This window comes from Malus domestica, chromosome 14, assembly GCF_042453785.1.
Source record: "Malus domestica chromosome 14, GDT2T_hap1".
NCBI classification, from domain to species: domain Eukaryota; kingdom Viridiplantae; phylum Streptophyta; class Magnoliopsida; order Rosales; family Rosaceae; genus Malus; species Malus domestica.
In genome coordinates, this window is record NC_091674.1 from 26,372,032 (window position 1) to 26,515,078 (window position 143,047).

Consider the following 143,047-nt stretch of genomic DNA (forward strand, 5'->3'; position numbering starts at 1 on the left):
ATCCTCAGTGAATTTTGCTGTCATCCTTAACGAGCAACTAGGAAAAAAGTTCGCCCCTTCGCGGGCTCTTCAGCAAGGCGATACCCTCTCTCCTTATTTATTTCTTTTTGTGGGTGAGGTTTTGTCCAAAATGTTACATGGGGCTGTGAAAATGAGGTTACTGGATGAAGTTAAAATGAACTCATGAGGGCCGATCATCTCCCATATTCTTTTTGCAGGCGATACGTTAATTTTCCTAAAAGCAAATAAGAAGAACTTTAGGAATTTGGTCAGCCTATTGGAGACTTATTGCCTGGCTTCGGGATAGGGAATCAATTTGCAAAAGTCAATTGTGTTCTTCGGGGCTAACATCCCGACTTGTGTTTCTACTAAGCTTGGCGACATCCTTAGCATGCCAGTGGTGAATAACTCAGGTACTTACTTGGGGGTTCCGGCCATTTGGGGACGCTCAAAGAAAAGGGGACTGGCTTATGTGAAGGGTAGACTTTTAGGGAAATTACGGGGATGGAAACAAAGCTCTCTCTTAAAAACGGGGAAGGAAGTTCTGATAAAAGCCATTGCCCAAGCTATCCCCGCTTATCCCATGAACATTTTCAAGTTCTCTGCCAGGGTGTATGCTGAAATGGATGCCATGATTGTTGGATTCTGGTATGGGGACTTGGGTGGGGCTAGAAAAATTCACTGGGTTTTAATGGAGACATTAGGCCTCCCAGATAGTATGGGTGGTTTGGGTTTCAAAAGTTTTCAGGAATTCAATGATGCTCTTCTTGCCAAACAGTGTTGGCGTTTGATACACGAACCAGATTCGCTTTGGGCTAGAACTCTTAAGGCCCGATATTTCCCAAACTGTTCTTTCTTAGGCTAAAAAATGAAGTCGGGCCTCTTGGGCTTGGATCGGTCTCATAGTAGGACGTTAACTGCTTCTTAATGGTGCTTATTGACAAATTATGAGTGGGATGGATGTTCGAGTTTGGGTCAATAGGTGGCTATCTTCCTTCCCGTTGGGACGCCCCACCCCTTCTTGCATGGTTGCAGTGACTGGGAACACTCGGGTTAGCTCCCTTATCTGCCTCGACTCTAGAGAATGGGATATCAACTTCCTCCTCCCATTTATCTCTTTGGGGGATATTTTAGCAATCCATGACACTTCCATTGGTGTTTCTCAAAGGAATAACCATCTTATTTGGGTTATAAGAAAAAATGGTAATTATTCAGTTAAGTCCGGATATATATGGCTGCAATCTCGGTCTCTCACTTCTAGGGACCATAGACTCTCCTCCTCTCGAGCTGTACCTATTAGGGTTTAGAATTGTATTTGGAAATTTGAGGTGCCTTCGAAGATCCGCCATTTCCTTTGGAACACCCTCCATAACGCGACGGCTACTATGGCAACTTTACACAGAAGGCGATCCGCTTCCACTCCTATTTGCCTAATCTGCAGGTGCCAAGAGGAAACAATTGAACTTTTTCTTCTTCTTTGTCCTTGGGTAGCTCCCATTTGGCTTGGTAGGGCGCTAATGTATCAAGTGATCAGAGATAGAAACTTAACTTAGGTGCAGTGGCTGTAGGTTGTCGTCTCCTCCAACATGGGGTCTAATGCGAACAGTAGCTAGGTGCAGGGATATGTGGGCTTTTCTTGCTGGCACATATGGAAATCCCGGTGTGAGTTTGTGTTCAACCAGGTGCCTATCAATTCCTCCAAGGTTATTGCAACAATTTCCATATTAATAGGGGAATTCGTTGTTGCACAGGGTAGTTTAAATGACATGGGGACTCAACTTCGGTCAGGGTGGGGCAGCACCTCATATGGTCTCCTCCAACGGCTCATTTTTATAAGGCTAATGTTGATGCAAGTTGGTCACGGCTGAACAATACTGGTTTTGTTGGGGTTATGGTGAGAATTGCGGATGAAATTTTTTTGAAGCAGCAAGATACTTCATTGCGGCTCCAAGCGTCGTAGCGACGAAGGCCTTTATGCTGCTTCAGGGGTGTGAGATGGTTTCCTCTTTAGGTCTGAGTTCGATTGTTTTCGAGTCTGATTCCCTGGAATCTATTTCGTGCCTTAATGTTTCGATATAGGATGGTTGTTGGGAGACTTTCCCGATCTTGGTGAAAGTCAAGGAGTTGGGTGAGTCTTTCCAAGACTGTCGCTGGTCTTGGGTTCTAAGATCAGCCAATGTAGAGGCGGATTCTCTTACGTCGGCAAACAATCCGGAGATGCGTGATGTCATTTGAGTCGATAGACCCCCATCTTCGTTGGTGCATGTTCTGAACAATGACGGCTTACCTTGTCTTCATTAAGTTTTCTTTGGCAGTGTAGAGGGCGACGCCTTTGCATGGTTGCAGCGTCCACTGTCTTGTACCTTTCTACACTGTTCTTTCTCTGTTAGCTTTGTTTGCCTCGTTTGTAGGCTTTCTTTGTAAGTTCTGGCATCTTTGCCCTGAAATGAAAATTCTCTGTTTCCAAAAAAAATTAAAAAAAAATGCAGTCATGATTTCAACAAAAGAAAAAACCTTATTGAACCATTTTGTCAAGCACCTGATAAAAACATGTCAATTCATGCCAACATATGTTGAATGCTTATGCCAACATACATCAACAAATAATGTGATATGTAGAAGCTTGTCAAGAGTGGTTAGAGGAAACTATAGAGTAATGTTGAAATTGTCAAGGCTTGTCAACTGCAACATTTCATCGAGCATTTGATACGTACAATAGAATTGCACACAAAAGAGAGAACATGAGAACATGGATGATAACAAAAAAATAGAAGAAGTAGGAAGAGGAGGTTAAAGTTTTCCCTAACTGTCTATGGAGTCAAATACGATATACATACAATTATATATATATATATATATATATATTTATATAAGTTGTTAGAATCATAGACAACCAATGATCATATGCTTGCTCCGCAACTGACTTTGTGCCGCTAACGAAATTATTAGAGCAGAATATCATGCTTGAATGCCTTACTTTCCACCCGTAAAGAGATCACAGACAAGCATGCACCCACTAATATACCAAGACAAGAAGGATGACACCCGCAATTATAAACAGGATGAGTTGGAGCATTTGTAGTGGAAAAATACTATAGACTCTCTCAAAGTGAGATTTTTTATGAATTTTCTGTCATTTCACAGTTTAACGTTAATTTTTATCTCAATATTATAAAACATTGTACTAAAAACATACGATAGCAGATAGTCTATAAAGAATCTCACTGTGAGAAAGTTTCCTTACCATTTCATACATACATGCATGCATGCGCACCGATTGGATACTTGCATTTTCGTGGTGAAATTTGGGTTACATATTCACAATCGTACAAAATACCATTTCAAAATTGGGTTTTTCGAGACGTAATTTTCTGTCGTTAAATATGAGATGATGCATAAAAGGTTGAGCGATACATGAATCTTTAAACGACCATAAATCCTAAGTTTATTATAGATTTAAGCATTGAAAAGATAGCCTTTGCTTTCAACGATAAAGATGTCTGTGTTTTCCTGCTTGCCAATGCGTTTTAAGTTTATGGGTGTTTGTCAGCTTATGTATGTCTTTTGTGTGATCAAATATTCGTATTTCAAGACATGTAATTTAGTCGAGGGACAGTTTTGTAAGTAGTGCTGACTTTGTATTATATTTTAACGGTTCAAACACCTATTTTTTAATTATTTTTACATAATATCATCCAAATTGAAAATTATATTACAATTTGATTAAATGGTGATCATTTTAGTGTTTTTAGAATTGTTCAAGTTGTGGAAAACAATGTCCTGAAAAGGAAAAAAAAAAAGTTTAGAATGGGAGCACAAATTATAAGTCGTATCATCTCAATTGATCATTTCGTGAACAATCTCTCTAAAAAAAATTGAAACCTACAGTCTTAGTACTGGCTGGTGAGTTAAGATAATACAAATCGACCTTGCTCTTTAGGATGACTAATTCAACAAGGTTTAAGGATTCAACTTGAAGGAGGTTCTAGATGATATGGTTCTCAAGAATTATAGACTTGGAAGTGAAATCTATCAAATTTGTTGTTGGAGTTTTCTCATTTTTTTTAATGGCTATTTGCTCTGATGTATATTATACACGAAGAAAAATAAATGGTCTCACTGTGAAAGTGACATTTTCTTGGGCAAAACATTTTTCATGGTTTAAGTACAAATTATGAACGTTGATTCTTTATGCTTAACCAATATAATTGGAAGCTCTCCACCAAAGTTTAAAAAAAAAAAAATGTAAAAGAAAATAGAACATCGATGCTTCATTTTCAACATATTAGGTAATGCCCTAATATTGGCCCCCCATGACATAAGTAGGGATTCTAAATGTATGATAATATTAAGGTGAGAGTGATAGATCAGTATGGGTTGGGTTGGTTTTCTCAACCCAGAAATAGTAGCAAATGGATATCGATCTTAAGGGGAAACGATAATTTAAAATATAACTTTTAGATTAACTATATGTCATAGAGTGCAGTCTTTTCTGTTCGACTTTAACATGGATGAACTATGATATATATGATATCGTGTTGAGTTGGGACTAGTTTATCCAAACATAGGACGTGTATATGACCACTCCACTATTCCGAAGTTTTTTTTTGGATTAGGAACACACAATTTTGGACAATTTCCCTACGAATTAAAACTGATTTTGTTGACAGAAATGTAAACAATATGTTTTATTTTTTTTATGAACATTCTGTTTATTTATGTGATGCAGAGTATTACCAATACAGGTGTCACATCCTGGTCCAAGCTTCACCACATCCTGGGCTCAACTCCGTTGTAGCACGATATTGTTCACTTTGAGTCCCAACCACGCCCTCACGGTTTTGTTTTTAGGAACTCACACGAGAACTTCCCAGTGGGTCACCCATCCTAAGATTGCTCTCGCGCGAACTCGCTTAACTTCGAAGTTCCTATGGAACCCAAAGCCAGTGAGCTCCTAAAAGGTCTCGTGCTAGGAAGAGATGGGCATGTACATATAAGGCTTAGATGATCTACTCCCCTGGACGATGTGGGATGTTACAATCCATCTCCCTTAGGGGCCCGACATCCTCATCGGCACACTTCCGGGTAGGGATTGACTCTGATACCATTTTGTCACATACCGACCCGGGGTCCACCACATCCCAGGCTCGACTCGAGTTCCCAGAAACAAAATCGTGAGGGCGTGGTCGGGGCCCAAAGAGGACAATATCGTGTTATGACGGAGTCGAGCCCGAGATGTGGTGGACCCCGAGTTGGGATGTGACATAATGGTATCAGAGCCAATCCCTAGTCGGAAGTGTGCCGACGAGGACGTCGGGCCCCTAAAGGGGGTGAATTGTAACATCCCACATCGCCCAGGGGAGTGGATCCTCACATGATAAGTTCTCAGTGGGTCACCCATCATAGGATTGCTTTCGCTCGAACTCACTTAACTTCGGAGTTCCTATGAAACCCGAAGCCAATGAGCTCCCAAAAGGCCTCGTGCTAGGAAGAGATTGGCATGTACATATAAGGCTTAGAGGATCCACTCCCTTAGGTAATGTGGGATGTTACACAAGGCTCGTTGGAAATTACTTTTAAAAAGGTTGAAAATAGTGAAAGTGTTTTTACGACCAATTCTTAGTAAAAATGCAATTGAATCCTTGTAGAAAGAACTAGTGCTTCTTGCATGAAGCACTTCAAATGCTTTTAGAACCCAAAAATATTTTCTCTAATAGTGCTTTCCGTCATTTTAAAAATATTTCTAAACGAGCTCTAAGTTGTTATTCAACGATATACTGTAAAGTAAAGCTAAAATAACCAAAATTAACCAGAATCCTAGCTTAACAGTTTACGGGCTTAACCTTCTAGATGTTCATGCATTATTTTGTCTTTTTAATGGACTAAATTAAAGGAAAATTAAAAGACACAAAATAAGTGCGTAAAGGAGAAAAAGTTGGGTTTACCCAAATCATTTCTCAAAGGGGTGTGTTATCCACACATCTCATTTTACTTCTCACACACCTCTTGATAATTTATGTTCGTTGATCTTCTTCAATTCTTCCGATCCGACGGCCGAAAATTAAAAAGATGTGTGAAAAGTAAAATAGGGGTGTGGATATCACATCCATTTCTCAAATAATATATTATTTACAAAACCCACTTTTAATATAAGTCAATAGTTTACAGATACGAATGAATAAACTAGAACGAACCAAGCCAAGTCTAATACAATGGGTAAGAAGAAGTGAGATAAAAGTTGAGCCAATAATATTCAATGTTAATGGTCTACATAAAGATAGATGTCACTATATAATAATGTAGTAATACTTCTCTTTACTTTCAAATGACATGTTTTTATAAGTTTCGAAGGTGGTAAATAACGAGTTTACACTTATTTATATTTCCCATCTTTTAATTATAAATATATCGTTGTATAAAAAAAAGATCTACATCAAAATAAACAATTTAATTAAAAGCTTTCACAATTTTTTTTTCCTTTCTAGAAAGCTAATGAAGAACCTTAATTTTTTGGATTCTTTAGATATAAGTCCATGCAACACTTATTTTCTTGACAAAAACCCATCTCATTTTAAGCATCCAAGTAAAACCCAAATTTAAAGTAGACTGCCATGTAAACAAATAAATACCTATTATTTTCAAACTATATATAATTGTGCCACAACATTCTAATTATGTTAATGAATTTAATTATCCACCATAATTGTGGAAAATAAGTGTCTTATTATTGTAAAATTATCTACTTTATACTTCTCTTACCATCATATGTTTCATTTCTTTTATTTGTTTGACAATCATTGTAGGTAAATTATTTTGCATGTATATTAGACATATTTTGTTAAAATTATAAATATGCGTGCAAATAATTTATCTATATTTGTATGTAAAATAATATGTAATTGATTAATTTTGAATCAATTGGCTAAAAACATTTATTTATTTTGTAGGTAAATTATTTTTCATGTGATATTACATATATACTAGCTACATTTTGTTATTATTATATAGAGTGTGCAATCAATCGACATCTTTTATTTTGTAGGTAAATTATTTTGCATGTAGGTAAATTGTTTTACATTTTTTTTTTTTTTTGCAAATATTATTGGTATTTAATTAATTTTGAATAAAAAAATTTATTTATTTTGTAGGTAAATTATTTTGCATGTATCATTACGTAAATTACTAGGAACTTATATTGTTATTATATATATGTTGTGCAAAATAATTCTGATAATTTTGAATAAAATAACTTTTTTATATTTGTAGGATATATTAATTTACCTGTTAGCATCATGTGAAAATAACTATATAAGGAACATTGGTATCATGTAAATTTTGTTATTAAATGCATAGGAATCATAACATTTAAATTTTTTTCCAAATCCCCATAAGGTATTTGAAGACATTTAATTGAATGAAATAATGTAAAATAAATGTAGATAATAAGTGAGAGACCCAAAGTAAGTGTCCCTTCGGGGATATCCAATAAAAAAGAGACCCAAAGTATGTGTTATTAGGGGTAAATTAGACATCCAAAAATACAAATTTTGCAAGTCAAACTTAATTATGAATATTGCTTAGTAGTCATTGGGTATTTGTTAAAGAAATTTACAATGATGGGTTTTAGTTAAAGAAAATTGAGTGGATGATGTAAAAGAAAAAAAATAAAATAAATATTGAATGATGATGTAGATCAAGATTGAATTGGTATATATTAAAAAGTTAATGAAACATTAATCAATCTAGGATCGGAATTAATTCCTATGGGTTGAATTGGTATATTTCTCTGGAAAAAAGTAGCTACAAATTTTCATGTGAAGATCGGTGGCCATGCATGCATATATATCCTACGTTTATAATAAGTAATTGGTTGAATTTGGATATATACTTCCACTATTTGATTAATTTTAGTTTTTGTAATCAATGATCCTAAAGAATAAAGGAAGATTTTAAGATCGAATGAAAGGAACCCCGAGAATAATATGTTTGAATTATATGGACATGATAAGTTTCTTAACCCATTTGCCGGGATTTTGGTATGAATATATATTGGAATAATATATAGGTGTATAGATATATATATGAGCTCATTTGTAAGTGTTTTAAAAATTGATTTTGGGTTTCAGAAGCATTTAAAGTGCTTTTTAGAAGAAGCACCATATATTTGCTTTTTGCAGAAGCACTTCAAGTTCTTTTTAAGATTCACTTAATTTTTTATTAAGAATTGGTTAAAAAAAAAGAAAACTAATGAAAAGGGCTTGAAAACTTTAAGTTTTAATGATAAGGACAAAATAAAGGGTAAAGTGAATACCAGGATTGACTTTTTAGTGTAAAAATTTGGTTTTTCGTTAAAATGAACAGTACCGGGTGCTTTTCGTTAAAGTTCCCTAAAAAAAAACATTTTAACTAAAAGTGTTTTCAGTCATTTTAAAAGCACCTCCTAAAGAGCCCTATATTGTTTAAATGACTTTGGTGATCAATGATCATGAATGGAGTTGGATTTGGATTTGGTAAATATTTACCTAAAATTATTCACATTCGATGGGATACAATACCTTATGCATCTAGAAGTAGGAAGACATGAAGCTAAGATGTTGAATTTAAAACTTGGAGGAGCAGAATATATGATAAAATTGACTACCCAAATCATCAAGATATCTCGATTTAGAGTCTGAGTTTTTGGAAGTTCACCCTTTTTGCAAAGTAGTCCACTCTCCATCCCTGTGATACAACAAAGAGACTGATAAAATGGTATTTTCTTACCTCTTTGACAAAAGTTTGTTTTTTGCCGAATAAAATTGACCTACTGCACCTCAATAGTTTTCCTCTTAAAAAAAAGAGTGATGCTAGAAAGACTATCTTTTCAGATTATGTTTTGTAAATCATAAATGTGACGGTTGATAGTTAATTTCTTTAGTTAAATTATTAAAAAATAAATTCAACTGTCAACAGTTACAATCATGTAGTTTAAAACATATGATTTATAGAAAGTTTCTATAACATATTCATTTAGAAAATACTTTGTGAAGTGGCGAAGCCAAAATTTTCATGTAATGTGGTCATGATTTCGACCAAAAAAGAAAGGTTGAGCGATTGTTTCAATTTGTTACATATAAGATGATGCATAGAAGGTTTAGCGAGTGTTTCAATTTGTTACATGAATCTTTAAACTACCATAAATCCTAAGTTTATTATAGATTTAAGCATTGAAAAGATAACCTTTGCTTTCAACGATAAAGATGTCTGTGTTTTCCTGCTTGCCAATGCGTTTTAAGTTTATGGGTGTTTGTCAGCTTATGTATGTCTTTTGTGTGATCAAATATTCATATTTCAAGACATATAATTTAGTCGAGGGACAGTTTTGTAAGTAGAGCTCACTTTATATTGTATTTTAATAACTACATTGCAAAAGATGAAATTGGTAGAGAGGAAGAGAAAGAATTGGTAGAGAAAAACAAGAGATATTGTATTGATTGATTAGAGAAAATGTATATAACTGAACTTAAGAAAATGATAGCTATACAATCCCTTATATAGCCATATATCTCAATTACAATCATACCCTTCGAACTATATTTATGTTATATTAGTTATTACTCCCCCTTAAACTAAACTTGGAGTATCCAAGTGAAGTTTGAAATAGCCAAGTATTTGAGACTGATCTGGACAAATTCTAAAGCAACAAGAGAATAACACTCTTGACAAATTCTAAGGCAACAAGAGAATGACACTCTTGACAAATGACACTCTTGACAAATTCTAAGCAACAAGAGAATGACACTCTTGACAAATTCTAAGGCAACAAGAGAATGACACTCTTGGCAACAAGAGAATGACACTCTTGACAAACTCTATGGAATCAAAGAAAGAATGATACTTTCTTAACCATCAAGAAAGATTGATACATAAGTACCATACTTGACCAATCCCAAAACTACTGAGCACCGGTCAACGTTATATCGTCAAGGACCCATAAGAGTTTCCCTCCAACCAGGAGGCCAATCACAGCGCGACACGTGTCGACATCAGAAGCCAATCATAGCGTGACACGTGTCAACATCATAAGCCAATCACAACACAACACGTGTCAATGTCAGAATGAAACTAGAAACTCTCTTTTATAAATAGAGATCATTCTCTCACAATATTTCCTAATGTCATTTGTACTAAATCATTCACTAGTACTCACTAAAGGAAAACTTGAACCTATATACATGTGTAAACCCTTCACAATTAATGAGAACTCCTCTACTCCGTGGACGTAGCCAATCTGGGTAAACCACGTACATCTTGTGTTTGCTTCCCTGTCTCTATCCATTTACATACTTATCCACACTAGTGACTGGAGCAATCTAGCGAAGGTCACAAACTTGACACTTTTTGTTGTACCAAAGTCCTCACTGATTTTGTGCATCAACATTTGGCGCCGTCTGTGGGAACGACACTTATTCCCACTCTCTTAAGCTTTGTTAAGGTGGTTTCCACCATTTGTACACTCTCTTTTGACCAGGCATCCCTCTCCAACATGGGGAGCGAAGGAAGCCACAACATGTAGAATGACACCCCTCTTGCACTTGGTGCGAGGCAACGAAAGAAGGAAGGAAAGAGGGTTGCTCTTCAAGCTAAAGTCGATGAGTTAGAAGCTCAGAACAACAAGATAGCAATGAAGAATGAGGTCCTCCAGGAGCAGTATGAGAAGCTCTTTGAGACGCTCCACGAAACTAGGCATACTCAAACATGCGAGCTCGTTACCCATGTGGACATCAACCATCATCTAGGTATTGAAGAAAAGATTACTCTGCGACAGAGTCCCGAGTGAAGGAACACTTAGTCCAAACTGGGATGGACCGTTTGAAGTTGTTGGCATCAGTCGCCCTGGTTCTTACAAGCTTAGAAGCTCCGATGGCAAGACCATTGGCCATCTATGGAACGCTAATCACTTAAAGTACTATTACAAGTAAACTCACATTGGTTAAGTGTTAAGCTTCAGCCGCTCGGCATCCTATGTAACGAAGACTATTTGGCATGAATTCAATAAAGAGGTGATTTAGACAACTCGGTCATAATCCTCTTACATTCCTAGCAATGAAACACTCGGGTTCAAAGCTTCAACATGAATGCTTCCAACATGAAACAAAGTCTAAGTATATGTCAACAATACTATACAAATAAACGAACAGATTCACAGTATATTTGTTCAATCGTACATTCCAACACATTCATACATAAGCCAACTGTGATTTGAAAGGGTTCAACATACTTCGTGTCATTCGACACTTTCTACAATGTGCCTAGACACCTTGCCCTTATTCTCACCAAGCAGGTGATGAAATGTGAAGAAGGAACTCATCTTCATACTACCAACCAAGTGATGAAATGTACAACCCGTACTCTCCTTCATGCCACCAACCAGGTGATGAAATGTACAACCAGTACTCTAATATCATTTGGCAACTTGCCACTCATGCCACCAACCAGGTGAAGAAGGAACTCATCTTCATGCCACCAACCAGGTGATGAAATGTACAACCCGTACTCTCCTTCATGCCACCAACCAAGTGATGAAATGTACAACCCGTACTCTAATATCATTTGGCAACTTGCCATTCATGCCACCAACCAGGTGAAAAAGGAACTCATCCTCGTGCCACCAACCAGGTGATGAAATGTGATGAAAAGTGATGAAGGAACTCACCTTCATACCACAAATCAAGTAATGAAAGCAACTCACCATTCATTCCACATACCAGAAGACGAGTGGTACAACTTGTACATGTGAACTCCTAGCATTCACAAATAATAAAAAACCCCTCAAGCTTGACAACTCAACTAGGGGAGCACTTATGCGCAACAAGAGTTATAGTCACCAACAAAGTCTTATTGCAAGCCAACAACAACTTCAGTGCATGGCATACGAAGATCAAGCTATTCAGCCCTCTTGCATCTGCTTTAGACATTTCCCCTCTGTAATAATGCAAACACTACAACTCGTAGAAAGCTTCACGCTCTTGATCAAGACAGTGTGAAGCAAAACCAATATACGGTGCCAACAAGAGCTTCATCAAGAGAGTTCAACCACAATTCTCAAAAGCTTCACACACTCTTGATCAAGACAGTGTAAAGCAAAACCAATTTATAGTGCCAATAAGAGCTTCATCAATGGAGGGCAACCACAATTCTCAAAAGCTTCACACACTCTTGATCATGACAGTGTGAATCAAAACCAATTTATGGTGCCAATAAGAGCTTCATCAATGGAGGGCAACCACAATTCTCAAAAGCTTCACACACTCTTGATCAAGACAGTGTGAAGCAAAACCAATTTATGGTGCCAACAAGAGCTTCATCAATGGAGGGCAACCACAATTCTCAAAAACTTCACACACTTTTGATCATGACAGTGTGAATCAAAACCAATTCATGGTGCCAATAAGAGCTTCATCAATGGAGGACAACCACAATTCTCAAAAGTTTCACATACTCTTGATCAAGACAGTGTGAAGTAAAACCAATTTATGGTGCCAACAAGAGCTTCATCAATGGAGGGCAACCACAATTCTCAAAAGCTTCACACACTCTTGATCAAGACAGTGTGAAGCAAAACCAATTTATGGTGCCAACAAGAGCTTCATCAAAGGAGTTCAACCACAATTCTTAAAAGCTTCACACACTCTTGATCAAGACAGTGTGAAGCAAAACCAATTTATGATACCAACAAGAGCTTCATCAATGGAGGGCAACCACAATTCTCAAAAGCTTCACACCCTCTTGATCAAGACAGTGTGAAGCAACACCAATTTATGGTGCCAACAAGAGCTTCATTAATGGAGGGCAACCACAATTCTCAAAAGCTTCACACACTTTTGATCAAGACAATGTGAAGCAAAACCAATTTATGGTGCCAACAAAAGCTTCATCAAAGGAGTTCAACCACAATTCTCAAAAGCTTCACACACTCTTGATCAAGACAGTGTGAAGCAAAACCAATTTATGGTGCCAACAAAAGCTTCATCAATGGAGGGCAATCACAATTCTCAAAAGCTTCACACACTTTTGATCAAGACAGTGTGAAGCAAAACCAATTTATGGTGCCAACAAAAGCTTCATCAATGGAGGGCAACTACAATTCTCAAACCTTCGAAGCAAATTCAAGACTGTTTGAAGCAAATTCAAGACTGTTTGAAGCAAATTCAATTTATATAGTTCATCCAAACCTTTGACTACTACAAGGTGTGGCTTGCATCACAATCTCTTGCTCAATAGTGTGGAAGCAAAATTTGTGTATGTTGTCTATCCCACATTTTCAAATTTCTAGTTTCCCAAAAAAAAAAAAAGGGAAATTCAACAAAGCTTCATCAATAGAGGACAACTACAAATTCTCAAAAGCTTCACACTATCTTAATCAAGATAGTGTGAAGCAAAATCAATTCGTGGTACTCAACAAAGATTCACCACAAAAGTTTCATCAATGGAGGACAACTACAAATTCTCAAAAGCTTCACACTATCTTGATCAAGATAGTGTGAAGCAAAATCAATTCATGGTACCCAACAAAAGCTTCAACTCCAAAGCTTCACCTCCAAAGCTTCAACTCCAAAGCTTCACCTACAAAAGCTTCACCCACAATAGCTTCACCTACAAAAGCTTCACCCATAAAAGCTTCACCAACAAAAGCTTCACCCACAAAAGCTTCCCCTACCATAAAAGCTTCACCCACAAAAGCTTCCCCCACCACAAAAGCTTCACCTATAAAAGCTTCACCAACAAAAGCTTCACCCACCACAAAAGCTTCACCCACAAAAGTTTCCTCCACCACAAAAGCTTCCCCCACAAAAGTTTCCCCAACAAAAGCTTCACCACCACAAAAACTTCACCCACAAAAGCTTCACACTATCTTGATCAAGATAGTGTGAAGCAAAATCAATTCATGGTACCCACCAAAGCTTCAACCTCAAAGCTTCACCTACAAAGCTTCACCTATAAAGCTTATTTTTTTTTCGGAAATTCTAAAATTCTAAAATTCGAAAATTCAAAAATTCAAAAAACAAAATTGCCTAGGCCTCTTCTTCTTTGGGCCTAACAATTTTCATAACAAATATATATGAAGGAGAAGTTTTGGGCTACTACTTAGAAAGGAAAATGGTGAAGTTTTGTTACTTTGGAAACTTGGCTACTAGCAAGACACTTCCTTCGCCAACGCCCTCGACCGGAGACTTGGGGGACTCCTACCATATGCTACTGCACCTTGATACTCGGAAGTCTTACAACCATTCAGTGACTTGGATTTTTTCAAGTCTCCAACCGAGAAGTTTTCCTCACTCGGGAAATTAAGGGAGCACTACCTCAACCTACATGCTTCACTCTCAAAGCTTCAACATACAAGCTTCAACAAAAGGAAAAATTCAAAGAACTTAGTGAAAAAAGTCTTGGTGTATTTAACACAATACGTTGAAATGAAGCAAAACTTGTTTATTGATATCTCCGATAAGTTACAAATATGTACATATACATGAATTAAATAAACAAACAAGAGGGAGCCTTCACAAAGGTTGTTCAGGAGAAGTCTCAGCAGTCAGCAGAGCCCCAGAAAGAGGAGGCACCAGAGGGTGATTATTCGGAGCCTCAGTACTAGGCAGAATCCTAAAAGGATGAGGCATCGATGGTTGATCATTTGGAGCTTCATTACGCGGTACAGCCCCAAAAGACGAAGGCAATAAATGCCTTTAGAACAAACCCATAAACCTCTGATGATCAAGTAAAATCTGACCATCAGATTACTGCAGCTGGTCGAGCTTCCTCTTCATGTTTGTAGCATAGTCATGTGTGAGCCTGTGCAACTATTTATTCTCATGCTTGAGCCCTCTGATCTCCTATTTGAGACTTATCACTTCAGCTGCCAATGATTCAACTTAGAGGGTTTAAGCAAATAGGCGTTGGGCCATATTAAACACAGAACCTGCACATTGAACACTGAGAGCCAGAGAATCCTTAACAGCCAACTCATTAAAGTTCAAGTCAAAATGACGGTCGGATGGGCCAGACATTCTTAGAAATGATGAAGGAGAAATGAGGTGCAATAAATCTCTAAAGTAAGGGGAAAATTCCTACAAGCAACAACTCTCTGAATGTACTTCTTGCACACAATGGGTGCCCTTATAAAAGAAAGGGTAACAGGACCGTTGGTTCAAAAATTGAAGAGGCACCACTCTTCGGATTCCAAAGAGGCACCACTTTCCACACATAACATCAGTTCATCGGGTACCACATACAACTTTGCCAAAGATCTCTGACAAAGTTTAAACACATAAATTTTGAAGGTCCAGCTACCCTACTATTACCCACAAGGGTAAAGGAACAACACCACTGCTTGATAACTAGAAAGTCCCAATGTGTGTGAACCTCCGTGCTCCGTGGCAAGGCAGACTGGCAAAAATGCCCAACCTTTACTCACATTCGAGAAAACACTCCTAACAAGATTGCTTGCTCAAAAATCGAAAAGCACCGCTCTCCGAATCTCAAGAGCCAAACTCCCAACAAGATTACTTTCTCAAAAATCGAAGAGACACTGCTATCTGAATCTCAAGAGTCAGACTCCCAACATGTAACATCCCATATCGCCCAGGGGAATGATCCTTAAATGTATATTCCCATCCCTACCTAGCACGAGGCCTTTTGGGAGCTCACTGGCTTTGGGTTCCGTAGGAACTCCGAAGTTAAGTGAGAATAAGGTTAGAGCACTCCCAGGATTGTGATCCACTGGGAAGTTGCTCGTGAGTTCCCAAAAACAAAATCATGAGGGAATGGTAAGCCCAAAGCAGACAATATCGTGTTACTGTGGTGGAGCTGGCCTGGGAAGTGATCCGCCCCGGGTCGGGATGTGACACAACAGGATTGCTTTCTCAAAAATCGAAGAGGCACCGCTCTCCGAATCTTGAGAGCGAGACTCCCAACAGGATTACGTGCTCAAAAATCGAAGAGGCACCGCCCTCGGAATCTAAAGAGCCAGACTCCCAATAGGATTACTTTCTCAAAAATAGAAGAAACACTGCTCTCCGAATCTCAAGAGTTAGACTCCCAACAAGATTGCTTTCTCAAAAATTGAAGAGGCACCGTTCTCTGAATCTCGAGAACCAGATCCCCGAAAGGATTGCTTGTTCGAAAATCAAAGAGGCACCGCTCTCCGAACTTTGAGAGCTAGATTTCCTTGGATAAAGCTTGTCTGCAATCTTCACACACAACATTAACTTTTTAGATACCACAGACCATTTTTTCAAAGTGCTCTGACAAAGTTAAAATGCGTGAAGCTTGCAGCTCCCACTACATTGCTATGATCAAGAAGGGTAAAGGAATAGCACTACTACTTGTTGTTAGAGAGACTCCTATATATGTTGACCTTCATCCTCCACAGCCAGGCAGACCTGCAAATAAAAAAAATGCTCAACTTTTCTTCACATCCGAGATGGCACTCTTAGCAGAATCTTTCAAAATACTTAGCTTATTTTCCTCCCGATAATACCTCTGCAAACAAGCCACACCAGAGCAAGAGTATCTCATATCATCAGGGTTAAAAGCAAAAGTATCCCATATCATGTTTTTTCCCTGTATTTTCCTTTGGCCTTGTTCTTACCTGCAAGACAAGGAGAAAAAGAGCAATCAATCAGCACTTGGAATCAAGCCTCCAGTCAAGAACTGACTGCCTGGAATCCCTTACCTGATTACTTACATGGCATTGCTCTCGAGTACTCATCTTCAACATCTTATGCTTTCAGAGAAGATACCACATCTACCTGATGAACAGATAGGGCAAGTGAGAAGGATACAATGAAGCATGTCGAGACAAGCGTAACAAAACACGTGCCGATACATCCACTACTTTGTCAACAGCAAAAGTATCTCATATCATCAAGGTCGAACGTACTCTAGATTTGATGGACTTGTTTTGACCCTCAAATTCTTGAGTCGGCCTTATATTCTGGAGGAAACCAGAAAACCCTCAAGCCCAATTCAAGAATAAGCCTGTGGAAAGTTACTTATTCAACAGCAAAAGTATCTCATATCATCTCTTCTCCATTTACTTCTCCTTATCCTTGTTGTTGTTTACGACACAAGGAGAAGGAGAACAATGAACCGGAAGCCGAAGTCGAACCTCTGATCCAGGTTACTTGCTTAGAAGTCTGATTGCTTACCTTGTCTGTTACCTCATTCGGCAAATCTCCTAGCTCGGCAACTTGGGGGACTCCTACTATAAGGTTTGTATTGCACTTGACCAAGCCCGAAACTACAAGTAAGCTTCAAGTGAAATTGATACATTACCTTGTGCATTTTCATCGATTAAAGATACCACCCCTGGATGGAGGAAAAGTACTTCCAGAGAAGATGTCACATCTACATATGAGACAGATAAGGCAAGTGAAAATGATATCACACTTCGGTACTTAGAAGTTTCTTGATTACTCAATGGCTTGGATCTTGCAAGTTCCCAACCGAGGAGCTTCCCTTACTCGGGAACTTAGGGGAGCACTGTTTATACCATACTTGACCAATCCCAAAACTACTGAGCACCGATCAACGTTATACCATCAAGGACCCATAAGAGTTTCCCTCCAACCAGGAGGCCAATCACAGCGCGACACATGTCGACATCAGAAGCCAATCATAACGCAACACATGTCAACATCAAAAGCCAATCACAACACAACACATGTCAATGTCAGAATGAAACTAGAAACTATCTTCTATAAATAGAGATCATTCTCTCACAATATTTCCTAATGTCATTTGTACTAAATCATTCATTAGTACTCACTAAAGGAGAGCTTGAACCTATGTACTTGTGTAAACCCTTCACAATTAATGAGAACTCATTTACTCCATGGACGTAGCCAATCTGGGTGAACCACGTACATCTTGTGTTTGCTTCCCTGTCCATATCCATTTACATACTTATCCACACTAGTGACCGGAGCAATCTAGCGAAGGTCACAAACTTGACACTTTCTGTTGTACCAAAGTCCTCACTGATTTTGTGCATCAACACCCTTTTAACTAAATTTATGTTATATCAGTTATTACTCCCCTCTCAAACTAAACTTGGAATATCCAAGTGAAGTTTGAAATAGCCAAGTATTTGAGACTAATCTAGACAAATTCTAAAGCAACAAGAGAATGATACTCTTGACAAATTCTAAGGCAACAAGACTCTTGACAAATTCTAAAGCAACAAGAGAATGACACTCTTGAAAAATTCTATGGAATCAAAGAAAGAATGATACTTTCTTAACCATCAGAAAGATTGACATTTTCTTGAAATCTTGTAATCCAACAAAAACACTAAATGAAACAGTAGTTTATCCCAGCAGCCACACCAACTTCTGCTCCTGATTTAGCTACTCCAAAAAATACTTCCTTATCATCCATTTCATTCAAGCCTTCGATTCCCATGACCACAAGTATCTCCCAGTGCATTCTCAACTGCTCGCTCTCCAATTGTTACATGCAGTGGCATAACTACTACTTCACCAGGTGGCAGCCCCCTCTTGAATTCGATAAAGCACATCATTGTATAGATCTGAAGGGAAAGTTACCACTGTTAAATAGAGCTGTCAAAAGTTAGTTAGGGTTTTACCTTTGTAATTGACCCTTGTAATTAAGTTGTTACTTTTAGCTTCCCTATAAATACTCTTGTAACTTAATCATTAAATAATGAAATCAGTTTTTCAACATGGTATCACCGAGCCTTCCGTCTAACGACTTCTGATTCCTTGGGCGATTTTCTTGAATTTTCTTATCTACCAAACAACTCATTCTTGCATTTTCTCACCTACCAAACAGCTTTGTGCGAGTCAATGGAGGCAAATTCTTCTCATTCTTCTTCTCCAGTGATTGAACCACTTAATCTTTATCTGATGCATACTGTTTGTCTTCCAACTGCCAATCCTGTCTCTCATCCGATGAACACAAGCCCTAATTCTTCTATCCAAGCTTCAATCAACTCGATCACAATTAACAATATCGGCAGCATGATTCAAACAAAGCTGAAGCGCCACAATTATCTTGTATGGCGATCTCTCTTTGAACCGATTCTTTCGCCCTTACAAACTCACCGGCATCATTGATGGATCTGAGCCTTCACCGTTGCGATTTCCTGTTGATAGCTCTGGAAATCTCTCTTTGATTCCGAATCTGGAGTTCGATATCTGGTACGAGAAGGATCAAAACATCATTATCTGGATCAATTCTACTATTTCTGAATATTTGATTCCATTCACAGTCGGTGTTCAATATGCGCGTGATCTTTGGATGAATCTTGAAAAACGCTTTGGCGGTGTCTCTCGTTCTCACATTCATCAACTGCGCACGAACTTACAATCTATAATCAAAGGCTCATCGTCCATCTCTGAGTACTTGTAGCGCATCAAGGAGATTACTGATGCTCTTGCTGCAGCTGGCGCTCTAGTTGATGATCATGATCTACTTCTCATCATACTTAATGGTATTCCTGATGAATATGATTCCTTTGTGGACTTGGTTCAATTTGATTGGCTGATACTTTTGTTGATGACCTTCATGGATTCTTACTTAGCAAGGAAATGACATTTGCTCGCAAGAAACAACTACATGGATCTTCTACAATAGAGTCTTATCAGGCTCTAAATTTCATTTTAGCACCATCGACTCTCCCTCATTTGCTTCCTACACCTCAAGCATACACTGCTCAGAACACCAATCCAGGATGAAATTGTAGAGGCAACTTTCAGCGTCATAACAACTCCTACAATAATCGTAGAGGCAATCGCTATCGCTCCAACCGCTACAATAATCAGTCTTACAATCGGGGAGGAAATCGTGGTGGTTTTTGCTACTCTAACAATCATTTCAAAGCCAATCCGTGCCAAATCTGTGAAGATCCCGGTCATCTTGCTATTGATTGCTTAAACAGGAAGAATCCTAACTTTCAAGGCCGAGTTCCACCAGCTAAACTTGCATTGGATGCCACGACACACACTTCTTCTCATCCTCCATGGTTGCTTGACTCAGGTGCAAGTACTCACACGACCAACAATTTCAGCAACATTCAGAATCCACAACCATACACTGGTCTTGACAAAGTATACATTAGAGATGGCCAAGGTTTGCCAATTCTCCATTCTAGACCTTTAGAGTTAATTCAGGCAGATGTTTGGGGACCAGCTCCATTGTTTTCTGTAAGTGGCTATCAGTTCTATGTCATCTTTGTCGATGACTTCACTAAATATACCTGGTTGTATCCACTCAAGTCTAAATCAGATGTATTTCAAACTTTCATTGCATTTCAAGCACTTGTTGAAAATCTGTGTGGTTATAAAATTGGAACTTTGAGATTTGATTCAGGGGGTGAGTTTCTCAGTTCTGATTTCAAGAACCATCTTTTGGTTCATGGCATTCAACATCAATTGAGCTGTCCACATACACCCCAGCAAAATGGTTGTGCAGAAAGAAAACACCGACATGTTGTTGAAACTGCAATGACTCTTCTCATTGCTTCTCAGGTACCACATTGATAGGATTAAAAGCACACAACAAAGTAGCACACAAATGTCCTATTGATTTTCCTTATTAACACTAAAATTTGTCAATTGTAGCATATGAAAATAAGGGTCTTTTCCGCAGAAGATTGTTTTATCCAACTACTTAAAATGTCACAAAAACTGGTTGTTGTCCCTACTGACTAGCCACCGAAAAATAATTATTAGACTGACTTACACTTATCTAAAGTCTACGAAACTTTATATAAACACACTAGACACACAAAGCTACACTCACACAAATATTTAGGATTTTTGGAGTTGATTTGCTATTTAAATTAAATTGAACAAAAACAGGACAACAACATATTTTAAGTAGTTCATAAATTAAGAAAAAACGAGTTAAGGGAATTGCTATCCACCACCAAATAATCATGCAAACATGTTATGTTTCATTCAAATTCCTTTTATTTCCGAATGAAGATGCTCAAGTTGGCTCAATGTTAGAACTCAACCTATTACTCTTTCTTATTTAGTATGTTAAGAGAATGGCGATTTCAACTTAACTTAGTTCCTAGCATGCAATCTAGAATGGCGTGTTCATAGATTTAACAAGTAGAAATCATTAAGAACAAAAAGAGTTTGAGTCGTCACAAGGCATCGTAAGTACTAGTGTTGTCTTACTTATCCTAGAAATTGGTTCACATGTTAATCGCAATTAACAAGCACTACTCTAGAACATATGTAGGTCCTCATTCGACAAGGGCAGGCACACACATATTCATAGCGTTAGAATCCTAGATATGCTTACTACGTATGCATCCATAGAAAACAAATAAAGAATTCATCAATGAGACAAGTAGTGAACCAATTTTCATCCATTCATAAAAGTAATTCAAACGAAATGTCATAACAAACTTGCAATCATATTCGGGGCTTCAAAACAGCCCCTAACTACTAAAAATTTAGTTACAAACAATCCTTAAGTTAAAACAAAAGATAGACATGAGTTTGAGAAGATAGAACCGAAAGAAATCGACTGAGGCCTCCTCCTCACTTCTTTCCTTCCCCAACGCTGCTTTTAAACCAATTCTTGCTGCATCATTTTCTTCTCCTTAACTCACCCACTAATAGCAATTTAATGATGACAATAAGTGAGAGGAAATGGTAAAACAATTGTAACTCTTTGGGTAGCCCTTATGCCAATTACTCCCTCTTAATCCTCATCTTTAATTCCATTCCCTTTTATATTTGAATAAGTGTCAGCTGACTTGTTCTTGGCTGCATCAGTTTTGGCTGCTAAATTTATTGGGTTTATTGCTTCCATTGCAGTTACAAACTACTCAGCCTCTTGGTAACCTTTCAGTGTTAAAATTGCCATAACTTTTTCTATACAAATGATATTAACAATCCGCGAAATTCTCCAGAAAATAGACATCCGTAGCTTTCCAAGCATATAAGGCTCATTCTCTATTTCATTCTGAGTTGTTCGTAACTTGCTTCCAAATTTAGCTGATCTGCACATGCAGTTTTGACGAATTTGTCACTTAAAATCCCACTTGTACTATTTTTCCTTTCTTTGCTTGACAAATCCCACAAAACACAAAAACAAAGTAAATAGCTCAAGAATATAAGGAACTAGCTAAGACAAAACAGGTGAATTTGATGTAAAATATATATAAATATGAGCTTATCACACATTAATTATGGGTAGAAGCCTTTCTCACAGCAATATACTTAATCAATATGCTACCTCCGGTGTCCAAACCTTCACCATGGGAACAATTATTCAAAAAGTGTCTAGATTATTCCCAGCTTCGAATTTTTTGTTGCATCTGTTTTCCTTGGCTTAAACCTTTTACAAAGTCCAAACTCGACCCCAAAAGCAAACCATGTGTCTTCATTGGCTACAGTCTCTCCCATAAGGGTTACAGATGCTTGGATCCTTCTACAAATTGAGTTTATGTATCTCAACATGTCCATTTTGATGAAACAACATTTCCTTTTCACAATCCCACACTACTTTCCCAAAAATAACCTTTTTGTTCCTCCTTCCCTCATTCATTCCCATTTTCTCTCACTTTTCCAAATCTTTACTCTCCATCTCAGCTTATTCATAATTCCCATTCTACCCCAATCTCTCAAACTCATGTAGCTTCACCACGCTCACCATCACCTCTAAATTCCATTCCTGCACCTACAATTCCACCAGATGCACCAGTTACACATCCTACACCATGTTCTTCTATCCCATCTGAACTTGCCACTACAAATCCACCAGCTTCATCATCAAACCTCTCCATTCACCCTATGCAAACTAGATCCAAATCAGGAATTTTTAAACCCAAAGCCTTTATAGCAACCAAACATCCACTCCCTTCTCACATTGACACTGAGTTTGTTCCTTCTACATATCTCCAAGCATCCAAGTATTCACACTAGCGAGCTGCAATGCAAGATGAATTTAATGCATTACAAAACAGTGGAACTTGGAAACTTGTGCCTTCTGATTCTACATACAATATAGTTGGTTGTAAGTGGGTTTTCAGAATCAAACGAAAGCCTGATGGTTTTGTGGACAGATACAAAGCCCACCTTGTTACAAAATGATACAATCAGTAAGAGGGAATTGATTATAGTGATACTTGTAGCCCAGTGGCTAAACCAATGACCATTCGAATACTTTTCACTCTTGCAGTTCAATCCAATTGGTTTATGCATCAATTGGATGTCATCAATGCCTTTTTACATGGCTTCTTAAAGGAAAATGTTTATATGTCCCAACCTCCTGGCTTTATTGATCAATACCACCCTACTCATGTCTGTCACGTACAAAAATCTCTCTATAGTCTAAAGCAAGCTCCTCGAGCATGGTTTGAGAAACTTCAATCTGCCTTATTTTCCATAGGATTTAAGGCTTCTCAATCTGATCACAGTTTGTTTGTTCTTAAGCAACCTATATTGGTTCTGGTCTTAGTCTATGTTGACGATATAATAGTCACAGGACCCTCTTCAAATGCATGTGTTAATGTGATCACTCAGCTCAGTGCTCAGTTTCCAGTCAAGGACTTAGGGGCTTTGCATTACTTCCTTGGCTTGGAAGTTACTCGATCTGCATCAGGAATCTTTCTTCATCAGTCCAAATATATATTGGATCTTCTCAAAAGAACCAAAATGGATAGTGCAAAACCTTGTTTAACATCACTTGGTTCTGCAAAATTGGATCTCACAGGTTCTCCATTAACCAATCCTGAAGAATATCGCTCAATAGTCGAGGCACTCCAGTATCTCACATGGACTCATCCTGATATTTCCTTTGCAATCAACTTAGTGTGCCAGTTTATGCACTCCCCTAAAGACTAACATTTTAAAGATGTTAAACGTATTCTTCGATATCTCAAAGGCACTCTCAGGCATGGCTTATGGTTTCCCAAAACTGCTTCCCCTTTAACACTTAAAGATGCTCTACTGGTGGTTTCTGCATATTCCTTGGTTCCTCCATCATTAGTTGGAGTGCCAAGAAGCAACACACTGTTGCTCGTTCATCAACCGAAACTGAGTATAGGTCATTTGCGCACACTGCTGCAGAATTGACTTGGATATGCAATCTCTTTACAGATATTGGTTTTCAGTTACCTTTTCTACCGCAGATTTGGTGCGACAACATTTCAGCGATTGCATTGGCTTCCAATCCAGTGTTTCATGCTCGCACTAAACACGTCGAAATCGACTATTATTACATACGAGAATTGGTTCTTGCCAAACTCCTCACAGTTCAGTTTGTGTGCAGCCAGGACCAAATTGCTGACATTCATACGAAATCTCTTCCTCGACAATACATCTTCGAGACAAGCTTTCACTTTGCCCTTCTCCACTTAGCTTGAGGGGGTGTGAAGAGAAAGTTACCACTGTTAAATAGAGCTGTCAAAAGTTAGTTAGGGTTTTACTTTTGTAATTTACCCTTGTAGTTAAGTTGTTACTTTTAGCTTCTCTTGTAACTTAATTATTAAATAATGAAATCATTTTTTCAACAACATCAACTCCTCAACTCCAGGAAATAGAGTTGCTGATTGAAAAGATTGAGCAACTATCTCTTTCCCAGGTTCCGAGACCTTAACCCCATCTGCAAGATCATGAACTATATACTCCAAAACCCGAGTTGCTGGGTTTACTGCACGACACACAATGTGATTCCCAACTATCACATTATTCATTGATTTCAGCTCATAATCCAAAAGGTCAGTATCTCCAATATGTTAAGCGAGCTGCATCTCGCACATCTTGCCAGGTCATCCCTCCATGACCACTCTCTTTCTTTTCTTGCACTCTCTTTCTTTTCTTGCAATGCATTCACAATCACATCCGCTGGAAACTCGAGTCTTCTTGTAGGCCATCTGTTATCCATGTCACCTTGTTGAATACCCAAAGAAATCTCCAACTGGTAGCGCCATTTTATATAATCCAACAATATTCTTGAAATTGGGAGCACAACAGAAACACAAATACCCAAATCTTGAACAAGTATACTTCCAAAAGACAACACAAGCCACAACCAAGTAGTATAGCTGTAATTATTAACTAGCAACAAAAAACTTGAAAAACCCATAAAATATCCATTCTAATTGTTCAAGAATTCAAAGAAAAGGGACTGAAAACATAACCTTCACATGAAACTTTTGAGTTGGGTATTTTGACAAACACCTGGAGTGCACCCATGTCTGATCTTTCTTCCATACCAGAGAACAAAGAATTCACTGACCCATTTCTTCAAACAGTTGGAGTGCACAGAATTAGAACATGAAGAGCTCCCAAGACCAGAATCCACCTTCAGCCTCCAGAAAATCGCCAACTAGAGGAAATGGAATTAGTGCAATTGGACCTTTCTTGTCCCTCCAACCTTCCACCGTTGACCACACAAGATCTGAAGAAGAAAACTCCAGTGCAGGTCAATCTGGGTTTTTCTGCAAATGGCAAAGGCAAACTCGGCCGAAGTACTTAACTACATTGAGATAACATATTCATTGGTGGTGGTCTGCAAAACTCCAAAAGCATCAAATTTTGAATACCAGAGAAACCCACTTAGCAATTTCCCATGAAATCTTGGGCAACTCCATCAGATGCAGGAAAACCAAAAATTAAATCCAAAGACACGAGCTTTTCATTCTAGAATTGGGAATTTCTTATCGCGGAAGCATCGAAAATCTAAAGAAAATTTGAGGAGAAACTAAACTAGAGAAGGAAAGAAAAGAAAAAAAAATAAAAAATGCAAACTACTAAGAAGTGGAACCACCAGAATCCATGGCGTGAGCCTGGTGGCTCTGATACCATATTAACTACATTGCAAAAGATGAAATTGGTACAGAGGAAAAGAAAGAATTGGTAGAGAGAAACAAGAGAGATTGTATTGACTGATTAGAGAAAATGTATACAACTGAACTTAAGGAAATGAATGATAGATATACAATCCCTTATATAGCCATATACCTCAATTACAATAATACCCTTCTAACTATATTCCTATTATATCAGTTATTACAAACACCTATCTTTTAATTATTTTTACATAATATCATCCAAATCGAAAATTATATTACAGTTTGATTAAATGATGGTCATTTTAGTGTTCTTAGAATTGTTTAAGTTGTAGAAAACAATGTCCTGAAAAGGAAAAAAAAAAGTTTAGAATGAGAGCACGAATTATAAGTCGTATCATCTCAATTGATCATTTCGTGAACAATCTCTCTAAAAAAAGTGGAACCTACAATCTTAGTACTGGCTGGTGAGTTGAGATAATACAAATCGACCTTGCTCTTTAGGACGACTAATTCAACAAGGTTTAAAGATTCAACTTGAAGGAGGTTCTAGATGATATAGTTCTCAAGAATTACGGACTTGGAAGTGAAATCTATCAAATTTGTTGTTGGAGTTTTCTCTTTTTTTTTTTCAATGGCCATTTGCTTTTATGTATATTATACACGAAGAAAAATAAATGGTCTCACTGTGAAAGTGACATTTTCTTGGGCAAAAGACTTTTCATGGTGTACGTACAAATTATGAAAGTTGATTGTTTATGCACCAATATAATTGGAAGCTCTCCACCAAAGTTTTTTAAAAAATAGAAAAAATGTAAAAGAAAACAGAACATCGATGCTTCATTTTCAACATATTAGGTAATGCCCTAATATTGGCCCCCCATGACATAAGTAGGGATTCTAAATGTATGATAATATTATGGTGAGAGTGATAGAGAAAGATCAGTATGGGTTGGGTTGGTTTTCTCAACCCAGAAAATATTAGTAGCAAATGGATATTGATCTTAAGGGGAAACGATAATTTAAAATATAACTTTTAGATTAACTATATGTCATAAAGTGCAGTATTTTCTATTCGACTTTAACATGGATGAACTATGATATATATGATATCGTGTCGAGTTGGGAACAGTTTATCCAAACATAAGACGTGTATATGACCACTCCACTATTCCGAAGTTTTTTTTTTCTGGATTAGGAACACACAATTTTGGACATTTTCCCTACGAATTAAAACTGACTTTGTTGACAGAAATGTAAACAATATGTTTTTTTATGAACATTTTGTTTATTTACGTGATGCAGAGTATTAGCAACACGGGGCTCGTTGGAAATTACTTTTAAAATGGTTGAAAATAATGAAAGTGCTTTTACGATCAGTCCTTAGTAAAAATGCAATTGAATTATTATAGAAAGAACTAATGTTTCTTGCATGAAGCACTTCAAATTCTTTTAGAACCCAAAAATATTTTTTTTTAAAAGTGCTTTTAGTCATTTTAAAAATATTTCTAAACGAGCTCTAAGTTGTTATTCAACGATACCGTAAAGTAAAGCTAAAATAACTAAAATTCCAAAATTAACTAGAACCCTAGCTTAACTAGTTTACGCGCTTAACCTTCTAGATGTTCATGCATTATTCTGTCTTTTTAATGGACTAAATTAAAGAAAAATTACAAGACACAAAATAAGTGCGCAAAGGAGAAAAAGTTGGGTTTACGCAAATTATTTCTCAAATAATATATTATTTTTAAAACTCACTTTAAATATAAGTCAATAGTTTACATATACGAATGAATAACTCATCAACTAGAACAAACCAAGCCAAGTATAATACGATGTGCAAATTTCTTGGGTGCGCAAAAGCAAGATTTATTGATCAACTCATTTTGCTCATCAAAAGCATCATGGGTTAGATAATAAACAAGCCAATCGCGCACACACACACATATATGTATGTATGGAGGTCCCCGAGCTTACACCACACAAACACACACACATATGTATGTAGCTGCAACCCTTTTTTTGGAGTGAGTTCAGTGTGTGAAACCAGCACTATGAACATTAAGAACAAGATGGAGGGGAAGTTAGGTTCGTTGAGGAACCCATCTGTCCAGCTAGCTAGATCCTTCTCAGTTCTCACTCGTATATGATAATACCAATAACATAGGTTCATAAAAATAAAATTTCGGATTTAAAAAAAAAATACAATTATTGGTTATTGAAACCAAAGCTTGAGGTTGATAACGTGAGATGGCCGACTCGTCTTATGTATTAAACGAACTGGTCCAAGCTATGGTGGACCGACTTTAATGCGTGGGCTAGTGGTGTTAAAAATTCTCTTGGATATAGATAACTGCAGAGATTCACACATTTTAAATTCAATGGGATGAATGTGATAATATAACTCTCAGCCTTAATTATCATGTATACATGTATAACACTTTAAAATATTCACTCTTTTTATAATCTAGAATTTCTCTTTCTTCGTCTTTCAAATTTAGGAGTATTCTTTTTGTATGTAATGTAATAATAAATATAAATTCTTTTGGTTTAGTATTTTTCTTATTCTGAAACATTTAATTAGGTTCTTGGGTCATTTTACTAAGGGGTATATCTGTCATTCAATTTTCTTCAAAACTTTGGGTGCCCAAATATCACTTTTGGGTGTACACAGACCCAATCATTTTACAATGGTAATATAAAAAGCCCAGGCTCGTTGATAATTGGATCAAGGTCCAAACAGGCCCAAATGGGCTTATGACAACCCGAGCGAAACCTCTACCGTCCACTTGCCAGGAGGATTTTAGTTGGATTCTCTTTGAGAGGATTATAGAGATCCTTTAATTATATTCGTTCATTGTATATTATGCGGTCAGAAATTATTGTAAATTTTTTTATTTAAAATTGAATATAAATAATACTTGATAAAAACTGACCACACGATATATGATGAACGAATGTAATTAAAGGATTTAACGAGGATTTTCTCTTCACTAGTTCATCCAGAAATCTGGAAAACTTGCTTTCTTAAACATCTGTCATATCACATTTTAAAACAATCTCCGCCGTCCACGTGTCCACAACCAAACCGCCATCCAAAAATGGGAATCTACAAATATCGTAGTCGTTTTTTGTTATCCAATTTCTCTCCGCCTTCGTTCACAAAAACCGAATATTTCACCCTGAAAATTTTGCAACCGCGAAGCAAAAATGTTGAGACTTGCGGCGAAGAGGATTCTCCAAGGCGGCCGTCTGGGCTCGCCGGAGGCTCAGTCACCGGCGGTCCTGAGCCTGCCACGTATGTACCACGAGAGGGTGGTGGACCACTACGACAACCCCCGCAACGTCGGAACGTTCGACAAGAATGACCCGACGATCGGCACGGGGCTCGTTGGCGCTCCAGCCTGTGGCGACGTGATGAAGCTCCAGATTAAGGTCGATGACAGCACGGGAAAGATTGTTGATGCTTGCTTCAAGACCTTTGGGTGTGGATCGGCCATTGCTTCTTCTTCTGTCGGTTAGTCACGTATATATGTGTATATATTCAGATATTTGTTTATGTTATTGACTGTTTGGTTGCCTAGAAGACAGAAGAATGAATCTTTTTAATAGCAATCTGAATTCGAAGCATCCTATGGACTGTAGTGTTTATTGACTGAATTATTTGGTGCTTTGTTGGTTTAGTTTGAGGTACGCATAAGCATGTGTAATTTTTGAGCTTATAACTTGTTCTGTTGGGTTGCCAATTAAAATGTCCAGGTGTTTAGATTGAATTCATGCATTTTCCCGAGTTTTCGTATTTCATTGCAATTCGTACAAGACATTTTGTTGATGTATGATTAATTTGTTTATCTGTGTAATATGTATGATTAATTTGATTATCTCCTGCATGGTTGCATTTCATCCTGGTACCTGTATCAGTAATCAATCAATTGCATGCACAATTTGGGGTAATGGGAGATTTTCGCCCATTGAAACAAATCCGGTGTGTTTTCGCTTTCTTTGAAGCCAATAAATTTGGAATTGTAACATTTCTATAGGTTTAAGATGCATAATTGTTACTGTATCATGGCATATGATGCTTACCTTGCATAGTTTTTTGTCGTAATTTGGCGAATATGATTCTTTCTGGACAGATAGCTTCGATTTAATTTTTCTAATGCTGGGTTTGTATCTTCTTTCAGCTACGGAATGGGTGAAGGGGAAACAAATGGAGGAAGTCTTGACGATTAAGAACACGTGAGTTCTGCTCTTCCTCCTATATTCTTATCGAATTTCTTTTGTTCATATTTCGCTGATATTTTCGTCAACATTATGGACTTGGATATCTAATTGAGTGCGTATTTTTGGTTTGCATCATGCTAGTTTTACTCTTTCAGTATTTATATTTGTTTGTATAATACTTGCCAATGGCAATTGCATGCTAATTTGGTTCGTAAGTGTTTATTGTGAACTTTGATTCGATACTATGCCCAAAAGGTAGGATTTTTACCGTGTTTTCGTTGTCCTGCTTAGTCAAATAGCCTTGTTTGGTGCCCCTTTTGCCAACTAACCGTCCTCTTACTGGCCTTTGCCATAGTGATTTATGTTATCCGTTTGAGGTCTGGTTTGCTGTTGCTCAGAATTTGTTCTGCTGGAAGCTTTGATAGTATGTGTCATTCTCTTCACACATTTTTGCTCATTGTTTCAATTGGTTCTTTTGAAATGTCGTTGCAGAGAGATTGCAAAACATCTTTCACTTCCTCCAGTGAAGCTTCACTGCAGCATGCTCGCCGAGGATGCCATTAAGGCAGCTGTTAAAGACTATCAAACCAAGCAAACCAAAAAAACTGGCGGTACAGAGGCATCTCCTGCGGAGAAGGCTGTCAATGCTTGATTCTTCTCTCATGTGAAATGATGATGAAATTTACAGGGTATAGTTCTCCACCTCTTGGTTGTTTACTAGATGTTATAATAATGGTGGTACAGATTAGCGTTCCTCGAATCCTTTGTTTTCTTTTCGTGTGGAATTGCGGCTGTATGAACAAACAAGTTTATTTTTTATGTGTAATGTAAATTAGATATATGAAGGCGGCATTTAACGTGTTCATATGAATCGTTAACATGTTCAAACTCCTCCAGCTTATTCGAACTCCAAAACGCGGTCGAGTCTCTATTTTCTGGGTCCTGAGACAACGGTGGATTGGTGAAGCGTTTGGTGGTGAAAATGTTAGTAGGTTTTCCTCTCTTCTTTGTTGGAGTGGATCTGTACCTTAAGTTTTTAGGGTGTTTTTAAAGTAGGTCACGAGATTTTAATTTTTAACATTTCAGTGTCATACTTTGAAGTTTTAAAAACACAGTACCTTGAGTTTAAATGAATCACTAAAATGATTGCTTTTGCTAAAGCCCACATAACGACAAAGATCGCAAACAACTGCTGCTGGTGATAACATTTTTGAAAGAGAGCTGAATATAGTACGTATTTAAAAGCTTACAAAATCATATATGAATATAATCTTATCTAATTATGTTCACCCTAATATTTTTTTTTTAAGTTAGAACTTTTTAGTTTCCTCCAATATTGTATGGCCAATGATCCCTGTTGGAACCAGACAATTTCTTTATGTTGATTTTTTTTGGGTTGAAAAATGGGCTATATGCTGTTAACTCAAACAAAAATATACTAAATTTTTAAGAACAAAGCTAACCGAACAAGATAATAAGAACTCACACATGAGAAAATTAATCGATATTGTCTATTATCTAATTGTTAGAATCTTTGACTTTCGAAACAAAAAAAAGCAGGATGTCATGGTTATGTTATTTAAATTAAGAAGTAGAAGACTTGGTAAATGGTGTCCAAAAAGAACAAGGTACACTAATATAGCCGGAATCACAGTAAGTGACCCAATGGTAATGGCGGATCGAGGCTTCCCAATAAACAAAAAGAAAATGTGGGAGGTCTTGGTTTCAATGCTCCGAGGTTGGTGAGTCTTCTTGACTGTAGTTATGGACAGGGTGAAATTCCTGATAGCCTTTTCGGACCAAAAAAAAAAAAAAACTGAGACTTACCATTACTTATCTTTTGTTTTTTAGACTATGAACTTATACAGCTGGTAGTCATAACGTTGGTTTATGGCAGGGTATTAATGGGTTAATTACACTCACACCCCCTCAAGTTTATTGTGTTTTCACAAAACCCCTTCACTTTTGAAACATAACACTAACACTCCTTAAGGTTTTAGTTCACTATCACATAACCCCTTTAGGACAAAGTTGCCCTCATTATAAATTATACTTTTAAAAAAAATGAAAAATCCTTTGAATAAATAGAATAAAAATTCAAATTAATTAAACAATAAAATAATTAAAGAAATATCGTTATCTTCAACCAAGGACTTGAATTTTTTGCAGAATTCATCATAAAAAAGTTCGAGGTTTCCAACAACAACTTTCATTTCGTGAGGAAGATTTTTGGAAGTTCAGCAGTTTTCATATTTTTTTTATGGCGAAGAGTGAGGCCAGGCTTATGGAGAGGCTGATTGATCCAAAAACCGAGATGAAGGAGTAGCTTCTTGTGAGGATGGCTAGGGAGGAGGTGAAACATGTTAAGAATTTTTATTATGTTGTGAATGCGGAGGGGATGCCCTAATTAAAAATAAGGGTAAATTTGTCTTTAAAAAAATACTTTAAGGTGATTTCAGCCCTCTAGGGATTATGTGAAAGTAAATTAAAATCACAAGAGGTGTTAGTTTTATGTTTCAAACGTAAATAGGTTTTGTGAAAACATGATAAACATGAGAAGGCGTTAGTATAATTAACCCGTTTATGACATATGAACCAATAATTAAACTCTCACATAAATTTTAAGGAAAACTAATGAAAATGGCTTGAAAACTTTGAGTTTTAAAGATAATGACAAAATAAAGGGTAAAGTAAATAGTATCAGATTTAACTTTTTAGTATAAAAATATGATCTTTCGTTAAAATAAACAGTAACGGGCTTTTCGTTAAAACTCTCTAAAGTTTATGCTGCAAGGCTCGAAATCATAGGCTGTTTGGCGCGAAATCAGCACAACTCTCACGCGCTTCCTATGCGAGTACGTTTACACCACCCAGCCCTTCAATCACAGGAGGAACCAAACAAAACCGATCAGAAACCGGAGACAGACACAAAAACTGTTGACTGCCCCAAGTCTCCTACAAGGAAAAGAACCAATCTTTCATAATCTCCCCTCCTAAATCCTCGTATTACTGTGTTGCTGTCTACCGTCCTCTCGGATTCAAAGTTTCACACTTTTAAGGTCCGCATTTGATTTGGTTTTTCGTTAACATTTCCAGTTCAACCAGTTCCCTCCCACTTCCTCACCTAATCAAAATTTTTAAACTTTTTATTGTTTTTTTTTATAATCTTCTGGGTCCATTTATTTCTCCTTTTTTTTTTCTGTTTAATTACATAATTTACATGTTTCTTCTTACCATTTGATGTAAATTTTGTCTGAGGTGGTCCAGATACATTTAAAAGCTTGATAATTTCATCCTATTTTTCACTTGGGTCCCCAAGTTCAGAAATTTTAATTCAAATATTGAATCTTGTCACAAGGGTTTTCTTCTGAATCAGTAAATAGTTTCAAAGTTTGTAAATTTAAAGCAATGTTCTTAATTGTTTCAGTCAAATTTTAATTAATTAATTGTTTATTAAGTACAGAGGAGGACAAAGTGGGCACACATAAGCCAAAGGGAAGCAGTTGAGAGGTTGGGAGGGGGTGAATTTTTGGATTAATGGCTGGTTTTGGAACTAACGATATAAAAGGGAGAGAGAAGGAAGAAGGTGACAAAAACAGTAATACTTTAGAGTCCCATGTGGTGATTAGAACAGAAGGAGGAGAGGTTGGTCAAAGTAGTAGTGAGAGAGATACGATTCACCGGTCAGGTTCCCGGCCTCAGTTGGACCTCAGCAAAGCTGCCATTCAAGGGAATTTTGAAGAGAGGGACCCCGCAATTCTTCTGCCTAATCAGTCTGATGACTTGTCTCACTTGGCTTTGGACATTGGAGGTATAATTTGTGTTCCTCACTTGAATCACTTGCTTTTGAAAAGTCTTTGCGGTTTTTGGTTTCTAAATTTTCTGTTTTATTGGTTAACTATTGGTAATTCTGGTGTTAGTTTTCAGTGCATGGGTTGTGTTTTCTTTTGTTCTCTGCTTAGCTTTTTAGATTAAAGTGAACATCTTTTTTAAGGAAAGTAGAAGTTTGATCTGTTGGAGGAAGGGGCCTGTAGCTCAGTTGGTTAAGTGCGTTCGCCAATGCACGGAGGTCTCGTGTTTGATCTCCCCCTCCCCCAATATGGCATGTATAAAGATATGTTTGATTTGGTGAAGAGAAAGTGAAATTATGCATGCCATGCTATATGATTCCAGTGTGAACTTCTTAATTGTGATTGTTGGTGCTATAATTTCTGGTGTTTTAAGTTTAACTGTGAATTTGTGATCAGTACCTGGCTGTGTGGGATCGCATGTAAATTTTGAGTTCGAAGAAACTGTTTTAGTGTGTTTATAAAGATCGGCGTTTTAAGCTGTTTAATGGTTAATGGCAGGATCTCTCATCAAGTTGGTGTATTTCTCAAGACATGAAGGCCAATCAATTGATGATAAAAGGAAGAAAACTTTGAAGGAAAGGTTGGGAATATCAAATGGTAGTAGGAGAAGCTACCCTATTCTAGGTGGGCGGCTTCATTTTGTGAAGTTTGAGACAAACAAGATTAACGAGTGCTTAGACTTCATCTATTCCAAGCAGCTTCACCGTGGTGGTATATTTTTTCTTGATGTACTTTTCTCTTGTTCAGTTGTTTTATTTGATAGCTAAGCATAGTAGATTTCTCGAACTTGTATGATATTTATGCTTGAATCCTTATGTAACTATGTCAATTTTTAGCAAAATAATATACCTATGTTCTAAGAAAGACAAATTGTGGATAGGAACGGATGCTCGTATCTGGAATCCTGATGCCCCAACCAATGAAAGTTCTGTAATCAAGGTAATATAAGTGTTTATCGATCTTGTTATGTATTTTGGAATTCCATTATTTCTGTGTATTTTTGGGGATCATACTAATATCAATGAATGAATTCTTGCCTGAAGGCTACAGGTGGTGGGGCATACAAGTTTGCGGACCTCTTCAAAGAACGGCTTGGGGTTAGTCTTGACAAAGAAGACGAAATGAATTGTCTAGTATCTGGAGCAAATTTTCTCCTCAAGGTGGATGTTGATACAAGATAACATTTTCTTATGGATTAGGTTTTTTAGCTCCTTTTGATGTGTATTTTTGTATGAAAATGATATGAACTTGTATGTCCATTAGTTTCCAGTAAGAACATTAAAAACTTCTAATTCTCTGCTCCTGGGTGTTGACTTTGCCTCTATCAGTAAAATTGAGTTGAGTTCATACGTTACCAAGAAAAACAAACTTTAACTTTTGGCTTTTTGTTTCAATTCATTTGTGATATTAGAGATTTTTCCTTATTCGAGAAATCTGGCATTTAGTGTTTATTTGGTATTCTCAGTTGCTTATATCTCTTCTTTCCTATGGGAGTTCTGTCATTTATGTGTTGAATATATTACAGTCTGAAAAGAAAGACGGTGATTTGGAATTATCATGAGATTGTTCATTCATGGCTTGCTGATAAATTGTCTGGGTACCATATAGGGATGTCATCAAGTACTCTTATCATATTAACTTTTAGTACATTTTTGCCTTCTTTCCTCCATGATAACCGTACTTCTTTGAGAGGTAATTAGATGTTCCACCATGATTCTAGTAGGCAATACGTCATGAAGCTTTCACACACATGGAGGGTCAGAAAGAGTTTGTGCAGATTGACCAGAATGAATTATTCCCATATCTTCTAGTTAACATTGGGTCTGGTGTTAGTATAATTAAGGTAACTCTTTCTTATGTTTTCTTTTTGTTAATTGAATTCTGGAGGCTTGTTGAGTTTATTAATTATCAATTAATCTACGTTGCTATAGGTTGATGGAGATGGCAAATTTCAGCGGGTAAGTGGAACAAATGTTGGTGGCGGTACTTATTGGGGCTTGGGAAAACTGTTAACAAAGTGCAAAAGGTTTTTTTTTTTTTTTTTCGGATTAACTTTTTGTTGCTTTCTATTTTTCATCTCATCTCTTTCTAGAAAGTTTGTCCAGGTCTTTGACTAATTCATTCCCTTATCAGTTTCGATGAGTTGTTAGAGCTGAGTCAACGGGGAGACAATGGTGCTATAGACATGCTTGTCGGGGACATTTATGGTGGTATGGACTACTCAAAGGTATGCAGATTGTCTATTCTGTTGAGAACACTACTTTGAAGTTTGGAGCTGTAAATTAGTCAGAAATCTTGATATTGATTTTCATGAATTATGCAAATTTTCTTAATCTAGTGGTGAGACTAAGAATCCCTAATCATAAAACATGTTATAGATCGGTCTATCTGCATCAACCATCGCCTCTAGTTTTGGGAAGGCTATTTCAGAAAACAAGGAACTTGAAGACTACAGCCCTGAAGATATATCACTGTCTCTCTTACGAATGATTTCTTATAATATTGGCCAGGTGTGCTCTGCAGTTACAAGATTATGTCATGAAAATGCAATTTATGTTGTACCTCTGTCGAGTACAGAGATCTAAAGATGATAACAATAATTTTTGTTGTAAAGAACTAATAGATGTGCTAATTTTGGTAGATCTGATTGGACTGTTCTGCTGTGCAGATAGCTTATCTAAATGCACTACGGTTTGGTCTGAAGCGAATATATTTTGGAGGTTTTTTCATAAGGGGCCATGCTTATACCATGGACACTATATCCTTTGCGGTTCAGTTCTGGTACACATACAATTTTCTTATCAAGATTTAGTCGTTTATTCCTCTTCTTCCTTGTCTTTGATATTGAGTATAACTGTTTACTGTTTTATCTTAAAGTTTGAAAATATCGTATGTGTTTTTTAGGTCAAATGGAGATGCACAAGCAATGTTTTTGAGACATGAAGGTTTTCTGGGAGCTTTAGGTGCATTTATGAGCTATGAAAAGCATGGTCTTGATGACTTGAAGGTCCATCATTTAGTTGAAAGATTTCCTATGGGCGCACCATATACTGGAGGAAAGATTCATGGTCCACCACTTGGGGATTTGAACGAGAAGGTAAAATGTTATCAGAGTTGAAAAGACCTGACCCCGGGCTGCTGATTCTCTGATAATAATGGATCTGGGTTGTATGTTTTTCTCTTGTTTAGTTTCGGGAAGGCATGAATTCAGCTTTAATTTATCGGTCTGAAAAAAATTTAACAAGTTTAATGTCAAAATGTCCCGCAATGCATCACAGCTTTTTTCGGGGAGAGAATCAAATTAGAGTTGGAAAATTGACTCCACTACAATGATTCTCTAGAATCACATCTTTTTATACTTTTCCAAATAAATAAATAAATAACTGAGGCATCTTTGAAGATTAGATTATTGGAGCAACTATACAGTTGCATATATTCTTTCTAAAGGCCAACTTGGCTAAAAGGCAGAAGGGTTGGAATCTATGGATGAAAGAAATACCATAAGAGCTGCTAGAGTTTGGACTATAGGAATAGGAAAGGTTGAGCAATCAGCTGCGGTTTCCATCGTTATCAAGGACAGAGCTAGGAAAGTCTGTAGGGGTGGGCTACTTTTCTTTTTCTGTTCGAGGTAGGCTAATTTTATAAAAGAAGGTTGTGCTAGTTTCAAACTAGACAACTTTGGCTTATAAAGCTACATGCTATTTTTTGAAATTCCAAAATTTACCCTAGGCTATAGCCCACCCCAGCTTATTCTACCTCCGCCCTTGATTGTTATCTACTCTTCAGTATGTACAAGGCTACAAGCCATTGTTTTTTACTGGTCTCACCATGAATGCTCCTATATATCTTTCCCTAATGAGAGGAGCTTTAATCTTATGGTACTTTAGGTCTTTGTTGTCCGGGATTTGATGTTCTTCTTTTTCATGTTACTTGTATCAATTTCTTTACTAGTAAAATTTGGGTCTCTTGTAAAAAAAGGGAAATGATTATACTATGCTCTGTAATGGAATTCTAGTCTTTGGACAATTTTGTCTTTTCAAGTATGTCCAAGAAATCTTAGAACTTATGTGAGTCGGAAACCTTGATTGCAGATTTCATGGATGGAGAAGTTTGTTCGGAAAGGGACTGAGATTACTGCTCCAGTACCAATGGCTCCTCCTGGAACTACCGGACTTGGAGGCTTTGAAGTTCCTTCGTCCAAAGGAGGTACTCTGCGTTCTGATGCAAGTGCTTTAAACATTGGGGTCCTACATCTGGTACCCACGTTGGAAGTCTTTCCATTATTGGCGGACCCAAAAACGTAAGTCAACTTCTAGATTTTTATTGATCACTACCCTGCGAATATAGTTGCTGGGACCTAGATTAGATGGTAACTATACCTCTCTGATAGAGTGGAGTTCCAAGATCACCCTTCCCGTATGTCCTATCCTCACAAAGCTTGTACTTTTCGGAACTTCGACAGTTTCACTCAGTGTGTTGGTATCCTTTACAATGATACAAGTGAGACACTAATATGTTTGGTACAGCCGTGGGGCACGTCTTTTACCAGGATCTGATGATTGGTGCTGAGTTCTTACACTATTTTGGTTTTTGATGTTACAGGTATGAGCCTAACACTATTGATCTCTCAGATCCCGGCGAGTTAGAGTGAGTACATGCTGTTAGTTTTCTTTTTGTTTGGAAATCCTTAAGAATCCATCTGCACAACGCTAGTAACTATAATGTGTTATTTGAAATTGTTGATGTCCAAATTTATGAATGATTAGTTTGTTATGGGTAATTTGAGTGTCTTTTGTGCTATAGGTACTGGTTCACTGTGCTGTCAGAGCATCTACCAGACCTCGTTGATAAGGTAAACATAGCATCAGCTAGAGCATCTGTTTCATAGAACTGTATTTTTTTCAGAGTCTAAAGTTTTATAGGCAACCGGATGTCCGTCAGTTATAGTTAAATGTGGAAAATATTGAAAAGTTCACTTTCTCTTTGGTTTTTGTTTTTGCGGTTTTGCCTTTCCATTTTGTTAGTGCTCATTGTGTATTTAGAATCTTCCTTGATAATATTAATGCAAACAGAAATTCAGATTGGATACAATTTCATTATTGATTTATGACTTTGAGAGGTTGATGTGAATATGTTAGGCAGTGGCAAGTGAAGGTGGAACGGATGATGCTAAAAGAAGGGGCGATGCTTTTGCTCGTGCTTTTTCTGCTCACTTGGCACGGTATCTATGCTATGAGAAATTGTATCTAATATTTGTATTATATAACATTCTGGTCTGTTATAAAGCTTGAAACTCCTGGTTCTGTGTGTCATACATGTGCGTACAAGTTTGTAATGCTATCATGTATCCCGTCTGAAACTTTTTTTTTCCTAAAATAATATGTTCTTGGAGATCAAAGAGATTTTTATTTGTACTTATTCCATTTAACATCTTCCAACTGGCTGTATAGGTTGATGGAGGAGCCTGCTGCATATGGAAAGTTAGGGTTGGTGAATCTATTGGAACTAAGAGAAGAATGCTTGAGGGAGTTCCAATTTGTTGACGCGTATAGAAGTATAAAACAAAGGTAAAAGAAAATCTTTAAATAGTGTAAAAGAAGGTCTTGCCTAATGAAAGTCGTTGTTTCATATACTTAACTCATAGTGATTCTAACCCTCTCCTGGTTTACGAATGCAACAGGGAAAATGAGGCATCACTTGCTGTTTTAGCCGATCTGCTGATGGAGCTTGATAGTATGAGTGAGGTACAATTCCCGTTCTTCATTCAATATGGTGGTTACCAAATGCCATTATGGTATCAGTTGATATTTATCCGATTCATCTTTCATTCGGTCTTTGCAAAAGTTTAAAGAGTATGGAAGCCTACTCTATTATGGTTGAACTGTGGTAAATATAAATTATTGTGGGCACCTCGCTACATTTTCGGACAGTTTAGTTTGTTCCTTCCAGCACAGTTGAGCCATTCCAACTGGCACTTTTTGAACCGTTGTTCTGATCATTTGAAATCTTCTTAATTTACAGGAAGCAAGACTACTTACCCTTATTGAAGGTGTCCTTGCTGCAAACATTTTCGACTGGGGATCCCGTGCCTGCGTGGATCTCTATCACAAAGGAACGATTATTGAAATTTATAGAATGAGCCGCAATAAGATGCAAAGACCTTGGCGCGTAAGTGGATTCAAAACAAAGTTCCCATGTCCTTTCAGTTGTTTTAAATTAATTGCCAATTGGGTATTCGAATGTAAAAGAGCTGTTAATCTTTATGCAGGTGGATGACTTTGATGTTTTCAAAGAGAGAATGTTAGGATCTGGAGATACAAAACCTCGTCCGCATAAAAGAGCTTTGCTATTTGTGGATAACTCGGGTGCTGACGTTATTCTAGGAATGCTGCCCCTAGCACGGGAACTTCTCCGACGTGGAACGGAAGTAAGTTTATTGCTTCCCAAGGCTCATTCCGTAATCCGTATCTAATTAAGTTATGCAATGAAAATGCCGTAGTAAGATTGATTTTGCAGGTTGTTTTGGTTGCCAACTCCCTTCCGGCTCTAAATGATGCAACTGCAATGGAGCTTCCTGAAATTGTTGCTGAAGCTGCCAAGGTCAGTCCACAAGCATGATTAAGTCTTTTAACCTTTCTTTCGTACATATAAAATGACGAGGGAAAAAGAAACTGATTCTTCTAGTCAACAGCACTGTGACATTCTTCGCAGAGCTGCTGAAGCGGGAGGTTTACTTGTCGATGCAATGGTTAGCTCTCTAGATGGTTCCAAGGGAAATTCATCTTCAGTTCCGTTAATGGTTGTTGAGAATGGTTGCGGCAGTCCTTGTATAGACTTACGGCAGGTTAGCTCTGAGCTAGCCGCTGCTGCAAAAGAGGCCGATTTGGTATGATCCTTGTTCAAACTACTAAAACCATTGTCAAGCATTACTCATAACATGATAAACACCCGAAGAAAAAAACAGAATGAGTTAGAAAAACTCTTCGAATCATTCTATTGACTGAATACTATTCATGCAGGTTATCTTGGAAGGGATGGGCAGGGCTCTTCATACCAACCTTAATGCGAAGTTTAAATGTGATGCGTTAAAGGTGAGGATTTCAATGGTTGTCGGTATTAACCTTGGTGTGATGTTTCCGTTGGAGATAGCGAACCAAGTGAACTTTGATCCAACCTGCAATAGCATTCTACGGTTTTCTTTTACACTCCAATAACAAGAACGACTTCTTTTGCAGCTTGCAATGGTGAAGAATCAAAGGCTGGCCCAAAAACTGATCCAAGGCAACATATACGACTGTGTTTGCAGATACGAACCAGTAAGTTAAAAGCTCCGGTTCACATCATCTTGTAGCGTCTGGTTGTAAGCCACGGGAGGTCTCGATCTTAGGATACAACCGCTCGATACAACAACGATTAAAGACTATGATTGTATGCAGATTTACAAGGACCCCGATTCAGTGGCGGGGTTAATGGTTCTCTTCTTTGTATGTTATGTATTTGTTCATTGGCATCCGAAAGGATGCGGCTTTTCGCTTGTGCAATCAAAATTGAAACAAAATAATGTCGTCGACAAAGCTAAATTACGAAGAAAAAGAATCGAAATCGTCACCAATGGTTATATACTGCGACCAACTAGTTTATATCTTGGAACTTTTTTTCTGATTACGTAAAATCATTTGTGAAGGTTATACTCCGACTATACTCCTATCATTTTTTTTATCAAATTTACGAGATGCTTAACCATAGTTCGTTTTTACGACTTGTGATTGGAAATTCTCCTTTGATTTCTCTTAGAACATTTTCTTTTATCAATGTGAATTTGCGTTAAGTTACAGGATGGACTAATCATAATAATTAGCTATTGAATTCTTATCCTTGTGAATTTAAATGGTTCTAGTTGAGTAATCTCATTGATGTTTGAAGATATTCGAGAAGAAAATTACTTTGGAGGCTAATTTGTTGATGTTAAGCTACTTTACGAAATAAATGGGTCAAACAGTAATGTTGTCGTCTTTATTTAAACGTGTGTTATGTGAGTTAACTATGATAATGTGTTCTTTCTACTACCCATTAGTGATAATTAGTCTTCCTTTCATGCAACCGTACGAGGCAATAACATACTTTTAATCTTTGAATCCAACGATACGTCAAAACAGAGTCAATCTCTAAAAAATTACGGAATAAATATACATCATGCTAAAGGAGACTCAAATCTAGCAAAAGTTTAGTTAGTCAGTACTATAGTCTGATGATATTACTCTTCGTTTAGAAGTGAGAGCTCTTAAGTTCGAATCTCGTGGATAATGAATTCGATATTAAATTAAGTTGACTATTACGTAACTTAACCGAATTCCTCCTTTATATACTAAAAAAATCTAACAAAAGTCTAGAGTGCTTAGGTTCTCTCGTGTACTAGGAGGACGTGCAAGCCACAAAAACCACCTTTAAATACCGACATTTTGCTACAACACAGCCGAGAGCGACTCTCTCCCTCACTCACTCACTCACTCACTCACTCACACACACACACACACACACACTCTCTCTCTCTCTCTCTCTCTCTCTCTCCCCCTCTCACACACACACACATTCAGTTCGAAACGCATCTTTCGCCTCTTCGGCCTTTTCCCTACAAATTCCTCAAAACTTGTAACTCTCAAGGATCTCACTAGCCGACCCACCATTCCAGCTTAGGGTTCTTCTCGGATCACACAGGCTCAGCACTTATGGAACAATCATACATTTTTCTTGAGGTAATTTCATTGTTTACTCTTCTGTAATTTCATTCTGGTAATTATGGTTCTTAAATTTTAATTTTTTAGAGAAGAAATTTATTTAATATTTAGGTCTTTGCTATCATTCTGCCCTAAATTTTTTTTTTTTTTTTTTTTTGGGTGCTGAATTTTTTTAGTGATGATAACAAAGCTTTGTTCTTTTTTGTTTATTTTCGTTTTTTTCTTCATTAGGTTTGATGTTGGGAAAAATCGTTGGACTTGTTAGGAATTTGTAGACAATGGAGAGGCCAAAGACCCCAGAAACCCTAGAAGATCAAAACCCTAGTGGTAAAACCCTAGAAGGGGCATCTGAGTTGTTAGGGTGGAGTGAGAACTGTATTGGGTTGGAGTCATTTCCTGGAATTTTGGGAGGTAGTGGAGAAGGAGTTGGTGTTACTGGTAATGATGCGGGACTTGGTTATGTGGAAGGGGTGACTCAAGCGGTGGAAGCCGAGAAAGGAGTCCTGGATGGTAATAAAGGAGAGGATTTGGGATTGTTGGGTATGGAGGCAGTTTCTGGTGTGTTTAATAGTTGCATGAATGGTGTTGGGGCTGAGGAGGTTTGTTGGCTTAATGGTGAGGTTGGTGGGGAAAATAAGGCTCAAATGGGCTCCCAAAGGTTGCCATCCGAAATGGGAAATGACGTTCAGATGGATTTTGCGGAGCCAGAGTCAGATGGGAACGGGAACTTAGAGGATTTGGGTGGTAATGAGGATGAAGAGGGTGGAGTTGATGTGGAAAGCGATGCTCAAATGGGTTCCCAACAGTCCCTATCAGATAATGGAAATGACATGCAGACGGATTTTGCGGAGCCACAGTCAGATGGGAACGGGAACTTTGAGGATTTGGGTGGTAATGATAATGAAGAGGGTGGAGTTGATGTGGAAAGCGATGCTCAAATGGGTTCCCAACGGTTGCCATCAGATAAGGGAAATGACGTTCAGATGGATTTTGCGGGGCCACAGTCAGATGGGAACAGGAACCTTGAGGATTTGGGTGGTAATGAGCATGAAGAGGGTGGAGTTGATGTGGAAAATGATGCTCAAATGGGTTCCCAATGGTCGCCATCAGATAAGGGAAATGATGTTCAGATGGATGTTTTGAAGCCAGAGTCAGATGGGAACGGGAACTTAGAGGACTTGGGTGGTACTGATAATGAGGAGGATGGAGTTGAGAAGATTGCTGATGATGATGATGATGGTATGAATGAAGGAAAAACATTGGGATTGAATGGGATTGACTCAGTTGGGGTTGACTCATCTAGCAAGAAGATAGAAGTTTCGGATGATGGTATATCACTGTTCGTGGATTTTAGTGGTCATCCACCAGATGATCTTCAGGTGGCAAGTTGTCCTGGATTTGCAGGTACAGAAACTGTAGAAGAATTTGGACATGATGAACAGGAGAAGGATTTTGATTATCAAGGCTATGGTTTTTCTGCGGGTGACATTGTATGGATTAAAACCAAAACCCAGACATGGTGGCCTGGTAAAATATATGATCCAGTATATGCGTCGAAGTTTGGTGCCAGTGGGGATCCAGGGGGCTGTCTACTAGTTGGATATTTTGGGATGAGTCATGTAGCATGGTGCCATCCATACCAACTAAAACCTTTTCGTGAGTACTTTGAGCAGATGTCGGGGCAAAGCAAGGCTAGAATATTCCTTGGAGCTGTTGAGAAAGCACTCGAAGAGTTTGGTCGGCTTGTAAAATTGAATATGACTTGTTTGTGTGTTTTGAAAGAAAACCACCTGTCAGCCAGTGATGCAGAATCTATCAAAGGAATTCCCATGCCTGACCGCAAATCTGGCAAACTCGGTGAATTTTCAGTTGATCATTTTAATTCTGCAGAGTTTCTTGCGCATCTCAAAAATCTTGCACTGGTTGTTTCCATGGGTGGCACACTTGATTTTGTTGTCAAACGAAATCAATTATCAGCCTTCTACCGTTCCATAGGGCACAGCCAGCTGCCTATGCATCTACTCTGGGAAACAAATGATGCTGAAGATGGTGCTGATTGCAAGTCAATGGCTAAACGTAATGTCGACATTTGGGTTGGATATGGAGATACTGAGCTAGATGAAATGTTTTTGAAAAGCACACCATTAAATAACTCTCAGAAGGATGAAAGAAATGAAGTGTTAGACAAGGTTTTTGATGGAGACAATATTGCTGATGAAGGTTTCATCTCAGGTTCAAAATTGAGGAGGAGAAAGGTGAAGAGGGATTCTGACTTTGAATATGGTGATGTTGGAAATGAGGGAATGACTGAAAAAGGCATCGAATCAAGAGAACGGAAGAAGAGCAGGTACTTGTCTTACCCGTACATAAACTTGAGACAGAAGGGATTGCCTGCTGAAATGGATGATGAGGGAGTGGCTGCAAATATTGATGCCAGCCGGTCTAGTGGGTCGCCATCTAATTTTAAATTTACTGGTGAGAAGTTCTGGAGAAAGTGGTATAAAAGGCTTACAGGTGAAAGTAACATATCCGGTGACCCAAACTTAATAAATGCATCTTCTGCTGAGTTGCTTTCTGAAATCTACTCTACAGCTGTCAACTGCCTCTATCCGAACGAAAATAAGACATTTGATTCAGTTGCCTGGTTTGTTTCTAGATTCAGGATTTCGGTATTTCATGATGAATCTATTTGTAAAGCCTATCGTAACAATATGGTTGGTCAGGAAGATGCTAACCCCAACCTGTTGGGATATAGCGGTCAGAACGAGGCAAAATCTGAACCAAAGAAAAGGAGGAGAAAGTCTAAGTTGAAGCATCCAGGGGGCGAAGACACTGCCAGCATGCCAAATCTAGTTCAAAGCACTTCAACTGCTACAAAGAAAAGGGGACGACCAAATCTGGGAAGATTGAAGACTAAATCCCTTTCTGGACTGTCAGATGTGAATATTGGCATCACCCCTGATAGCTTTTTGGTGCAAGAGTCGTTGGACGTACACCCTCTCATGCCCTGTGGTAAGCAAAAGAATAGAAAGATCGATGATGTAGCAAGTCCCGTGTGTCTGCAGAATAAACAAACTACAGGAATTCCAGATTTAAATGGGAACAATCTTCTACCTGGCCTTCTTGGTGATGATCAACAGGCTATTGGCACTGCTGCTTCTGAAGGTAAAGTTTTGTTAGAAAATAGGTTAGGGAGTGAAACGGCTTCAGAGCATTTGAAGTCTAATATCCCTGCTGCCTTTGTAGATGTGAATGTAAAAAATATGAAACCTGGTTCTTTGGTTGTAGATCTGCGGGTTTCTCCTCAAGCTTTGTCATGCCTGGACCCCAAACGGAATACTGGCTTACTCTCAGCTGAAACTAGGCCTGCACAGAGAAAGAGAAAGAGAAAGGAGAAAGCAGAACAAAAGCTTCCGGCTGATGGTATTCCAGATTTGAATGGAAGTAGTGCTGAATGCAACTTATTGGGAAAGGCATGTCAAGAGTTTAGTGGCCTGACGCCTCCAATTAAACCAGAGCGGAAGAGGAGGAGGAGAAAAGGAGAAGCTACTGCTATGCAGCGGAAACTGGATGTGAATAATGGTAAAGCTCAGATTAATGATAAGGCTCTGGCAACTGCTCTTATGTTGAACTTTTCCCCAGGAGTAGCAATGCCTTCAAAAGATGATTTGATTTCAACATTTTGTCGGTTCGGACCTTTGAAGGAGTCGGAGACACAGATGTTGAAAGATCCTGGTAGTGCCCAGGTTGTATTCATGGAAAATGCTGATGCTGGGGAAGCACTTCGGAGTCTAGAGAAGGACAACCCTTTCGGAGGAAACCTCGTTAGTTACAAGCTCTTCCATCTTCCATCTGTGTCCAGGGTTTTAGAACCAGGTTGGTCTCTCCCCACAGGTCTAGCCTCTCCAAGTTTGCCTGAAAAGGCATCTCGCCTCGACTTCATAAGGCAGAATCTTCAGATGATGACATCAATGCTGGAGAACTCAGGAGACAATCTTTCTCCGGAGATGCGAGCAAAGCTGGAGTGTGAAATTAAGGCCCTCCTGCAGAAGGTGAGCTCCATGACTGGTTCTTCTTCCTCTTCTTAATTGGAATTGAAGGTTTTGGAAGTCTTATATGCGTTGTCTGTAAATGTAGGGAGTGACTCCTTCGGGCAGGCTCTGTAGGTGAATTAATGTTAGAATTGGAACCTTTGTAATTTATTGCATGCAAGGGCATAGGCAGATGACCTATTGCATTCAAACCTCTATGTATCTCTAGTAATTCGGCTTTTCATTATTTCATCTCTCCCTCTCTCTCTCCCTCCCTCCCTCCCTTTCGTATTATTGTTATTTCATCACTCGGTTCCTTCTAGTAATTCGGTTTTTCGTTGTATAGATTTTCTTATGGTTGTGTTTGGGGGGGTTCTTGTTTGTGTTTGGGCTGCAAAGTGAATGAAGCTGAATTTAAAACAATGATGAGTTACTTCACACGGGTCGGACGATTTGGTTTTCCTGTTTTGGACCGGTTTGTTTTTGGTTTTGAACGAAACAGGTCGGACCATTAGGTTTTTCTGTTTAGACCGTTATCTTTCAGTTTCAGCCTGGCCGGAGTTCTGGTTTTCAGTGGCGGCGGCAGAGGACTGGCTCCCACGCCGGACGTTCAAAATAGTCGGGCAGTGTTTCAATCTCCAAAACAGAGCTGGAAAACTTATTTCAAACCAAGCTTTTGCAGAAGAGTCACAAAATTATTGCTTCATATCAAATTTGCATTCACAACAGAAAATTCATATTCGAAAATCGCGAACAACTTTCTGGAGATCATGAAACCCGATTGAACAGAAACAACAATGCAAATCGTTTCAGGAACACAATAAAACAACTTCGAATGCTACTCCATGACGGCAACTCCTCCAGCCGTCTTTATTTTCTCAATTATGTCACTTGCTTCCTCTTTGGTAACCCCTTGTTTAAGCACACAAGGTACCTTCTCGACGAGATCTTTAGCCTCCTTCAATCCCAGACTGGTAAATGTCCTCACTTCCTTGATCACCTTGATTTTTGCAGCGGCATCGAACTTCTCCAATTTCACATCAAAAGCCGTTTTCTCCACCTTCTTTTCCTCGGCCTTTGAACCACCAGCCGCCCCTCCCTGTGAACCCAAGTCCAAGCCTTCTGTCGATATTGGTTGCAGCTTCGGATGCCTTAGCCTCTCAGCTAGAGTAGGACCAAGCTGGCGCCGTTCTTCAGTGGCCAGTGCTGCAATTCGCTCGGCAAGCTGAACGATTTTATCTGAAGGTGGAGGTCTAGGGCCGTACGGGTCATAGAATACCGGATATTTGTACTTTTTTGGCTTGGCATTGGGGTCCCGGGGCACAAAATCAGGTTGGAAGCAACGAAACTGCAAAGGACCAGTTGTTTCAGGGAGAGTGGGACGGGCACGAAAAGATCTGGCAACTGCAATGAGCCTCATGGTTCTTTTTGGATCAGTGGAAAAATTGCCTCATAGAATGAAAGAGAACTGAAAAGGCTGTTATCTGCATTAACCAAGTTGCACCATCGGGTTTATATAGCACAATCTGAACCAAATGGAAAATGTCGAGAAGTCGCTTGTCTGGAGGAAAATAAAAACAGAAGAAACTTCAATTAGCAAAAGGAGGAACATTCCTTATCATTGTAAGTGTTACGAATGCATCACCGGTCCTTCTGCAGACTGATGAAGTCTACAGCTTCAGGATCATGTTAAATGTCAATGTACATATGTAACAAAAAAACAAAAAAAACAACAACAACGAGAGAATTAAAATTAATGGAGAATTCAAAGGGGCATTTCCACAAACGTGTGGCGTGCAATGACAATGGCTCGTAGAAAACAAACAATTTACCAGAAAATAATACTCAAAAGCTATCAAATTTAAAAAACTAACACAATATTTAGCAATCCCATTAGCTCAAAAATCCCGCCCAAATCGTTTCACACAAAATTTACCCTTTTTTACTACAAACTCGTAATATGGTTCTGGGTTTCTCATAAAACTCAAAAACCTCCATGGAAGAAAACAAAAGCATCTGAATTCAACAAAACCAAAGGATATTCCAAAGCATAGGAATGATTTAAGAGAAACCCACAAGGAAGAAACTCACCGTAGCTTTATAAGTGCGAGCGAAAACAGCCGCCAACTCCAGGAGAGCGAAATGGGGCAGAGAAAGAGTGGAACAGTGTATATGGTTCGGTTCGGGTTACTCTTGGCCCAACTAAATCTGAAGATGGATTTGCCTAATTGTGCCCAAGGTTTCTGGGCTGGTGGACACAATAGTTTATTCCTAGACCCAATTCTGGGGCCCCAAGACTCCCAACCCAATTAAGAAAACCTACCCATTTAAGACTTGAGGCTAATCTCGAGATTCGAATCCACGACCTGAGGTGTGTGGCTAAACACTTTTAATCGACTGAGCTACAAGTCCTCTTATGCCCGATGGCCAAGTATAGAAGAACATCAAAAGTAAAGGAATGGGTAATATTTTTGGAAACGTGAGACTTGTCGTGGTCAACGGTGGCAGATATAATCTTAAGAAGGAATCTAGTTAGAACGCTGTTATTTGGAGCATATTTATTGATTTCGTCGTTGACTGCATCTCTAATACAAGTAATGTGAGCCAAATAACATTATTCTTGTCTTATATATTTATAAATTTACGAATGTATTAGTGTCGAGCGCATTGCATGCCGCACCTAACTTTTTGCCTACATAACTATATTATATATACCACGACAAGGCTTTTACAAAATAAACCTTCTTCAATTATTCAATTCAAGTCTGATCCATAGGGCAAAAAATATAAATAAAAAACATTAATTATCAAGTAAACTTAGGAGTTTTTTCTCTTTTATAATGTCAATTAGTAGCTTTGTTTGTTCTACTATGTTTTCTTACAAGTTGTGCAAAAAATTTCTTCTCCTTCCATGTCTATTTTCTTACACCAACAATGGGGTCCTCATGGCATGGAAGAACTCAAACTCAAAGATTAAATAGTAAGTTTTGCTTTCACTGAAAACTCTGGTTTGCTCTCCTTTTATGTCTCAACCATTCCCAACCAGAAAGGCAGTTTACAACACTTTATAACTTAAACACACTCCAATCTCCATCGACTTGAGATATTTTTCAGTGTGCTGAACACACGGCTCGATACATCATGTGTAATAATACGATTGGTTAAAAATTCAACTATTTTAATATGACACTTGGTGTGCCAAATTGAAAATTTTCTAACATCGACCATGGAGACAAATTGCACATGAAAAAGAGATAATTAAGACTACTGATTAAGTACTAAATAACACATAATCTATATTTAATTAAACTTTTAGACCATAAAGAAACACCACTATATCTTCCTCGGTATTACAACAAATCCTGGACCTTTGAATCGTCTTGCACTTGCAGCCAATGAGTACAACAAATTGGAAGAAAGACTAAAGACAAAAAAGAAAGAAACAAAATAATAATAATAATACAACAAAAACCAATCATATCTTGCAGCCAAATGCAGTACTCAGTTCTGGACTCTCCATGCTCCCATTCACACACTCTTTGTTAAGTCAATAAAGATGAAAGCAATGCCACCTCCATACATAACCACTCCCCAACCCAACCACCCCACAGAAAGGAAAAACACGAGGAAATTAAACCGTTTTTCTAAAAGACGTACATTATCTTGAGAATCGGCAATGTGATATTTTGGCACCTATATGCATATATGCATGTATTTGATGTCGACTCATCACATACATGCATAGAGAACTGGCAGTGCATGTAGTCATAGTAGTAGTAAATAACCTACGGATCTAAATGCAGATGATTTATAATTAATTGAAGTCACTAATCACACCTAATTACGTAATTAGACTAATGGATTTGTTGTGGAGGGGGCATAACTGTTCATCACATTGCTCCATGATCCTAGGCCATTGAGGTACCCAAATGAGTCCTTTCCAAGGTCAGAGCAACCAGCTTGGTCTTGCCACTCAAGTGATAAGAGCTTCGTGTTTGGTTTCACATCCATTGCATTAATTTGATGATGATCCTCATGATTTGCTTGATCATACGGCAACATTAACCTCTGGCAACTGTCCATGAAATTACCATTCTGCCCATCAATTGATGACATCCCAAATGGAGATGAGCAAATGCCATGAAAGCTTGACTGATGTTCTAATCCATGACTAACTCCACCCATATTATTTCCATATCCACCCATCATACCCAAATCAGCACCACCCCCCATGAAATCATAGTTCCTGGCATTCCCCACTATAGCCTCCAACTTGCTCTCCATGAAATCAATAGGTCTAGGGTTACTATTGTCCATGAAGCTACTAGGGTTCATATTACTTCCAAGCATCAAGTTATTGAGGTGTGAGAACTGCATCTGATCGGGAAAAGAAAGGTGGAGATCAGTTGGGATGTGAGATATCGACGACGAAGATGATCCAGGGTGGTGGTGTTGGTTCATCAACGATGAAGGGCTCTGATCATTGGGTTTCTTGGAAGAAACTTTCTTGTTCTTTCTACACCCGCCGCCGACGGGGATGTTTCTGAGCGTCCCGCCTTTGGTCCAGTACCTTCTGCAGGTCTTGCAAAAGTACCTAGGTTGGGAGAGGCTGTAGTTGTTGTAGTAGCAAAACTTGGTGTGGGTGGAATCGCACCTAGGGCACTTGAGGGCTTGTTCATGCTGGGGCCTCAGCCTCCGCTCGACCAACGGCCTCGAGCACGTTAACATGTCACCGGATAACGGCGAGGACGAGTCCATCGGAGAGTCCTCGCGAATCGTTCCCTGCAGACATGGAAAGGAATTTAGGAGATTGCGTCAGAAAATATTATTTTTGTACTCCATCACTTAATAATTTTAGGGCGATACACACTCTTTGTCCTTCCGCTGCATATCAAATCAAGCCAATATAAAGCTAGCTAGAAAGTACTACTAACATTTAGTGAAAATAGCTTCAAGAAAATTGGAAACTTGAGGGGAAAAAAAAAATAAACGGCATAGTCGAAACTACTCTACTTTCATCAAATTATTGTTCACATTATGCTCATATTTATGAATTCAATAAAAATTCTGATGGGAATTTTTTTTCCCTGTATGACGTTACTTTGTTTTTAGGTTATCAATGAGAGTTTCGATATTACCCTATCCACATTTCCCAACTAGCTAAAAATTACATACTTATTTGGTTATGAATGTGGTTATCTCATCTCATCACTAGCTAAAATAATAGCATTTTCCATGGCATTACAGCGCTGTCTATAAGATACTTTGGTCCTTAAATCCTAGGAAAATGTATATTAGTTATTCTGCTAGCTAATATATATTAGGCGCTTTCAATATATTGCATTTTCAGGTGCGAATTCATGATGAACTGAGGATGGAGCTAATGGTCACATAATATAAATTAAACTAAATTAAAACAAAAATAAAAACAGAACAGAAATAAACAAATTGGTGATGATGAAGTACAACGTACCTGTAGCCAGTCAGATGAATCCATGCAAACTTGCAGAGAATTATGACCCATCAAACAAAACTAACCGAACCCAGATGAGAGAGAGAGAGAGAGTGAGAGTGAGAGTCAAAACAGAAGCAACAATTTTAACCAAAGCTTTTCCTTCGTACACACTTCATTTCCTTAGCTCCCTCCAGTTCCACTAAGCGAGAGAGAGAGAGAGAGAGAGAGAGAGAGAGAGAGAGAGAGAGAGAGAGAACAAGTATGTTAATGAAGGAAAGAGCTACTGAGGGAATGAAAGTAGCTAAGTGATGGGAAGAGGAAGGTTCTTATTGTGTGGGAGGGGTTGGTGTTGGAACTATATAACAAGAAGAAGAAGCCACAAGAAAAGGCGAGTGTGTGTTTGAGTAGAGCCGCTGAGCTTTCTAACCCTACACACACTCTCTCACTCGGCAAGGATATGTAAACACCGTCGGTGGCAGCCCCAGTGGCCCCTACTCTGTCTGCACTCGGACCAACACTGGCCCCACGCCTTACCTCACCTTGACTGAAAGCTTTCCTTCACAACGAACGGCCCTGATGCCATCATGGATTTTAGGATTTGACAGCTTAGGCCGTTGATGTCATAGTCTCATACGTCAGAGATAACGGCGTGGCCGTAACACTTGAACGATCGTCAGTTTATGTGACATGACAGAAGCTGAGAGACTGAGAATATTTGGGTCCTAGATAAAGAAGGATACCGAAAGAGCACTCCACTTGCGGGCCCAAACGTGTGGGTCCCATTCGCCCTCTTTGTACAAGCAAAGGATATATTCTCCCGGATTTGGATCCTCTCCGGATCCCCTCCTTGGTATCCGGGGATTAAGACACAAGGACTGTTCATCAAAGATCGTGCGGTTAAAATTAAATACTTTTTACATAAAATGAGACTGTTTTATTTTTAAAAATATATAAATATTTAATTTTGACCGCACGATCTTTGATGAACGGCCCTTGTGCCTTGATCTCTGTGATCCCTGGGAGGGGATCCGAAGAGGATCCAAATCCTTTTCTCCCCACCCTCCCCCTAATCATGTGCGACGTTCTAGTATATGTATATGTCCACTGTTTTCGTAGACTTCGATCGAGTTATCAACTCCAGAAGTCTAAAACAGTTTCATTTCTTGATTAGTCATTCTAATATGTTATCTGATTTGTAAATGTTTGATTTTGAAAATTATTCCTACACTGTTAAGTGAAAGTTTAAACTTTAAAACACCTGCATCTTTTTTTTTTTATGAGTAGATTTATCTTAATTGTGGAAAGACAAACAGATAAGTGTATAGTCTCACTAGTACTACATACCCTAGAAACTAAAAAAGAAGAAATCATTGCCTCTTGTAAAGAAGACGCTGATACGATGTTAGTAAAATAAGTTTAGATTATGTCATAAAACTACTGGACAATATATAGGGCAGTAACTTATTATAAAGATATACAATGTCCCCTCAATGTAAAATCACGTTCTCAATACGGGGGTCAATGAAGCGTCATTTAATTTCACAATATATGAGTCATACTTTCAACACGCTCCGTTACATATGATATCATTTAAGCCTAATATAGATAACTTCATAAAAGAAGTTGTGGTTTCATTACAAAATTAATTGACTGCAAAAGGAAGTAATGATCCATATAAACACAAAGTCCCTTAGCTCCTTTACGTGGGATAAACTCAATAGTTAGACAACCACTAACCATATGCCAACAATACATATATCGATCAATTGCTACATAATGTACGTGTGTGTATTACATTAACTAATATTGTTATAACCCAAATCAAATAACGCTTGGTGCGCTGGTTATGAATCCGGACGAGGGACATTCGAATTGAGCTAGCTCTAATCAATCTAACACACACACACACACATATGTATATGTGACATGCATGCATGCCATGGATGCTGCTCGATCTTGATAACCTTGAGGTTTTGATGGCGTGAGGAAGACACTCAAAATCAATGGGGCCCAAAAGTTCATCTGTCATATGAATGATTAAAGTGGGTTGTGTGCCCACGTTAAATTCCAACGTACACTAACTGTTCTATTCCTATATACAATAGACGGTCAGTGAATCCATCTGATATCTATTTTCTTAATCATTTCATTGTTCTTCTCTCAGCAGCTGCTGTATATCTTTTTTATCATTTCAAACGACTACAACTGTACAAATATCCTGGAATCTGATCACACCATCTCATCCCGATCAACTTCATTTTATCATTTTTGCATTGTTTCCTTTTAATTATTTGTTAATAACTTGGTGTATGTTGAACCAGTTAAAGAAACTTTCATAATAACTTTGTGATGAGCTTGCATGCGGGTTTTGAAAGTGAGCAATCATTTTGCTAAAATGTTGAGGGAAGAAGGACCACGTGTCAACTATATACACTATATTAGGGCTTGGATCCAAAACCTATGATATTAATCAAAATTGTTATGTTTGATCCCTTTTGATTTAACTTATTTTGTTGATTCAACAATATGCATTTGATCTAATGAAGCTATTTAGTGAGTTTTACAAACCTTGTAGCTATAAATTATCACTGCTAATTGTCAAAAGAGGATCAAATCTCATGCAAGGGGAGTTGGGGACCAGATCTGGAGATGCATACTAGTTTGAATTAATACGTTGTCTAATCCTTTTTATAAGGTCATGACAGCCTTATACACCCTTAATTAGGCCATCTCCCGCCAAGGGCTATAGGCCACATTTAGTTCTAAAAATGACAAGCTCAGTCCCTAACCAAAGGGTAAAAATGAATCAGGCTAAAAGAATTAGGTTAAGTTTGGCCGCAAGGCAGGCTAAGTTTGGCTCCAAAAAGTAATAAAATATAAAAGGGAATAAAATATAATCCTACAGAGTTGGAGATGAAAAAATTTAAAATAATCTTTAAAATATTAATTTTAGAAGACTAAAACATAGCCAAGAGCTATCTTTAGCCCTTAATGACTGAAGATGGTCTTAGCCTTCATCTCGCAACTATCCATTACGTGCCACTCATATGTCGGTAATTGTGAGAGAGAGATGATGATGATCATTTGTGTCTCACACTACATGAATGACATGCCTAATATATACACGTTTTTAGGGTACGTATATAAATAGTTACGTACATCTAGAATGAGAAAGGGAGAGAGTAAGTTAAAAGGACAAGGATTGTCTGCCCTCCTTATTCCCGTGCCTTCCCATATCCTCCTGTTTGTGTGATCACGGTTAAATCACGTCAACATTTTATATTACTATTCATTTTTGTCTTATTATCTCTATAAAAAAACAATATAAAATGTTGACGTGTCTTAACCGTGACCACACAAAACAGGAGAGCACGAGAACAAGGAGGGCAGACAATCCTTGTCCAAGTTAAAACCGTAGCTAGGGTCACTCTTTTTCAAGGCAGGATTGAACTATACTAAAGTGCACGTAAATTAATAACATATATATATATATATACACACATATATCTTATAGCTAGCTCCTATACTTATATATCAACTTTATCTACATTATCAGGTTGCAGATTCGGCATGCTGTCATTCATGAAACACGTTTTAGGGCAATTTAAGCATCGACCATATTACTACAAAATTCACCGAGTATTAACTAGGATACTGCTTTTTTTTCTTCAGCATGGCACATGCTGTGCACTACTGGGGCATGCATGCTTTGCATATTCGATAGCAAAGAATCCCCTATATATATAGAGACGGATCACTTTCAAAGCATGTCCCTTTAATTCATTAACTTAATATTAACAACAGGTCGATGCGGAAATCTTGAGCTTCAAGCTTCTGAAAACCTGTCCCGTAATCTTATCTCTTTATGCATATTTTGCTTTGTGTTGGATCCTTTTTTCTATATCTTCTCTTCTCTCACTCAAATAAAAGTTTTGCAAAGGACAGTTTGATTCTTAAATTCTTCACATCTTTGTCGATCACTTTTTTTTTTCTAAATCCAATGGGAGAGAAAGTCAATGTTACGTGTTTCTTATTGACACGGTTCAAATTTAAGTTGCTAAAAAATTGCATGGATGTTACAGAATATTTGTCCAAATTTCAAATTCCAGAGTGCATGCCCGTAGAAACATGATATGATACATGTATGAGATGGTGTGTGACTAAAGCATTTGTAGCTAGGGTTAATTTGAGTGGTCCTATCCATCATGATGGTCAAACACACTAAACCTCGTTATGGGTGCAGTCAATCCGGTTCTTTGGGGCCAGAGAATGGAACCTACAGTGAGATATCTGTCAATCCCTATGCCTTATGCTAGCTATGGCACATGTTTGTAATGATGCGCAGGTATTCGAGCAAAAACTAACCCCAACTTGATCTTGGGACCATATAATTGGCCAGAAAAGTTTCATGATGTCACTCTAGGTTATTTGGGTTTTGGTAGTGGTGCTAAATTTAGGGGCTTGGTGTAAAAATCTAAAGTAAGGGTAAGTTCAGTAATGTGATTAAAAAAAAAGAGATATTAGATTATCATTCTTTTATTTTATTGATTAAAATCATATTTCTTTTCAATTTTTGATCAAGGTCATTTGGCATTAATAATATTATTAATTATTGTAATAATAAAATATTTTTTTATTTCTAAATATATTCATTTAATGTTTAAAATGTTACAATTAGTATATTTATATTTATGACTAAATTTTTTTATCATATATTTTTAGTTTTAGTTTGTACCCATTTTTAATTTGTAATTTTTTTAATTGTATCAATTTTCTTTTCAATTTTAATTTATACCCATATATTAATTTCTTTTTGTGCCCATATTTTTTAAAGTTTATTTGTATTTGTACCCATATTTTTTTTTATTTGTACTTTTTATTTTGCTAAATGTACCCATGCTAATTATATGTACCCATTCATGTAAAACTTTTTAATCTTAAAATGTACTCAATCTTAAATATACCAATTTGTTATATGTAAAATGTACCATTTTTTTTATATAAAATCTATTCAATTTTTTTCTAATCCATTTTTAAACTTATATGGGTACATTCATTTTTCTTTGATTTTAAAATGTATCCATGTCAAGTTTAATCGAAGAAATTTACTAATGTTATTAAGCCTAATATCTTTTTATTTTTTGGTGATTTTGAAGAATATACCCATGTTTTGATACAATAATTTTTTTGGTTAATTTTGATGAATGTACCCATGTTTACACACACACACACACACACAATAGTATATTTATATTTTAATATTTTTAATCCCACAAATTATTGTTTTTTATTTAAAATCTCATTTATATAAACAACTAAAATTTCTAATTTTTAATTAAAAAATTACAGTAATGTACAGAGAAATAAATTATCACATTAATTTCAGGGACCTCGATCAAAAATTAAAAATCAACAAGGTTTCAATCAAAGAATATTCATAGCTAAGGACCACATCCAAAGTCTCCCTTACAAAAAAGAAGATAAATATGTAATTGTATATTCACAGTTTGTTAATAAAAAAATTTGATATGAAGGCATTTATCTAACATTTGGTAATGTATTATAAATTTAGAAGTTGAGAGTAGATATCTAAAACTAAATGTAAGATAATATTAACGAAAGAGAGAGGGACATATAATTGTGTATATATATATGTGAATTTTGTGACGACCCATCCCTAATTCTATATTTTTACAAATTTTAAAAGCGTGATTTTACGAAAATGGCCTTAGAGGCGAGGGTATTGACTTTCGTGGACCAACGTTTAGTGAGACGTACGAATATTCCTATAGCGATCCAAGGTAGGTATATTACTATTTTATATCTTCTTTATATCTTTGCATTCAAACTATATTATGATATAAGGTTATTTGAGGGTAAGGAAAGAAAGAAAAAAAAAAGGGAGAAGAAAAGGCTGCCTGATGGCAGCGAAGGAATAAGGAGAGAGGGAGTGACGAATAGGAGGGAAGAACTAGGAGGGAAAGGAAGGAGGAGAGGAAGAAGGGGATCGGCCGGGTCCCTTAAGGAACCGTGACCCGACTTGAGTCTATCTCCCAACTCCGATCACCATGGATGGCGATCTTGGTGTCAAAATGATCCTTACCTCGAGGCCAATCAGTCCCTCTTCCATTTTTACACTAAAAATGACGAGGGGGAGTTCAATTTTAAGGAGAATACCCACGGTGGGTGCGTTGGCCTTGGGTGGAGATCCATTAAATTTGAAACGTTCTTGCCCAATTACCACGACCTTTAGTACCCCCTTGAGGTCTGGAACAAAGCCCAAACAATAGTAGGGACGTCGGAGCATCCTTGGGGTTGAATCGAGCACACCCAAAACTAGGGTTTTCGGCGAGTTCAAGGCAAATAGGAGCCTTTCTAGGCTAAATTGGACTTGGCCGCAGGCGACGATGATTCGTGACATCTCGATATTCATGCTAGGGAGTCATAGCACGGACCTCAAGTAAGTGGGTCTTAGGAGCCTTTCTAGGCCAAATTGGACTTGGCCGCAGGCGACGATGGTTCGTGACATCTCGATATTCATGCTAGGGAGTCATAGCACGGACCTCAGGTAAGTGGGTCTTTTCCTTTCTATCGTACATATATATATATATATGATTGATAATTCCACAAACGGTTATAAATTGATTATTGTATATAATTACTGTGAATGCTTTAAAGTACTAATGCGAACTACGAATGGCTTGATCCCTGTTTAGGGTACGTAGGCAGTCTAACAAGACGTTAGATGCAGCCATACCATAAATGAGACTAAATAATTGAGACAATAGCCTTGTTTGGGAAATTGTGCAATGTGAGGGACATTGATGAAAAATGTGAGATTTAACCTGATGATTTAGTGATTGGATGTTGGTCATAAATCATAGTGTGAAGGATCGAGAAATTGAAGTAAAGAATTGTAAGTATTGATAGTTAGTTAAACTAGTGTTTAGTTGAGCTTGTCACTGATAATTATTCCCGAAAATTAATAGTTTAGGAGTAGGGCATTATAGATTGTGCATTTTTCGCCACATTATTGATGTGTATATATATATTTGGAAGCACTACGTTATGGTTAGGTTTTGGATTGCATCAAGGCATATCCATAAGTATATTATTGCACATAATTATTGTGAATGCTTTAAAGTACGAAGGTGAACACATGATGCACAGATAGGTTCAGGTGAGTATATGTTGTGAACTGTGGGATGCATCGTTATGATTACATTTTATTTGGAACGATTGAGTGATGGCATGACTATATTTATGTTTTAAGCAACTCCGACACTGTCGTACAGGTTGCAATAGAGGCAACTTCGACATTGTCGTACATGTTGTCTATAAGTCGTACGTGCCATATTAGATGCATTTAGAGCCCATAACACTGCACCCCGGCGTTAGTGCTCTCGCCCGAGGACAGGGCCTAACCTTCACATGATCGTTTACCTCCCGCACCACACCTTCACCTTGGATTCAAGGTAGGTGCCAGCCTGTTGTACATACCACATTAGGTGGTTCCGACTCGTAGGTGACTTGCCATACTTCGCACAGCCTTCACGTGATCGTAGCACTTGAGCGTAATTATTTACACTTAACCTGTCGTACAAACCACTAGAGGTGGTTCCGACTCGTGTGCAGGGATATGTGATGAGTTATGGGTTCAGCCGTACAGGCCACAAGAGGTGGATCCGACTGGCATATTACTAGGATATTGATTGATGAGATATGGATAAGTCGTACAGGTCACTATAGGTGACTCCGACTTATGTACTGGCATTGATTGATGAGTTATGGTTGTAGTCGTACAGGTCACTATAGGTGACTCTGACTGGCGTGCTAGTATGGGTTATTAAGCACATGATTATCTATATTACTAATGAAATGTTGTGTCGTGGTATACTTATGGATTTACTGTTAGTATACTTTTGATTTCATACGTATACGTAGTATGATTTTTTGGAAGCTATACATGTTTTACGACGAGGGGTTACTACCTTTGATAATTGTAATGATTTTGGAAGTCTTTATTTTGCTCACTCACACTTTTTATTTTGCACCCCTCCAAGTCCTAGTAACAAAGTTCTGTATCAACGAGGACTTGTGACACTCCCAGTTCAGATGGCTCCTTTAGATGATATAATTATTATCTTACCTCACTGTACTTTACTTATGCTCTGCATCACATGTGAATTGGGTCCATACCCGCTTACCGCGCACTCATGCATATAGGCATTTTAGGTTTAAATTTATTCATAGTTTACGCATTATCACACTTTATGGCTTCGTCACTTTCTAGGTGTTGGCCAGCACAGCTCGATTCGGACTCCTAGTGGACATTCCGGGTCAGGGTGTGTCAAATTTACAATCACATAATAAAATATAGTTTTTGTAGTATTAGTATCATGTTCTACGAGAAATTTTTCAGTGTGTCAGGAACACGATTTGGTACATCAAATGTCATTATATAATTTGTTAAAAACTTAAACAAATTCTAACCAATTGTATAATAACACTTAATATATCAAATCGTATTTTCGGCCCACAGAATTTTTTTTTTCACATTCTACATTCGTTTTCATGCATGTGAAAGAAAAAAGATTGCGTGTGGTTTGTTACCAATACAACCAATAGTCGTAGATTATGTGCACTACTTTCTCTTCAACTAAGAAGTCAAAAATCGATAAATATATATAAGTCTGCTGCAAGATCACACCGTAGTCAGACTCTTATTCGCATGCGCGACACTTCCAACGGTGACTGCGGCGCGCGGCATACATATATAGCAAACAAGTCAAAAATATTCTCTTTGCTATATAAAACTCCACGTAATAATTGACCAATCTACAATTGGTCGGTCGACAGGATCTTCAGCCCCTTTCTGTGAAAGATTTTTCAGTGTGGTCGGTACAGGGATGGTACATCACGTGTCATTAAATAAATAGTAGGATGTGTTTGCTAAAAAATTAATAACTTAAAAAATAAAATTTCCTACATTCCTATTAAAACATGTGGTGTACTACTTGTGCTCCCGTCACAATTAAAAATTTCTTCCATTCTATTTGGTTATCTATTTTTATAATTTAATCTTTCCATCAACTAATCTTTAATTTAGTATTAGTTTTCTCCACTTAAAACTTCCATGCAGATGCCGACGCAGGGAATTCTTTATTGTCACCAAGTTATTACATAGCAAACGTTTATTAAACGGGTGGTTCGCTTTTTAATTATATGACAAATATTTATTGATTGTGAAAAAGTTTCTTTGTATAATTGGGGTGAAATGCATGTTGATCAAATGTAACCATCGAAATACAGGGAATGTTTCTATGAGAATAATAAAACGTTGCACCTGGTCCAGATATCAAATACAAGATTCTATTGTCCACTTAATCGAAGGTAAATTCGACTCATATGAAAGTGCAAAAAATATATATATAATGAGTTCGATAACTAGTTGTCCGGTCGCTTTTTCAACCTAACTTTATTATGATTAAGTTATATTGTTATAAAAAAATAAAAAATAAAAAATAAAAAAGCCTATCGTTTGTGAGAGAAGAAAAAAACCTATCCTACTTGCTATTCTTTCTTTGTTCTGTAGTTATACGTCAGAATGATAGTTGTCTCTACTATTTTTGCTACGAAATCTATCGATTGGGTCCCATTCTTGTCTATTGAACCCGACCAAGTGTCCTTGACCTTACTAAGCCAAGAATTGAGATTTTTTTCGGATCTCTTCACGGAGATTTGAACTATTTAGTTTAAATTTTGTGTTTCTCGTTAGCTTATTTCATTAATTCATCTCATACAATACAAAAGTTCAAATCTCTTTTTTTCTCTTTTTAACAACCCAAATGTTTGGGCCTTTGAGCTCTGCACATAGAGATCCACAGAGGATTTTAACTCCTAAGCTAGACACTCTTTGCATCACCTTCTTCTGCATATTTTTGTCCTATTGTTATGGCTTGTGTGATTAAAGATTACAATAATTAATTATTAGCTATTTGAGAATCATGTGATTAGTGAATTAAACAATATTTTGAGGGATGCCATTAAATTTGCATTAGTCAAGAAAATAGGCTTAACATAGCAGTTGAGTTAAGTAGCTAACTTATTTAGTGGACTACATAATATTTTTAGATTTGCATATTATACACGAGGATTATGTTCAGATCTTGTCTCCTTATCCTAAATCCAATTCGAATCGAAACACATACCATCATCTATTGGTTTAGGATAATGCTAGGGAAACTAAATTTGTAAATTAAATTGAGTTTTTTTATTAACACCCCATATATTGTTGAATACACCCCATATAAATATGTATTATTAAATCACTCATGTATATTAACATGAAATGACTATTTAGCCCCAAAAAATTTAAAAGAAATTGAATAAACCCTTAATTGACCAAACCCCCCCCCCAATTGATAGAAACCTAAACCCTAAAAATAAAATAAAAATGTTACAAATTCGTAACCAGATGTAGTTCACTATCGATTTTGTAAGAACTACAACATTTTTTTGTTATAAAAATCTATAACTACTCCAAAACAAATTTTCCGATTTCTCTAAGTGGTAAGCTTGGCAGTTGGCACTACTTTCTTTTAAGTTTTGTACAGTACAAAGAATTAAACCCATTATAATCTTCCCATTATGATTTTGGAGAAAAAAATTCACGCATGTCCTATCATTCTTTTTTGGGTCAAAATTTTGTGAGATTGACTCTAGAGGAGTAACAGAGAGGGATACAAATTTTGGATTTGTGCTCTACCAGTAAAATAAACCAACAATCGAATGTCTTGTAGTCAACCTCATAATTAGCATTTACATGTTTAGCGAGAGTCTTAAAATTTGGAGGTGTGATGAGAATGAACAATGAGAGAATGTTGAATGTATGTGAAGAAAGTGGGGTGTACGTAGAAATTTTGGGGTGTGAGGGTAGTATAGGAAAGTATGTGGGATGTACTAAGATAAATTTTGATTGAAAAAGAAGATGTGGGGTGGATTTAGTATGGGGGGTGTATTCAATAATATTGATTAACGTGCTTATTTTTTTATTGATGAAACATCATTTAATTTACAAATTTAGTGTACCTGACATTACTCAATGGTTAACATAAGATCTTAGGACCTTAATTTATTGAGAGTAGGTTTTGCAACTATAAAGTTTACCTAATAATCCAAATGAATGGGCAATTAACAATACCAAACAACATTATTAAACCTTGATTACTGATACCATGAAAAGCTATATATCACTTATATATTTTGGGTTTTGCACGTACGTACAATCAGAAACGAATAGCATTATTTTCATTTTAATCTCTCAATCTGCATACTCAGGTAATGAGAATATAAATGTAAATCACATTTTTTTCATTTTAATCTCTCAATCTGATCATCGTCCCAAATCATCATTTCATAAAACTTTTTGTTTTCTTTACATCTAGATCTACCTTTGAAGGAGTTTTGCTAGTAAGATTAGTGGCGGAGCAAATATGGAAGTTACTGGTTGTCCATAACTTTAACAACTTCAAAAACTCCATACATATTTGTATAAGTATTGTATTTGATTCTATAAACAGTTAGGGTAAACTAAACTACAACCTTCTCCTCTTACTTTTTTTTATTTGTTTCTATCATCCATGTCTTCCTTATTTTCTCTCTTTTTGTGTGTGGCTCTATTGTGAGCACCAAATGCTTGATGAAATGCCTCAATTGACAAGCTTTAGCAGTCTTCAACATTACTCTATAGTTTTCTGTAGCCACCATTGACAAGCCTCTACATATCGTAGTAGTTGTTGATATATATTGGCATAAGCCTTTGGTACATGGTGGCAAGAATCGGCATGTTCCTATCAGGTGCTCGATGAATGGTCCAATGAAGTTTTTTTTTTTTTTGTTGAAATCATGACTCCAATATTTGAAAATTCTAGCTCGACCACCAGCTGAGGTCATGTGTTCTTCTCATTTTTTACTCCCGTTTTAGTCTCAGACTCCTAGCCATGATCAATGCATCCACAAATAATGTATTCTTTTATATGACAAATATGTATACAACCATGTATTTATCTTGCTCGGAAAATTGTATACACGATGAAATTGAAATATTTAAGTTTGAATTCCAGTATTGTATTGTTTGCAACTGGATAAATTCTCATTGCTCTCATCAATCCCAGTAGACAAAGTTCTAACGATAAAATATTTGGGTTGGACTTATATTCTACTACTTTAGAATGTGAAGGGCATGATAACGGAAGAGAAGAGCCAACGGATTAACAAAAAATGTCCGACTTGGGGCTCTTCACGTGTATAATCAACTGACCCCAAAGCCCAAGGGGATTCCATTCCATAGAACCTGTGGTTGGTGTTTAATTTTTCACTTTCGAAGGGCACCGTTTTTTAGTTTTGTTACAAACGATAGAATATCTATATTAAAATAAAGGGAGAAGGATTCAAACATAGAATTTCGGATGTAATGATAAATGCTCTTGACCAATTGAGCTATAAGTCACATGCACATGACACATGTTTTCAACTCGCTAAACTTTGTAGTTAAAACTTATTAGTGATCGGTTTGGTAAGCTATACACTGGTCCTTCTCACTAATCTCGGGTTGATGTCACACACAGCCAAGCAGTTGTCGAGTATCTTGTTATCGTTCGTGCCTCGCTTTTCTATGTCCTCCACCATTGCCTCCCATGAATCTCAGCCACTCGGCGAACATCCGAATCATGCACATAATGTATGATCTCATGTGGAAGCAAAGCATCAGCCCTAATCTTGGACTTACCACTCGCTTCACCTCCTTCAAGTACGTTTCTACTACCTAATCGTCCTCCGGCGAAACCTCCCTTTCAACCTCATTGATGAGCAAGTACGTTTCTACTACATAGTCGTCCTCTGGCGAAATCTTCCTTTCAACCTCATTGATGAGCCAGTCTAGAACTCTGTCGGCGCAATGTGCTTCTCCTGAGAAAAGCTTCCTAGCAATGCTTTCACACAGGAAAGCAGCATGGATGTCACGGTCGCATTCATCCTCACTTATTCACTTATTCTCATCATCGTCATTAATATCATCATATTTCTTCTGCTCCTTCATCAATTTCGGTTTCTGCTCAATATTATCATCGGACTTCTTCAAGTACTTGACGAAAGTATCTGAAACTTGGTCATGTAACAACTGATAACTGCTCGCACCTCTCAACAACCTTGTTACATATTTTTTCTTGGAGGATCTCTATCCTACATCTACAACGTCTAGGACAACTAGTACAACTTACACCGGCAAAAATATTTTCCTACCTCATCCCGTCTTGTCCCTGTAGAAGCCGGAACAGATCTCTGGGAGGACAAAAAAACTGCCGCACGACTCGGCAAAAGTGTCGAGGTTGTGCAATAGGGTCTTGGGGTGGTTATGGTGGGAGCCAGCACGCTTCATCAACGAACTTTGCAAGCCCAGTTACTAGTCCTCCTAGGTTATGTATTAACGTCAGGGTTCTTAGGGGATTGAAGAACCAGGTCAGCGGCATCCTTTTCTTCAGCATATCTCCTCCTCCTCCTCCTTCCTCATTATCATCATCATCATCTAAGTCGGAGTCAATCCTAGGGTTAGGATTAGAACAAGTGCTCAACCCCCTAACCAATGTGATTTGATTTGGGGGTGCAACATCAATATTATCTTTTGTCTTGGCAACCATGAAATTATCCAAAGGATCTCTAGGCAGCTGTTGTTTGATCATTGTGGAGGAGGACCAACAAGAGTTGCATAAGTATGAGCCGCCCGCGGCGCCAATCTTCTTGTGATCAGTTTTGAAGCTCCACTAATGTTCTTGACATGGTGGTTCTTGTTTGCTTCACCACTGACAGGATTTAGACTTCACCGATGCTTTAATTCAGGACAAGAACTAGGAAATAGGGTTCAGGAGGAGCAGGACGAGGAGCCTGCATGCCATACTTTAATACAGGAGGCGGAGCTAGCTGATCCCCCCTGTGTTAGGGCCAGTATCCTTTGGGAATGCATTGTACAAACAAACGTTATAATTTTCAATGTAACTATCACATTTGCACGTGATGCTATAATTTCACACATTATAATACGTGTTACAATACTAATCATGTCGTACACTTACGCTTTGGTTGACTCGTAGCCGGCCCAATAGGATCAGTCATTCTAAGTATGAGTTTCATTTTTTGATTGTAATTAATAGTGAATTTCAATTATTGTATCTATCCCATAGGTTACGAATTAGTGAACTGATTTTCACACATCTTTATTAGCTCTTTATTTTTTACCACCAAATTGAATGTATCATGGAAAAAACAGTGGATGTGATTAAATAAGAAAGTGTGAAAAGCTAAAATGTGTATTTATAATTTCATTTTGAATTAGTTACAATTCAAATAGTAAGTGACTTGTAACTCAATTGATTAAAATTATTCGTCCATACACTCGAAACTTGTGTCCCAATTCGCCTCCCCATAGTTTAGATGAATATACTATTTCGTATTTAATGTAGATTTCCTTATTGTTTGTAAAAAGAATTACGGTTCAATTGAAACCACCGACATGTCGTGTATAAATATTTGTACTGGGGTGGGGTCCCAAACGATAGAAAGAGAAGAATAGAAATATTTACCAGCATCGACTTTCCCACTTCTTCGTTGGCCGTATTACCAAACATCAGCAAAATAAACCTTTCCTATCTTAAACCCTTCACCAAACAAACAAAACCCCTCCTAAGAAAGATTTTTAAGTATGACCGTCACCACATGTCACTATATAAATGATGAGATAGGTATGTTAAAAAGTTAATAACTTTAAAAATAAAAAATAAAAAAATTTCCCATCACTTATATAAAAACATGTTTATCCCCCGCCTCACCTTCCATCTTCCCACCATTTTCTCAGCCACAAAATTCTCACCTGGAAACGAAACCGTAGCTCCCGTCTCTCATACTCAGACCGGCGGGTTCGTCATCTGAGCTTCGGCGGCCTCCGATGGTAACTTTCAGAGATGTCCAAGAGATTGTCTCCAAGCTTTCCTCCGATAAAGTCAAGACTCGAGAAGCATCTATTTTTTACTCTCTCTTTCTCTCACCCATCTGTCTTTACCATCTGTTTGGTCGCCGGGAAAATGCAGTCATACGAAATGAAAATGGAATTGTTTAAACGGGTAGTAATTGCTTTCAGGAATCTGAAGAACTGTATGACTTAATAGCCAAGATGATCGTCTGTGCTGATTAGTTATGATGATTCAATTTGTAGAAAAATATTTGAAGTTTTTGAAAGTTGAACAGAAGCTTAATGTCCGCTTAATTTCTCAAAAGTTAGCTTAAACTCGGAGTTCAATCAGGTCGAAAGTTTGTTTCTATTAGTAAAATTATCCTTTCATTTCATTACTACAATAAGATTACACAATGATGTCTTATATACTAGTTACTCACTAGTATTAGATAACTAACTAATTACACCTTCATCAACTAATCACTCACTAATTATAAAACTACCATAACAACCTTAACTATTTACAGTTTTACCCTTATTATCCCCCCTAAAACCTAACTGAGGTAGCCGAAGGGAGAGTTTGTCTCGGAGAAGATGGAATTTGTGCTTGGACAGAGCCTTGGTGCAGATATCAGCAACCTAATCTTGAGTACACACAAACAGAACGTGAACTTGATTAGCAAGCATTTTTTTCCGAATGTAGTGATAATCAATCTCTACATGCTTGGTTATAGCATGGAAGATTGGATTTCTAGCCAATGAAATGGCAGAAATGTTGTCACACCAAATCTGAGGGGGAAAAGGAAGATCAAGACCAACATCAACTAATAGCTTGCATATCCATGTCAGTTTAGCGGCAGCAGCAATGTCAGCCAATGATCGATATTCAGCTTCGGTCGATGACCGAGCCACAATAGGTTGTTTCTTGGGACTCCAGCTTATAAGTGAGTCACCCAAATAGACACAAAACCCCCCCAGTAGATCGGCGATCAAGACTGCAACCGGCCCAATCGGCATCAGAGAAAGCAGTGAGAGTAAGAGGTTTAGCACATTTTGGAAACCATAAGCCAAGAGACAAAGTACCCTTTAGATATCGGAGAATATGTTTGACTGCCTGAAAGTGAGCTTGTCTCAGACTGTGCATAAATTGACAAACCAAATTAACTGCACAAGACAGATCTGGCCGTGTCCATGTTAAGTATTGCAAACCACCAACCAAAGATCTATATTCCTCAGGTTTGTCAAGCAGAGAAGAGTTATGATCCAATTTAGTTGTACTAAGAGGAGTGACACAAGGTTTGGAACCTTCCATATGTGCTTTGGAGAGAAGATCGAGAATATACTTGTGTTGAGAGAGAAGGATACCAGAGGATGACCGCTTGACTTCAATACCAAGGAAGTAATGAAGATGACCAAGATCTTTGACAGGAAATAAAGAACTGAGCTGAGAAATAATGTCTTTACAGAGTTGAGCATTCGGTCCAGTAACAATAATATCATCAACATAGACCAAAATGAAAATCAACGCATGAGCCTTCTTGACAAATAAAGAATGATCATTTGACGAACCTGAGCAACCCAGAGACTTCAATGTAGTGGTGAGCTTGTCATACCAAGCCCTGGGGCTTGCTTGAGCTCATACAAAGATTTATGGAGATGACAAACATGATTTAGCTTGGTAGGGTCTTCAAATCCTAGTGGTTGGATCATGAACACAGATTTTGTCAAGGTACCATGCAGAAAAGCATTGCTAACATCAAGTTGATTGAGAAACTAATCAAACTTGGCAGCCAAAGTGAGAAGTAACCTAATAGTAACAGGCTTGGCAACTGGACTAAATGTCTCAGTATAATCAATGCCGTGCTGCTAATGGAAGCCTTTGCCAACAAGCCGAGCTTTGTACCTATCAATGGTACCATCGGGTTTTCTTTTGATTCTAAACACCCATTTTGCACCAACTAAGTTATGAGTGGGATTAGCAGGAACTAGAGACCAAGTGCTAGTTTGAATGAGAGCATTGAACTCTTTCTGCATTGCTTGACGCCAATGATGATGTTTGGAGGCTTGAAGATAGATAGATGGGGTATAATCGGGAGAGAGATCAGAAGAGATGGGATACTTGGTTGCCAAGAGTGCTTTAGGTTTAAAAATACCCGATTTGGATCTGGTTTGCATGGTATGAGTATTGAGAGGTATTGAGGGTGCAGAAAGTTGATAAGGGAGAGAGGGAAGATGAGGGTTAGGTATGGCAATAGAAGATGGGACATGAAGAGATTGGGATGGAGAGGGTAAATATGGAGTTGGAGATAAGATAGGAGATGAAGAGGGAGAAGGCTGAGATAGAAGAGGAAAAGTCAATGTGGTTAGAATAGGATTGGATGGCTGTAAATGAGAAGAACTAGAGCTTGAATGTGATGGCTGAGGATGATCCTTTTGAGCAAAAGGAAATGTATCTTCATCAAAAATAACATGCCTCAAAAGATACACTCTGCCATTGGAAGGATCAAGACATTTATAGCCTTTATGGTTCAAACTGTACCCCAAAAATACACATTCCTTGCTTTTGGGATCAAGCTTGGAAGTTGTATAAGGTTTCAACCATGGGAAACATCGACATCCAAAAATTTTCAGTGAGATGTAATCTGGAGATCTGTGAAATAGTAGTTCCCAAGGTGAGAAGTTGGTGGTTGTTGGCATCCGATTAATGAGATAGATAGTTGTGGCAAAAGCTTCAACCCAATAGGAATGAGGAACCTTGGATGCTGCTAAGAGAGTTCGAGCAGTTTCAACTAAATGTCTGTGCTTGTGCTCAGCACAACCATTTTGCTCAAGTGTGTGAGGGCAGCTTAACTGATGGGAAATGCCATGTTCTTGAAGAAACTTGATAAACTTGAGACTAAGAAATTCCCCACTAGAATCAGATCGTAAGATAACAATCTTAGTACTGAGTAAAGTTTCCACCAACACTTTGAATTGCACAAATGTATCAAAGACATCAGATTTAAACTTGAGAGGAAAAAACCAAGTATACTTGGTGTAGTCATCAACAAAAATGAGATAATATCAATATCCATTAACAGAAATGAGTGGTACAGGACCCCATACATCAGTGTGCAGAAGCTCCAGATGCCTAATGGATGTACAAGAAATAGAAGCAAAAGACAATTTGGAACTCTTGCCTAGAGCACAACTGGAACACACAGATTTATTTAAAGCACTGGAAACTGAAAGACAAGACTGAGATGCTAGTTTATTAGGTATTTTGAGTGCAGGGTGACCCAATCTGTGATGCCAAGTCTGCTGTGAAGCTTTAGCAGAAGCTGCAAATGCCTTTTGATTACCAACAATAGAGGATGCATGAAATGGATAGAAACCAGCTCTCACAGGACCTTTAAAAAGCGTTTTATCCGAAGAAAGATTCTTCACAATGAAGTGAAAATGATACAAATGAATAGAACACCAATTATCAAGAATAAACTGATTTACGGAAATCAAATCTTGCTTAAGATGAGGAACATGCAAGACATTTTTAAGATCAAAACAATGAGAACCATTATTAAGTGTAGAAGAACCAAAATTGAGTATAGGCAAACCTTTGCCACCACTTGCTCAAGTCCAGTGTATGGCTCAAGATTCTGCAAATTTGTGGAGGAATGAGTCATGTGCGAGCTAGCACCAGAATCAAGAAGCCAAGGATGAGGGGTAGAGGCATGATAAGCAGCTGGAGAATTCTTGTTACCAAAATTGGGATTCATGCGCTGAGGACACTCAACAGCTTCATGATCGAATAGGCGACAAATTTGACAAGAGATCTTTCTGTGAGAATTGTTGTACTGAGAACGAGGACCACGATTGTAACGATGATTACCCTGATTACCGCGATTAAATCTTTGATTGCCCTGAAAACCTTGATAATTCCGCTGGGAACCACGATTGGTGTAATTACGAGATTGAGAGAAATTGCCACGATTCGGAAGACCATAGGATTGTGAAGAAGATCCGTTCTGAGTAAAGAATGCTTGAGCACCAAAATCACCAAGAGGTGTAGGAAGAAGACCAGCAGAAGCATTAAAAGCTTAAATGGGAGCAGATGGTGAGGTTTTCTTGCGAGCAGTCAGTTGAAGCTCCTTACTCAAAAGCAGCCTATAAAGTTCATTAATAGTGGTTGAACCCATGCGAAATTGGATTGCATCAATGAAAGACTCATACTCAGAGGGCAAACCATGTAAAATTACAGAAATCAACTCAAAATCTTCGATTGGGGCGCCTGCATTTGCAAGAGCATCTGCGATTTCTTCAATTTGTTGAAGATAGAGCACAGCCGTAGAATCACCCTTCGTGATGCTACGAAGACAAGAACGAAGCTCATGAATGTGCGATTGCGATGTAGTTGCAAGTCGCGATTCCAATTTTGACCAGAGCTCACGAGCCGAATTAACTCCAACAGTGTACGGAATTAGGGCATCTGATAGGGTAGAATTAATCCAAATCAAGATATTCTGATCATTTTCAAACCAAGTAACATACTGAGGATTGAGAGTAGAGGTTTGATTACCCGAGGAGTCAAGAAGGTATTTCGGCGGAGCAGACATCGTGCCGTCAATGATTCCGGTGAGATTGTACCGACGAAGGATGGGAGCGAACAGAGCACTCCAGGTGAGATAGTTCGTCGATGGAGCTTGATTGGCACCATAGATCCAATATTTTGGATCGTAATCGACGATGTCGTCGAGGAGAGAGAAGAATTAGGGCAAGAAGCAGAGCCAGAAGAAGGAGATCCAGCCATGGCGATTGCTAGGTTTGGAAGAATCGAAGATAAGGAAGCGGGAGATTTCTAGGGTTTGAAGATTCGAAGAGGAAGAAGCGGGAAGCAGAGGAAGAGGATCAACTGTCGTAGGACTTAGGCGAGTGATACCATATTAGGAAAATTATCCTTTCATTTCATTACTTCAATAAGATTACACAATGATGTCTTATATACTAGCTACTCACCAGTATTAGATAACTAACTAATCACACCTTCATCAACTAATCACTCACTAATTACAAAACTACCATAACAACCTTAACTGTTTACAGTTTTACCCTTATTAGTTTCGGCTCTGAATGCGCGAAAGTTTTCTGAAATTTTGTGTTCACAATAGTTTTTCTGAATTGCAGAGTTGTCTATGCAATTGCATTCTTGATGCCAAACACAGTAGTACTTCCCCGTTTTGAGGAAATTGTTGTATGATTAAAGTTTTGGTGTATGTGCAGGAAGGGATAAGGTTTTTGAATACATGGTTAGAAGGAGAAAGATTGATTGGTTTCTGTAAATATCTCGGAAAGAACACTCCAGAGCTTAAACCAGATGAAATTCCTCACTGTATGATGATGATTTTATTCAAGATTAATTGCAAAGTTTGTAGTAAAACACATATAATCGTTACAATAGTTGAGTGAACTGCTTGTATTGTTATTGCAGCCTAGACCTGGCCATTCTTTATTAATCTGCTGATTCAGTGTGCTTCGTTGGAGATATCCTCCTCAAGCAAGCGGCGATTGCCCAAGTTGATATATGCAAAGACTCTACGGATAGTTGTGCAACAAGCAGAGGATGATAAGTTTTCAGGTATTAAAAACCGTCAGCAGATTAAGCTTTGAAGTAGTGCAAGTAGTTACCTGGTTAAACAGTCTACATCTAATTATGCTTATGCTTGTTTTCATCAATCCTTCATTTTGTTGTTTGATTCGTAAGTACCACGCACACATTAGTAAGGATCTTTTAATTTTATGGTTCGAGGGCACATGTGAAAGCTTTTAAAGGTACTGCATGCCATTTTATAGTTGTAATCGTCCCATTAGCTTTAATCAAACTATTGTCTATTCTGATGTCTCTCTCTCTCTATATGCTTCTTTTAATATAATTGCTCTTAAGGAACAAGTGCTAATAATTTGACATGAGTACTAGGATATTACTCTGAGTTTTATTCAATCTAAACCTTGAATGCTTCTCTTTAATTGTTGTCATACTATCTTGGAGTCGTATACTTGGTGTTGTTCTGAGTCTTGTATAGATCATGTGCCATATTTTGTTGCGCGATATGTATATGTGTGTATATATACACATTATTTGGGAGAAAAAAAAAAGAAGTGACAAAACCCTTGAAATATGTGGTTGTGTTGGATGAACGCCCCATCTTGTTTTCCTAAAAAACAGATACAGGAAATGTAAGATGGGTATCTATGCATGCTTCTGTAGGGAATTTCTTCTGGACAGTTAGTTGACTCAGATGTAAAATATTGCAAATCTGGTCCATATTTATGGGGTACTTTTTAGCACACTATATAAATTGGTGATGCTTTTAGTTTGTGCTCATTGTTGTGCTGATGGAATGGAATATATTGCAGAATTTTGAATGATGCAAACATGGTACATTCTTATGATGGTCTGCTATGGACACTGAGGTATGCTGCACTAATTAACCTTAAACACACTTTTTATGTAAATCTTGTTAAGTGTGTAGCCAGGTTGTGTATAACCATGTGACATTGGTGTTCCGTTTGGCTTTGCCATAAATGGTGCTCCACTAAGTTTAATATACTTTATCTGCACAAACATCTACTAGTTATTAAGATATGGATGACACCAATAGATTCTCCCTCTACCTCTCTAATCCCCTGCTTCTTATGAGCTTATATTTATATATTTACATGCATCTAAAGGAGCTTGCAGGAACTTTCTTCTGTGCTGTTGCTTCCAGATCCAAAGCTGAAGAAACTGTCAGACTCGTCTCCCTCGAATGAGGTGCTTGTTTTTTCTTTGTTTCTTTTGTTGTAATTCTTTTGACGACAATGTTTCTTTTTTATGTTGTCCCCTTCTAGATGTAAGCCTGTTACATTCAAGGGGTTCAACTGAAGGATTTTTTTTAAGACTATTAGTAGGTATACTACAGTTAAACAACCCTGGGCTTGTACTATCCAAGGACTAAGTTTTTTTAGTGCTGTCTTTAGGGACTCTGCAAATATGTAATATATACGGAATATGTTTGACCCAAAAAAAAAAAAACCCTAAACTCAAATTACTCACTTCATCTTCCATTCTGGCTATGACAACTGAGGTTTTAGTGGTTGGTGGTCCTGTTGACATTTCCCAATGGATTAGCTCAAGTGGGTGAGCTAGCTATGTTTCTGATAACAGGCAAAACAATATTTCATCTAAAATATATTACTGGACAATATTTCTTCTGAGTTTTTGGACCTTGGAAAGGTTGAAGATGTTGCTTCTTTTTCCTTGAAATCATGATTCAAGTTTTAGTTTTTCCATCATTAGGTTTATACAATATCTCCTAAGATTAGTGCAAAGTTCTAAGTTATTTTCCTGCACGTAGTAGTAACTCGTCAGATAGCCAGCAATATGTACATATTAGAAGAAGATTTAGCCTAATCTATGATCTTTGTTGTTGTTGGGTCTTGTTTAACTTTTGTTATGGTTTCTTCTTAATTCTTACATAGACTCTAGAAATAAATGTCCATGCACACATGTATCAATTTTAAAAGAAACACTAAATTTCTGGTTATTTGACATAATCTTTTAATTTCAATTAGTTGTCTTGGCTGAACATGGAATGGAGTTCCATTTTGGAACGGACACAGTTACACATGAATTTACTGGAGCCTTTTATAGTGTTCAGGCGAGTGCTACTTCAAATCTCAAGTTGTAGGGACTGTGCAACATCTTCTGCAGTCCACTTCTACCCTCCGTAAGGTATTATCAGCATTTTCATAATCATACAACCATCAACTTAAGCCCATTTCCTGATATTTCCTAGTCTCGTTTCTTTGTTTTACAGGGTTCTAGATTTTCTCAAGCCGCTGCAGCCTTGCATGAGTTTAAGTTGCTCGCTGTCGAATCAGGATTGGAAGGGTACAGAGTCCCTATAATTCTTATTTTCTTACCCTGCTTTAAGTCACCCTTTACAAAAGTTAGAAGTTTACACTGGTAAACTTTTGTTTCATGGCAGCTTGAAGAAGCAAAGCTTCTGCGTGGCCAAGGTCAGCATGAGATGGCCTTCAATGGAGTCTCACTTTTGTTTTTAATCTTCTCTTAAATAAATGTTTCAGTAGCCTGTTTCCTCTCGGTACAAGTACTTATTTCTTGTTTTTCTCATATATATGTATATTTTTTTTCAAATAAATTTACAGGTAATGCAACAATTTTTTGGTTTAGTCAACACCTTTCTACAGAACCACCAGGATACATGGAAAAGAAGATTAGGAGTGCGTACATACAAGGTATCTTCTTCAACAATAATATCATATCACGTCATTATAAAGCAGAAGAATTCACCAGCGTTCTTTCTTTGGATGATTGTTGTAGTGCAATGTGGAATTAGTTCCCTTGATTGTTTTGCATTTTCTTGAACATTTACAGTTTGAAATTTCCATTGAGAAATGCATGTTATCAGGTTTGTGTCATGTATCTTTAATTATTATACTGATCTGTGTGCCCCTTTGAGGATTTTGCTGTAAATGAATTCTTGTGCGTGAAAATTGCATTATAGATTCCGACTGGATATGCATCTCTTTGTTAAAATATTTTTTTCCTAACAATGATCTTTATCGTTTAGTTCTTTTTTACCTATTGAAACGTCATGAAATAGGTAGTTCCATTTACTCCAAGTGCCGGTGTTCTTGAATGGGTTAATGGCAGTCTTCCTCTTGGAGAATATCTTATAGGAAGGTAATGGGTACCTTCTTTTAAAGCCAACGTGAGGATTTACAATGATCGAATAATCTGGTTGTTCTAATTTTCATTTTTTTCAATTTTCAGCACGAGAAATGGAAGGGGCCATGGTCGCTATGGAGTGGGGGACTGGTCATTTCTCAAATGCCGAGAACACATGGCAAATGTAAGTACGGATTCTTAAAATTTTGTAACGATTGGAAGTTTATTGTGAGTGAAGAAAACCAATTAATCAAAAGAGCATCATTGAGAAGGACGATTGCTCTCCTGTTTACTATAAACATGGAAAATTTGTACTCTCATTCAAAAGCAGATGTTCACCTTTAAACAAACTTATATAAATGCTTTGGTTTTCGGTAGGGAAAGGATTCAAGGAAGTTTGTGGGAAGTTCAGTTATATCATTTCTCTGGGTGAACACCTAGTTTTTCAAATATTAAGCTGGTGAGCATCTTAATTCCAAATAAAAACCTCGTGCAGGCCTGTCATGCATCATTTTTTCTTGGAGAGGTTTTTGCAACCGGCTGACTGGTTTGAGAAGAGACTTTCATACACGCGAAGTGTTGCTGCTAGTTCAATGGTAAGTGATTTATACTCATTCTGTGGCAATTGGTGTTTGGCCATGGTCTCTAATAATTCTGAAAACCGTGCTCCATATTCAGGTTGGTTATATTGTTGGCCTCGGAGATCGACATTCTATGAATATCTTAATTGATCAAATGACTGCAGAAGTTGTTCGTATAGATCTTGGCGTTGCCTTTGAACAAGGCTTGATGCTCAAAACACCAGAACGGGTTTGTACTTTGTGATTATTTTTTCCCTGCTAAGCTTGTTTTCCTAGCTTACTGACATAAATACTTCAATGTTCTCATATTAAACCGATATTTACATATTCCATTTAGACTTACAAGGGACATCATTGATGGCATGGGTGTCACCGGAGTGGAAGGGTTTTTCAGAAGATGCTGTGAAGAAACTCTTTCTGTTATGAGGACAAATAAAGAAGCACTACTGACCATCGTTGAGGTATGTTACTCGAGTCAATTTCTCTAATTAATAACCAAAATTCGCAGCTTCTCACTTCTCTCGATATCTGATGGGTTTTCGATGCAGGTTTTTATCCATGATCCACTTTATAAGTGGGCTTTTATCACCTCTGAAAGCTTTTTGCAGCGTCAAAAGGTAATGGAAACTTAGTAGTCTGTTTACGTTCAGCGTATGCATATCCAATCTAAGTCCAGGACTAAGGGGGTGGAATAAATTGGAGGGATCACAAAATATCAAACGTGTAATGCAAACATCCATCTCAGTTGACGTTCTTAAATTGTTTCACCAGTAGCTGTTCGTTATTGCTTACACCGAAAACATTTCTTTTTCTTGGTTAGGAAACGGATGATGACTTGAATTTAAGCTTTGAAGGCTCGCAAGATGAATATGAAGGTAACAAGGATGCTGCACGTGCACTGATGCGTGTAAAACAAAACTCGATGGATATGAAGAAGGGAAATGCGAAGCATACATGGACAGGTAGTTCTCGTGCCCCGCAGTTTCATCAATGTACCTATAATATGGAACAAGTAGCACCAATGAAATTTAGTTGAAGATTACATCTTAGCTTCGGATATCTGTCTTAAGAGAAATCTGAGTTTGCAGGTTCAACTACTTATACAAGATGCGATTGATCCCGAGCGTCTTTGTCAACTGTTTCCTGGATGGGGAGCGTGGTTATGATGGATTCCTTCGTCGTCTTAGTCCCAAAAACTTTGAATCCTCTTTGTACAGGCGGCTTTTGAATGTATTTCTTTTTGTATATATACCCGAGCCGTTGTATCGGGTGTAAGTTGGTCCGTATATAGTTCCATAGGCTCCGATGTATAGGCCTACAGCTGGTGGTTGCACAACTTGCACCAGCTCAACTAGTGATGTATATTAGGAAAATGATTTTCATTTCACAAAAAGAATAAAGTTACACTTTTTAGTATGTATACAAGCTGTGAAAGCCAGATGTACAGTAACATCTTTCTAACTAAGGAAATCATATCATAACAAACTAATAGTTTCCTTAACCTCTAAGTATTATCCCTAGAAGATGAGTTTACAATATTGCCCTTAATACCCCCCTCAAACGAAACTGCGGAATTCGAAGTTGAAGTTTGTCTTGAAGAAACAGAAATTTGAATTTAGAGAGAGACTTGGTGCATATATCAGCCACTTGATCTTGTGTACAAATGAAGTGAAGAGACTTGCTTGGCCAAGACCTTTTCCCTAATGTAGTGATAGTTGATTTCAACGTGTTTCATCCTAGCATGAAAAATGGGATCCTTGGCAAGGGATATGGCTAGGACATTATCACACCAAAGTTGAGGAGAGCAAGGTAGACAATAACCAATATCAACTAGCAATTTACAGATCCAGGTTATTTCAGATACCCATACTCTGCCTCTGTTGATGAACGAGCTACAGTTGGTTGCTTTTTAGCACTCCAACTTATGATTGAATTTCCCATAAAAATACAATAACCTCTAGTGGATCGCCTATCCAAAGCACAACCGGCCCGGTCAGCATCTGAGAAGGCTTTGATGTAGGGATTAGTGGAGCATTTAGAAAACCAGAGGCCAAGATCAATGGTACATTTGAGATACCTAAGTCTTCTCTTGACAACTTGGAGATGGGAAACTTGGGGAGTATGCATGAATTGACAAACATGATTAACCGCAAAGCTGAGATCTGGTCTTGTCCATGTTAACTATTGGAGAACACCAACCAAGGATCGATACTCAGAAACATTATCAATGAGAGGAGAATCATGATCAAGGTTGGAGGTGTTGAGTGGTGTATTGCAGGGTTTAGCTCTAACCATTTTAGCCTTAGTTAATAGGTTCAAAATGTATTTAGTCTGAGATATGACAATACCAGTGGAAGACCTTTTTACCTCGATCCCAAGAAAGTAGTGCAAAGCTCCAAGGTCTTTGATAGGAAACATAGTGCTGAGTTGTTTGATCACATCTTGACAAGCTACAGATGAATAACCAATGACCAGAATATCATCCCCATAAACTAGATTGAACATCAATGTAGGATCCTTTTTGACAAAAACAGAGTGATCACTTTGAGAGCCAACAAATCCAAGAAAATGAAGAGCAACATGTAATTTGTCATACAAGGCTCGGGGAGCCTGTTTTAGGCCATATAAAGATTTATGTAGCTGGCACACATGATTTGGTTTTGTAGAGTCTTCAAATCCAGGAGGTTGCTGCATGAAAACAGATTCAGAAAGAGTGTCGTGCAAAAAGACGTTGCTGACATCTAGTTGATTAAAAAAACCAGTAAAATTGGGCAGCAAGAGTGAGTAAGAGTCTGATTGTCACAGGTTTAGCCCCAAGGCTAAACGTTTCAGTGTAATTAAGGTCTTCCTATTGATGGAAGCCTTTTGCAACAAACCGGGCCTTGTAATGATCGATAGATCCATCATGCTTTCATTTAATCCGGGAAACCCACTTGCAACCTACAATGTTCTGAGATGAATTGTGAGGAACCAGAAACCATGTGCCAGTGTTGAGGAGAGCATTAAACTCTTCCTGCATTGTATGGCGCCAATGTTGATGTTTGGAGGCCTGGATATAGGTTGTGGGAATGTAATCAAGTGACAAATGAGAGGGTAGTGGATGTTTAGTTGCAATGAGAGCCTTAGGTTTGAATATGCCAGACTTATATCATGTTTGCATATGATGAATGTTGAGTGGTAGTGGGGAATGATCATTAGAAGAAGTTGATGGATCTGATTGAGGTATAGGGAGGGGAATGAGATTTGATTGGGAATTAGGGATTCATAAAGAGTTGAGTTGATACAGATGAGAATGTTTTGATCATTCTCAAACCAAGTAACATATGCCGGATTAAGACTACAATTGCCAGAAGAATCAGTGAGAAATTAAGACGGTGCCGACGAGGATCCATCAAACAAACCCGTGAGATTATATCGACGAAAAATTGGAGCGAAAAGAGCACTCCATGTCAGGTAATTGGTAATGGTGAGCTTAATTAGAACCATAGATCTGATGTTTTGAATTGTGATGTAAGCAGAAATTGAAGAATTAGGGTTTGAGGGTGCAGTCGGAGGAAGAACTTGAGAATTTGATTATGATGAAGGAGAGGCAAATGTTGCCATGGCCAGAGACGAAGACTTGAGAAATCGCAAAAACAATCAAGATCAGAAAGATAATCGATCAATTTGCAAGAATCGAAGAGAGAGGCACACAGAGAGAAGTGGGAGAATTTTGGATCGAAGAGAGAGGTCATGAGACATCGGCGGGTGATACCATATTAGGAAAATGTATTTTCACTTCACCAAAAGAATAAAGTTACACTTCGAGTACATATACAAGCTGTGAAAGCCAGTTGTGTAATATCTTTCTAAGGAAATCTTATCATAACAAACTAATAGTTTCCTTAACCTCCAAGTATTATCCCTAGAAGATGAGTTTACAATATTACCCTTAATAATGTATCCCCCATTACTGAAAAAAGTAATTTTATTGAAATACATGCAAGGTTTTTCTGGAATTGTAGCCGTAGGGGCAAAAATGCCTAATTACTTGGATGAAAGTAAATACTCATTTCCTTTTTTCACCTTTCATGAACTTAAAAAGGTAATTTTCTTTTTCAAGTCGAGAACTATTTACACATCACAAGTACGCTGTTATGTAATAATTCGTACTAATAAAGTAAAAATACAAAGACAAAAAATTTGCATATTTTTATTTTATTATCACGGACCTAACATTTTTCAACAGGCTAATTTTACTCTAGGTATCCGGATTGTTTGATTTTTTCACTTTTACAGTGCCTCTGACCCAAAAAGGATCAAACTGTGTTGACCAAAAAACTGGATGGAAGTGCCAGCTTGGCGGATTTACTAGCGAGTACAACTCTAGTGGTTCAGCTGGAATCCTTGTTCGACCCATAGAGAGACAAGGATCTTTATGCCCATAGCTTCACCTCCAAGTCCAACCCTTTCTAACTATCTTTCACTTACACGAAACAATTTTGTGTTGATTAGAATCTGTTTGAGAGTGATTATTAGTGCGTTAAAATCACATTTAAATCGTTCGGTAAAAATTTAAAAGTTTGTAATTGGGAGTAAAATCATTGACATACAAATGAAATGAGAGATGGTTCTTCTTAAAAGAAATTTCTTAGAAAAGAAAACCGATAATTACTTTAGTCTTCAATGAAACATTTTAAAATTAATGCTCAAACGAAAGTCCAACCCTTTCTAACTATCTTTCACTTACACAAAACAATCTTGTGTTGATTAGGGTCTGTTTGAGAGTGATTATTAAAGTGTTAGAATCACATTTAAATTGTTCGGTAAAAATTTAGAAGTTTGTAATTGGAAGTAAAATCATTGACATACAAATGAAATGAAAGATGGTTATTCTTAAAAGTAATTTCTTAAAAAAGAAAACCGATAATTACTTTAGTGTTCAGTGAAAAAATTAACGCTGAATCGAATCTTAAAAGATTGATTAGTGACACTTCGAAAATTCTTAAAGATTATTTCACGTCATAGCTGACTGCCTGTGTCATCACCTTCCACCAAACAAACAGCTAGAAGCAGACAACTTTGAGCAATGAAGTTATCAAGTTCTCAATCAAATTGTGACACTAATCCAAATTTTTTAACACACAAGGTGAGACACACTGTGAGACTTCCTCAATCCCTAAGACAAGATGGACAAAACATTCATTACTTCCAAAGAAAAATATCTATAGCCTCTATCAAATACACAACTCCATGTTTTACAAAACAGTGTTATTGATATTTCAAAAATCTTATTCTACATTCTCCACAAGTGTATTTTTCTTTCTAAATATAGAAAGTTTGGAGTCTAGAATGAAGAATTTGAAGTGCCAATAATAATTCCCTTAAAATAAAACTAAAACTAAAATGGAAAAGTATTAGATACTATGGTGGTCAAGTCTCTCTCTTCGATTCATTATATTTCGGATTAAAATCTCTTCTCTTTTCTTAATATATCTATTGTGTTCAACAAAATTAAAATTAAAATTCCTGAAACATGAAAGAAATTGATTTTTGCATTCCGCCTCTTTTACACATTTTTATTTATTTTTAACTTTTATATTAACTAAACAAATGAAAAACGAAGGAATCATTTGTGATAAAAATCCGTAAATCTTGTTGAGTTCATTTATGCATTTAATAGAATTTTTAACAAAATTGTGACAGAATGATTACATTGATTTGCAATACCTATTTTCATGGACTACATTGATTGATTTTCAATTTCAATGAAATGTTTGGATAACCATATCCTCCCGTCCAATTCCGTCGCCGACCAGTCTGAGCACCTCTTTCGGTCTATGCGCCCAATTATTCCCCCAAATCCCAATGACGCCCTTCCCATCCTGAAAAGGCAATAGATATTTCCAAGGCCATTATAGTAATTCCAACCGTTCAAAATCCATACGTTATAATTCCGCATTCGGGTAAACCGCCTTAACAGCCCATATACCATCCGGAGCCCCGCGAGATTGTCGCTAGTGAAAAACGAGGGGCATCCAAACCAATAGCGGCCGCACCCACTGATTTTTTTGCCCTTAGAGAAGAAAGGCGGTTCCCTCAGTTTTCCACTTCCCCCTTCTTCTTCATTCCTCCTCCCCAAGTAATCCAGAAACTCAGTTTCCATTTAAATCCCACCCCAAAAAACCACAATCCAAAACCACAAAACCTTTCTCAAATTCTCAACACCTCCCATTTTTTCTTTCTGGGTTTTTCTTCTAGCTCTTGAATCTCAAATCTTTAAGCAAAATTTCCACAGAAAAGTATTCGTTTTCGTACTTTTGGTTGTATAGTTTGTTTGGTTAGTTTGCGTTCTTGGCGTTCTAAAAAATCTGCCGACTCTTCTTCTTTCATTTCGTCTAGTGTTTTGGATCCCATTCTTTCTTCTTTTTGCTTAACCCCCAAGAAACTCCTATACATGAACACCTTTTAGATTTTAATTAGTTTCTGTTTTTCTTTCTTTCTTCAGATTGTAAAAATCACAGTAGCTTTCGATTCAGTTGTTGTAGTTTTCTTCTGGGTTTTGATTGCAATGGAGTACAGCAATGATGTTACGAATCTTTCTTCTCGAAATTCATCGGAAGATGAACTCAGCGATCAATTTACAGATTCGGGTACCACCGACTCTGCCTCAGAGACCGTCCAGTCGTCCATCTCAGACTGCGAAAGCGTTGTCGATTCCGGTTCTTCAAGTTCCCGGAATCAATCTCGGCCGTTCGGTGATGGGTTGGTCCCGCTTTTCAACGGCGACAGAGTTCACGACCTCATCAAGCAGCGGTTCGTTTCGAGTTTGGGATTGCTTGGGACGCAAGTCAGTGTTGTGGCGGTTCACAGAAACTCCTACTCGAGCCCTGTGGGCCAAGCAAGGCTGCGTTCGTTTCAAATTTACTTGAAAGCGGTGGAGGAGAAGTGCGGGGGAAATCCCAACGTGAAGTACGCTTGGTACGCGCCCTATTCGAAAGACGAGATTTCGAAGATCATCTGCCATGGTTTCGGCAACTTCGAGCAGCAACAGAGAAATGGGGTGTATGGCAATGGTGTTTATCTTGCTCCCGATCATTCTCCTATGCAATGGTAAGTGTTTCTTTCGTTTCTGTACCAATTTGGAGTTCGAATTTGAACAAATCCTTTGAAATGTGTATTTGTTTTTCGTCACAATTTGTATGTTTTCGACATTTGGTTGACAAATTTGATTTGTTTTTGTAGTGTGGAAGGCTTGAATGTTGACGAAGACGGTTTACGCCATCTTTTGCTCTGCCGTGTCATATTGGGGAGGCCGGAGGTTGTGTGCCCTGGCTCTAAACAGCATCATCCGAGCTCCGAACAGTTTGATTCGGGCATCGACAACATCTTTGCTCCCAAAAAGTACTTAGTTTGGAGTACACACATGAATACTCACATCTTGCCGGAGTATGTCATCAGTTTCAGAGCTCCTAGTTGCTTGAAAGGTACTGCAACTTAATTCCCAACTTCTTTTTTTGGTGAATTTGTTTGGCTTCTGAGTTCTAATTAACCAACAATTTGTTTCGTGTTTTAGATTTCTTGAAGATTCAAGAACCAATCAAGAAACCGACCTCGCCGTGGATGCCATTTCCGGTGCTAATCGGCGTGCTTTCGAAGTTCTTGCCTCCACCTACCATTGCCTTGATCAGCAAGTATTACAAAGAACACAGAGTAAGTGGTACTACTTTCTGCATTGAATTTTCCAGATTTTGTACTCTTTTTTTTTCTTCTAATTAATGTTTTTTCAGGCGAATGTGATCACAAGGCAACAACTAATACAAAAAGTGAGACAAATTGCAGGAGACGAGTTGCTGGTTTCAATTATCAAATCTTTTAGAGCCAAGGTTTGAAAATTTATTTGATTTACTTAATTTTTTTTTATTTCTTAATACTTGGTTTTTTTTTTTTTTTGATAAACGATAGGATTAGTGGGTTAAATAGTTAGTGGTTAGGATGAAGATAATTAGTGGGGATCAAACTCTTACCATGATCTATAAACATGATTGCTTTCTGCCAATACGGTAAAATTAACTCCATCTGCATTAATACTTGGTTATTTCTTCAAACGACATGCATGATATCTATTTTGCATTTGTTTTCTTTAATTAGTCCGTATTTAATGCACTATGTCTCTGTCAAAATGAGATTAATTGTTACGTTGCCTCATAGATTAGTTTTCTCTTTATTTAAATAAAAGGAAATTAGTTACTATCTTTATTTTTGCAATATTCTCTGCTACTTTGGTAAGCAAGGCAAAGATTTCCTCATTAGGGAGTTTTCTTGTAGTAGTTTCTATAGGCCATAAAGAGGCCTTACACATCAATTTTGATTTTAACACCTCTCTTGCGTAAACTGGAACCATATATGCGCTTTAATTATTTTATAATGAGAGATTTTGAATGCGGTCCTTAACTATGAATTTTCTTTAATTGAAATCTTGTTGGTTTTTAATTTTTGATCGAGGTGCCTGAAATTAATGTGATAATTTATTTCTATGTACGTTACTATATTTTTTAAATTAAAAATTAGAAATTGTAGTTGTTTATATAAATGAGATTTTAAATAAAAAACCATAATTTTTGGGATTAAAAAGATTAAAATATAAATATACTATAGTGTGTGTTTATATATAAACATGGGTACATTCATCAAAATTAACCAAAAAAATTATTGTATCAAAACATGAGTACATTCTTCAAAATCAGAAAAAAATAAAAAAAGATATTAGGCTTAATAACATTAGTAAATTTCTTCAATTAAACTTGACATGAATACATTTTAAAATCAAAGAAAAAAGAATGAACCCATATAAGTTTAAAAATGGATTAGAAAAAAATTGAATAGATTTTATATTAAAAAAAAGGGTGCATTTTACATATAACAAATTGGTATATTTAAGAATGAGTACATTTTAAGATTAAAAAGTTTTACATGAATGGGTACATATAATTAGCATGGGTACATTTAGCAAAATAAAAAGTACAAATAAAAAAACATATATGGGTACAAATACAAATAAACTTTAAAAATATGGGCACAAAAAGAAATTAATATATGGGTACAGATAAAAACTGAAAAGAAAATTGGTACCAATTAAAAAAGGAATTACATTTAAAAACTAAAACTAAAAATATATGATAAAAAATTTAGTCATAAATATAAATATAGTAATTGTAACATTTTTAACATTAAATGAATATATTTAGAAATAAAAAAATATTTTATTGTTGAAATAATTAATGATGTTATTAATATCCAAGGACCTTGATCAAAAATTAAAAAGGAATAGGATTTTAATCAATGGAGTAGCAAAATGAAGGATGAAAACCTAATTTCTTCTTTTATAATTTTATGGGTCTCATGTTATGTAAGACAGTTCACACAGTTTGTCGCTAACTTTGACAAATAACGTCTCGTTGATACCTTTTTTGATTTCGATTAATTTTAATTCAATTGTTTTCTTCCATTCTCCTACTTATCAATTATCACCATGTTTTACATAATTTGTATGGAGTAATAAGATTTGTAAATTTTGTGTGTGCAGCAAATCAAACCACTGCAAAGAGTTGCTCAAAATGGAGGCAGGAGTAGGATGGACGGTGTAGATGCGCCAATTTTCTTTTGATGATGATGATGATGGAAGAGTGAACAATTCGGGATCAATATGGTGCGGATCAAATTGACATAATGTAACCACAAGTGAGGGGATCCAGCAGAGAGATGCCTCAAGGGTTTTTTTGGGATTTCCCTTAGTTTATACCTAATGTTCTTATCTTTTTTTTTTCTTTTTTTTTCTTTCTAATTTTCTCCTAATCACGCAACGGATCTTGTACTGGTTCAAATGGTATTGTCCAGAGTTAATGGCTGAGAATTGAGGATGATATATTCTTCTTTTGGTTTAAAATTATTTTTTTGTTATTTTTAGTATAAATATTCTCTGATATTGGTGGAAGAATATGTGCATGCCTACTATTTTATCGCAATAATTCTTTCTTGAAGTAGAAGGTTCCAAACATTTCGTGGTGGCCAAGAGTCCAAGACTCCCTTTTTCACTGCTGCAAGTAGCAGTTGAGATTTTGGATTTGTTCACATTCCACGGGTTATGGACTATGGAGTATATAGGAAACAACAAAATTAGGTTAGTTGGATGCACGAAATCGGGTCGATTTTGAATCAACTTGGATTCGATTGTAAATCATACAAACGCACAAGAACACAATGTATATCGTGTTTTACCTTGAGTTGGGGGCTACATCCCTATTGGTGTAGTTTTCGCTTCTCCTATGTAAATGTAGGTTAGTACATTGGAGTTTGTTGCCTTTAAGAGAGTAAAGAGTTTAAACGAGCGAGGGACATGTCGTCATACTTGCTCTCCAAGCGTCAAAATTCTCTAAATAGGGAGAGGAGTCAAAGAACAAGGTATGCAATTGAAACCCCAGACTAGAGGATATGAATTCAATTGACTGACTTAAGCGTCGTAGTACCTTTTGCAGGTACCCTCCCCCACCTTAACGAAGCTTAGAAGAAGGAGCATTTAGGGTCGCTTCTCGATGAGGGAATCGACAAATGTGCGGGTTATAGTCAACGAACCTGTGGAGGAATTTCTTCGTGCAAGAAATCTCGCTCCAACAGTATTTTTCACAAAAAACTTAGAAAAACATGTAGAGTTGTGGATAGAGTGAGCAAAATGGTTGAAGACCACAAAAGTTGAAGCCTAATTGCATGGTTCCTAGCCTTTTGGGCCTCCTCATAACAAAGTACTGAATTTGGCCTAGGGCCTCATGCCATTTTAGAGACAAAAAAGAAAAATAAAACTCTTTAACTATATGTTTGGACGAACTCTGAAATTTATGAAATTTAAACTAAGTTTTTTCAGTAATTCACTACAAAATTTAGATGAAGGGTTGAAAATCATTAGAAGCAATATTTTTTAGAGCACTTTTCAAAAGCCGTTGTTCAGTATCTTTATAATGCATTTGTAGTGTTTTAGTAGAACTTTTATTTGTTTTGTGCTTTCAGGAATTAGTTGGCAATGTCCTTGTAGACTTGTACTATATTTTTAGAGTTTGATTAAAGTTATTTAATATTTCGAAGGTTCTTTGTTCAAGATTAAAATATGAAAGTTCAAGTTTCCTTGAAAATGATATTTACTGTGACGAGGCCTTCCAGAAGATGTATTTCCCTACCATAAAATATTTTTGTTCATTTTTTCTTTTCCTTATTGTCTGTAGGAACTTTATGCCACATTTTTCAGCAGATTGTCGATCCACCATTTTTTAAAATTGTTGTCAAAAGACAAAGTTTTGGTAGTAAACTGTGGTGAAATGTGGCCCTACTCTGATCTTTTGCCATTTACTTTCTTCTCTATGTTTGTCTTTATTGGTACTGTTGCTCGTGGTTGTCTTCTTTCACCGACTTCTTTTGATTTGTAGCTGCGATCTTTGTGGTGCTCTTTGGAGAATGTTGTAGTCTTCATTTCCTTCAATTTTGGAGCTTTGTTTGGACTGATCTCAGGCGTTTGTTGGGGGTGCTAGTTTGTGATGATTTGTGTGCGATGTTCCGGTGTCAGCGGTGGTAGCAGGCTGCTAGGGTTTTTCTATTTTCAGTTTTATTTTTCTTCTGTTTTGAATTTTAAAGTCTGTTTTGGTTCGCTTTGAGGATCCATTTTTATACTTTGTGCTTACTTTGTAATTGGGTCTCTTTTTGTATAATTTTGCTATATTGGTAATAAATCTATCTTTGTCCAAAAAAGCAAGGTTCTAGATGTTTTAATTCTAAAAAGCAGAGATTTAGAAAAGTAAGCATTACTAATTAAAATTTAGAAGCACTGGTCTCTTCATTGACTGGTCCAGAATTTTCACACTGATTACAACCTTGTAATGAAAATGTTCACACACGTTGAGAATCTTTAGGTGCAAATTTTTGTTAATTGTAATCAATTAGTTGGTGCTAGCATCACATCAGTTTTTCGTTTTCCCCCTATTTTTGTAAGGGAGAAAAAAAATAGGGTATGGTTTGATAAATATATACGTAGTATACGGTAAACTTAGAGAGTAAATAGAATATATTCATAGATCGTTTACAATACACAAGTCGTATATATGATTCGGATCATGGTACAGACACAACCACAAATATTAAGATGAATTGAGCCTTCTATGTACTTGTAACACATCCTAACCAGGCTTAGTTTCATGTTTGACTTCGTTGACGAACAATAGAAGAACTAACCTCATTTTAATTAGGTGGCAAATTCCGATCTTGGGTGTAGAAAAAAGAGTAAATTGCTCTGTTCAACTTGGTTAAATCTACTAATATTATCATATTATAGAGGGAATGAATTGGTTGGAACTATTGGTGTATATTTTATGCATAGGCACGATCCAATAATTATAACTCAACCAGAAACACTGGCCAACGAAATCAAGGCTCATCCATGCTAGTTCATAATTGCAGCAAGAAATGTACTTTACTTGCTTTCCAAGGCTAAATTGATTTATGCAGTAGATTAATACTATTCATTTATTTACCTAAACGTGTGCTTTTCAAGCACATTACTTGCTAAGGAAAATACATACTAATTTGATGGGAAAATAATGAGCAAGAAATGCAGTGACACACTCATACAAAATGTATTGTTCACACCTTGAGCACACCTAAACCATTCCTATTCATACCAAATGCTTTGCATCATATGCAATGATGATGTAATTATTTGCAAGCATGAAATTAAATTGGAACAAATTTGGTAAGAGACCCAAAAATCATCCAAGCATGTTAGGCCACATCATTGCTAATAATATATTTGGTGGGCTTATTGATCAATTCAATGAGAGAAACTTCGAACAGAGTGTCACGTGGTCGGATGTATATGGCAAGTTCTTAAGATATCGTTACATTGACACAAGTGAAACCATATGCAAGGGGGTTTGTGGAAGAGAACGGAGCCAAGAAATCATTATAAATGTTTTGTTTGCATCAGTGACGTTCTTTTTGTATGCTGGTCATTTTTCTGACTCAGTGTAAGCTAATATATATGTCTATTTGGTATACCAACAAAAGAAGTCTTTCACATTCAGAAGGCGAGCACAAATTCCATTTATATTAAAATTTCGTACTTTTGTTGTCTTTGCCTCTCTTATTATTTGAATGGGACGAGAAATGTTAGGAGAAAACGGTGAGAATTTAAAACTGTTGCAGGTGAGTTTTCCTCGACAATGGGATTAGGTGTGGGCAAGAGCATAAGACAAGCTCAAAAGTAACGTCTCCCTTCTATTTAGCCCATTAAATCATATCATCAACCCCTAAGGATATTATTATTATTATTAGGTTAGGTAGGTTTAATTGGCAAAAGATAATAGTTTTATATAAAAAAAGGGTTGTCTTATTCTCACAGTTTGGAGAAAAAGTTTGATATCTTTCCATATCAAGGTTTTGATATCCACATCACAGCTTGCACAGTCCCTCAATTTCCTTCTATCATCCTAAAGAATTTTCAAATATCTATTTGAATCTAGAAGTAACAATTTGGTGGGTTGAAAACTCGTTTGAAAAGTGCTTTTAAATGGGTGAAAATGCTTTTAGTGAAAATGTGTTTGAAACTAATTCTTAGTAAAAATAAAAATAAATCCTAAAGTGCTTTTTAAAATCATTTTCTTAAAAAAAATTCAATCATTTAAAAACGCTTCTCAAATAAGCTTGTAGTCCTCACTTGCTGGTGGTTTAGATTAATCAAATTTGTTTGTCTTTCTATTTTATAATTAATGATCACAGGGCACGAGTCACCCTCAGATATTCTTGCTCAGGCAAATACCGAAATTTCAATTGGTTAATCCCTTTCAAAGTGTAAATGGTATTTTGGTATTTTTATTCACTTGGACGTTATTGAAAATTTTAAATTTGAGAGATCTGGTGATTATATATTTTTGTGATTCTGATACTTAATTGTGGCTAGCCTCATTATGTTGTGGCCAATGGTGGGCAACAGATTTCGAAAAGTCCCCGAACTGTATCAAAATTTTTCCTGCCAAGCAGCTTAAGCAAGATAGGGTGGCTCGGGGTTGCGGATCTCCTTTTTAACACGAAACCAGCATCCATTTTTTGCTTTTTCTCCTCCAACACATTCACCACCTTATTTAATTTTCTCTATCCCAACTTCCTTGCTCAATTCCTCTAGTGCCAGAATCATTAATACCTACCCACCAATGAGAAAACTTAAGCAAAAGCACCACATCAAACTCTTATACCTCGCTCTTCTCAACAAAAAAAATTCATGAATCCATCACTGATTACCGTATCTCTTTTCTTGAATGTATGCTACCGCACATGGCTATGTAAAAACAGTTTGTAGATGTCCTAACAATGGAACGAAGGGAAAACATATACACGCATATTTAAATTAAGTTTATTTTGTCAGCAATAATTATAATCATAATACAAGTAAGATGATTCAACAACCCGCCAAACCTTTTTTTTGGTTTTGTTTTCTTAAGCTTCAAACTGCTTCTCAAGAGATCTCCACACACTTGTGAACACTTGAGCTTAACACATGTCAAGTAGCACCGGTCAGCTTCTACAAATAATATTCATACATTTTCTTTTTTCTTACGAATAAACAAAAATCCATAATTTCTCTTTTATTTTCAGCTTCGTTCCACTGCAGATTTATCACATATTCTAATATTTTTTTATACCTGAATGGACAAAATTAGCTTTCAATTTGAATTATCACTTATTGTCGATTTGCGATATTTTACGTTAACTAAAACATTATAATGCAACGATATTTTACGTTAACTAATCTGTAATGTGTGTAAAAATTGAAATCAAATACATTTGCTCTATCAAAGTAAAGTGACTAGATCAAAATTTGCATCAAACTAAGTACTTAAGTTAGATGGCATGTGGTTCAATATATTAGTGGATAAAGTGTTATGTTTTTCCTCATGCGTCTAAGGTTCGAAACTTTTACCTTTCCAAATTATTGTAAATTTTTTTTTCTTGAAAAGGGGACCAGTTGGTGGTTTTACTACAGTAGTCTATCCTTTTGGGGGCCGGAACGACTCACAGAGACACTTTAGTCTCTCCCTTGCCACCATAGTTTGATTTACTAGTACGAGAAATCAAATCCAAGAAGTGTCGTGTGGAATGCGGACCTAAATTTCGTCTCTAACTCCTGGCCACCCCACGGTGGTTAATTATTGTAAATAATTTACCCTAGCAAAAAGTGGGGATTACTGTTCAATTTTTTCATTAATTAATATTATTAGAATTGTTATTATTACACATAATAAAATAGAAAATTTGAAGCCAATTTTTCACAACCACTCACACATTGTTATTTATAAAGTCCCAAATCCATTTCATTCCCAACCAACCCCTCCTCCTTCTTTCCCTCCCTTTATCTTTCCTCTCTCCTTTCTTCCAAGCACAGAGAATTGAAGCTTCCTGAGCGCTCTACCAGATTGATAATAATGCAAGCTGCTGCCACAGGTCCGTTGATCTCGCTCTCCCCCAGCTTCAACACTCACTCTTCCTCCGACAGACTCGCCCAGATCGCCGCCCGAGTCGTTGACGAGTTCTCCCACCAAGACCACCAACTCACCGACGAGTCCGACTGGGAAACTCTATACGATCACCAGGAAGAAGAAAAACTCCACCACCGCCAACAAACCAGAGACGACAACGTACAGAAAGACAAGGAGGAGGAAGAGGAGGAGTTTGAGTTTTCTTTTGTCAGCAGCGGAGGAGAGCCGCACACGTCGCACGTCTCAGCCGACGAGATTTTCTCCAACGGTCAAATCAAACCCACCGTCTACCCTCTCTTCAACCAAGACTTATTGTTACCTCACAACGACGTCGTATCGTCTAAAAATGCTAACGGCAATGTGGATGACGCCGTTAAGAAGCCGAAACAACGTCGTCCACCGCTCAGAATGCTCATGAACGAAGACGAGCGCGAAACGCCGTCCTGCTCGTCATCCGAGGCCGACGACCTCGAGAACCTGCCACCTGACACTTACTGCGTGTGGGCCCCCCCGAAACCGTCGCCTGGACAGCGCGGCTGCAATAAGAGCAGCTCCGCCGGCTCGTCCTCGAAGCGGTGGAAGTTTAGGAACCTTCTTTACCGGAGCAGCAGCGAAGGCAAGGACACTTTCGCCTTTTTGGCTCCCTCGTCGACCAAGACAGCCGAAAACAACAAGGGAGATAACGTCACGCGGAAAAGAGTCGACGGCGGCGGCGGCATGTCGGAGAATGGAGAGCGTTATGTCGTAAGGAGCAAGACTGCGGAGGAAGGAGATAAACGACGGTCGTTTATACCGTACAGGCAGGACTTTGTGGGGTTTTTCTCGAATGTGAATGGGCTTAGCAGGAATTTGCATCCATTTTGAGTGATCAAGTAATTGAAAATTATTTAATTTCTCCTTAGTTTTGAATATTTTTTTTTTTTTGGGTGTGAGTATTTTCTCATTTTGTATTAGTAATTTTTATTAATTTTTTGTTTTGTGAGAACTTACGATTAGTTAATAGTTGGGGTTAACTAATTTAATATGGGATTTCTTCACTTTATGTAATTAATGGAAATATGTAATATATCATGAGTTAATATTATATTCTGGTGTTGATATTTCTATTTGTATTTTTGTTCATCCATGGAAATGAATATGTTTTTTATTTGTGACAACTTTTTGCTGTCTGGATCTCACGCGGTATTGCCAAAAAGTCATTTAGGGATTTGTCCCTTCCTATAATCTTTCAATAAATTCAAGTTTTTTTGTTTTAATCACGGTTGGTCTATGAAATTAGATCGAACTGAATTTACGGGGTTTAATTTTAGAGACTAGATGGATAGATTTTCTATTTTTGAAACTATTTTGATCTGACGGTCCAATTTCTAAGATCAACTGTGATAAAAATTCTGAAATTGAAAGTCTCATTTGTTTAGTTCGTAAATGATATTTAGTTGAATTTAGTTACGCAAAATGTAGTTTAAGACTATTAATAGAACTTCATCAAGTTTGAATTTGTCTTGCAAGTAAAGGGGAAGATGGAAAGATGAAATTCGGCTATTGAAATTTCAAAAACCAAATTTATTATACATTTCTAAAAGTTACAAGGTCAATATAAAAAACTTGAATGAGAAAATGATTCAATTGCAAATTAGATCCACTAGCTTTGTATTGATATACCAAATTACATAATCACACATGTCATGTGGCATCACACCTTGATATTTCACTTTCGATTAATGCTGGCTAGACCAATTTTTCAGATCACATTTACAAACCATTTGATTTCAGATCACATTTGCAAACCATTCGATGTGTCACAGATAGTAAATAAACACGTTAATCAACACTTAAAGAATAATTCAATCATCAATAACCATATTATATGGTTTACAAAATATAGTTTAAACAAATTGTTTCTCTGACGTTACCCTTCACTCCCATAGTTTTATTTACTTTTTTTATATTATCTTGTATTTACTTTATGTTCTTATTCTTCATTACACATGCTGTCAAGGAAGAAATACCTTGTATCAAAAGTAGTAGGTCTAGTTTTTTGAATGCGCAACTACAATATGTATTTTGCGTTCAAAGTTAAGGATAGTCACCTATTTGTGCGTAAGTAATTATTAAACGTCGACCAGAAAAAATTATCACAATAGATTTCATACAGATTGACGGTTGTTAGCCACCCGACCATGTAAATTTGTCCCTAACAAAACCCTTAACTTCTAGCATATGGTATCTTCTCCATTACTATATGTTCTCACAAGTCATAATGAACGAAGAACTTCTTTCTCATAAAGCTCTCATAGAATTGGATGTGGCTGCTGGCTGATACATACAGCCAATACGGTGACTCTTTTGTTAAAGTTTTTTAAAATGGGACCCAAAAAAGCAATTACAGAGAAATATCAGGTGGAAAAAGCAAATTAAAGGTGGGATGAATGTGAAGTTCACAAGGCAGCAATATTTTTGTGTCCCATTTTGGTACCATTTGGTCCTGGGTCTTTCATCTTATGCACCATTATGCTATTTTCTCAGTGCCAATTATCCAGCTGCAAAAAGCTCCTCTAAAACTAAAACACTGAGAAAGTGTAAAAGCAGATTCTTTTGTTTTCTCTTTTGTATTCTGTCTTTGGTGTGAGAATTGAGAGGATGAATGGTTTGTAAAAGTTAATATGAGTATTTCTTTTGTAGTCCGTCTTTGGTGTGAGAACTGAGAGGATGAATGGTTTGTAAAAGTTAATATGAGTATTGTTGACTTGTCAATCAGATTACTTGATTTTCAAGTAACTTATTATTTAAGTGACTTCAAGTGATCTTGCAACGCTAATATGGTTAGAATAATAATATTAACTCTGATTAACCAATTACGTAGTCCATATTTAGTACGACTTATTCTGGTAGGACATAAAATATATAATTGTGATTATGAGTATCTCTCAATTAAAAATAAGCTTGATTGAGAGATATCCTAGCAACTATAGAAGGATTGTCCATGCTCTCACAATACACATCCTATTCCAATGCTAAACCTTATCCACTAGCAGGAGAACTTAAATTGTAGAGCATAAGACAATTATGAGTTCTTCACCGCCAACCTTTTATCGTATTCTAAAGATAAGTTCATCTCTATTTTATATTACTTCAACTCATTGTATTTGTGATCCTGATGTCTTGTTATTGTTGTAAAATTAGAAGAAAAATATCTATATACCAATAGCTAGTTAGCGTTTTATTGCTCCCTCTGCCAAATATAAACAAATTAAAAAGATAATTGGTCACATCTCAGATGAAATTTATGTAGCTTCTTCTTTTACACATCGCCATAATGAAGGGATAATAGACCAAGTAATGAAAGGAAGGGAGGGAGAAGCTAGCAGAGAAGGGAAAGTGGCCATCTGGTTTTGCCTGTGCCCTGCAACCTGTGGGGTACTAGCCAATAGCTGCTACTTTCACATCCTCTCCTTTTACTTCTTTTAGGGCATACAATGCCAAAGGCTGTAGAAATCTCAGTGGGCAACCCATATTTTTTGGGTCATGCCCAATCAATTCCACAGAGAGATCTCATCTCCCCTCCATCCTCCCCAGCCTCCCCTTCATCGGATTGAGACCCATTCTAGATTTCTGTGTCTAGATCTTGCAGATCGAGAAATTTGAACCACTTAATTTCAATCATACGATCCTCATTAGCTTATTCTACTAAGTCCACAAAAATTCAAAAACTGAAACGGCCCGAATCTTTTTTTCTCTTTCTTGAACGCTCTAGATCTCTTGTTTCTCGAGCTCCAGACACAGAAATCCGAAGTGAATCTTATACCCCCTCCATCCTCTTCTTTGATTTTTGCATTGTACCAGATCAGTAAAAATTTTATTTAAAAATAACTATGAAATAGGTTATTCTTTACAATTGCAATTTATATAGTTTATTTAAAACTAACTAAGAAAACATTGTCCAATGAGTCATTTAATACAATACAAAACACAAAACCATGTATCCAGATTCTTAGTCCGCTTCATCGTAACGTTTGACAATATGAAAGATAACAGTCAACACACCACTAAAATAATGCATTATAGTGCAGTGGATTGTGACGTTTGACAGTTTAAAGGAAAATGTAATCATCACAAAATGACTAGAATTATACATTATAGTCTTGGCTATGAAAACGAAGGCACAAGGGAACAATTTTGTGCATGGTACCAAAATTAATACTATTTAGTAAGAAATTATACAGTACAGTCCGACGTATTAAATGAAACTCTAAAACAACATCTTTATTAGAAAAATAGGGTTCGTACGAAGTTGTATGTACATTTGATGTGTGCAGTAATGTTATGTGGTACCTGTCTACTTGGTTGGGGATGTGTAATTTTATAGTGGGTAAGATTCCTTAAAGAATGAACAGGAGCTGGCCATGTTCATTGTTCAACAGGAATCCACTTAAATTGGCTTTTTCCTTTTCAACCTCTTAAAATGGCAGACCGCACCTTCACTTTCATGCCCACATTATTATCCACATTTTAGTATCCATCTCCATCGGCACGTGTTGAGATTATGAATTCCACATGAAGAAAAACTATGGACCTTACATGTGCTTATAATTAATTAGGCTACTACTTATATTGCCAATGATTTTATAGTGAACTCAACTTTCTTCATACTATCAAAGTATGTTGTCTTATGTGTGAAGTCCAATGACCATACATGCTCTATGTTACCCCGTTTGTACTATCCACGTATTTGACTTGAAAATTTATCACACCTGAGGAGGAATGTTGAGAATGAATCTCATATTGATGAAAGAAAGCAAATTACACGAGCTTATAAGTAGATTGCATTACTTTTCATATTGCCAATTGATTTTATGTTGTACATGATACATACACTTATATGAACAATGACATGCAACTGTAAAAAAATGTTAAAATTGGTGTGGTTTTAATGATACGTATCATTCAATATGATGTAGCTGTAAGATTTATTTTCCACAACTATTTAAATTTTCTATGTTTAATCTTAATTATTTATTCTCATATCATTCAATACTACATAGTACTGAAGAAATTTCTGAGACGAAGAATTGTAACCTTGAAAGAAATTGCCATTAATTATTGTTTGATAACACTGTTTCCCCAGTAATATCATGTACAAGTGGAGGAACCATCAATCATGGCGATGTGTCAATTAGCATGACAATTGGTAATGGTAGCTATCTTATTCACTCTCATAAAAATCATTAGTATTTGATTTTGTTTCACCTTCGGACACAGAATATTTTAATGTTCGACATTTTATCTCTAAGACAAGTTTATATCAACAACAGTGTTCATAGTTGATTAGCGTTTGTCTTCCATGATACAAAGATAACTTCCTTATGATAACAACATTTCCAATCGTAAGGCTCCAATGAATCGTGATTTTGTTGAACTCCTCAAAGACTCTCTTAATCTCTAAATACTTTTGGAGACAACCCCGCTTTCTTCATCTCATTATAAAGACTACGGAGACTAGAGTAATGGGAATCGTTGGAATTTTTATGGAGACATTTGGACAAAGCGCCCGTGTTCTTTGGACATTTTGTTTGTTTTGATTTGATTGCGCAGTTTTCACAGTTTCCAATCTTTAGATGCATGTGAGGAGGAGGAGGAGGAGGAGGAGGAGGAGGAGGAGGAGGAGGAGGAGGAGGAGGAGGAGGAGGAGGAGGAGGAGGAGGAGGAGGAGGAGGAGGAGGAGGAGGAGGAGGAGGAGGAGGAGGAGGAGGGCATTATTGGATATTTCAACTTCAGTTGAAAACGATGAATGGAGAGTGGAGAGAGCAAAGTTGTCAACTACACCAACCCTTCTTACATGCATCGCCATCTCTAGCTATCTAATACTCCACTATCATTTGTATGTGTTTTTGTTCTTTTCGTGTCATTGGTTTGAGATACCACCAAGGAGGCAAATTAAGTGTGTAAGTCCTCCTTCAAAAGAGGCTCATAATTTTTAACGCTCACAATGCAGAGTTTTTTTTTACGGTAAGAACATGTACTAGGTTCGAACATCTACAATGGTGTCTTCTACTTAGACAGAGTAATCGATCCTTGAAGTGACATAATGCTACAACACTTAGTGGGCCAGATTAATGGCAATTTTAGATGCTCGTATTGAGTATGCGTTTCATATTTAGTCGGAACTCCACAATGTGAACCGAGCTTTTAGGCTGTCAACCTTGTTTTTAGGCTTCTTGGGCCTTTCTGGTTTGGGGTGGCTAGCTTGGAGTTTTTCAAATTTCTTCCCCAGCCCAACACAGACGTCCACCTTTTTTTGATTGAGGTTGGAGCTTGGAACTTGGTTCACATTGCGGTAGTAACACTCCCAAAAGGAGAGAAAATGGCCTATTTTTCGCAAGTTCGGGCTAGTTTGGTATTGCTGTGTTTTGAAAAAAAGTTACTTCTGCTGTGCTGTAAGAATAAGCAGCTGTGAAATAAAACAGCAGAGTGTTTGGTAAACCTTTTTGTAAAAATGCTTTTGAAAAAAAAAAGCAGTATTATAGTATTTGGCAAATTTTTATGTAAAACAAATGTGAAAAAAAACCGGTTTTTCAAAGCTAGGTTTTGCAGCTTCTTGTTTTTGGCTTTTTTCACCCAAAACTATGAAAAAAAAGCTGAAGCTGAATGTTTACTAAACACAAAAACAGCTCCCAGCTTTTTTGATACCAGTTTTTTTTAGAATCACCTCAGTACCAAACCAGGCCTAACAAGGACTGAGAACAGAGAATCAAAGGGCAAACAATGCACAATTTCACTACAGATCGGGTTTTCAATAGTTCATCTTGTTTCTGTCTTTCGAAATTTTACCGTCCACAGTAGGACTTCTCTTCAGAGGGATAACGTATTCATACATTTAGAACCTATTTAAGGGGGGAACGCATTTCCGTTCAGTCCCCCGCCCCCCGCCCACAAGCTTGTGAAATCTTGGGAGATTCAACGTACTGACTGACTCTCCGATCATAGCATCGGTTGGTAAGTTGATCATGCAAAAACAGGAATTGAGCTTCCAGAGCTTTGCAAATCGGCTGCATAATCTCGTGCCCATAAATCGTAATGTATGATTTCCTCGAGGGAAGGCGAGGCCACTAGTTCTGCCCGATGCTTAGCACATGTTAGCTCAACAATCTTGAAAATATCAAGATAACTGATTCTGCAAAACAGGAAAACTTTTATATTAGCAGAGAATTTCGCATGACGAAAACTTGCACACCAGCGAGAAGATTTGCAATTTCACAGCTCGGGCAGTTAAACTGCTGAGGTGACCATAATTGTTGCCAAAGTTTGAAAGTTAACATTTTCTATCAAGGGAGAATGAATAAAGAGCTCATACTTTTCACTGATAAACATCTCCACAGCCTTTTCATTTGCCGCACTAAGAACTCCAGTCATGGTGCCACCGGCCCGTCCAGCAGCATAGGCAAGGTCCATGGATGGGTATTTCACATTGTCAGGAGCTTTAAAGGTTAATGAACCTAGCCTGCATCAATATTAGTTTCTAGTCAATCTGTGACAGTTTCTCGAAGAAGGAAGTGTTATGATTGTAGTAGATTTCGGCAACATAATGGGCATCTTATAAACTAAATTAAACATTCAGGATTCACAATAGACGAAACCACCATTGAATCATTAGAAGTTCCGACAATATTTGACATAGTTACCCAGCTTTAGAGTCAGAAATGCATGCTTATTCATATAACATAACTTAGTTATCAGAAGGAACATTTAGAAAATTCTACGTTACCATAAATGAAAAGAAAATGAAGAAGAAGGACGCAAGCTGGAGCCCCATGAAATAAAATAAGGAAAAGGTTCATTACTTGCACAGATCAAGACGAGGCCATGTTACTTCAGAGCAGTAGATTCTCTCTGGCCATGACATGGTGTAGAGGATTGGCAAGCGCATATCAGGCCATCCCAGTTGTGCCAGAACAGATGAATCCTGAGAAGAACATCACAAAAATCCGAAAAATATGAGTTTGCAGTGTTTTTACAAACTAAAGAAACATTTAAAACACAAAATTAGCATGCCAAAACTACAGATAAATGTTCAGTAGCTGAACCTGTGTTTCAATCATTGAATGTATAATGGACTGCGGATGAATCACAATCTCGATATCATCATATTCGGCTCCAAACAAGTAATGAGCTTCAATGACTTCGAGACCCTGTCAATGAGTACAAAGAACTTAATATTCAGCTCTAATATGGTGCTTTCCATATAAACGGTTTCAACATGAACACAGATGATAACAAACCTTATTGAAAAGAGTCGCAGAATCAACAGTAATCTTCTTTCCCATATTCCAGTTTGGATGCTTCAGAGCATCAGCAACTTTAACTTCTTTCAACTTCTCAACAGGCCAATCCCTGTCAGTATTGGAGTGAGAAATCGTCAAAATCCTCCCTATGCAACTTTAACTTCTTTTAATTTCGCATATTCACTAATGACTGAAACTAAATCATTCAGAAAGATGTTACAACAAAAGTAAATCACTGTTAGAAGTGAACTTGAATACAGGAACATCCTATGCGAAATTGTGGATTGAATTATGTTTTAGTAGTTCTTATTTAAAATGCTTTTTCTTTCAAGAAAAACTTTTAGAGAAAAAGAAAAAAATATGGGCAAGTTCAAACAATTGAGGAAAATGATAAATTCCTGCTAACATTGACAGGTAACCCCTTTCTATATATTCTAAGTAAGAAAGTTAAATACTACTCAGCTTTCATATTCCAACTTAGATTATGATTTCATACCTGAAAGACCCACCAGACGCTGTCAAAATGATACGCCGAAGTGCACCCTCTGGCAAGCCTTGGATACACTGAAAAAAGGAGAATTCATGAAGCTTCACTATGACATAAGAGTCACAAATATAAAATGATCCGGCAAGCATTAAAATAAAGTGCAACACGTAATGTAATAATGCTTTGTAATACAAACATAATAATGTATGTAACAGATATATCCATTATTAGTACATAAATTATCTGACAGATTTTTAGCTATCAAGATGAATAAACATTCCGTACCTGAAAAATCGCAGAATGTTCTGAATCAGCAGGAAGAATTTTCACATTATGCTTGTGAGCAAGAGGAAGAACGAAAGGACCTCCAGCAATCAGGGTCTCTTTATTGGCTAACGCTATGTCTTTCCCTGCTTCTATTGCAGCCACTGTAGGCTAAGATAAAAAAGTAACACGGGAATTAAGTCTCCTAGTTTATATTCATTTATAAGTCAAATACTGTTTTCTTTTCTGAAAATACATTTGTTCAATTTCGTTATAAATCATCAGTCATTATAATTTGTTAGCCAACTTTGCTATCCCGTCAACCTTCCCTTGTCTTTCAGTTCCTAAATTATGTATTTCAAAAGTTATACGCATAGCTTCTTTTCAGAAAAAATTTTGACACTTACAACTTTAATGACAAAGCAATTACCTTCAGTCCTGCACAGCCTACAATTCCTGTAACTACTGTGACTGCATCTGGGTGGCGGGCAACCTGAGAAGAGAAAAATATGAGCAATTCCTTCAAGATGAACAAAACAAAATTCATCAACCAAGGGCAATTAGATGCTAGTCTACCTCAACAACTCCTTGCTCGCCCGGAATAATCTCGGGCTTTTCATCTAAATCAGCCAAGGCCTCTTTAAGTTCATTAACTAATGACTCATTTCTAACAGCAACAAGTTGGGGCTTGAATCTCCTCACCTGTACAATGCAAAAAATGGATTCTCAACCCCAACGTAGACAAGAAATATCAATCCAGAACCCCAATTTACTAGGGTTGGTAACTTTATTATCAGGGTGAATTTGTGGGGTGAGTCTACTCGAAATTCAATACTTACCCATAAGTTGGGATGAACAATCCTTTTAAGTTCTAGGAACCGTTACTTATCTAATGGATTACCTGATCCACAAGAAGAGTTACATTTGAACCAGCTGCCAGCGCCACAATTCTGAATTTATCTGGGTTCTCCGCCACTATGTCTAATGTCTGTATAAACAACAGAATCCGATCATAATCAACAAATGGGATTCCCAGAATTTGTTCCTTTAAGAAAGAAAAACAGCTTCTTTTCCACCACTAAAATAGAGTTTAAAAAACTTTCTGATTCATGTGATGCTTATACAGCAAGATACAACTCCCACAAATGAAGTAAATCATGTTATTTCAATATTTGATCTTCCAACCTTCTATCAATTTAATTCTCTTTTCTGTTAACAACTCCATACAGGTCTTACTAGTATATTAGTATCCTTAATCTCCAATAAACAATTTTAGAAGAAAAGAAACAATCTTTTCGATACCTGGGTTCCAATGGAACCGGTAGATCCAACGATCGAAATAGGCTTGGGACCGTCCCAAGTCCTGCGGCTTGTCTCCACCGCAGCACGTCCAGGCCAAGCTGGAGGAGGTGTCTGTGCAGCTGAGCATTGAACTCTTCTCCCAATTACAGTTCCGCAATCTCTCCTCCTCAAAGCAAACCCCCCTATGTTTCAACAAACAAAATATCAAAATTCAGAGCTCATGCAAGTAAAATTTAAAGAAAAAAGCACATATATCCACTCCATCATATGAACTTTTAATTTTACAAAAAAGTAGATGGACCTCATCACTTTACAATCACAGAATCACAGTGACCCATTTGAGCAGTAATGTCAGCATGCACTCTGGAAAGCCAGAATTAAAAAAAGTCTCCATCTTGCCAGTTTTCTCGGGAACCAAACAGAAAATTGAAAGCAAGAGAAGCACAGTAACTGCTACCTGGAAGCTTGGGGAGGTGGCAGCTGGACTTGGCGGAATCCAAGAAAGAGATGGCTTTGATTTCAGCTGGAGATAACAAATTGAGAGCCATCCAATCCAATCAAAACTCTAACTTTTTGGATCCAAATCAACAAAAAGCAATAATCTTTGAGATAAATGAACAAAAAGAAGACAACCCTTTGAGCCAATTTTTCTGTGGTGCTGGAAATTGCAGAACTTTATAGTAACATTTGTAGTGGGTTTTCTAATAATAGTAAATTGGGTTTCTTCCTTTGCTAATAAATTATTTTGAATTAAAAATATTAGTAAAAACTAAAACAAATAAATAATCAAAACATGGGAAGTGAGGTGTGGACAGATGAATAAGGACGATATGTAGGATGGGGACGACAACGGAATCAGCCTCTTCTGGTGGACTGTAATTACCATTTTAGTGGGAAAATTTGATCCTTCATTTAGCATACGACGCCGTTTAGAAGTTAGCATATTATTATTTGGATAGGATAGGGACTTAGGAGTATGCTGTTTACAACATTTCATGATATTCCTCTATAATCCATCCAAAACATTTGACGTGGATTCTGAGGAGGGAATTGTTGCCTTGTATAATTGTAGTTTGTATTCTCTTGTATTTGAAATGGAAGGCTTATCAAAATCTTTCTATTTTTGTGTTTATTACTGTGCTAGATTTGTGAAATACTAAGAAGACTCTCAAAAATGGGATTTTTTATGGATCATCTGCCACTTCATGTTTTTGGCACAATATTTATAATGTTGATACATAAATTTATGTTAAACTATGAAGTGACAGAAAATTCATAAAAAATGTCCTTAACATTTCTCTTTATTCATACACGATTTCTCTACGATGAAATTGAAAAAGAAGAGAAATTGTTAAGTGTAGGGCCTGTCCAAACTCTAAGGGGTAGAAATAGATGAGAGAGGGTCGGATCCTCCAATCACATTCGTTCATCGTACATTATGTAGCTAGTTTTCGTCAGCTACTGTTTATATTCAATTTTAAATAAAAATATTACCGTATGATGTACGATGAAAAAATGTGATTTGAGAATTCCCGGAATCCTTACAAAGAGAGTCCAAGGAGGATCCTCATTCGAAATAGATGCTGACTTGAGTTGATCCCATTTTTTTCCTTTATTTTCTTGTTAGGTCAAAAGGATTAAGGTATCTGAAGTATTGAGGTTATGGTCTATACCTTATCACAAGAAGTTAAGCAAGTTACTAAATGCTTATTGGATCCTACTACCCACCATAAGTTTTTATATTAGTCACTATGTTCAAGATAAACGTGATTACAAATATTCAGATTCGACGGTCCAAATCCATTTTGTTTAAACACATTTTCTCCCTTTATCAACAAAAACAAAAAATTAAACATAAAATGATTTTAAAATACGAAATAATTATCAAACGAGGCTACACTAATTTTCATTTCTAGGATGTGTAGTGGTGTAGGATATGTGTATAGGTGTACAAGATGAGAGATGGTGGTGAGTGGTGAGTGGTGAGTGGTGATCATAAAGGTGAGGGGTATGTAGTGCTATTTCATGCGTGTACAATTGAAATTAATACCAAATTAACTTCTTCGTTAGAATTCCACAGAAAGTTGGTAACTATCATAAAAAAGCTAGACCCACTAAAAATCATGAAGAAAAAATCGATAAAAGTTGTATATGAGTTTGTTTATTGTACATTATTTTGATCATTCTTTGAATAATTTGTCAATATTCACGGAAGAATCAAAATTATTTATAATAAACAAACTCATAGATCACTTCTATCGATTTTCATTATCAGAAATTACATTGAAGAATTATGCTAACTTCAGAGACTGTTTTGGATAAAAGACTATAAATAAATTATCAATAAGAAATGGACGGCCAGAAGTGTCCAACTCTACACTTCAAGTTTTACAAAGGCTCCTTATTCTCCATGTGACCAAAACGCGCGTTTCACAAATTTCATATGGTGATAATTTCATAACTCCTGTCTAAACTTTTCAATGATTTTCTACTAGGTTGCCGACGGCGTGAATTATGCACCAAGAAGTGCATAACATGCATACATATACGAGTAGTTATACGCGTATTTCTTTGCACGGTGCATTTATACAAGATATTAACTAAAAAAGTACGTCAACATGCATACGTATACGAGTGGTATCTATGATCAAGTTGTTCAATGTGGGGTGGACGCATTACGGTGCAGTTAGGTATGGGACTAGAATCAAAACCAAAACCGTTGAAAGTGTTTCTGAGCAAAAGTGATTTTTAAAGAAGCATCACCAAACGGGATTCGGATTGAGCAGGATTGGATGCAAATAACCACCAACATGCACATTATATACTCTGAACTGATTCAGCGTTTGGCCATTTCTTTATAATGTTCAATAAACAAATTTATCAGAAGTGTAACCACCACCAAAGCCTAAAATACAGCTTTTGGAAAAAGCACTTTAGGTTCGGCCTTTCAGCAACTTATTTTATACGTCAACATCTTCTTCTGCTCTCTCATCTCATCCATGCATGTATTACTATTGTATCTCTGAGTTAACTTTTGAAAGATTTTCGGGTAGGTTTCCGAAGGAGAAGAAATCTGCACCAGAAATGCAGTGTCAATATAACATTAACGAAATGAAGCTGATGGCTTCGTGAATACGGATGTTCAAGAACAGAAATATACATGTATTTCTTGAGCAATTTTACATAACGGATATAGATATACTAGTACCTGAGATGATTAAGGTGTTCAATGAAATGAACTCATGACTATTAACGGCTCACTTCCTCTTCTTGTATCTCGGTAGTAGAGTTCAGCGGTGAACTCCCATTGATTTGCTCCGATTCACCTCCAGATTCAGCTAATTTTGTTACCCTCTGCAACTCATCCGCCCCGTCTGATGGGCCATTGGTCGCTTCTGATGGGTGTGCAATGGGCAGATCGTTACCCAGCTGTTCTTTCTGCACTGATGGTTTTGGCCGTCGGATAGCTTCAGCTGCTGCTGCCATTGCAACAGGGGGTGGCTGGGGAGGAACCCATGTACGCTGAACCGGTTGCTCACTAGTTCGTACACCATACGACCCTCCATTGACTTCATTTTCTATCTCAGTGATTCTGGAATTTTTCTGCTGCTGCTGCTGCCACCACGGCACTGTACTGTCACCGTTTGACTGATAATTGAGCCCATTGTCCTGAATGCTGGAATTCAAACTGTCACCGCTTACTTGAGATTGAAGCGCTTGGCTCGGGTTGTTTTGGGCCTGACCAACTTCCCAAGGCTACCCAAGAAAACATATAGTACCAATCATCTCCACGTATCAAAGCATGAAAACTGAATTTTTATTACACTTAGTCAAACTTTTGAAAGAGTCGAATAAATCTCTCTATAATTTCATAAAGCTTACAACTATTTCTGGTAACATTCCATGATTATATTTAGGAATGATAAAACAGAACCATTTTCTTTTTGTCCAGAATCCAGATTTTGAAAGACACGCTGTAAATGATCCAACAATGTTTCCTAATCTTTGACAAAAAGAAAAAAAAAACAATGTTTCCTAAGCTGGAGTGAATCAATTTCGAATCCTAGCTTTAACCTACTGGACACCAAAAGTTGGTAGCCCAATTTTAAATAACTGGCCTCGGTGGTGGAGACTATTATTTTCTATTGCTAAATTGCTTAATGCACTCAATGAGTCTGTGTTAGTCCATAACCGTTTCTGTTTCCTTTTACTGAAAGGAGAAAGAGGGGAAGGTGAAAAGCTCTCAAAAGCAATACCTTAGCTCTAGGTGCCAAGCGAGGATTTGATAGTTGCTGATTAGGGTTCGGGAGAAAATCATCAATGTCCTGCACATCATCCAGAATGAAGAACAATTAGCATTTAAGCAAAAAAAAAAAAAAGAAAAAAAAAAAAACTGATTTCAATAAAAAAAGCAAGAGAGAGCTTACTTTGACATTAGGAGGTTTCTCCCCTCTTTGTACCATGGCCATGATCTGCAATATTATAGTAAAAGTTAAATACGCGGTCAAGAAGTTATCACATAAGTGATAATATTATGAGGCCATAGACTTGACCAAACATAAGATCAAATATAAACTTACAACGTATACATGAATAATCTGCAAACTCAATTTGCAGTTGGAATGATAAAGACTACCAGACAAGCAACAGGTTAGATAATTTCAAAGTGCGTGAAAGATAATTTTCAACCTCATCAACTTATAATCTTTTAGGCCCCTCCTGAATCATCTACGATTCATCCATTCTAACCTTAAATTTGGCTACTCTTAGTAACAAATTCGCGAAGGCTAGAGTAAGGTTAGATAATTTCACAGTGCGTGAAAGATAATTTTCAACCTCGTCAACTTATAATCTTTTAGGCCTCCTGAATCATATACGATTCATCCATTCTAACCTTACATTTGGCTACTCTTAGTAACAAATTCGCGAAGGCTAGAGTAAACTCATAGCCCCCTGATAAATCCCCATAAACGAGCTCTTTGCATCTAATGACTGTCACTGGATGACCATCCAAACTCAAATTGAGAGATAACATAGTATTTTGTGCCAGCTTATTTAACCACATCAACTTTATATGTTCTAAGAACACTGCATCCCTTAAACATTAAACGGGTTTTATAGGATAAAAGAAAAGCTCTCAATAATAGACACCACTTCTTTTAAAAACATTTCCAAGCAATGAAAAGGCCATAAAATTTACTTACATCCATATAAGACTTTGGATGAGGTGCTGGTTCCACAGATGCAGCAGCTGAGGAAGATTGCACTGTACAGAAAATTGTAACAATATGAAGCAGAAATCAATATAAGTTAGAAAGATTAAACAATTAGAAATTTGACAACTGATTAAAAAATAATAACCTGAGCGCACGTCATACTCTGCCTTGCCATTCACATACTGTTGCTGTAAAACAGATTCAAGGTAAAAAGTTAAAAAAAAAACCCTTCTTTTGGATAGATCTGGATATCATATTATCGAAAGCCTTCCCATTTCAATAAGAATATCAAATTTGTGCTACTGTCAGCTGACCTTTGAATTTGTGATAGCGATGCGATTGTCTTCATGATCAACAAGAGAGGTTCTCGAGGCTTTTGTTTCTCCTGATGGTTAGGCAGAAAGATGGGAAAATCAAATAATCATCATCAGATTCCAATTTTGTAAACAAGAAGTTTCTGATTGCAAACAAATGACGAAGTGACTGTTTTTTCGGCAGAAATCAAGTATAGCCACTTGATTGAACAAATAAAGTATTTCCTGTACCTTCCAATTTCCGTATGGAATTACTCATTGACTTCATTTCTTGCACTTGCACATCCAACAAACTCATGAGTTCCACGAAGTATTTCCTCTCTGGCCCAAGTATAAACCGCAGCAATTGTGAAAAGGTAATACTCATCAGTATAAAGAAGTGAAAATCGAAACAATAATGATAACAAAATATAAATTCAATCAAGATAGAAATAGGTTAAAAGACGATTGGTACAAAAGGATCACAATCGCACCTTCAGTCTTAGAATTCAGCATTTCCTGGCTTACTTTTGCCACATCTGATGCTGCGGCTGCGGCTGTTTTAGCAGCTGCCGCAGCTTCTTCTGCCAAACTTGGTTTCGCGTCAACTTTATTCTTAACATCATTCTCATCTTCCAATACAACCTTGCGTATCCAAGCCTTCAATCTAGGAATAAAAGATTTCTAAAACAAGGAACATGTTATTAGACAGCAATCGAGTGACAGAAGTTTTATGAGAAACTATGCCAAGAATCATATAAAAGCAATATAACACGATGGACAAAATTAACATGTCATGATTGTACAAGGTTGAGTACAAATACCTTAATTAGTACAGCTGCTCCACAACCAGAAAGTGTCAGTACTCCTACAGCAACAATGGCATGAGACCAGCGAAATCTATACCCAGTTAACGTACCCACAGGGGAAATTGCTTTAGTGGGAGCAGCGGCGGAAGGCTGCAAAGTTTGAGTTGTATTTTGTGCCTGAACATTTGACGATGTCTTCACCTGTCCATCTGCTACAAGAAAATATACAACCAAGGTTACATAAACAATTGACAAACTCAGGTCAAATAAAAAATATCAGGTTTTTGTGATGGTGTTACCTTGATTTCCGATAGTTGCCTGCGTACCTGAAGGTGGGTCCTTCAATTTGCAAACAAACAACATCAACCACGAAAAACATAGAGACTTAACAATTAGTTTGAATACCAATAATCAATTCACTTACAGGCACACGCCGAAATGCTTCGTCAATCTCTTCTTTTGTGAGCCCCTTCTTCTCGAGAAAAGACCGTCTGTAAACAACAGGAGAGCCCCTAACTTTCGGGTGCGAAAGGAATTTAACAGCATTTTGCACTTGTTCCTCCCTCATTGGTTCGGAATTCACAAACACCGACGGTGTAGAGCTTTGCTTGGGGGGCTCATCCCCAGCATTTTGCTGACCCTCAGTTGTGGGTTGAGCAATCCCTGCTGCTCAAGTTAACAACCACAATTATTATTTTCACACAAATTAGACTGTAACTAATATTGCAAGAACTAAGATTTCTTTCATAGACCATAAATTTATTCAACTCATTAAATTATAATCATAAAAACATCTCTCCTGGTTTATTCAATCAATCCCACCAGGAACTAAATTCCACCAGCAAATTATTCAGTAAAAATCTTAAAAATTAACAATAATTAACATAACTGATAATATATTCAAATTGTTGATTTAATTTTCAATTTTCAATTGCATAACTTCCTCAGCAACTATATGAGCAGTACTGAAACAATAAAATTAAAGTAAAAAAGAAACAAAATTTGAGAAAATAATATAAAGAGAGAGAGAAATGGCACCTGGGTTCTGCTCTTTGTCCGCCATAGTGCCCTTCTCCTCCAACTGAATCACTCAAAATTACAAGAAACAATGAAAAAAATGGAAAAACAAACAGCAAAAACTGATTAAAAAAGCTTTTAATTCACCATTAAAATTGTGAAATTCTGATCAAGAAATAACTTACACGAGACGACGGAAATAGTGATGTCAGCGGGAAGCTAAGGTGGGCTTTTGCTCATCCCAAAGCAGCTTGCTTTTATTATTTATTAAAATTGATTTTCGAAGGGAAGACAAAAAGTCTGAAACTTTGAAAGACTCCCAAGACAGAGTTTGCGACAATTTTTCTTTGGGAATTTGTACGAAAAGTTATATGTTTAGTTCACGAAAAAATACATTTTTATACCGAAAAATTAATCATATTACTATTTATTTTGTTAATTATTTTATTTTTAATGTTAAAATTCAAAATTTAAAAAAAAATTTCATTAGTTTTATTTTTTATTTTTTTTTATTTTTAAATCGGCTGTGGTGCTTTGTGGGCGTATGGGCAGTTTTGGATTATGGTCTGAATTCGTTTGGACCCGCAATGTGAAAGAAGGGCTAAAACTCTTGGTCCAAGCCCAAAGGTTTTGAGGCTTGTTTTAGTTGTCTTGTGTTGCTCGGGCTATAACAACGTTTCCTTCCTGGCATTTATCGATTTATTTTTCCGTGTGTGACGTTAAATTGGCACGTAATGTTTACTACACGTAGATTATAACACTAGTCTTGATCGGAAGAATGACATACATGAAATTGGTTCGTTATCTTATAGTGTTCAGGTCTAATTATGTATTTTTATGTGCAAGTTTTTCTTCACATGTAAATGTATTATTAGACTAAAACACAGTCTCAGAAAAGACGTAATTGATGCACGATTTATGTTTTACCTTTCGTTTGTTACGAGAAATATATCGATTAATTCTGATTCATTCTTTTCTATTGATTCTATATTACCGTATGTAAGTTGCTCTCTTTGATTGGAGACTTTTTTTGTTTTTTTTGTTTTTTAAGTTATGGAAATGATAAGTGAGCAGAGGATGTGGTGCATTGGGAATTTGGGATGACTTGATCAATCAATTTATTGATTGCATCTAGCTAACCCCGGCAAATGAGCCTTGATTATTGATCAATTTTGAGCCGTTGATCAACATTTTTCCTTAATAATTATGATAACTTGATAAGTGTATATCATGTCATAAAATAAGATTTCACTTTCATGCTACGTAACATTAATATTAGGTCCCACAACCTCTACCTTCGTTTCACTTTTGTTCTTACTAGGGGTGGGCACGGGTTGGGCCGGGACCAAATTTGAAAGGACTGAACTGGACCCGCTTAAAAAGGAAACGGGTCAGGCCGGGCTAGATATTACAAATCTCATCACTAGAACCGGACCTAACCCGGCCCGTTTGAAACGGGCCGGTTCGGGACGGGTCCATGGGTCCTTTTTTTTTTCGGTTTGGATTGCCTCCCGGGCTTGCTCTGTCGCTCATGTTCAAGATCTTTGACATCGCCAAGGCTTACCGGATTCTGTAGAGAAGATCTAGAAATTGTCTAGGGTTAGAATTAACTCTATTCATTCACCAAATTAAATCAAAACCCTCCAAACAAGGGTGTGAAGGAAATAAACTTTCTTGGCCTGCAACAAGTGCCGGACGATAGAAGCCTGAGATTCAAAGACACCATCTGCAGCCACACATACAGAATCAAAAAGTTCAGAGCTTTGTTGAATCTAAGCTTATTTTAATCAAAACCCAGCAATATACAACATATAAATACATATATAAGATGTTAAATTTGGCAGTACCTGAAATGAAAGTTAAAGAGGAAGAAGAAGCAGGAAGACCAAGAAAAAGGAAGAGGAAAACAATGGAAGAGCAGGAGCAGAAGCAGAAGCTCTGATTAAACACCATACTTTCTGGGTCTTCTTTGTCATCACTACTAACCTCTTCGTCATCTATACTCTTCTTCCAGCTACTACGACTTCAAATCTATCCCCGGAAATGCCGTGTTCACCCAAACCCGCCTCGATTCTCTGTCACGGGAGCCAAAGCGTCTCAAATCCTCATCCGGGTCTTTTCCCTCCAAACTCCTATTCAACCGCCTCGCCGCCTCCTCCATTCCACAACCACAACAACCAATCTCCCTTCCCGCCATCGTCGAGTCATCATCAACCCACCCAGGCCTCATTGTCGACTCGCAGGAAAACAGAGTTTGACTAGTCCATGGCCTCATGGCCTGCACGGAAGCTGTCCAGCAAAACATCTTCAACCTCGCCAAAGCTCTGGTGACCCAGATCGGCTACTTGGCAGGTTCACAAGCATGCGTTGGTCCTCAGGTAGGAGAAGAGAAAGATAGAGTTCGAGAAGACGATGGAGATTGGAGTGAGTGACTGAATCTGGAAGTGGAAACCTGGACACACGAGACATCGACTAGGGTAGGAATTACCGGTTGAGATTAAATGATAGGGTATCATTTAATCTAAATCGTTCATTATTATTAGAAACGGGTTGGTCCGGGGCCCCATTTTTCTAAGGATTAGGACCCGGCCTGCCTCGTATTTGACAGCGCCCCGCCCCACCCCGCCCTGTTTACTCTCTACAATATTTGGAACCGGCCTGTACCCGCCCCGAACCTACATTACCCGCCCTGACCAGCGATTCCTCTACCTGTTTGCCCACCCCTAGTTCTTACTCCTCTTCTTTCTCTGATTATCCCACAGAAACTTCAAAACCATAACAGTAACAAAATAGCTACCCATAATCAAATAACCCAACAAACTCTATTCTCCCAAATAAACCTTCGCCATTACTAGATTTATATAGTTTTAATACTTCATACCATTAAAAACAGAAGAAAGAATGCTTTTCAATGATATTGTATTCATTCCATTCAAAGGTATATATACAATCATATACAATCTTATCATAATACAGGAAAGAATAATTACATTCTAAACTAGGAAACCAAATATGGTAGGAATCCCACAATTGTAGGAACCTTAATACAAGTCAACACTCCCCCTCAAGTTGGTGTATAGATGTTGCACATGCCCAACTTGTCCTCGAGAACTTGTCACTAGAAACATCCTTAGTGAGAATATCTGCTACTTGATCTTCTGTTCCTATGGAAGGAAACTCAATTACTTTGCTTTCCAGCTTCTGTTTAATAAAGAACCTGTCAACCTCTACATGCTTGGTCCTATCATGTTGCACTGGGTTATGAGCAATATCACGGGCATCTTTATTGTCACAAAATAATTTCATCGGCTGACCATGTTTGACCCCCAAGTCTCATAACAGGAACTTAAGCCATAAGATTTCACAAATACCTAGTGTCATACCTCTAAATTCAGCTTCTGGACTTAACCTTGCTACAACATTTTGCTTCTTGTTCTCCACGTTACTATATTTCCCCTAACAAAGGTGAAATACCCATATGTCGAGCGCCTATCATCCGTCGATCCTACCCAGTCATCTTTATAGCACTCAATTCTGAAATGCCTGCTTTTTCGAAACAAAATTCCTTTACCAAGGCTTCCTTTCAAGTAACTCAATATTCTCATAACGGCACTTATGTGTTGTTCTTCGGGATTGTGCATGTATTGACTAACTACACTTAATGCATGAGCAAGATCCAGCCTAGTATGGGCCAAGTACATTAATCTTCCTACTAACCTTTGGTACCTCCCTTTTTCAACCGGTACTTGGTTCTGATCGATACCCAACTTCATCCCTTCGGCCAACGGAGTAGCTATCGGTTTACATGCCGACATACCGATTTCTTCTAACAAGTCATGAACATATTTCCTTTGTGATAAAAATATCTTGGACTTGCATCTCAACACTTCAATCCCAAGGAAATATTTTAAAAAACCCACATCTTTCATTTCGAATTCCGAGGACAAATATTTTTTCAAGGCTGCTTGCTCAATCGGGTCGTTACCAGTAACCACCATGTCATCCACATATACAATGAGAGCTGTAACCTTTCCGTTCTGGCGTTTCAGGAATAATGTGTGATCCCAATTACTTTGCCTATAACTGAATGCTCTCATGGACTTGGTAAATCTACCAAACTAGGCTCTCGCAGACTATTTCAACCTATACAATGATTTTCTGAGCTTACATACCTTTTGTTTCTGTATGTCCGGATCATTACACCTTGGTGGAAGGTCCATGTAAATCTCCTCGGTTAGATCTCCATGGAGGAATGCATTTTGTTGATGTACAAAATCAGTTAGGACTTTGGTACAACAGAAAATGTTAAGTTTGTGACCTTCGCTAGATTGCTCTGGTCATTAGTGTGGGTAAGTATGTAAATGAAGTATTACTTTCAAGCCCAAAAATCGTGGGACTCGTGGGCTGGTTGTTCTCCTGAATTAGTTTCTGCTGTTTAGTGGGCATGGGCCATTGGATGATATCTTGTTGATCACCAAACGTGAGTTGCTACCCTTCAGATGTCGTGGGCTCCAATTGAGAATACTGCAGCATGCGCTGCTGCCTTTCAGACCCCGTGGACTCCAACTGTGAAGACTGCAAAGGCTGCTCTTCATGCAGCTCATTTCTAACCACATGAAAGTAATCAAATGTCAGAACATCACTATCTCGGGTCAGAACTTCACTATCTTGGTACTCCCCCTGAAGTGAGGACGTGAAGGATCCAAAAAACATGTCCTGCTCATGGAAAATAACATCCTGAGTGATAAACATTTTCTTACTCGGATGATGATAACAGCGATATCCTTTATGAGTAGTAGCATAACCCAAAAAACACACAACGGAGGGCTTGAGGCTCAAGTTTATTATTCTGTTGAGGAGAATGTAGGTGAACAAAAGCGACACACCCTAAGACCCGTGGGGAAAGATTTAGAGTCGGTGGACAGCTTGTCTGAGACATGAGAGCTTGAAATGGCGTATGGAAGTTGATGGTATGAGAATGAAGACGATTAATAAGATAGGCTACAGACGTAAGTGCTTCACCCTAATAATGTAGAGGCAGATGCGCTGCAATGAGTGAAGCACGAACCATTTTTAACAAGTGTTTATTTTTTCGTTCGGCAACCCTATTCTGTTGAAGAGTATACGGGCACATGGTCTGATGAACGATACCATGCAGTTCAAGGAAGAAACGAAGTTCCATATTAACATATTCGCCACCATTGTCACTTTTAAGAACCTGGATATTCTTATTGTACTGTATAACAACCATTTTATGGAACTTTTGAAAGGCCGAACGAACTTCGTTTTTTGACTTTAACAAACTAACCCAAGTCATTCTTGTACAATAGTTAATAAAAGTGACAAACTAGTGAGCACCACCAAGAGTAGCTATTTTCAACGGACCCCATACATCAGAATGCACGATCACAAAAGGAACATAACTTTTATTTAAACTTGGAGTAAAGGAAGTTCGATGGCTCTTAGCCATTTCACAAACATCACACTTAAACTGAGAAACATCATTCTTGATAAACAAATTAGGAAATAACTTATGCAAATAACCAAAAGAAGCATGCCCAAGTCGCCGGTGCCACATCAAGATGTCCGACACTTTATTAGTATCCCCTTTAGAATCATCAATAGAAAGAGCTTGAGTCAGCAAGCCAGAACAACTGGTTGTCAACTCTAAGTAATACAGCTTCCCTCGTCTAATACCATAACCAATCGTCTTCCGCGTCCGGATGTCCTTAAAAACACAAAAATAGGGCCAAAAACTAACCAAACAGTGTAAGGCAAAGGTTATTTGGGCAATGGATAACAAATTATAATTCAATGAGAGAACCACAAGAACAGTGTCAAGTTTCATGGTATCAGAAAGGGAAACAATGCCTTCCCCAATAACAGGGACGACATTACCATTAGCAACGTTGACCACAGTTTGTGTGGAGGTTTTTAGTGATGGAACCTATCTAGAATCACAAGTCATATATTCAGTAGCTCCGGAATCAATTATCCATGTATTATTCATAACAGAAGTCGAGGTAATTAGTGCCTTACCATCACTTCCTGCCGCAACAATCATGGCAGATGCCTTGTCCGCTATCTGGTCAGAATCATTCTTGGTTTCTGCAACGGAGGCTCAAGATTTGTTGTACCGAGGATCACGGGTCTTATCCCAATTCTTGGGATATCCAATTAGCTTAAAACATCAATTCTTGGAGTGTCTTGTCATGCCACAATGTGAGCATTTACCTTGAGGACGATCCCTGCTTGTCTGGCTCGGGCGAGTTTGTCCTGACCAATTTTGTGACCCGTCTTGATTCGACCAAGAGGATGATCCATGAGCCTTTGCTGCAATGGCAGCGGGTTCACTCTTGTCAACCTCAATCTTCATTGCTTCCTTCTGATCAGCTTCTCGACGAACATATACAAACATATGCATAAGAAGCCTGAAACCCAAGCGAGGGATCTTTCCTCAACACTTCTTCATGAACCTGATCAAGCACATCATCGAGACCACCAAGAAACACATAGACTCATTGTCTGTCAGTGAATTTGTGAAACACTTTGATGTCATTTTCGCACTCCATGGATACTTTATTAAAGTGATCAAATTCTTGGAAAATCTCAGTTAGCTCCCCAAAATAGGTAGCCAACGATCGGCCATTTTGACGAATATGTGATGCCTTCTAATTCAACGAATAAATTCTAGCCTCGTCATTCTCATCAAAGTAGGCTGCCTTAAGAGAGTCCCAAATTTCCTTCGAAGTAGACAACCGAATGTACCGTTTCATAATCTCGGGCTTCATTGAAGACAGAAGCCAACTCTTAATTTTTTGATCTTCAGAAAACCAATCATCATATTTAGGATCGTCTTCATTAGGTGCCTTGATAGACCCACGAAGATATCCCATCTTCTTCCTTCCAGCGATATGGATTTGAATGAGAGGAGCCCATAAATCATAGTTCTTCTCATCCAATACCATACCAATATTAAAGCTTGAATTCTCAGACTGCACCATAATTGGAGCAGCATCAGGAACTATCTTATAACTGGCCCCCTTTTCTTCAACCATCGGTCTTGCTGTCGGTATACCACAGAACTTGCAGCTTTATGGTGGGAATCTGGAATCAGAAAAACAGACGGACAGAAACTAGGCAGCGTTGAATCTGGACAGCAACGAAATTGGGCAATGTTGAAACTAGGCTGACAGAAATTTGGGCAGCAACGACTTGATGTCGCTCGCTGCAATTGACACGGGAATAAACTGACAGAAACTGGGCAGCAATGACTCGATGTCGCTCGCTGCAATTGATCGGGGATGGGTAAACAAAAAACCTTCAGATCAGAAGCACAACTAAATTGTGCTGAGCACAGCAAACACAAACTCAGTTAGGGTTCGGTTTTTTTTTTTTTTTTTTTTTTTTCTAACTCAGCTCTGGTGCCAAGAAGAAAGAATGCTTTTCAATGATATTGATTTCATTCCTTTCAAAGGTATATATACAATCATATACAATCCTATCATAATACAGGAAAGAATAATTACATTCTAAACTAGGAAACCAAATATGGTAGGAATCCCACAATTGTAGGAACCCTAATACAAGTCAACAAAAAGAAGCTTTCCCATAAAACATAGGCCTTTTTTTTATTTGATACCTTTGAACATTATATTGTTTAGTCGTAACCGAGGACCCCCCGGATAGCTTTTGTAGGAACCACTGTCTTCACATAAGCACTTATGCTTTCGATAGAAATACATTTATTAGAAATCCAAGTGTGTTTTGAAAAAATAAATCAAGAAGCATGTATTTTACTTGACGAAGCATATGGCATGTGCCCTTCCCTATATATGACAAAATCTTGTTACGTAAACTGGTGCGATGAGAGATAAATGAACAGGAGATGATTCAGTGGTTATGGACGAATTTTAAGCTCGTATTTCACATGATACGTTCTGAGTTTGATTTCTGACACTAATGAACGATGGTGGCCAAAGAGATATTGAAATACCTCTATGAGTCTTTTCGACCAAAAAAAAAATAATGGACTATCATCGTAAAGCCATTTGGAAATATTGATGGTATTCTCTCTTCCTTGTCCTTGTTTCTATAAGTGAATTGTATCATAAATAGGGTATGTTATACAACTTTTCCTTGACCAAATACTTAATTCAACATGAATGTGGCCACTAAATTTTGAATTATTGTCCATTAATTAACTTTTGAAAATACATAACAACAATCAACCAATGCTACACATGGATAATAACGCCAAAGTATTCATCAGGCCAGTAATGTTACTGTCAAAGTTAAATGATATGATAACTACACATCACATCATTAAACATAAGCTTCTTTTGGGGCAGATAATTATGTTTATTATTGGTGGTCTACGATTTTAGATTTGGTAGCATCTGCACATACTCGTGACATTTCGTTATGTTCTTACCGTTTTTATTGATTGTTTTGTCTTTGTGGGTATTGGCATTGTCCTCCCGCATGTACTTTTTTCGTTTACTTTCATTTAGTATCAATAAAATTGGTGGAGAAAGGAAGGGCGGGGAGTTTCTGAGTAATTGTCCTCACTCTTTTGGCGGAGGGTAGGTATCTCACATGCGATCATTGCCGAAAAACTAATCTCGTCTAATCTTTCTCTATTTAAGAAGAAAAATATAAAAAAACTACAACTTGCACAATGTAGTTAGAAAATCAAACCGTTTATCATCTTATGTTGTTTGATTATAAATGAGTTCTAAATTATACCAAACCTAACCGAACAAGAAAGAGAGAAACCAATTAATCCTTGAAAGGATATGTGAGATGATACAAAATTGGCATGGACTGCTTGAAACTAGAATCTTCGTTTGCATATTGGAGCATGTCACACATGTCTTGTTGTATTGCCACTAAACATCCGACCAAAAACTCTCTCTTTCGAAACCAATACCACAAGTTTCTTATCAGTTAAGAACCAACCAAACAAATACTTTGGAATGTTTACTTAAATTGGAATTTAAAATATCTTAATTTTTGAGTTTTCTGCGTTTATTGAAAATGAGTATGAAATTATTCTACTTCTTAACTTTTCGAAAAAGTGTGAGTTTCTTCTTAAAATCCATAGTCAAATACCTAAAAATCTGAAATCAGTTTAACTAAGGGGGACTTGATTGATCCGATTCCCTTTCGTTACTTCATCTATTTTCTTGGTTCTTCGGTTCCTTCTCCCATTTATATTAAGTAAACATGTTCTTCAAGTATTCGCAAAAAATTATAATATGTTTCAAAGTTGCATCAATTTCGAATAAATAGAATACTTTTGTTTAGAACTAGTTGGGTTAGCGGTGAAGACAGATGATATCAGCTCCCATGCGACTAAAAGAAAACGAATATTTTAGTCATACTGATACACGTACACTCCTGTTTCTCTTAGGCAGCAAAGTCTTTGCATGCATGATGCACTTTGTGAGTCGTGACTAATTGGTAGGGGAGGGAGATTCGATTACAAAGCCTACTCTCTTTCCCTATATACATATTCGTTGCAGCTTTTGAGAGACTTGAAAGGCATGCAGGTGCTTCATATTTCTGCATTCGTTAATCATTTGCAGCTTGTGCCAATTAATCCTTCTTTCACCACACACTGCAGATTATGAGTAGCGTTTTTTAACTTTTGATAAAATCTTAAAAACATGAGAATTTGGATTTTTTTGGACCACACGATCATGATACATATAGATTAGTGATGAAGTGAAGGCTTAAAGGTGACGAGCTAGTGCTTTCCTGCTTGTTCATCGGCGTTTTGCAATAGAGCTTTTTCTGCGTTGAGGTCCCACAGATGACTGCTCAAGAGATGCACAAGTTATACTATAAATATAGCCACAATATCACTTCTTTTTCGACAAAGGATTTTCGTACTTACGAATTGATACTCAGAATGCATGTGCAGTGTACTTGTTATATTGACGAGTTTATCGTTCTCTACTAGGTTTAGATAAATCAATTACAACTCATTAGATTGAATTATCATACGTACAAAGTTTCATTAAAGATGCACGAAAGCGATAAATAATTAAGGGAGAAGAATCAAGAAATATTCCTAGAGACAAATTAGATTCTAAAAGCAAACCATATGTAGAAAGTGATTAAAATGTATACAAGACAAGTTTATATTATGTACTATTTTTCAATCCAATGAGTTTGTTGTTGAAAGCGTAGTGACTTTCTGTGAAGATATAAAGCTCTCGGATCATGACAAGTGTCAACAGATGGAGGAATAAGTTTGTTATAATCTGTTAAGGTAGTTAAAACAATTAGTAGAAGATTACTTAATATGTAAGGAAAGATTACTTGGTGAGCAAGTAAGTTAGACTATATATATTTGTATGATGTACTGTAAAATCATCCTTTGAATACAAGAAAGAACAATTCAGCTCTCTCTCTTTCTCTCTCTAAGAATACATAAAAGACTCCATTGATGTTCATCAAAGGTGGAAGGTTAACATGGTATCATCACCGGCGGTCCGATCCTAAGAATTGTAGCTACTTCCGCTCTCGATCTTTGATGTTTTTGGAGTTCTTCGCTACTTTCTTTGAAGATTAAGCTTCATTCTCGTGACTGATCTTGGTTAGCAAAGTATCTGCAACAATGGTTGCCAAGTGTTCAATGCAAAGTATGACTCAATCTTTCTATTTCATCTCTGTGATCTCTATTTGAATCTTCATCTTGCTTTGTGATTTGATCTTGCAATTGATCTTCTACGACTTTGTAACTTATACGCTTGAAATCCCTAATTTCTTGAATACTCTCTTCAACAATGGTGACTGCTGCATAACTAAACATTGTTCAATCTCCGATCACGAATTTAATCACAAATGTGTCTACTTCTGTTACTAAAAAGCTTGATGATACAAATTATCTTGTTTGGCAATATCAATTTGATTGCTTCTTGAGAGCCATGACATTATCGAATTTATGGATGGTACACGACGTTGTCCTACTCGATTTGTTGAAGATGTTATGACTGAAGGAGTTGAGACTGATCAATATCAGATTTGGAAGATGCATCATCGAGCTCTAGTGCAACTTATCATTGCTACATTGTTTCCTACTACTATGTCCTGTGTGATTGGATGTTCGAGCTCTCATGACATATTAATGAACCTGAAAGATCGATTTTCCATTATGACCAAAGCCAGTATATTTCAACTAAAGACTGAGTTACAAAATATTAAGAAGGGATCTGATTCAGTCTCAACATATTTGCAACGTATCAAAGATGTGAGGGATTATCTTTCTGCAGCTGGTGTAGCATTTGAAGATGATGATATTGTGATATTGGCATTGAAACGATTGCCTCTTGAGTATAACACCCTCAGGAATGTTATAAGGGGAAGGGAGAATGTAATTACTCTCAAGGAGTTTCGATCTCAATTGTTGGCTGAGGAAGCTACTGTGGAGAATCATTTAGCTTTTGAGTCTTTTGTCACAGCAATGGTTGCACAAGATGCATCAGGTAAAGGCAAAACGCTTCTGAGTCTTTTGTCACAACAATGGTTGCACAAGATACATCAGGCAAAGACAAAGCTCTCATGTTAGGAGAAATGTCTTCAAGTGGTGGTTCATTAAAGCCAGAGACTTATGATGGTAGTTCAAGTCACAGTAGTTACAATAATTATCCATCCACCTATAATACTGGGTATATCTCTAATGGTTTTCGAGGACGAGGAAGAGGTAGAAATAATAGCTTTCACACCATTCCAAGGTACAATGATGGATCTTCTAGTTTAGGTGCTGGAATTCTTGGTCCTGTAAAGCCTCATGTCTCAACTTGTCTTGAGCATGGTTATGAAGTACCTACATGCCAAATATGCAACAAAATGGGTCATTTTGCTGCATACTATTTTCAGAGACATTCATCTTGTCACATCTTAGACTCGACTCCGTCGTAGCACGGTATTGTCCGTTTTGGGCTTACCATTCCCTTACGGATTTGTTTCTGGAAACTCAGACAATAACTTCCCAATGGGTTACACATCCTAGGATTGCTCTAGCCCGAACTCACTTAACTTTGGAGTTCTAATCGAATCCAAAGCCAGTGAGTTCCCAAAAGGCCTCGTACTATAGGGAGGGGAACATGTACATATAAGGCACATCACCCCCTTTTCGTTGGTTCAATGCCAAATTTGCTGGAAATTTGGGCACACTGCAGTTCAATGCTATCATAGGGGAAACTTCACCTATCAAGGCAGGTCACCACCCTCTAATCTCTCGGCCATGCACACTACATTCTCTCATTCTGCACCACAAGAATAATTTTGGGTTGCTGATACTGGTGCTACCTCTCACATAACATCGGATCTCTCCAATCTTAATCTGGCAACACCATTTTCTAGCAATGACACAGTAACCACTGTAAGTGGCTGAGGTTTGCCAATTTCGAATATAGGCTCTACTATTCTTCATACTCCTAAGTACGCTTTCGAGTTAAAGAAAATATTGCATGTGCCTCAATTATCACAGCATTTGCTATCCATATATCGCATATGTAAGGATAACAAATGTCAATTCATTTGTACTGAATTTTGTTTCTGGATCTAGGACAAGATCACAGGGCAGATTCTTTTTCAGGGACTATGTAAAGATGACCTCTATCCTATACCCTTTCACATACCACAACATCTCATCACTCAAGCATAAAAGTACAATGTATCTTTTCAATACCAGACATGCTATCTTGGCAGTCAAGTCAAAATAAAGCTATGGCACCAAAGATTAGGACACCCTTCCAACATTGTCACTTTTACAATGTTAAAACAATCACACATTCCTACATCTTTTGAGAATGTGTCTTCAGTTTGTAAGTCTTGTTTGGAAGGCAAATTTCATTTTGTCTTTCCTGCAAATAAAACGATACAACCTCTAAAGGTTATACATAGTGATATTTGGGGACCCTTATCCACTATTTCTATTAAAGGTTACAAGTTTTATGTAAGTTTTGTGGATGAATGTACCAGGTTTACTTGGATTTTTCCTTTGATAAATAAAAGTGAAGTGTTTGGAGTGTTTGTCAACTTTCACAGTTTCTTGGTTACATAGTTTTCTACAAATGTGAAAGTCTTTCAAAGTCATGGTGGGGGTGAATACTCTAGTCACAAATTCAAACAATACTTACTTCAAAAGGGTATCATACATAAAAAATCTTGTCCCTACACACCTCAACAAAATGGCTTAGCTGAAAGGAAGCATCGCCACATACTTGAAACAACCATTACCTTACTTCAAACAACTAAACTGCCACATAAGTTTTGGTTCCATGCTTGTGCCATTTCGGTTTATCTCATAAATAGAATGGTCTGTCAAACTCTTCATATGTCTTCTCCTTTTCAATGCTTATTTTAAACTCCACCTTCCATTTCTTATCTTCGAGTATTTAGTTGTGCTTGTTTTCCTCTCCTAAAATAACTAAACTCTAGTAAGTTGCAACCTAAGACCTCATAGTGCATATTCATAGGATATGCAGGTCAATATAAATGGTATCTTTGTCTCAACCCACTTACAAACAAAATATTTGTCTCTCGCCATGTCTTGTTTGATGAGACCAGCTTTCCCTATAATTCTATCATTGCATCTCACAATGCATCATCACACCCTACATCCATATCACCACAGTCACAATCACCAGTTCATCATTCATTAGTCAATTCACATAACACTGTTATCTCAACTACTCCTCTTCAAGCTCCAGAGTCATCAACTTCTCTCTTAACCAATGTATCAGACACCTTAACTGCTACAACCACTAATGCCTCAGAGTGTTCAACGCCTACATCAGTTGATACCTTAGGGTATATAGCCTCTGTCCCTCATTCTTTAGCACATATCTCACCTATTACAGGTCCTACACAGTCCTCAATCCCTGTTGATTCAGATTTTCAACCTGAAATTCTATATGTTGTCCTATCTATACCCTCAATGAGTTTGCACCCCATGCAAACAAAATCTAAAAGTGGCATATTGAAGAAGAAAGTATTTTCAGCTATGGTCAAGCCATCTGCATTAGTTACAGATACTGATACCTTTAAGTTAGCTAGTAAGGTACCTAAATGGATTACAGCCATGCAAGATAAGATAGCTGCATTAAAGTCTTAGAATACTTGGTCTATTGTTCCACTGTCACTAAACAAGAACTTAGTAGGGTGTAAGTGGGTCTATCATATCAAAACTAATCCAGATGGTTCAGTGGCATGATATAAAGCACGATTGGTTGCCAAAGGATATAGCCAAGAGGAGGAAATTGATTATAGTGAAACGTTTAGCCCTGTGGTGAAACCTACCACTGTCAGGCTAATTTTGGCATTGGCAGCTCAGTTTCAGTGGTCCTTGGGGCAAATGGATGTGAAGAATGTCTTTCTTCATGGTGAGTTGCATGAGGAGGTGTATATATGTCAACCACAAGGCTTTGAAAGTTCAGTTCATCCCCCTCATTATGTTTGCAAACTAAATAAGTCCCTCTATGGTTTAAAACAAGTTCCTTGAGCTTGGAACAAGAAGTTTACAAGTTTCTTACCAAGTTTGGGGTTTAAAGCTTCTCTTGTAGATCCATCATTGTTTGTGCAACACACTCATCTTGGCATGGTTGTTCCTCTCTTATATGTGGATGATATAATTCTCACTAGCAGTTCATCACAGTTGATTGATAAAGTTGTTCAAGCTCTCACTAAAGAGTTTGAAATGAAGGACTTGGGCCAGTTGCATTATTTCTCAGGGTTGCAGATTATATACCAACCTGATGGTTTGTTTGTGTGTCAAACCAAATATATCAAGGACCTCCTAGCAAAAGTTAATCTGTAGGATTCCAAACCTTGTGCGACACCATGTTTGCCTTATCACAGATTGTCTAAAACTGAGGGTACTCCTTATCATAGTCCACAACAGTATCGAAGTATCATGGGAGCACTGCAATATCTAACGTTTACACGACCTGATATTGCATTTTCTGTTAATCAGTGTTGTCAGTTCATGCATAACCCACTCGACTCCCATGTTGTGGCAGTCAAACGTATTTTACGATATATGAATGGCACTTTGGATTATGGTCTTCAATTCAAACCTGGCAAGTTACAACTGCAAGCTTATAGTGATGCTGATTGGGTAGGTGACCCAAATGATCGATGGTGTACTTCTGGTCACATTGTATACCTTGGTTCGAATCCTATATCGTGGGCATCTAAGAAGTAACATACTGTCTCTAGGTTATCTACAGAGGCAGAATATAGGGCCCTTGCCATTGTAGCTGCTAAGTTAGCATGGACAAGGCAGTTATTGTGTGATTTATGTGTTCCAATATTCACAGCTCCAGTACTTTATTGCGACAACATCTCAGTGATTGCACTATCCTCTAATCCAGTCTTTCATTCTCGAGGGAAACATATCGAGATCGATTATCATCTTGTACGGGAACGGGTCATTCGAGGTGATCTCCATGTTGTTCATGTCTCGTCCAAAAAGCAGTTTGCAGATATATTAACAAAGGGACTGTCAGCACCTTTGTTTCAGCACCATTGTTCCAATCTTATGCTTGGTTCCTCCAAGCATATGATTGAGGGGGGATGTGAAGATATAAAGCTCTTGAATCATGACAAGTGTAAATAGATGGAGGAATAAGTTTGTTATAATCTATTAAGGTAGTTAAAACAGTTAGTAGAAGATTACTTAATATGTAAGGAAAGATTCCTTGGTGAGCAAGTAAAGTTAGACTATGTATACTTGTATGATGTACTGTAAAATCATCCTTTGAATACAAGAAAGAACAATTCAGCTCTCTCTCTTTCTCTCTCTAATTTCTTCTCTTTCTTTCTCTAAGAATACATAAAAGACTCCATTGATGTTCATCAAAGGTTGAAGGTTAACACTGTTAACTTTCAAGTAGGCAAAAGGAAAGCAACTTTTTACATCATCAAAAGATCAATATTTACATGTTGTGGGGATAGCAATTCAAACCCATCCAACAGCTATTTTCCGAGAGGGGACCTTTAGTAGGGTTCCCCTAAAACCCTAAAATATGACTGAGGGCAAAAAATTGACAATGTATCAGACCAGCGGAATCTATACCCTAGTGTGTACGGGGGAAATTGCTTTAGTGGGAGAAAGCTGCAAAGTTTGAGTTGTATTTGGTGCCTGAGCATTTGACGATGTCTTCACTTGTCCATTGCTACAAGAAAATATACAACCAAAGTTATACAAACAATTGACAAACTCGGGTCAAATAAAAAATATCAGGTTTTTGTGACGGTGTTAACTTGATTTCCAGTAGTTGTCTGTGTGCCTAAAGAGTAGGATGATCTCCCCTCTTAATCTCTCTTCCATTTCTTCTCCTCCTATTTAAACGGTTATGATCAAACCACGTTAGCATCTTATATTGATATCTTTTTAGAGAGTTAAAACAAAAAGAAAAATATGAGAGGAGGGGACGAAAAGGGAAGAGATTCATAAAGGAGAGAATTCTACTCCCGTACCTAAAGGTGGGTCCTTCAATTTGCAAACAGACAATATTAAACACGAAAAACATTGAGACTTAACAATTGGCTTGGACTGCTTGAAACTAGAATCCTTGTTTGCATCATGGAGCATGTCACACGTCTTGTTGTAATGCCACTAAACATTCGACTAAAACCCATATCTCTGTCGAAACCCATACCACGAGTTAATTATCAATTAAGAACCAACCAAACAAGATACTTTTGAATGTTTACTTATATGTTAGAATTGGAATTTATAATCATCTTAATTTTTGAGTTTTCTGGGTTTATTGAAAATGAGTAGAAAAATCATTTTACTTCTTAACTTTTCGGAAAAGTGTGAGTTTCATCTTAAAAAGAAAACCTAATTGATTTGATTTCTTTCTTTGGTACTTCATCTTTTTCTAGACCCTTCGGTTCCTTCCCCATTTATGTTGAGTAAACATGTTCTTCAAGTATTTGCATGAATATATAATATGTATCAAAGTTGCGCCAATTTCGAATAAATAGAATATTTTTGTTTAGAACTAGTTAGCTAGGAAAGTCTTTGCATCCGTGATGCACCTTGTGCTGTGACTTGTGAGTCGTGACTAGTTGGTAGGGGAGGGGAGTACAGAGATTCGATTACAAACCCTACTCTCTTTCCCTATATCCATGTTCGTTGCAGCTTTGGGAGGCTTGAAAGGCATGCAGGTGCCTTATATCTCTGCATTTCGTTAATCATTTGTAGCGTGTGCCAATTAATCCTATTTTACAGCATACTGCAAATTATGACAGCGTTTTTCAATCGGTTTTTAAAATAGAGCTTTTTCAGTATTGAGATTCCCCAGATGATGACTTAAGAGATGCACGAGTTCTACTATATATAGCAACAATATCATTTCTTTTTTACCAAGGATTTTCGCACTTACGAATTCATATCGTTCTCAACTAGGATTTAAATACATCATTAAAAATTATTAGATTGAGTTATCATAAGTATAAAGTTTTATTAAAGATACATCAAAAGCGATATATCGTTCTCTTTAGGAATCAAGAAATATTCCTACGTATAGACAAGTTAGATTCTAAAATAAACCTTATTTAGAAAGCAAATACAATGTATACAAGACACAGTTCTATTATGTACTATTTTTCAATCCAATAATTTTGTTGTTGAAAGGGAAGTGACATTCAAGTAGACAGAAGGAAAGCAAATTTTTCCATCCTTCAAAAGATCAATTATTTAAATGTTGTGGAGGTAACGATTCAAACCCATCCAACAGGTATTTTCCAAGAGGGGAGCTTTAGTAGGGTTTCCCTAAAACCCTAAATACGATTGAGGACAAAAAATTGACGAGGTCAAAAGCTGAAAGGCAAGCCCACTTGCCCATATCATCTTCTACCCTTTTGCTTTTTGGGTAAGAGGTGCCTGGACCTGGTTTTATCGCTTTATAAAAACATGCTTTTTGGGTAAGAGGTGCCTAGACCTGGTTTTATCGCTTTATAAAAACATGCTTTTTGGGTAAGAGGTGCCTAGGCCTGGTTTTATCGCTTTGTAAAAACATCTCTCTCTCTCTCTCTAAAAAGAGTCTCTGTCCCCAGTTCCTCCTCTTTGGTCTTTTGTTACCTGGGTCCTGGGGTAATACAGAACAAAAAGTTCCTGTAGGCCATCACAGATTTCCCATCTTTTACCTATCTTCTTCACCCACCTTGATTGGGTTGCAAATCTCAGAGAAATAAGAAAATTACTATGTGTTCGATTTCAACATTACAATATTTTTTATTTGCACATGCACAAAGGAAGCAAGAGAAGTAGACGAGACTTGCATTTTAGCTTCCTCAGATCAACAGTAAGTTTGTAAACGAACAAAAATTCTTAGTCACTTGGCATGGGAAAGAAGATATAAGCCACCACAAAGCTCGCTGCTGGGAAGATTTTTACATGCACTCGGAGATATATTTTCACTCTTATAGGTTATCATACCTATTACATGATTTGTCTAGTTGTTTAAGAGATTTTTGATATAACTGGAGACATCATGTTTATGACTCTATAGTACTTATCACATGGGCTATCTTTCGTGTACATGTTGCATTGTTGTTATAATGCAGTTTTAATTTTAATTTTTATAAATGCAAATATGTCGATAATTCAACTTTAAAATTATCAATATATATAGTTATTGGTAGACCTGACATTTGGACCCGACCCGATCCGTTAATATTAGTATTTGGATGGATGTTTAACGGGTTGAGTTGCTAACGGATGAATCCGTTAAATAACGGGTCACTTTGGGTCAACCCATTAGACCCTGTTAGCACCTGTTAGTTAATGATGTTTTAATAATTTCAGTAAAGTCTTACCAACAAAAAAAAAACTCTATGCAAAAAAAATAATAATAATAATTGTTAACGGGTGAAACGGATGATCCATTAACTTAACGGGTTGGATTGAACCCGACCCAAACCCGATAAACCTGATCTATTTACAGGTCTAGTTATTGATATGTCGTCAAGAATGCAGTTAACCTTAACCTTAAATATTTGTATATATTTATTGGTCAAGCTTAAAAATGGAAGCACTTAATCAAACAACAGGACTTAGGTAATGCGTGTAGTTTTATGTACAAGTTGCTGGAAAAAGACCACATATCAGAACGTGAACACTGATTGTAACAGAACCTTATGCAGGCACTGGAAACTTCTGCTGGACTCTGACTCTGTGACTATCATTTAGTTTTGTCGAATTGCCCTGATGTGAATGACTTTACTATTTTGAAGATCAAATTTATAAATTATGTGATATGTCATTAATAAAAAATTATTATATTAATTATTTAAATAATAATTTAATTATAACAATTACGTTATATGATTACAAAATTTAGTTTAAATAGACAGCCCCTTAGCAATACCCATTTTAATTAGATTTCGCCGATGGAATCTTCAGATCATCAAACATTTTCACTGTAATTGGTATTTCATAACTATTTAACAAAATATAATTTAGATATCGAATTAGTGTAAATACAGAATTAAGACATACAAAATATAATAACAAAGTTTACAAATTATCAAATTGAAAAGGGTAGTGATCATCCAGCGTAGGGTCCCATAAATAAGGGCTATATTGATTAAGGTCATCACTGTGAAACCAAAATTTGTCATTACTCATCATCGTCGCCTCCCACATGCCACTAAAACCAACCTCACTTGTAGAGCCAATGTGGTCCTGGATGTTCATCATCTCATCATCAAATTCATCAATGGCAGCTGCAGCTTCATGATCACCGAAAATTTTGGAATTGGAATCGGAATTGGGAAGTGGTTGCAGCTCGGAGTTTGACTCTGATGAGGGCATGCAGAAATTATTTTTTGCTCGTTTTGAGTCGGAATAAGTCTTCGCTTTTGTCTTTCCTCTTTTTGAACCGACACCGAGCTTCTTGCTCAAATGACCGTTCCAATGGTTCTTGACTTGATTGTCGGTTCTCCCAGGAACACGGCCAGCAATCAAAGACCACCTAATTAGACAAGAAATAATCATCCAAGATCGAATATCAACTTGGAAACTATATACAGAATCGGAGGAACACTAAGCAGATAATAAAAAGACATTAAACTGTGATTTATATACGAATTATTGTCTGTTTAGTATTTTCGGTTCAATTCTTAAGTAAAGTTTTTTCTTTTTGATTTTTTTGGGTTAATTGGCATACTTGCAAGAAATATATAAAATGCAGAAAATAGTGGTGAAAAATTAATTGCAGTGGACACTTCCCAGTATTATTTGTTGGGACTTGGGATCCACAATGGAACGCCAAGAAAGGTAGAATATTCAACACAGTGATTACTCAAAAAACATTCAACAGTTATAGTAAAACTTTTGCAGGAAAATTGAAGACCGAAAGAAGCAAGTTAATCATGCAGAAGTCATAGATTCTCACCAACCTTTCGCATATGTAAAGTTGATATGCTAAATTACTACGTATCAATTGTTTCTGCTTGAACTTCAATTACAAGTTACTGCCTCCATCCTACCAGACTCGTTTATTTTGAATTTTTTTCAAGATTAATTTGTTTCCTAAATTATTTTGAAGAAAGAGCTAGGTTATGGACGAACCTGTTGCCAAGGAGGTTATGGAGTCGAATGATGAGATCATCTTCTTCCTCCGAGAAGTCACTTCTCTTCACGCTGGGACTTAGATAATTCATCCACCTTAATCTGCAACTTTTGCCGCTTCTCTTCAATCCTAATGCAAAGTTAAACATGCATTAATATATATGTTTGTGTTATGAACTTAATTACACAAATGATTATATATTATGTGGTAATTAATTACCTGAGACTTTATTGACACGATTCCACTTGCCCTTGCCATGCAACGTGATGTAATCCGTCAGAATTTTGTCCTCCTCCACTGTCCAAAGACCTTTCTTATACTCATTCCCACCTCCCATTTTTGGAGCTCTTGCGAAGCAGGAAAGCACGAGAGATAGAGAGAGAGAGAGCTTTTGTTAGAAGTCTAATGAATGTGGTGGCTTCTGACGGATATGTATAGCGCTTGTGCTTATATATATATGGGCACAACTAAAGCTAGTGGTATTTAGACTTGCGAGTGAGTTTGTGAATGTGTGATAAAATTAGTAAGTGCGTGGCAATCTAATTTCACCATCTCTGCAGGGATCAATAATACTTTTGCTTGGCAGTACTATATTGTCATATTCATATACGGTTATACATTTTCATACAATTTTAATCGTATAAGTGATCATTTATAGCCTGCCAGTACTATATTGTCATATTCATATAGGGTTATACATTTTCATACAATCTTAATCGTATAAAGTGATCATTCATAGCCTCATAGGATCTTAATATAGTGAACTTTGTACAGTGTGGTTAACTGCATTATTTTAAGGGTAGTGCTATACACATACTCATTTTATAATTTTTTCACCTCTCTCAATTTTCGATCATCGAATGAATTGAAGAAGATCTTATTAATATATCGTTGATACTTCAATTTTAGGAGTGTGGCTACAATACTCGGGAGCATTGAATATTTCATCACTTAGAGCTTTTAGATTTAATCGAACAATTGTCAAAGAAAACTGAATATTTATTGGATTGCATACCCTTGAGTATTGTAGATAAGTTTATAGTTGTTGATATATCGTGGCTGCTTTTTAAAAGTGTAATTAATTGTATTGTAAAAAGTTGTTATGCAGTAATATATAATGATTAGTCTTTCGTCGGTCTCCGTCGCGCGACGGCAGTTTGCGCGACGGCAGTTTGCGCGACGGCAGTTTGCGCGACGGAGACCGACGAATTTAAGCTTAGGGTTTTCACCATAGTTTTTTTGGGCAACTAAAAAAAACACCAGGGGGCTAATCGAATGCTGAAGGCGGCACATATGGTACGTCTGTCTGCCTCCTTGATCAAGATTGCATATGACTCGCGACATCGTGGAGCGGCTACCTCACAGCAACATAGTATCGTCGTTACTAGCTGTGGTTATATTATTAAAAATTGTTGTCCTATGCAGTGGGAATCTTGGGCAGAAATTCCCGAGGAGACGAAGATACTGGTGCGAGACAAGTTGTCGGTTAGTATATTAATTTTTAGCCTTTTATCATTTTTTTTTCAATTATGTTTACAAATATTATAAACCAAAGTATACTATCTTAATATTATTAAATTTATTACTATTATTTTGTTGTTTTTCATATTTGTAGGTCAATTTTGATTTTAAGGACATATCCTCAGAGGTCATCACCTACTTAGATGAGACCTTCGCAAACCGGTACAAAAATTGGAAGAGTGATCTTCATGCGCATTTTAAGAAATAGGGTGATCTGGAGACTGCTCGCCTACAGGGTTGCCCATCCGAGTTGGTGGACCGGCGAGAGGATTGGGAGTGGCTCTGCAACCATTTTATGGACCCAAAATTTGTGGTATGTACATAATATTTTAATAATAATTCATTAATGTTTTAGTTATTTTTTAAGCATTTTAAAGTAATTGCTTTCAAATCGTCACACTAACATCTATATTATGTGTTTCACAGAAGAAATCTATTGCTGGCAAGATTGCTCGGGAGTCAAGGACACTTCTCCACCATTCCGGTTCGAAGCCCTTTTCGTATAGGCTTGAGGCACGACGTGAGGTAAAAGTATATTACTTTTGAAATTTTATACAATTTATTTTTTATTATTGATTAATAAAGTTTTCTTAATGTTTTTTTTTTCCTTCAGGAGGGTTCTAAGTTCCCAGAGATCGACTTGTTCAAGGATGTTTACGTTCAACCTGGCGATGAGACCAGTGAGCAACTTTATGTAAGTATATGTAATTGTTATTATTCTTATATTTATGAATCATTCAAATATTATTTATATTTTGTTATTAAACATTATATGTTTTTTCTTTATTATTACAGGCTTCTATGGTGGAAAAGTGCCCTATTGTTCTCCAAGAAGCAACATCTCAACTTCCCCCGGATACCCTGATTGAGGACGCCACTGTACCCGAGGATGCAGGTTTTGAGATCATGACTGAGGTTCTGAATCAGAAGTTCGGTCGTTGTCATGGCAAAGTTGTTCGGGGCATGGGGAATGCGTGTGTTCGTGAAACGGGTGCCTCATCTTCCAGATCGACCATAGGAGAGGTCAATGCTCTGAAGGAGGAAGTGACAACCCTAAAAGGTCAGCTTGTAGCCCAGGACGAGCAGATAAAGGCCTAGAATGAGAAGATGAGGGTTCAGAATGAGCAGCTGAGGGCTGAGAACGAGTAGATGAAGGCCCAGGTTAGGACCCAGGGTGACCAGATGAGTATGATTCTACAGGCCTTAGTGATGTCCGGTCTTCAAATCCAGATGCCATCACTTGATCTTGCTCCACCTTCGACCTCCCAACCACTTCGTCCAGCTGATACCTAGTAGTTTGATGTATCAAACCTAGAAGACTACTTATTGTAGTTCTTTCTTTTTTTGTTCGGACATCTTGTATGTACATTTTCATATAGTTTATAATCAAATACTTTTTATTGGTTTATTATTTATTTTTTAGAATTTAATTACAATATTTATTAAAAATTAAATCAAAACTTTTTTTGTCCCAAAAAAAAACAAAAAGTTTGCGTGACGAAGAAGTTGCATAGGTCACGCAAAGTGTCTTTGCGTGACGCACAATCCTACGTTGCGCAATTGTTTTGTTCAAAAAAAAAAAAAAAGTTTGCGTGACGAAGAAGTTGCATACGTCGTGTAAAGTGTCTTTGCGTGACGCACAATCCTACGTCGCGTAATTTTTTTGTCCCAAAAAAAAAAAAGTTTGCGTGACGAAGAAGTGTAATGGTGTGTCGCGCAAAAACACTTTGCATGACGTAGGATTGTGCGTCACACAAAGAGACTTTGCGCGACGCATGCAACTTCTTCTTCACGCAAACCCTGCTTTCACAGGCTTGGCGCGTGACAAAGGTTCGTCGCGCAAATTTTTGCTCGACTTTTTTTTGACTTTGTGCGACGAAGGACCTATGTCACGCAAAATATTTTTTGTACTAGTGTATATATATATAAACTCAAAGTAGAGAGAGTGAATATATATATATATATATCTGTATATTATATTTGCATAATCTGTTATGTATGGAGAGGGAAAAGGTATGACTTATGTAGCATACAGACCATTTACATATTATCAAATCATCACATCGATTGGATGCCATTATTGTCATTGCCAAAGTCGTCAGTCTGTCTCTTTTATCTCTTTCTTTTTTTCTTTTTGTTTTTGGTCAGCTCTTTTATCTCTTTGTTGCAGTGCATCCACACATGGAGGTAGAAGAAGGTCCAGTGTTTGGCTGAACCCAATTAATGAAGTTTTGGATCCTCTTGGCATGTATGGACAATATAAACTTTATTGTAAGCTTAAATAAGTTGCGTGCCTAAAGTATAATTTCAGTTTGACAATATAAGGTGCACATCATCAAATTTCTAAGCTTTCCAATCATGAACCAAATGACAAGAAACTTAATTTGGCCAACAAAATATTGGTAAGGTATCCTATTCATCATTAAGAGGAAGAGAAAAAAAAAAAATTAAGCTCCCTTATTATATTATAACAAAGCTTTGTATATATGCATTATCGTATTCTAAGGTACTTAAAATATGTTCAAATTGATTATTCAAATATTTTTAAAGGTCAATCAATTTACCTAAGATGTCTTAATTAATCTAATGATATTTCTCTTTTAAATGCTAGAAAGAGTTTCAAAACTCAGCTCTCCGTGAGTTTATTTTTTGTGAAAATCATGGAAAGAGCAAGAAATGTTCTTCTCATGGACATGTATGGCTGAAACACAAGGACAAATCACATAAAAATTCAAAGTTCTCCATGAAAAAAAAAGACAATGCGCATGCATGAAAGAAATATAGTAGCTATATATGTCCATACATATGTTCAAACATGAAAAAGGAACCAACGTGACACACATGGATTACCAAATAAGGGAAGAGATCCTCTTGGATCTCTCCCACCAATCAATTAATTCGGACCCTTAAAATTTGATCTAACGGCTAAAATTATTATAACTTTTAAAGATGTCATTTTTTGTAACTGTTGGATCAAATTTTAAAGGTCCAAATTAATTAATTGGTGAGGCTTATATTCGCATGCATGAAATGGTGATACATTTTCGTTCTATATGGTAGCGTTTGGTACGCAGACGGGACGGGACGGAACGGATGTTCTGTGTTGTGTTTGGTACGCGCAGGACGGAACATGCCAGTTGTTCCGTTCTGCGTTTGGTAGCGCATGGACAGAACGGAACCAAAAGATTAAAATGACTAAAATACCCATGTTCCGTTCTGCGTTTGGTAACACATGGACGGAACAGGACAGTTTTTTTTTTTTTTTTTTTTTGTTCAAATTTGAACACTATTATCCATTATTTGTTTTTCTTGGTCCAAATTTTAATAGGTATATGTTGTGTTCCACATGCAAACCCTTTTAAAATTTGTAATTTTTAATCTCCCAGTTTTCTACAACTCCATTCAAATTTTCAGCACAAACCCATCAAATTTTATTATGCAAATTGCAAAACCCACACCCTTATTCAATTTTTAGTTCCTAATTTTGGTCCTTTCAATTGTGGGTTGTTGTTCTGGGAGTTCAGGTTCTGCAAACATTAGAATTGGCCTTGATTCGATGGACACCCCTCTAAATATTCCCCATTGCATTGCGTGGCAAACCACACAAGAGCACAGGAGAAATGTTGAAGACCATGTTTCATGTTGTTCCGTTTTACGTTGTATTTGTTGTTTCGTGTGGTTTGGTTGGTTGTGGTTGATTATTGGAACCAAACACCGACGTCCGAACAGTAATGTGTTCAAAGGCATACTTTTCGCTTCGCAGGTAAATGAACCAGACCCGCATTAAACCACAAGCAAGCAATCTTAAGTCGACTCAAATAGATGGTAATAATATATAAAGCAAATTTCTTTGATCACTTGCATATCGAAACAAAATTTTTGAGATCTAGAACCATATCCAACTACAAATAGAAACTTAAAAACACAGCATTGGTCTGAAAGTAATACTGAAGATGTCAAGTCTTGATACAGGAAACGCACCAAAAGCAAGTCCCTTAGTCGAAAAGGCTGAAACCCATATCCTGCAAAAAAGAAAAAAACGATTTTAGTAGTTATTAAACAATCACAATAAAATTAGAACAGCCCAGCTTGCAAACAAAGCAAACTAGATATTATCAACAGCTGCATTTGACATAATATACTTACATCGTCTGATTCTTCCTTTTCTTCCACCTTCTCCTCCTCCTTCTGCTCGGCAGCGGCAGGAGCAGCAGCCCCACCACCACCGACGGCTGCAGGTGCGGAATAAGCAACTGCACCACCACCAGATGGAACAGATGCCAACTTCTCCCTTCCAGATGCGATTAGCTCGGTGATATCTTTTCCCTTGACTTCGGACAATAGCAACTCAATCTTGTCACTATCAGCCTCGGCTCCAACTGTAACCAAACAAATAATGAAGTTACATTTCAGAGTGCAAAACGTTGTTGTACAAATAATAATACACTTTTTTTAAATACTAGTACCAAGGGCAACCTAAGCATCTTCTCCGTGCAAACAGTACCTTGTCAAGGATAATTTACTACTAATGACACATCTCACATATGAAGGTATTTTCTAACTTTTCATCATCCCGGATAACATAATGACCGAATTCCAATGACAAAACCACTTCCATTTCAATACAGAAATTCAACCATGCGCATGGATATAGGTTGCAAGACTGATTATCAAAATTCCATCTCAAGTTAAAATTAATAAAAACTAATAGACGAAATGAGCATTACGCAACCGAAATCTCCACAATTTTGTTTTAACATATAAACTAAATGAATAACTCTTTCATCCAAAAGTGGATGGGTGCAGGACTAGAACCCTTGCCAATGGTGTAGGGGTTAAGAGTTCAAAACAAATTCAAGCTAAGAGGACTAACATGACTAGGAAACCTGTATATAAAAGACTACATATACTAATTATCAGCATCCGTATAACAAACCGAAAAAAATCCATCAAACATAAATTTAAATAAACCAAGAAAAGCCCACAAACGGAAATCCCAATTTAACACAAACAATACAATGACAATAATATCAATTTTAACTTGAATCGCACGTCGTTGCAGCAACAAAGAATTTTTTTTAATATAAAAGTTACCTGATCCAAGAATGTCCTTCAAGTCAGCAGCTAGCTGAGGGGCTCGCCTTCCCTCCCAAAACAGCGAGCAAGTATGCAGCAACAACCTTCATCTCTGCCCATCCAAACATCACAAGGAATCAGACACACACACACATTTAAACATACACATACACGCATATACATATGAGAATCGGAAGAGAAATTCAAAGATTTATGCACAAAAAAATCAGATTCAATTTTCTCTATGGTATTACGAAGATGGATGCAGGTATGTTGAGGAGAACTTACCGTATTACGTATAGGGTGAACAAAGAGAGAGCTTCGTAGCAGAGCTTCAATGGCGGCCGGATAGGGAGATGCAGATCTGAACAATTGGGTAAACAAAGAACTTACCGTATTACGTATAGGGTAAACAAAGAACAAATAAAAAAACATTTGAACAATTGGTTTTCACTGTAATGCCATCAAATTACAAAGAAATTTTTTTACAGAGAAAGAGAGACCGAGAGCTACACAAAAACAGATCGAACCTGGAACGGAGATGCAGATCTGAAGATGCTATACGGAAGAGGATCGCAGAGCTGCTACACGGAAGAGTTGCGAAGGGGAGATGCAGAGCCGCTACACGGAAGAGTTGCGAAGGGGAGATGCGAAGAAGATGAGGAGGAAGGTTGCGAAGAGGGTCAGCGGCTGAGAAGAAGAGAAATGGTTTTTAGGGTTTGTTATATGATTTTGATGCTGTAAATTTTGAAAAAGACAAGGGGCATTTTTGTCCTAAAATGTTAAAAATTTCTGTCCCACGGACGTGGAACAACCCGTTCCACAGGGGGGAGGTGGAACCAAAAATCATCAAAAATTTGTCCCGTGGAACACCTCGTCCCACTCGTTTTAGGCGCACCAAACGCGGGACGGAACGCCTCGTCCCGTTCCGTCCCGTCCCGTCCCACGTACCAAACGCACCCTATATGTTTGTTTCACTTCACTTTTTTTGGTCACGTTGGTTTTTTGCTTGTATGTTCGTTTGCATGAATGTTTAAGTTGTACACACAAATCTCTAGGCAAACCTTATGAATCATGCATGACGTGTAAAACGAGAAATTAATTGTTGTACTCAGAACACGGGTAGTATAAGACTTTTCATTATGTAAGTAGAGAAAAATTTTATTTTCTAAGTTGTTAATTTTTTTAACACAAGTATCTCATTACTTGTATAATAATACTTAGCATACCATCTTATGTTCCAGGCTGAACCTCTCCCTTAAAAAATGATGAAAAAAACTGAATAAGAATTTCAAATGTTGAGGCAGATGATGATGGACTACAAAATTTCTGGATTTTGCGTGTACTTTCTCAGGTCTCTGAGACTATCTTTTTTCCAACCTGGAATTCCGGTGGGGGGGGGGGGGGGGGGAGAGAGAGAGAATCTGATTCTGGGGCTGGTAATAATTCACAATTTGAGTTGAGCTAGTTCTGCTGCTGCATAATGGTAAAAGGCAAGGAAAGAGATCATTTTCAGATTCATTCCATCAAATTCTATCAATCAATCAATTCAGATCCTTGAAATTTGATCGAATGGCTAAAAATAGAGGGGTCCCTTAAAAGTTATAATAACTTTAGCAATTTGATCAAATTTCAGGAGGCAGATTCTCTGCCCTCCCACTTCCCGTGCCCTCCTGTTTGTGTGGTCACGGTTAAACCACGTCAACATTTTATATTACTATTCCTTTTTGTCTTATTATCTCTATAAAAAATATATATAAAATGTTAACATGGCTTAACTGTGACCACACAAAACAGGAGGGCATGAGAAGTGGGAGGGCAGAGAATCTGCCTCCCAAATTTCAAGGGTCCGGATTTGTTGATTGACAAGATTTGGTGAAAGGGATCTGAAAATGATTCCTTTCCAAAAGGCAATAATTTGATGTATATGAAAATATAATTTCATGTTAACCGAAGAATTCACAGTACGTATGAGATTCAAAACCCAGGTGATATATAATTATTGCTCCTAATATTTTTCCATTGGAAGTGACTAAACCATCATATATATTTTTACGAAATAGAGATCCACATAGTAGTTTCTCTATAGTTTTTACATAAAATGACTTGGTTCATTTCTTGATCATATTTTCCAAAACTTCCACCGACATATTATATTCAAGGGATACTGCTTGGTTTCTTCATGGGCTCTAGCTGTCTGATACATATGTAAAAATATCTTGTCAAAAACATAAAAAGAAATTTTTTTCACATATGTATTAGATTGTTATTTACATTCAAATGCGTAAGTATGAATGACATTACAAAGTAAGGAGCCAAGTATTTTTTTTCCCATAATGTAATGTTTCAAAGTTCACACGCATGCATGCAGCAGAGATCATAACCTGCTTGACCTAGTTGGCACTTTTCAGAAAATAAATACGAGAATCCACCAGCATTCAACTGAGTCGTCCGTCATAAGTCAGCAGAAACTCTTAGGCAATTGAATTAAAAGAATAAAAAAAAGGGAACTTTAACGAAAAGCATCCGGTACTGTTCACTTTAACGAAAAATCACATTTTTACACTAAAAAGTCAATCTTGGTACTATTCACATTACCCTTTATTTTGTCCTTATCATTAAAACTCAAAATTTTCAAGGCATTTTTCATTAGTTTTCCTTAAAAAAAAAGAAAATTTACCGAGAGAGAGGATCTAGGAAAGCTGCAATAAAAAAGATCCAATACGTTTGGTTTTAGAGCAACTCTAGCGTTGCAAAGGTCTCCTACGGTTACTCACTATTGAATCCATTCAGTGGACAATTATTGTCTTAAATAACAGTAACTGCTTTTTGCATCTCCATTCCTAAACTGAATAATCATGACAATAGGTAATAAAATATTAGTATTTTTTATTTTATAAAAATAATACAAAATAATTTTATTTAGGGACTAAAGTTAACACAACTTTTCAAGAGTCCAATCATTTAAGGATGCGTTTATTGCACCAGACTATCTCAGACTGGACTAGCTTTAGGGACTAAGGTGAACTGACTTAGACTAGGCTAAGATGAACTAATTTAGTATAATGTTTGGTGTAGTGTTTGACTAATAATAAAAATAATAAAATATAATTCTCCTTTTGTTTTCTTTCTCCTTTTTCTAGACAACTCCATTCATTTTCTCAAAAACAAAGGAACTCTGTACATATATAATTGTGCACCAAAAAAAAAAACCGTGCCCCAAAATTTCCCTATCTAGAACCTCAATCTCTATCTCTCGACTGTTGCAGAAGGAATTTGGTTTGCAGAGCACCCTTGGTTTTGGTTATTTCCTTTCGGATTTGAGGTCACAAAATTTTCCTATCAAATCTGGGTTTTGCAGAGCTTCGAACGAACTTGCTTTTGCAATTCAAATTTGGGATTTGCAATTCTTGTCTGGGTTTTGCGATTCAAATATGGGTTTTGCAATCTCAGCGAATCTGGGTTTTGTGATTCGAGCGGATTTGCAAAGATGTGCAGATGTGTGCAGATAGAGGACGCTAAGGTTGCAGAGAAGATGAAGTTGTGGTCGTAGAGAAGATGAAGATGTGGTTGCAAAGAGGATGCCATCAGAGCAATGGGAGCAGGACGTCAGCGTTGCATCACCCCCACCTCGGATTCTCGAGCCACTGATTTGTGCCGGGCCTGTCGCTCGAGCCCCCACTTGCGCTAAAGTCCGCATGGGCTGGAATTGATTGCTGGGGCTATTGGCTCCTGTGCAAGCACTTGTCCATTGAGCTACTCCCTCCGCTGGACTTGCTCTTAGTGTAGAGAGTGAGACTACACAAATAGGGAATGTGTGTTCGTCGGATTCTTTTTGTGAGAATTATAAGAATTTGTGAATTGTGTTCGTCAATAAAAAATGATTTTAAATATTATTATTTAAAATTAAACACAAACATCACTTAATAAAAATTAATTGCATGATGTATGATAAATGAACATTGTTTGTACCATACTTGACCAATCCTGAAACTACTGAGCACCGGTCAACGTTATACATTCAAGGATCCAGAAGAGTTTCCCTCCAACTAGGAGGCCAATCAAAGCGCGACACGTGTCGACATCAGAAGTCAATCATAGCGCAACACGTGTCAACATTAGAAGCTAATCACAACACGACACGTGTCAATGTCAGAATGAAACTAGAAACTCTCTTCTATAAATAGAGATCATTCTCTCACAATATTTCCTAATGTCATTTGTACTAAAGCATTCACTAGTACTCACTAAAGGAGAGCTTGAACCTATGTACTTGTGTAAACCCTTCACAATTAATGAGAACTCCTCTACTCCGTGGACGTAGCCAATCTGGGTGAACCATGTACATCTTATGTTTGCTTCCCTGTCCCTATCCATTTACATACTTATCCACACTAGTGACTAGAGCAATCTAGCGAAGGTCACAAACTTAACATTTTTTGTTGTACCAAAGTCCTCACTGATTTTGTGCATCAACATTTGGCACCGTTTGTGGGAACGACACTTATTCCTACTCTCTTCAGCTTTGTCAAGCTGGTTTCCACCATTCGTACACTTTCTTTTGACCAGGCATCCTTTTTCAACATGGGGAGCGAAGGAAACCACAGCACATAGAATGACACCCCTCTTGCACCTAGTGCGAAGCAACGAAAAAAGGAAGGAAAAAAGGTTGCTCTTCAAGCTAAAGTCGATGAGCTAGAAGCTCAGAACAACAAGATAGCAATGAAGAATGAGGTCCTCCAGGAGCAGTATGAGAAGCTCTTTAAGACGCTCCACGAAACTAGGCGTACTCAAACACGTGAGCTCATTGCCCCTGTGGACATCAACCATCATCTAGGTGCCCCCCAACACGGAGGGTTACCTTCATTCGACATGGGTATCCTTGATGAGGAGCGCGCTAATCATCAAAACATTGATCAACATGAAACTTCTCTCAACCAAGCTGCTTCGACCCGAAGCAAGAGAAGTGGAGGAAGACACCTCCTTGCAGAAGGGTTAGAAGGATCAAAAGCCGTTTATCGTGAATGCCGAGACTTCCTAAAGCAACGTCGAGAGAATCCCCTCCACATATGCTTGAAGATCAATGACCCAAGGGTTTCTGAAAGACTCGGTCCCCTCCCACGACCCATGCCAGCTGCCAATCTAGGGAAGAAACAACAGGTCCCAGAGGAACATGAAGGTACATGGGACTTTGAGGTATTCCGACAGACTCGCCCTAGAAGTCAGTACGGCGAGTCCAAGGAAAAATCACACGCCCTTGCTCAAACTTTCCTACTTCCAAGGGGCGATGGAGACTTACGAAAGAAAATCCCAGTGGTATATGACTCCACTCAGGACCCCCTTGTCCTACAGCTCTTTAAGGAAGTAAACAAGTTAAAGGCCGAACGTCAGGCCGAGATACTTGATTGGAACCAACCCAGGCCTAGCCCTCTCATAAGGAGGATCCTTGACACCCCCTTCAAGCGAAGATAAAACAAAACCTTGGCTTGCAACTTTATACTGGAAAGGAGGACCCGATTAAACACCTTAACCTCTCTACCCTCTCTGGTGGAGCTCTAAACTGGTATTGCCGTCTTCCACCTGAGATGGTAGACTCATTTGAGGAATTGAGGAAACTGTTTGTTTCTCAACACATTTTCCAGACCGATCATTTGCACTCTGCGGACGACTTGTACATTATTCGCCAGAAGCCAGACGAGTCATTACGTATGTATGCTGGCCGTTTCAGCCATAAGTATTCCCGTTGTGCCTAGGCAGACGACAAGACTGCCCTCAAAGCCTTCACGGCAGGCCTACGTGACTGTTTCTTCAAGTACATGATCAATGCCAACACTTGGAAGACTTACTCTGAGGTGATGACAAATGCTTAGAACCATGCCTCCGCCGAGGCAAAGACATATCAAGGGAAACCCCCCACAGCCACCCATTATTAGCAAGTAGGGAGTGGAAGCCAGATCCAACCAAATGAGAAGACCTCGACCTTCCAAACGGCAGCGATGCCTCCCCCTGCCTTACTTAATACTTTTCTAAGTCAACAGACATATCAATCTCAGGGCAAAAGGAAAGATTTTCATCCTCACCAGTCTCATTTTAGTAAAAGGAGTAAGGGACACTACCACGATAACCAAGGGTATCGCCATGATAATCCCCGACCCTAGGCAGTCAACACAGTGGGTCAAGCACGTGTTAGGACAACCCCTACCCCGAGGTATGAGGCATACACACCTT

At 37.4% G+C, this 143,047-nt stretch overlaps 12 protein-coding genes, 1 long non-coding RNA gene and 1 pseudogene across 24 annotated transcripts in view; 8 read left to right on the forward strand and 6 right to left on the reverse strand.

The window, feature by feature from the left end:
- The window catches only part of LOC139191258 (uncharacterized), a 1,437-nt gene extending 572 nt beyond the window's left edge, over positions 1–865 (forward strand). The window contains exons 2-3 of the mRNA XM_070811835.1: positions 9–118; positions 308–865. Of these exons, the coding sequence (XP_070667936.1) occupies positions 9–118; positions 308–865 (668 nt within the window). The remainder of the gene's footprint in view (positions 1–8; positions 119–307) is intronic.
- A 28,053-nt stretch (positions 866–28,918) lies between these two features.
- Positions 28,919–30,905, forward strand: LOC103424508 (iron-sulfur cluster assembly protein 1-like). Its single transcript, XM_008362588.4, has 3 exons — positions 28,919–29,333; positions 30,001–30,055; positions 30,533–30,905. Exons 1-3 carry the CDS (start codon positions 29,027–29,029, stop codon positions 30,690–30,692), a joined length of 522 nt encoding a protein of 173 aa, XP_008360810.2. The 5' UTR covers positions 28,919–29,026; the 3' UTR covers positions 30,693–30,905.
- A 2,021-nt stretch (positions 30,906–32,926) lies between these two features.
- Positions 32,927–41,511, forward strand: LOC103455216 (pantothenate kinase 2). 2 transcript variants are annotated; one of them, XM_008394807.4, is made up of 23 exons: positions 32,927–33,099; positions 33,504–33,851; positions 34,390–34,602; positions 34,772–34,830; positions 34,935–35,051; positions 35,615–35,734; positions 35,823–35,917; positions 36,025–36,118; positions 36,270–36,401; positions 36,560–36,672; positions 36,796–36,988; positions 37,983–38,191; positions 38,494–38,538; positions 38,695–38,743; positions 39,030–39,112; positions 39,342–39,458; positions 39,572–39,635; positions 39,913–40,059; positions 40,160–40,318; positions 40,408–40,491; positions 40,583–40,777; positions 40,911–40,982; positions 41,127–41,511. In XM_008394807.4, exons 2-23 carry the CDS (start codon positions 33,578–33,580, stop codon positions 41,214–41,216), a joined length of 2,724 nt encoding a protein of 907 aa, XP_008393029.2. In that variant the 5' UTR covers positions 32,927–33,099; positions 33,504–33,577; the 3' UTR covers positions 41,217–41,511. The 2 variants fall into 2 exon arrangements, with proteins under 2 accessions (XP_008393029.2, XP_070668615.1); XM_070812514.1 differs by having other exon boundaries at positions 32,947–33,099; positions 33,499–33,851.
- Positions 41,512–42,293: 782 nt separating this feature from the next.
- LOC114819177 (serine/threonine-protein kinase ATM-like) lies at positions 42,294–46,909 on the forward strand. 4 transcript variants are annotated; one of them, XM_070812516.1, is made up of 4 exons: positions 42,294–42,644; positions 42,858–45,791; positions 45,915–46,678; positions 46,764–46,909. In XM_070812516.1, exons 2-4 carry the CDS (start codon positions 42,905–42,907, stop codon positions 46,794–46,796), a joined length of 3,684 nt encoding a protein of 1,227 aa, XP_070668617.1. In that variant the 5' UTR covers positions 42,294–42,644; positions 42,858–42,904; the 3' UTR covers positions 46,797–46,909. The 4 variants fall into 4 exon arrangements, with proteins under 4 accessions (XP_070668617.1, XP_028948734.2, XP_070668616.1 ...); XM_029092901.2 differs by having other exon boundaries at positions 42,858–46,678; XM_070812515.1 differs by having other exon boundaries at positions 45,915–46,909.
- Positions 46,910–47,331: 422 nt separating this feature from the next.
- LOC103455215 (uncharacterized) lies at positions 47,332–48,960 on the reverse strand. Its single transcript, XM_008394806.4, has 2 exons — positions 48,749–48,960; positions 47,332–48,218 (listed from the first exon to the last, which is right to left on the reverse strand). The coding sequence occupies exon 2, from the start codon at positions 48,075–48,077 to the stop codon at positions 47,496–47,498; it is 582 nt and encodes a 193-aa protein (XP_008393028.2). The 5' UTR covers positions 48,078–48,218; positions 48,749–48,960; the 3' UTR covers positions 47,332–47,495.
- Positions 48,961–50,105: 1,145 nt separating this feature from the next.
- On the reverse strand, positions 50,106–52,420 carry LOC103455214 (dof zinc finger protein DOF5.6). Its single transcript, NM_001329034.1, is given in 2 exon segments — positions 50,106–51,439; positions 52,131–52,420. Coding segments are annotated over 2 exon segments (984 nt in total). The 5' UTR covers positions 52,182–52,420; the 3' UTR covers positions 50,106–50,506.
- A 10,860-nt stretch (positions 52,421–63,280) lies between these two features.
- Positions 63,281–66,373, forward strand: LOC139191587 (uncharacterized). Its single transcript, XR_011575670.1, has 2 exons — positions 63,281–63,452; positions 63,560–66,373. It is a non-coding gene; the product is annotated as an uncharacterized lncRNA (long non-coding RNA).
- Positions 66,374–76,393: 10,020 nt separating this feature from the next.
- On the forward strand, positions 76,394–77,829 carry LOC103455310 (serine/threonine-protein kinase ATM-like). The gene is made up of 6 exons (XM_029092941.2): positions 76,394–76,419; positions 76,502–76,633; positions 76,742–76,865; positions 76,953–77,021; positions 77,225–77,366; positions 77,493–77,829. The coding sequence occupies exons 3-6, from the start codon at positions 76,767–76,769 to the stop codon at positions 77,519–77,521; spliced, it is 339 nt and encodes a 112-aa protein (XP_028948774.1). The 5' UTR covers positions 76,394–76,419; positions 76,502–76,633; positions 76,742–76,766; the 3' UTR covers positions 77,522–77,829.
- A 4,609-nt stretch (positions 77,830–82,438) lies between these two features.
- On the forward strand, positions 82,439–86,329 carry LOC103455219 (probable inactive poly [ADP-ribose] polymerase SRO5). Its single transcript, XM_008394809.4, has 5 exons — positions 82,439–83,496; positions 83,629–83,870; positions 83,960–84,096; positions 84,174–84,269; positions 85,970–86,329. Exons 1-5 carry the CDS (start codon positions 82,955–82,957, stop codon positions 86,048–86,050), a joined length of 1,098 nt encoding a protein of 365 aa, XP_008393031.2. The 5' UTR covers positions 82,439–82,954; the 3' UTR covers positions 86,051–86,329.
- Positions 86,330–91,751: 5,422 nt separating this feature from the next.
- On the forward strand, positions 91,752–93,052 carry LOC103455218 (uncharacterized). The gene has a single exon (XM_008394808.4). It carries the CDS (start codon positions 91,899–91,901, stop codon positions 92,814–92,816), a length of 918 nt encoding a protein of 305 aa, XP_008393030.1. The 5' UTR covers positions 91,752–91,898; the 3' UTR covers positions 92,817–93,052.
- Positions 93,053–98,700: 5,648 nt separating this feature from the next.
- Positions 98,701–103,237, reverse strand: LOC103455221 (1-deoxy-D-xylulose 5-phosphate reductoisomerase, chloroplastic). Its single transcript, XM_008394812.4, has 12 exons — positions 102,742–103,237; positions 102,285–102,466; positions 101,884–101,970; positions 101,559–101,684; positions 101,413–101,475; positions 101,004–101,153; positions 100,728–100,795; positions 100,229–100,340; positions 100,034–100,138; positions 99,791–99,912; positions 99,304–99,450; positions 98,701–99,123 (listed from the first exon to the last, which is right to left on the reverse strand). Exons 1-12 carry the CDS (start codon positions 102,830–102,832, stop codon positions 98,955–98,957), a joined length of 1,422 nt encoding a protein of 473 aa, XP_008393034.1. The 5' UTR covers positions 102,833–103,237; the 3' UTR covers positions 98,701–98,954.
- Positions 103,238–105,072: 1,835 nt separating this feature from the next.
- On the reverse strand, positions 105,073–110,038 carry LOC103455220 (peroxisomal membrane protein PEX14). 8 transcript variants are annotated; one of them, XM_029092453.2, is made up of 14 exons: positions 109,805–110,038; positions 109,641–109,683; positions 109,027–109,268; positions 108,902–108,941; positions 108,618–108,814; positions 108,288–108,477; positions 108,046–108,135; positions 107,815–107,885; positions 107,646–107,688; positions 107,489–107,535; positions 106,712–106,756; positions 106,541–106,609; positions 105,493–106,040; positions 105,073–105,357 (listed from the first exon to the last, which is right to left on the reverse strand). In XM_029092453.2, exons 2-13 carry the CDS (start codon positions 109,663–109,665, stop codon positions 105,534–105,536), a joined length of 1,566 nt encoding a protein of 521 aa, XP_028948286.1. In that variant the 5' UTR covers positions 109,666–109,683; positions 109,805–110,038; the 3' UTR covers positions 105,073–105,357; positions 105,493–105,533. The 8 variants fall into 8 exon arrangements, with proteins under 8 accessions (XP_028948286.1, XP_070668619.1, XP_028948284.1 ...); XM_070812518.1 differs by having other exon boundaries at positions 108,618–108,811; positions 109,805–110,032; XM_029092451.2 differs by having other exon boundaries at positions 107,489–107,550; positions 108,618–108,811; positions 109,805–109,992.
- Positions 110,039–129,052: 19,014 nt separating this feature from the next.
- LOC103424509 (transcription factor WER-like) lies at positions 129,053–130,652 on the reverse strand. The gene is made up of 3 exons (XM_008362589.4): positions 130,442–130,652; positions 130,222–130,351; positions 129,053–129,622 (listed from the first exon to the last, which is right to left on the reverse strand). The coding sequence occupies exons 1-3, from the start codon at positions 130,557–130,559 to the stop codon at positions 129,166–129,168; spliced, it is 705 nt and encodes a 234-aa protein (XP_008360811.2). The 5' UTR covers positions 130,560–130,652; the 3' UTR covers positions 129,053–129,165.
- Positions 130,653–135,552: 4,900 nt separating this feature from the next.
- Positions 135,553–137,555, reverse strand: LOC103421698 (large ribosomal subunit protein P2B-like; annotated as a pseudogene).
- Positions 137,556–143,047: the final 5,492 nt, after the last annotated feature.

Excerpts from the sequence above, each read along its gene's own strand:
- LOC103424508 (XM_008362588.4), top strand. The coding sequence starts at position 29,027 with ATGTTGAGACTTGCGGCGAAGAGGATTCTCCAAGGCGGCCGTCTGGGC. Across the intron at positions 29,334-30,000 it reads CATTGCTTCTTCTTCTGTCG|CTACGGAATGGGTGAAGGGG; the intron begins GTTAGTCACGTA and ends ATCTTCTTTCAG. Across the intron at positions 30,056-30,532 it reads GTCTTGACGATTAAGAACAC|AGAGATTGCAAAACATCTTT; the intron begins GTGAGTTCTGCT and ends ATGTCGTTGCAG.
- LOC103455216 (XM_008394807.4), top strand. The coding sequence starts at position 33,578 with ATGGCTGGTTTTGGAACTAACGATATAAAAGGGAGAGAGAAGGAAGAA. Across the intron at positions 36,119-36,269 it reads GTGGTATGGACTACTCAAAG|ATCGGTCTATCTGCATCAAC; the intron begins GTATGCAGATTG and ends AACATGTTATAG. Across the intron at positions 36,673-36,795 it reads TCCTTTGCGGTTCAGTTCTG|GTCAAATGGAGATGCACAAG; the intron begins GTACACATACAA and ends TGTGTTTTTTAG.
- LOC114819177 (XM_029092900.2), top strand. The coding sequence starts at position 42,905 with ATGGAGAGGCCAAAGACCCCAGAAACCCTAGAAGATCAAAACCCTAGT.
- LOC103455215 (XM_008394806.4), bottom strand. The coding sequence starts at position 48,077 with ATGAGGCTCATTGCAGTTGCCAGATCTTTTCGTGCCCGTCCCACTCTC.
- LOC103455310 (XM_029092941.2), top strand. The coding sequence starts at position 76,767 with ATGGGTGTCACCGGAGTGGAAGGGTTTTTCAGAAGATGCTGTGAAGAA. Across the intron at positions 76,866-76,952 it reads CACTACTGACCATCGTTGAG|GTTTTTATCCATGATCCACT; the intron begins GTATGTTACTCG and ends TTTTCGATGCAG. Across the intron at positions 77,367-77,492 it reads TGCGAAGCATACATGGACAG|GTTCAACTACTTATACAAGA; the intron begins GTAGTTCTCGTG and ends CTGAGTTTGCAG.
- LOC103455219 (XM_008394809.4), top strand. The coding sequence starts at position 82,955 with ATGGAGTACAGCAATGATGTTACGAATCTTTCTTCTCGAAATTCATCG. Across the intron at positions 83,871-83,959 it reads AGCTCCTAGTTGCTTGAAAG|ATTTCTTGAAGATTCAAGAA; the intron begins GTACTGCAACTT and ends TTCGTGTTTTAG. Across the intron at positions 84,097-84,173 it reads AGTATTACAAAGAACACAGA|GCGAATGTGATCACAAGGCA; the intron begins GTAAGTGGTACT and ends ATGTTTTTTCAG.
- LOC103455218 (XM_008394808.4), top strand. The coding sequence starts at position 91,899 with ATGCAAGCTGCTGCCACAGGTCCGTTGATCTCGCTCTCCCCCAGCTTC.
- LOC103455221 (XM_008394812.4), bottom strand. The coding sequence starts at position 102,832 with ATGGCTCTCAATTTGTTATCTCCAGCTGAAATCAAAGCCATCTCTTTC. Across the intron at positions 102,467-102,741 it reads CCACCTCCCCAAGCTTCCAG|GGGGGTTTGCTTTGAGGAGG; the intron begins GTAGCAGTTACT and ends GTTGAAACATAG. Across the intron at positions 101,476-101,558 it reads GCGAGCAAGGAGTTGTTGAG|GTTGCCCGCCACCCAGATGC; the intron begins GTAGACTAGCAT and ends TTCTCTTCTCAG.
- LOC103455220 (XM_017337406.3), bottom strand. The coding sequence starts at position 109,665 with ATGGCGGACAAAGAGCAGAACCCAG. Across the intron at positions 108,942-109,026 it reads AAGCATTTCGGCGTGTGCCT|GACCCACCTTCAGGTACGCA; the intron begins GTAAGTGAATTG and ends TGCAAATTGAAG. Across the intron at positions 108,136-108,287 it reads GCTGAATTCTAAGACTGAAG|AGAGGAAATACTTCGTGGAA; the intron begins GTGCGATTGTGA and ends TACTTGGGCCAG.
- LOC103424509 (XM_008362589.4), bottom strand. The coding sequence starts at position 130,559 with ATGGGAGGTGGGAATGAGTATAAGAAAGGTCTTTGGACAGTGGAGGAG. Across the intron at positions 130,352-130,441 it reads TCGTGTCAATAAAGTCTCAG|GATTGAAGAGAAGCGGCAAA; the intron begins GTAATTAATTAC and ends ACTTTGCATTAG. Across the intron at positions 129,623-130,221 it reads CATAACCTCCTTGGCAACAG|GTGGTCTTTGATTGCTGGCC; the intron begins GTTCGTCCATAA and ends TTGTCTAATTAG.